The sequence below is a fragment of the Elephas maximus genome, chromosome 5 (genome assembly GCF_024166365.1).
Source record: "Elephas maximus indicus isolate mEleMax1 chromosome 5, mEleMax1 primary haplotype, whole genome shotgun sequence".
Taxonomy (NCBI): Eukaryota; Metazoa; Chordata; class Mammalia; order Proboscidea; family Elephantidae; genus Elephas; species Elephas maximus.
In genome coordinates, this window is record NC_064823.1 from 121,924,518 (window position 1) to 122,056,604 (window position 132,087).

General features: G+C 40.9%; 1 protein-coding gene across 2 annotated transcripts; it reads right to left on the minus strand.

Moving 5' to 3' along the window:
* Positions 1 to 352: 352 nt before the first annotated feature.
* FAM114A1 (family with sequence similarity 114 member A1) lies at positions 353 to 82,622 on the minus strand. 2 transcript variants are annotated; one of them, XM_049886355.1, is made up of 15 exons: positions 82,540 to 82,616; positions 76,852 to 76,959; positions 72,609 to 72,949; positions 54,063 to 54,150; positions 34,417 to 34,530; positions 34,180 to 34,286; positions 30,694 to 30,828; positions 26,951 to 27,103; positions 25,810 to 25,933; positions 14,040 to 14,131; positions 11,867 to 12,028; positions 10,889 to 11,028; positions 10,143 to 10,215; positions 6,001 to 6,054; positions 353 to 3,511 (listed from the first exon to the last, which is right to left on the minus strand). In XM_049886355.1, exons 3-15 carry the CDS (start codon positions 72,939 to 72,941, stop codon positions 3,410 to 3,412), a joined length of 1,677 nt encoding a protein of 558 aa, XP_049742312.1. In that variant the 5' UTR covers positions 72,942 to 72,949; positions 76,852 to 76,959; positions 82,540 to 82,616; the 3' UTR covers positions 353 to 3,409. The 2 variants fall into 2 exon arrangements, with proteins under 2 accessions (XP_049742312.1, XP_049742313.1); XM_049886356.1 differs by lacking the exon at positions 76,852 to 76,959 and having other exon boundaries at positions 354 to 3,511; positions 82,540 to 82,622.
* Positions 82,623 to 132,087: the final 49,465 nt, after the last annotated feature.

Consider the following 132,087-nt stretch of genomic DNA (forward strand, 5'->3'; position numbering starts at 1 on the left):
ACATACAGAAAATGAACATAAATTTCAATAAGTTACGAGATATTTAGAAAAACAAATGGTTAACCACATGATTTTTTTCTTTACACGAAGAATAGCTAGTCTGAATCGATTCCTGTGGCGTTTTGAATTCTAATCCCCTACAATACCTGAGCAAAACTGCAGCTCTAAAATGGATAAGATCATTTTCAATATGATCTCTTTTAATGACCCTTTACAAACAGTAACTTAAGAAACCAACTTGAAGCCTGAGCTTGAATATATAAATTCAATGCACACTTAAGAGGAAGATCAAAGGACAATTTTTATACAGCAAAAACTTAGCTTGACTGTGAAGAAAAATTGCTTTTTTATAAAATTAAATACCATTTTATGTCATGTATTATGTTCCACCCCAGCTCTTCAGCAGATACTCCAAAAATATACACATATTTTTAAGTTAAGGAGAAATAACATGCTATCTCAGATTTTTGTTAAATTGTTTCTGGAGATGATATGTCCTAGACCTCTGGGATAGCTATGATCAGAATCTGTCTGCTTTTGTTTCTGACCCAGGCCCAACATGGCCAGCCTGTAGAGACAGGTGTCTTCGGAGATATACGAGCACCTCGGGGCAGCTAGCTTCTAAAAAAGCGCAAGAAAATTTCTGGGTTCAGGCCTCTACTTTATATTTAGCACTTTCCTTTAGCCTGCCCAAGGCTAGTGCTTCTTCCATCCCCTTTCAGCTCTGCAGCTGAAGTCCACAGTTCCTTAGTTGGTGTTGAGGAGGCAGCTACAGCATCCCAGTTCACTTCTGCCACAGCCTCAGCTAGTCTCATTATTCATTTAGCCGTGAAATTGTTGTACTGCCCAGAGTGAGACTCGGAAGAAAACAGAGACTTTGTTTTCAGTGGGATAGAATATTTAAGCTTAGGCCTCTGCTTCAAGATTTGGGACTTAATTCTGCCCTTTAGATCTGTATATATCAATACGGAAGAGCAATTTTTCTTGAACATATTTTATTTTGCAATATGCTTTTGAGACTTTTTATTTAATAAGGCACAAACACAGGCCCACATTTGTTATTTAGACCATAACTTATTTTGCACTTGGAGTAAGAAAAAAAAAAAAACTGACATGCCTGTTCAGGGTAATTGCATACAGTGAAATAAATCCAATTTATATAAAGGATTATTGAAGGAATACAAAACTTTCCATGTAAACCTGCTAAATCGTTCGTTCAGTAACTGCTTGACATTTGCCCAGATCTGGATTTGATGCTTAGCCAGGGTTTAAAGTAAAAAAAAAGAAGCAACTATTTAAAAGTGATAGAGAAAAACGGTATTGAAAGATAATAACTGATGGGTAGCTGTATTTTAAATGATTATTTTCTCTTAATAAATGCAGTTCATAGACTTTGCAGTTATGTCTTCATCTGCCTACACTGATGACCCAAAAACCCAAACCTGTTGCTGCCAAGTTGGTTCTGACTCATAGCGACCCCAAAGGACAGAACAGAACTGCCCCATAGGGTTTCCAAGGAGTGGCTGGTGGATTTGAACTGCTGACCTTTTGGTTAGCAGATGAACTCTTAACCATTGTGCCACCAGGGCTCCCTATCTTGATATTCTATCATTAATAGATAGGTAAATGTAACGTAATGTAAAAAAGTCACTTGGTACCAAATATGTGTATTAAGTCTGGGAATCCAATCTAGCTCCTTTGAAAATTGTTTCTTTTTTATATTTCTAGTGAACGCCTATAAATCCATCTGATGCTAAAAAATCTGCTGGGAAGAAACTGGAAATCTAAATCCCTTCCCATGTTTTACACATAAAAAGGCTTAAAATGTATGAAGAGTAAATGCAACATTTTTATCAATTAATCTTTTTTTTTTTTTTTTAGACTCAGTAACAGAATCATCTCAGGCAATCAAAAAGGGAATAGAAAAAAAGCACATCTTTAATTGATTCCTCGGAGAAATTTTTTTTTTTTCCCCCAGATTGTAAATGAATTGTTCATTTTGTTTTCTATTTAGCTGTTTTAGGACATATATACTAGACAAATGAAATGCTAATAAGAAGTAAGATGATATTAAAACATCTCTACTTTGCCTGCATGGAACAAAAGCAGTGGACTCCATCAGGGGAATAAAAGCAAATGTGAATAAGAGATTCTTAGCCTTGCAAAGTTACAGGCTTCATTTGCCCTGGAGAGAGTCCCTGGACAAACATCCTGTGACAGTGCCTGCAGGGCTCTTGATAGCGCTCGGAAACAGAACCCCCACCTGGAACGAACGCATGGAGCTGGGGGGTGGAAGTGCCATTGACAAAGCCCCTCCTCGCTGCGGCCTGCCACGGATCAACAGGCCAGCTAGTCAACCCCACACATCAGTATTTTTTCTGCCCTTTAGAAGCGGTGCTGGTATTTGCCACTGGCAAGTGTGATCTGTATATTAATGGAACACCATTTATTTTTATGACTCAACATGCCTGTTAGCAGATTTTTAAATTCAGTCCTATGATTCTGCTGTGTTGAAATTTCTTTAATTTTCTATTTGAATACTTCTAAGCTGTGTAATTATGACCTCATGTGCTCATGACCATAACAAATCAATTTTAAAATACTCTAACATTAAATATATATATATATATATATTTACCCCATGTATAAAGTTTGGGATAAAAAAAATTAAAGAAATGCAGAAAAATAAAATAAATTGAAGGATAGAACATTAAAAACCACTACTTTACCTTGCTCTTCAAAGTTTTCAAGGTTTAGAAAATTTATTGCTATTTTTAGACATTTTAAGAATTACTATACACTTTCTTTCAGAATATCTGGCTGTACTAGGTGATCACACTCCTGTATGGTAAGGACACAGTAGGTGCTCAATAAATGCTTGTTGAGAGAATGAACGACTATAAAGAGTCTATGACCATAAAGGCTATGTTCCTCTTTTACCGTAATAGGTAAAATCTCTAAGTAGTGTTATCTTTGCCCTGACATTTATGTAACAAAACAAAGTTCAATATAAGAACTGATTTAAAATAATACAATAACAATGGGAAATCTAAAGATTAAAAAAAAAAAATCTAAGATCTACCCAAGAATTTCTAAACATACCATGCTTTGCCAGAAAAATGGAAATTAATATTTGTCAGTGAATTGCAGATTAAAGGAAATACTCAATACAAGCTGTGTAAGTTTAAATTAACATAAAGAAAACACAATTATTGGTTAAAAAAAAAACCATATACATTAAGAGAAATGATAACTCTCTTTAAACTTATTCTCAATACTGTCCGTGCAAAATTGCTTGAAGTGTCCTCAAACGGGCCTCTAGCCAGACGCTTAATAAACCTCCCCTCAAACGGCATACATTGAAGCTACATGGCCTCCATTTCCTTTAACCAGATGGGGTCAGGCATGGTCACGGCTGTGATTTCAAACAGCTGGTCTGGATATGGGAAACCTGCAGAATGGGCAGCAGCAGCTGGAAGGCGTCCTGTATGTACGTCGTGCTATTACAGCCCTGGTGAGAGGGAAAGAATGGGTTTGATCTTAACAATTCTTCCAATGTGATAATTTTCCTTTTTCTCAAACCTCACAATATTTGATTATATGTTCCTGGTCACATTGGTGTTTAAAGCAAATGTAAACACATTCCTTTGGATGGGGCTGATCCAGATCTTAATTATCTATATTAACAGAATTCATTCATTCCAAATGAGGCAAGTCATTTCCACGGACGTTTAGGGTAGACTGATGTACTTATACTTGTCACCCAATATGCCCAATCCTACCTATCCTTTTCCCAGATCAATGGCTGATTTTTTGGAAGCAGATTGCCAGGCCTTTCTTCCAAGGTGCCTCTGGGTAGATTCAAACTTCTAAACTTTCAATTAGTAGCCAACTGCTTAACCATTTATACCACCCAGGGATTTCAAAACCAAATCAGTTGTTGTCAATCAATTCCTACTCATGGCAATCCCATTTGTTTCAGAGAACTGTGCTCCATAGGGTTTCTAATGGCTATGACTTTTTGGAAGCAGATCACCAGGCCTTTCTTCCAAGGCACCTGTGGGTAGATTCAAATTGCCAACCTTTTGGTTAGCAGCCAAGCGCTTAACCATTCGTGCCACCCAGGGACTCCTACAGGAAGCCCTCCAGATTGGAAGTTTTGTAATTTCCAGTTTTTGCAATTCACAGCTACTTTAGACAACTAGGGAGTCCTAGAGGCACAGTGGTTAAGAGCTCACGCTGCTAACCAAAAAGCCATTAGTTCGAATCTACCACCCACTTTTTGGAAACTCTATGGAGCAGTTTTACTCTGTCCTATAGGGTCACTGGAAATCCTGGTGGCGTAGTGGTTAAAAGTTTGGCTGCTAATCAAAAGGTCAGCAGTCAAATCCACCAACCACTCCTTGGAAACCCTGTGGGGCAGTTCTACTCTGTCCTATAGGGTCACTATGAGTTGGAATCAACTTGATGGAAATGGGTTTGGTTTGGTTAGACAACTAGGGTCAAATCCGGCTTGTTAACACCTTGTGGCTTTAGCTAGGTGCCTTGTGTTTACCGATGTGCCAATTTCTCATAGTTTGGCCCCTAATGGAAGATTTTTCTCCACCTACCACAGGTAGAACACAGTGCCCATGACTCAAGAATGAGGACTCCTGGCTCTTTTCTTCTGTCGTACATCGCTGCTTCTGTTGAAGGCACGGTGGATGGGGGAGTTTCATACTCATTCAGCTGATGCTACAAAGTCCTGGCAAGTCATGGAGTGTGTGGTCACAGAGGATGTGTATCCATCTGGTCACTTAACAAGCAGAGGCTAATATTTTTATCATTTTTGCCAGTCTGGTATTTTGTTGGAGCCCTGGTGGCGCAGTGGTTAAGAGTTCAGCTGTTAACCAAAAGGCCGGCAGTTCGAATCTACCAGCCACTCCTTGGAAACCCTAGGGGCAGTTCTACTCTGTCCTACACAGTCACTATGAGTTGAAATCGACTTGATGGCAAAGGGTTTGGTTTGGTTTTTTGTTGGTGTTTTGTTGTTGTTAGGTGTTGTTGAGTCGATTTTTGACTCATAGTGATTCTATTTGACAGAGTAGAACTGTCCCACAGGTTTTTCTAGGCTGCAATCTTTGTGAAAGCAGATCACCAGATCTTTCTCCCATGGAGTCACTGGGTGGGTTCGAACCACCAACTTTTCTGTCAGCCACTGAGTACTTAACCGTTGCTCCATCAGGGCTCCTTGTCTGGTGCTTGTTGTTGTTGGTTGCTGTGGAATCAGTTCCGACTTATAGCAACCCTACAGGACAGAGCAGAATTACCCCATAGGGTTTCCAAAGAGGGGCTGGTGGATTTGAACTGCGACTGTTTGGTTAGCAGCGGAGCTCTTAACCATTATGCCATCTGGTACTTAAAAAAAACCAAAACCAAGCCCATTGCCGTCAAGTCAATTCTGACTCATAGCGATCCTATAGGACAGAGTAGAACTGCCCCACACGGTTTCCAAGGAAAGCCTGGATTCAAACTGCTGACCCTTTGGTTAGTGGCTGTAGCTCTTAACCACTATGCCACCTGGTGCTTAAAAACAAAAAAAAAAATTTTCTTTTTAAGCACCAGGTGGCATAGTATCAAAGGTTATTGTCAATGGATGGGAGTGCCCATTTTTACATAAAATCACCATCCAGCAATAACCCCTCATCGCAGCCAATGCTCACAGTGTTAAATCTGGTGTCAAATTTGGCCACAGAGATCTGTTTCTACCACAGGAAATGGTGACAGAAATAACTTGCAAACTTAGCGTTTCTCTTTATAACCAGGATTTCTTGAAAATTAGGTATTGTTGCTTCATTGGCGGGTTTACAGCTGGTTGAGCTGCACAAATGTACTCAGAAGAGACTGTTGATGATAAGATTTAGAATTGCAATAACATTTGCTGCCTGGGAGAAAGACAAGAAAATGCAGCTCTAGCATTTGCTTTGATTTAGGAGCACTTTCTCTCTGGGGGCCACTTACCTCTAACAATACGCTATTGATCATGGGGTTAAGGGCCTCAGCCTTCTTGTTGCTCTGTGGAATCAAAAATATGAAGTTGATAGATTAGGCGTTCATACTACAAGGGTTGCCACGTAAAATGTAATACACTTGCTTTGTTGAGGAATCTTGTGTAGAGGAAGGAGAGGAGAAACTGGTCTGCTTACTGTAGACCGGGCTGTTTTTGGTGCTTCCTTTAGGTATGTGGTTTCACTCAATTTCTACAGAAATCCTAGGATTTCTGCACGAAGTCAATACCATTATAACCCCCAATTTAAAGACGATAAAATAGGGGTCACGAAGGTTGAGTAACTGGTTTAAGGTCACACAGCTAGAAACTTAAGTTCAGATCTTTTGAACCTTGAAAGTAGGCACCAGGTCCTGAATTAGGGTAAGGGAAGTGAGGCTGAGTTATGTAAGTGCAGGGTTGGATTCTGTCCTTAGTTAAAATTTGCCATTTTATCAAAGATTTTTTTTTCTGCATTCATTTTGAATTTTTGAAATACTGCATTAAAATGTTATCTATCTTGATTGCTGAGTTTTTTTTTTTTTTTTGGTGCTCCTGAGGCAAGTCCCCCACTTGCCTTACCCTAGTCTCAGTCTTAGTCTGTAATTTTTTTCTTTTAAATGCACATATAAGCACTTGGTTATGTTTTCCAGATTACCAGCAAAATTAAATGTTTTGTAGATCCCAGTCTGACAAACACAAATATATATATAAATCACAGAGTACAGAGCCTGGTATGAAGTAGGGGCTCAAAAAGTGACAGCTAGTGTTACTATCGTTACAGCTACAGCGAAACTTGTGCGAGTTGGAACTTCACAGGACTGCCTTGTTTTTCTGGGCTGGGTCTTGCGAGATTTCCGCCTTTGACAGGGTGTAGTCTTACCACTTTTCTATTGCTAGTTTTAGGGGAAAATATTTGAGTTTTCCCTCTCTGATAGGTTTCTGCCTTACACAGATTCTGGCTTTCAGAGGTTTTATTTTTGCTATTGGTCTAGCAATCAATAGTCTTCTCCACATAAAATGTTCAATCTACTCTTAGACTATCAATCATTAAAAGGACTGGGGAGAGAGAGAGCAATCTTAATAGGTTGGGTTGCCTTACTGTACCTAGAAGAATTTATGGTAAACAAAAGTATATCAATTAAATAGATCTTTGCAGAACAGCCTGCTTTTACTGACATTGCTCTCCTGAGGGTGAAGTAATGTCTTACTAGGACAACCACAATGGAGTCTTGGGAAAAAACTCTTTAAAAATCCAGTCATTTTAGTAAGTAACCAGAAAATCCATTACGGTATTTGCTTTTATGTTTATTTGATTATCAACAAATGCCTAAAATATAATCAAAATGAGGGCAATAAAATGACATTGGTTTTCAGAATCAATGAGATGTGCAAGCAATTTAAATGTAGTCTGGAGAGCAATATACACTCATTAACGTCAAGTTATGAATAATGGCTGTTTGAGGGAACAGACTTGATGTAAATGATTCATCATAGCACGAGATCAAGGATACTGTCGTGGTGAGACGGTACTTCTTAATAAACTCTATCCTAGACTTAGATTTTTCGGTCTCCAAAATGACAACTTGTGTGCTCCTGAGTTGGAGTGCTCAAGCACGTGTACACGTGTGTATATACATGCGCATAAACTCAAAGACACACCATCTACATGAGCCTTGCTCCTGAGAGCGTGCATCAGGAACACTGACGTCACCTGGGAGCAAAATCTTAGTTCTCACCCCAGGCCTGCTGAATCAGAATCTGCATTTTAGCAAGATCTCCAGGTGACCAGGGCAATCACGAAGATGGCACAAGACTGGGCAATGTTTTGTTTTGTTACATGTAACGTCTCTATGAATTGGAGCCAACTTGACAGCAAATAACAACATACAGGTGGATCACTTGCACATTAAGGCTTGAAAAGCACCATGTTGGAACATGATGCATTAAAAGGAATGAAAAGTAACACCATGAATATTACTGTTATGGATTGGATTGTGCTCCCCCTCCCCACCCCAAAAAGAAAATATGTGTTAGGCAAACTCTTAACCACTGGACCACCAGAGCCCCCAAAATATGTGTTAGAATCCTAATAACCCCTATACATTTGGATGTAATTTTATTTGGGTAGAGGGTTTTCTGTGTTACATTAATGAGGTCATACCACTGTAGGGCGTGTCCTAACCCTAGTCACTTCTGAGTTACGAGGAGCAGCAGAGACACAGAGATAAGAAAGCACAAATGGGCAAGACAGATGCCATGTGAAGATCACCAAGGAAACGAGGATCAGTGGCTATAGAAGCTGAAAGAGACAAGGACCTTCCCCCAGAGCTAACAGAGAGAGCCTTCCCATAGAGCTGGTGCCTGAATTCAGACTTTTAGCCTCGTCATCTGTAAGAAAATCAGTTTCTCTTCTTTAAAGCTGCCCACTTGTGGTATTTCTGTCTCAGCAGCACGAGGAAACTATGACAATTACTCACTAATGTAGATAAATTAATGTTTAATGTGAATCACATAAAACATATACACCTTCATTACTAGACAACCCTAAAGAACCAGAGAGTTGGTTATTTGTCTGATGAGTCCGATGGGTAGCGAACTGGGGATTAATAGGAGGTCAATGGAGGGGCCTGGATGAATCAGCTAAGAAGGCCTCTGGGCCTCGATTTCCTCACTTAGTGAATGTGGAAAGAGTGAGGAGAAGGTACAGTAGAGCCTCGGGAACCCAAGCCAATGAGGCCACTCCATCCTGATTAAGACTTCTTACCTCCCTGCCAACCTTGCATCTCCACCAAAGTCCATGGGTTTCAGTTAGCCTAGACAACACTGAGCACACAAATGGATTTTATTGAACGTCTTATCAACAAGCAGGTATAAACATTGCTGTTTTACAAAATAGGCGAAGCAAACCAGGTTCCTTCACAGCAGAATGAATAGGTGGTGTATCGTTCACCCTTCATTAATCGGGTCATTTAGAGATGTGTAAGAGACAGGCATCTCTTGGGGTGACAGCTAGGTTCACAATCATTTCCTACTTTTTTGAGAACTACCTTTGGCCTTGAGAGGGGGGTGCACCCTGGCAACCAGGTCTGCATAATGTGACCCTGCCTTTAGTCATTATCCAGGTAGACACCTGCCCCACGCTGATGAGCCATGCAAACTTTCTCATCCAGGGACCCAGAATTTTCAGTGGAGAGATATAGGGTCTGGGGATTGATGCAGTTGAGTCACATCGATAGCAGTACTTTAGAGAGAGGGCCCATGATCTCTGGGGCTGGGTTCCCAGAACTGCATACGTTGCTCCTTTCTGAACCCCAGTGGGTTAGCATTCTCTGGGACTCTCCTCTGCCTTTAATAAAGCTCCCTGTCTGTCTAAATAATTTAGAGCTTGTTTCTGTTACTTGCAACCAAAATTAAACAAAAACCCAGCCTAAGTAAAACCTGCTTTATTTTATGGAAAGAGTCATCACTCTGCAGCAGGGCCTTTAAAAAAAGGTAGAAAGGCTAAAAGGAAACATTTTCCACTTGTCTTCTCTGACTCCACTAAGATGGAATTATATAATGTGACTGATTTCTAAAGAAAATAACCAGAAGCCACACTTCCAAATGAACGCTGAACCTTTCAGAGTTGTTACCTTGAGAAAAGAAACACTTATGCCAATTGGTAAAATGTTCTCTTTTGGTTAAAGTTGAGATATGACAATTAAGCAAAGAAACTTGTTATCTTGTGTGGCTTATAAAATAGGCTCTGGGGGCAATAGTGAATGAGAATATTCTAAAGTAATTAGATATTGAAAAAAATAGAACCTTCACTTGGCACTTGTTTTTCCCCCAAATAAAGAAAATGAAACCCAGAGAGGTTTGAAAACTCACCCAACCTCTCCTGTCTCTGAGAGACAGACCCAGGGCTAGAGCCCAGTCTGATGGAGCCATAAGCTGCCTGTCATTAGAGAAGGCACTCAGCCTGGTTTTAGTAAACATCACAGCAGAGCTTCCATTTTATGGAGCCATGAAAGAAGGCATTGATTCCTCTACTTCTCCTCACAGCCCCTCAGAGATCTACATCCCTTAAAAAAAGGTGAAAAAAAAAAAAAAAGAGTCAATATTATAATCTTACCCCAAGAGCAGTTAAAGAATTTGTAAACTTCTTTGATAAAGAGGCCACTTCACTGCACATTGCAGTAGTTAATCTGAAATAAGAAAAAACAAAACAAAACAGGTATTTTGGGGTTTTCAACAAAGTAAAATAAATTAACTGGTATGACAATTACCGATATTAACATGGGCTTACAGTTAAAAGAACGGTACAGGAGTTCAAAGGTGCTCTACAGAAATGTGCAACCGGACAGTTTTCAATGATCTTCAATGATTCACAATCACAGCTTAATCTAATCCTGGTTTCTCTTCCGGTTTAAGTAAAAAAGAATCATCTAACTCGCCTGATCTCTGTTTTTGGAATTGAAATCGTATGCAGGATGAATACAAGGCTTGAGCTCTACTCGTATAGGTGCATAAACTCTTGCCAGGTGGCTTTCCTCCAACTCTGTCATTTTTTTAAATAAAAGTGAATGTTCAGTGAGGCACTATGTTAAGTACACTGTACTGTGTCTTACTTCAAATCTGTTCGTAAACAATTCCTGGAAGAAGTTAAGAAGCAGTTAATTCTTCTTTTTGCTAACATAACGTATTTCTTAAGAAAGTCCTTATCTCTTAAAATGACCGTATAATGACGGAACTGGTTGAGTTGAAACTCGAATCTTGTGTGTGTTTGTGTGTGTATGTGTGTAGAAAAAAATATACAGATAGATTCAAATGGCATATATATATAAAACTGGAAAAGTAAGAGCTGGAAGTAACATTTACTTTATCAGGACTTTTGCTTGGTCCTGAGCTGGTTTTTCCTCTTCTTGTCCGTGAAGAATTAATTCTGCTACTTTATGAAGCTGCTCGATACAGCGCGCTGTGACTTCTGCCAGACTTTCAATGCACAGCATGTACACTTCCTAAAATGAAGAAATACAAGTGCGAAAATGACCCACTAGGCAGATGCTTTTTTTGGAAAATGCTGTGACATTAAAAAATGACGTAATTCTTGAAAAAAAAAAAAAATGTGACATGAAAAAGTTTACCCGAAGATTATGGGAGTGTCTAAGACTTTCTAAGTGGAAACGGTGCCATTGAATGGAAGCCCCATCAGGGCCCCAGGTATGTCATGAGCCTTGTTCACAGCTGCCTCCCCCAGAACCTGGAGCAATGATGGGCCCCCAGCAGGCAGGCGTTCACACACGCATGTGGAAGAGATGCTGAGTTGAGCAGACCTCAACAGAAACTTTTTCTTAGAGTGATCTAATTTAACAAGTTACTTTCTCTAAAATTAAAATTCAATGTAAGATGAAGTTATTGCAAACTCCTTTTTTGAATACAGGCAGGATATAAATTATGCACATATAAATTTATTAAACTACAGAATAAAAGCTACGGGAATGAAAAATTTTAAAAAATGCTTCAATTATCTCATTAGTTATAGGGCATAAAGATATTTTATAGTAACAAATTTGCATAGAAGATGGAACTTACCCTGAAGATAAATCATCTATGTTCTTAAAGATTTTTTTTTTCCTTTAAATTATAATCGTAAAGCTATGGAGAAATGCTACAGATTCTATGCTAATCCATGGACTGTCTTGATGAAGAAATTTTCGTGTTTATTACGTGACCACTCATACTTCTATAATAGGGAATGGAGTAAAAATAAAAACAAAATGGCCTCTCTTTGAAAATTAGGGTGTTAATAAAATTAACATTACTGGCCTACAGGTGGACAATCTAAATTTAATTTACCTCTACTGTCTTCATTTTCCTTTCTTCCTTTGTGTCTTCTTCAGGGTTTTCAGCCTTCTCTTCCTTTTCTTCTTCCTTGGTTCCCTCCTCTGGCTCTTTTGCCATATCTACTGACACCATGGTTTGATCTTCTTCCACCCAGTCATAAGCTTTTTTCATAGCCTGGAAACCACAGGCCAATCAAAGCAATACATTTACTGTAAAAATATGGAGACTAAGTAATTTCAACCCCAAGACTCAATTAAGCTGCCCTAAACCTTCAATGGTGGTTCTCTGTAGGTTCCTAGAATGGTGGGGGCAATTTCTGAACCTCCTTAAAAGAAGCCCTGTAAGGACCCCACATGGTGCAAATGATTTGCACTTGACTACTAAGCTGAAAGGTTGCTGGTTCCAACCCACCCACCAGGGCTGTGCAAGAAAGTCCTGGTGATCTGCTTCCATAAAGATTATGGCCAAGAAAACCCTCTGGAGCAATTCTACTTTGTAACTAATGGGGTCATCATGAGTCAGAATCAACTCTCTGGCAACTTCTTTTTTTTTTGTTTTAAATAAAGTAAGAAAAGGGACAAAATAGAAGGAAAGTATGGAGAAAACCACTGCGGGGCCTGAGGACTTTCTAAAAAGCATATTAAAATGATATTCTGATAAGAATAAAAATGACAGCCACACTGGAAGAAAGATCTATAGTATATTTTTCACTTTTCAGGACCAACTATAAAAGAATAACAGTACTTTTTAAATATAGGTTAGGAATTTTAGCGTTGGCCATTGTTAAAGCAAATTTCCTCATCTGCTGTGTCTCATGAAGCTCTTAATGTTTCATGAACCTAATAATGCATCACGCTGGGAAGATGAAGGATGGCTTGGCTGTTCTCGTATTTATGGCAGGTCTTCCAACCTCAAGGGAGGAGAAGAGAAGAGCTGTTGCAAAGAGCCTGGGCTGCTCTGTGACTAGCTTAATTTTATATGAATCTATGTGCACAGTTTAAGCAACCTGTGGCCGTAAAGATTATAGCTAAATTGTATAAGCAGAAACCACATCCCCCATCTCTTAGTCCCTGAATTTAAAAAGTACAGACTTGCCCAGAGTTTATCATTACAGTTGAAGCTGTTTGCTTAAGGGACAGCTGTTTCTGAGCTTATGCTAAACTCAATACTCATTTTAAAGCAAAGTTTAAGATGTCAGAGTGCAGAATGGCAAAATTAACAGCAAGAAGGTTTCGGGGGAGAAAACCCTACAAAACTCTCCAGATCTGTCTGCAGGAAGGGAGGCCCTTGATGTGTCCTCTTTGAGGGGCAAAGGTTTACCCTAACTACATAAATAAAGCAGTGAAGTCTTGAAGCCACCACACACACCGTCCAAGCAGTGGCAGACTCCGTACGGAGATGAATGAGGCAATTTCCCACTGTGTTTGAGTCACCGACTTGCCAGAATCCGTGACCCCTACTGGAGATAAAGAAATTACTCATCTCTTCACCTCACTGCCTCATTCTGCCCTCTCCTCACCCACCTTGATTAGTGAGTGCCTGTGTAAACCACTGCCTAAAAAGAGGGGGGAAAAAAAGCCCACAAAGAAAACAAAAACACAGTTTTAAGCAATTAGGAATCAGTGTTCTCACTAAGAAACGCTACAGCAAGACCCTGTACTGCTTGCAAGACATACTGCAGTATTAAAGAAGAACCCAGACTATTACGCGAGAACGTTCTTTGACATGAAGCAGCACCAGCGTTTCAGGTTAGAGGAGACACGTAGGTTTCCTGGCTGATGTGCCTCGCCTTCTCCCAGATTCTGGCATGTCACTTTAAAGGGGGGAGGATTTGAAAAAGCTCTTCGGGTGATTATGCCGTCCTCTCCCCTCCCCCATCCTGAATATAACCACTGGTCTAACATAAAATCCTATTTTGCCCAGAGAAGGCAAGTGATTCGTTCGAGGTCACAAGGTAATTAGTAGTCAAGTTGCAACTAAAATGCAGACCTCATGACACAATGTAGCACCTTCTCCACCATCACATTTCACTGTGTGGCTTCAAGTCTTGCCAACCGTAAACTTCCTTCACTGTGCCATATGGGGTTCTGGGGTTTTTCCATTTCAGATGGCTCTCTGGACTTTTATAACTGAAAACTTTTTTTTTTTTTTTTAAAGCAAAAGTTTAGAATCAGATGGTGCTGACCTTATTGAGTTTGTCAGGTGTGGCTGCAACATGTATTTCAAAGAGAAGGTCTGTAAGCATGCTAGCAAATTCTTCTCCCCTTTCTTCTAAGCCTAGAAACAGAGAATGACAGGAGTAAGAAGTGTTGTTTAATTTTCATCCTTCAGAAGGTGGCAGCTCCCGCAACTTTACATTCTGTAGTGCGCGTCGACAGACTAGATGGAGTTACATTCTGCAGTCCATGTCGACAGACTAGATGGATGCTGCAGTGTGGCCTCCAGCTGCCGGGCAATGATGAGTTTTGCCCACTCGAGAATGCAACAATAAGGCAGCTGTGTGCTGGGTGAAGGGCTGCTGATGCCTTGCTGCTCCCAGCTCTAGCAACACCAGGGCAGGGACCTCCTCTGTCTTATTCATGGTGATAGGTGCTTAATAGCTATTTGTTGAAAGAATGACAGGATGAACAAATGAATGACCTTTCTCAGGCATGGGAGACCTGTATTTATGGATTAGAGTATTGTTACGGTTAGCATTGCAACCTAATGATACCCAGTGTGCCCTTTTCTGTCCACAGAGCTGCAGCACTGAGCAAACAGAATTAGTCCCAGTAGGTTGTACGCTATCTGATGTAACAACATTACATCTCTGGAGGAATTTCCCAAGGTTACCTTGGAGACCACTCTGGTCCTACAATATTTCTCAGTGATCTGTCTGTCCTCCAGACTGGAAGCTACATAAGGACAGTGATAATATTTGTTTTGCTCATTTCTGAATCTATAACATCTAACACTGCCTGGAACATAAAAACCTGTTACTGCCGAGTCAATTCTGACTCACAGCAACCCTATGGGACAGAGTAGAACTGCTCCATAGGATTTCCAAGGCTGTAATCTTTATGGAAACAGACTGCCACATCTATCTCCTGCAGAGTGGCTGGTGGATTTGAACTTCCGACCTTTCAGTTAGCAGCTGAGTGCTTAACCACTGTGCCACCAGGGGTCCTTCCTCAAACATAGCAGGTGCTAAACAAATATTTATTGAATAACAAAACTGATATCATTAGTGGGCAATAAAGAGATCTTTAAGAGCTATGCTCTCATTTTTCTCAGTATGCATAAACCAGTGCCATTTTTAAAGCTTTTGATAACAAATGCTAAAGAAATGAATTCCACAATGGATTTGCCAGTTTTGGGGAGAATAAAGGCATCATTAATCTGGTCTGATTATATGGTCTTAAAATATGATGAGAAAAAAAAAAAAAAAAGATTGACTTATGCCACTGGGTAAGGTAGTACCTTCAAGGAAGACTAAGCCATCTGAGAAATACTTTATTTAACACTTGTTTGGACATGCTGTTTTCTGTTTTACAGACCAAATGGTTAACCAGCAGCATGTGAAGGCAGCCAGAGTAATTTGTGGGTTTTTGTAAAACAACAACAACAACAACAACAAAAAACTTTGGCTTAAATCAGTATATTGTCATCTATAATTCATTATGTCCCTGGGTGGTACAAAACATGCAAGGCTGCTACCTGAAAGATTGGAGGTTCAAGTCTATCCAGAAGTGCCTTGGAAAAAAGCCTGGGATCTACTTCTGAAAAGTCAGTCACTAAAACCCTATGGAGCACAGTTCCAACATACACATGGGGTGAGCCATATGATGATATCTGGGGGAGAGCCTTCCAGACAGAGGCATAGCCAGCCCAATGGCCGGGAGGGAGTAGGCCTGGCAGGCTCAGGGAACAGCAAGGAGGACAGTGGAGCAGGAGCAGAGGGGGTGAGTGTGTGCATTGGGAGTGGAGAAAGAGATGACAGTCTTTGTTTACAATGAAGCAGATGCAAAAGTAAATCATTTTAACCTAAGGAGGGAAGTATTCTGTCGGACGGGTATCACAGCACCTAATCCAGTCCTCAGAGGCTTCCTGGAAGAGGTGACGTCTGAACAGAGCTGTCTTAGTTATCTAGTGCTGCTGCAACAGAAATGCCACAGGTGGGTGGCTTTAAAGAACAGAGATTTACTTTCTCTCAGTTTATAAGTCCAAACTCAGGGCACTGGCTCTAGGGGAAGGCTCTCTGTCCACTCTGGGAAAAAAGCCTTGTTTCAGCTTCTCTAGCCTGGTGTCCCTCAGCTCCTTGGTGAGCTCCAAGTGGCATCCATCTTTCCTCCATTTGTGCTTCCTTGCTAGTCCGTGTCTAATCTGCCTTTTTTTTTTTTTTATGTCTCAAAAGTCATTAGGTTTAAGACCCACCTTACACTGATATGGCCTCATTAACTTAACAAAGAAAATTCTATTCCAAGTAGTATTACCTCCACAGGTATACCAAAACCAAACCAATTGTGGTGGAGTCAATTCTGACTCATAGCATAGCGACAGCGTAGACCAGCCCCATAGGGTTTCCAAAGAGTGCCTGGTAGATTTGAACTGCTGACATTTTGATTAACAGCCAGGCTCGTAACCACTGCGCAACCAGAGCTCCTCCACAGGTACAGGGGTTAGGATTCCAACACATTTTTTTTTTGGGAGGGGAAAACAACTGAATCCATAGCACGCCTTCAAGAATGAGAAGGCATTAGCCACACAGAGACAGACACAGAGTTAGAGATAAAAAGAAAGAGAGGGTGATTGAGAGAGATTGAGATTCCGTCAAAAGCTGAGGTTCTTTTTGCTGCTAACCAAAAGGTCAACATTTTGAATCTACCAGCTGCTCCCTGGAGACCCTGTGGAGCAGTTCTACTCTGTCCTATAGAGTCGCTATGAGTCAGAGCTGACTCGATGGCAATAGGTTCGGTTTTGGTTTTGGACAGAAGTCTAGATCTAGATCTCATCCTCTCTAGGTCGGCATAGGGAGAAGGGAAGGACGGGGGCACATCCAGGCAGCATCCACGAGGTCTCAGTCCCAAACTGCCGCGTCCTTCTGCTTCTGTAGGAGGCTGTGTAGCAGAGCAGAAAGAGTCCTAGGCCGAGACTTGGAAGGCGTGACTCTACCCCAGCTGCTACCTTTAATGAGCCAGCCAGTCACACAGCTTCCTGACCTTCCACACCCTCCCCTCTGTGAATTCAGATTGGCAAAACCCACCCATCTCCTCCTCAGAGTTGTAAGGACCAAATCATACAACAAATGTGAAGTGTTCTGTAAACACTAAATTTTATGTAAATATATTGCTATGTGCTATGTAGATATAAATGTAGGGAGACTAAAAATGTTTGGGTGCAGTCAACACGAAATTAGAATGTAAGTATACTTTGTGTAGTGGCAGCTTTTAGATGTGCATTTAGTTATATAAAACAGAAAAAAAAAACAAGAACTTTCAGCAAAAACAAAACAAAACAGAGAGAAACAGTAGATAAATATAAATGATACAAAGATGTTGCAACAAAGAATACCTATTACTACAACTCTTGGTCTGTACATATGGCCAGGCAGATATTCACTAAGGCAATAAAAATAAAAAACAGCCTTTTTAAATCTCTTCACAACAGTGGTAAACCCAATTAGAGACCCATGACAGTGAGATAAAATTACACTCCACTGGCAAGACAAACATGCAAATCATGAGGTAATATTATTAAATGCAGAGGAGCTCGATATTAAATTTATCTAAAAACGACAGTTTATTACATTTTCTGAGACTACCAAATCATTTAGGAGGTAGGAGGTTTTTTAGCAGTGTAAGTGCTTACAAGGAAAAAAAAAAACTGATGAAAATGCGCTAATTTCTTGCAGAATTTTTGCTCTTAGATTGTCTGCTCATCCCCACTGATAAGAATCCTCTCTGTACCTTTTGGGTGATTCCCCAGCCTTTTTGAAGTTGTAACACTCTACCATAACTTGACAGATTTATGACAACCCCTTTATTCTTTTCTGCCAATTCTTTGTTAAACATTTGAATGACATTTATTAAATTATGTTAATTAAAATTAACAGTGCTTTGTTAATTTGGAGATACTCTTTGGGAAGATGAATATATTATGGAGAATATCAGGTTTTGTCACGTAAGGAGAGGCAAAGTTATCGTTTTTATTAGGCATGGTGTTCAAGGCTTTAATGTTTTTTGTCATATTCGAAATCCCAATTTACAGAAGCTCTATGCTAAGTCTTAGAAGGTTTGCACTCAACTACTAACCTAAAGGTTGGCAGTTCAAAATCATTCAGCAGTGCCATGGAAGAAAGGCCTGGTGATCTGCTTCTGTAAAGATTACAGCCAAAAAAACCCAGTGGAGCAGTTCTACTCTGTAATATATAGGGTCACCATGAGTCGGAATTGACTTGACGGCAATGGGTTGGGTTTAATCTAAGTCTAAGGGGTCCTTTGGCTAAAGAGTTTGGCTGTTAACCGAAAGGTAAGCAGTTCGAACCTGCCAGCGCTCTGCAGGAGAAAGATGTAACGGTCTGCTTCCCTAAAGATTTACAGTCTTGGAAACCCTATGGGGGCAGTTCTGCTCTGCTCTATAGGGTTGCTATGAGTCGGAATCCACCCAATAGCAATGGGTTAATCTAAGTCTGGAACACACCACATTTAGCTGCATTAGTCAAGTTTCCTCTCCAAGAAATTTCACTAGTTCACGAGGCAATACTGCTTCGACTTGCACTGGCAACAATATATCTTTGATGCTGGGGGAATTTGGGATCTTTCCTTTATCCTTTCTGAATGACACCCCCAAAAGGACTAGCTCAACAAGCATCATGTAACTTGAAGAGAAACTACCTGACTCTTTTCGTGATTGTTAGTCTGGCAAAGAGGCATCTATATTAGTTCATCTTGGGGCCACAATACTCATGGCATTACTCTGACAGCCTGTGTTTTAGCTCTTTCATTTAAAAACAAAGACAAGGCTGTCATCCTTTGTGACTTTTAAAGATAATTGTTCACACACACTGTTCCCAAAATATCTCTTTGATAAGCACCTCTTTCTGATTCAGTATAATTGATTTCTTCTATTCAGATGCAAAGAGCACGAATCTCATTAAACTGAAGGCACATAAGGTCAGTATATGGGGCTAAGGAGGGAAATGCTGTTTAACCGACAGCTTACAAATGCTTAGAATAATTTCGCCCTGAGCACGGAGGCTGAAATTTTGAACTCTTGTGCTCAAGCTTCCCTTAAATGTATGTAACCTGCTGGGGCACAGAACACTTCCAGAGATTTGACATTATGAATGTATTAACATTAGCATTACCTTGCATTATGGGTAATAACAACAAGTACAATAATCAGCAAGGGCTACAATTTATTGTACATTTACTATTTCCCAGGCATTGTGCTAGCATTTTTAATAACGGCAATAATAGCTAACTTTTTTTTTGAGCAGTTCTGTGTGCCAGGCACAGTAATAAATGTTTTTACATATATTATCTAATTTGATCCTTACAATAAAAAAAAACAAAAAACCCAGTGCCATTGATCCTTACAATAGCTCTTGGGAATATGCATTATTGTCTCCATTTCACAGATGAAGACACTAATTTTAGAAAGATTATGGGTAGTCCCTGACTTTACAATGGGGTTCCGTTTTGATGACGTTCCATTCCAATGACTTACAATTCTAAGTCAAATACCTCTTTTTCAATTTTCGTCATTATTATCTTTCATTATCAGTATCTTTATAAATACGATCTTAATTTGTCTTTGGGGGTTGGAAACATTACATATGAACAGACAGTATGTATGAACATCTGCTGAGTGAACATGTGACAGTGATAACATCAGCAGATTATGCACGGCAACACCATATGCAGTACAAACAAAATAGTCATAAATAAGAATACTTAACTCAGGGACTACTTGTATATAACTAGCCGAAGGCACACAGCAACTAAGTGGTGAAAGTGCTTCAAATGGGACCACTGAGATGGTCCCAGGAGTAGTCAGCCTTGTCCATGGTGGCTCAGCCTTTCAGCATGACGTGTATGAAACGACTGTGGTTGTGGGCTTAGTTTTGGCAACAGTAAGAAATCACTTTCCATGGTCATGTAGTTGTTGTTAGGTGCCGTCAAGTTGTTTTCAACTCATCGCGACCCCATAGGACAGAGCAGAACCGCCCCATAGGGTTTCCTAGGTGGTAATCCTTTTTTTTTTTTTTTAATATTTATAAATATATATATTGAACTTTAGATGAAGGTTTACAGAACAAGCTAGTTTCTCATCAAACAAGACACACATTGTTGTATGACACTGGTTAACAACCCCACGACATGTCAACACTCTCCCTTCTCAACCCTGGGTTCCCTATTAGCCTTCCTGTTCCCTCCAGCCTTCCAGTCCCTGTTCCAGGGCTGGTACGCCCCCTTAGTCTTGTTTTGTTCCATGGGCCTGTTCAATCTTTGGCTGAAGAGTGGCCTCATTACTGAGCTGAAAGAGTGTCTGGGGGCCATACTCTCAGGATTTTTCCAGCCTCTGTCAGGCCAGCAAGTCTGGTCTTTGAGTTAGAATTTTGTTCTACATTTTTCTCCTCTATTGTGATCCCTGTTAGAGCAATCAGTGTTGGTAGCTGGGCACCATCTGGTTGTACTGGGCTCAGTCTGGTGGAGGCTGTGGTAGATGCGGTCCATTAGTCCTTTGAACTAATCTTTCCCGTGTGTCTTTCGTTTTCTTCATTCTTCCTTGCTCCCAAAAGGGCGAGACCAGTGGAGTATCCTAGCTGGCGCTCACAGGCTTTTAACACCCCAGAAGCTACTCACCAAAGTAGAATGTAGAACATTTTCGTTATAAACTATGTTATGCCAACTGAGCTAGATGTTCCCTGAGACCATGGGCCCCACAGCCCCCGGCCCAACAATTTGGTCCCTCAGGGAGTTTGGATGAGTCTATGGAACTACTGTGGCCTTACCTTGTACAGGTTGTGCTGGCTTCCCCAGTATTGTGTACTGTCTTACCTTTCAGCAAAGTTACTGCTTATCTTTTGTCTATTAAGTGTTTTTCCATCACTGCATCCCCTTTCTCATAACCATCAAATATTGTTTCTTTTCATATGTAAGCCTTTTCATGAGTTTTTACAGTAGTCGTCTCATGCAATATTTGTCCTTTTGTGATTGACTTATTTCACTCAGCATAATGTCCTCCAGATGCATCCATGTTATGAGAAGCTTCACAGATCCATTGTTCTTTATTGTTGAGTTTATTGGTGTCATTTTGTAGTGTTTTTTTTTTTTGTGGTGCTACCATTGTCTTGGTTACTCTTACTCTCCTGTGTTGAGTTCCTTTTGTTTGTGGATTTCTTTTTCATTTGTTTCTGTAGATTTTGTTTTCATTGAGACTTTATGTTTTCTTTCTTTATTTTGATGAGTAGGTTTGTTAACTTTCTGTACGGTTACCTTGAAATTTACCCTTGTCTTCCTAGGTAATATGTTCTTATTAGTACTTGGCATTGCTTTGCCTTCCTCTCCATTAGAAAGGTCTATACCTATACCATTTATTCCCTCTTTTATTGTTCTGACATGGTTGTCATTTTCAGATTAACCTCTCTGGTTCCCTGTTGCAATTGTTTTGGTTTTGGACAGTCCTTGAGAGTTCATTTCCTAGGTTGGTATCTGGCTGGTACAATCTTGTGTACTAGATTCAGGCTGTGGTCTGATGTTGTTTGTTCTCAGACTAAAGGACTCCCTTTAATAATTCTTGTAAGTTGGGTTTTGTTTTTACATATTCCCTTAATTTCTGTTTATTTGGAAACGTCCTAATTTCATCATCATATTTGAATGAAAGTTATTCTTGGTTGGCAATTTCTTTCTTTCAAGGTTTTATATATATCACCCCATTGCCTTCTTGCCTGCATGGTTTCTGCTGAATAATCAGAGCTTAGTTTGATTGTTTCTCCTCTGTATGTGACTTTTTGTTTGTCTTTGTCTTTGGTTTTAGTGAGTGTGATTATAATATGCCTTGGTGATTTTCTTTTGGGGTCTATCCAATATGGGGATCGTTGAACTTCTTGGATGGTCAGCTTTTCATCATTCATGGTATTAGGGAAGTATTCTGTCAGCAATTCTTCAATGATCCTCTCTGTGTTTTGTTTTCTCTCCCTGTTCTGGAGCTCTGATCACTCGTAAATTTTTGCTTTTGCTTGTATCCCACATAATTCTCAGGGTTTCTTCACTTTTCTTTGTTCTGATTTTTCCTCAAACAAGAGTTGTAGCCAAGTGTTTGTCTTCAATTTCACTGATTCTGTCTTCCATCATTTCAAACCTGCTCCTCAGCCCTTCTATGACACTACCCTTTCTGAAATTTTGTTGTTTATCTTTTGGATTTCTAATTGTTGTTTTTGTATGATTTCCAGTTGTGAATTTATTTTGGCATTTTGTTCCTGTATTACTTTCCTGAATTATTCCATTTTTTGTCTGTATTTTCCATGAATTTGTCTGCCTTTTCCAAAAATTTGTCTATTTTTTCCTTATTTTTGTCTGCTTTTTGCTTTGACTCTTGGATTGCTCTGAATATTAGAGATCTGAGTTCCCTGTCAGGTAGTTCTAGTGCCTTTTCTTCTACTGGAAAGTCATCTGGTGTTTTATTTTGGATGCCTACTGGACCCATCCTGTCTTTTTTTTTAATGTTTTGATATTGTCTGCTGTCTTTGGGACATTCAGTAGTTATTTTCTTCATTTATTTATTGTAGATTTGTTTCATCCTGCTTTGTTGTTTTATTTGGTTATGTCTGAGCAGGTGGGCTGTGCTTGTCTCTAGTCACAATGCTTTTCACCTCCTTGTCCAATGGGCAGGGCCAGTCATTTAGCTATGGAGCAGCACGGCAGGTCCAGCTGAAGGAGAGGGGTTGGGATGGGTTGTTTGTGGCATGTACTAGGGCTGAACAGGGTGGGCCAGGAATCAGTGCTGGGCAGGTTCCAGTAGGCCGTGCCCGTACTGCTCGGAGGTGTGATGTTCAGTGCACGGTACAGGTAGGCAGGAAAGAGTGGGGAGGCTGTGATGTGTGGAGCTAATAGGGGTATGGGAAAGAGGAGAGAGAGGAGCCAAAAACAGGAGCCAAAAACAAACAAGCAAAGAGGAAAAAAAAAAAAAAAAAAGAGTGCTAAGGGAGCTTACCATTGGAGCGGAGAGATGAGAAACCAGGAAATTAAGAAAAGGAAAAAGAAAAGAGAAAAAGGGAAAAAGAAAGAGAAAAAAACTAGAAAAAATTTGGAAAAGAAAAGAAAAGACAAGACCCCAGGAGTCCCAAAGTCCCACTGGTGGGGCTGCTAAGACTGGGAAGTGGCTCCTACGCTGTGCAGTATAGTCTGGCCAGAGGGGGTATAGATGTCACACAGCACCAGGTATTCAGGAGACAGGAAAAGAAGGTAAGTGTAGAGAGACGAGAACTGAGAAATGAAGACAGACAGAAAGGGAAAAAGAGAGAGAAAAGAAAAAGAAAGAAAGAAGAATAAAAGAAATGTCCCCAGGGATCCCACCTACGCAGCTGTGCAGGTTGGGGGAGCTGCTCCTAAGCCGTGCAGCACAGCCCAGCTAGAAGGGGTTCCCAAGCTGTGAAAATAAAAAGAAAACAAACAAAACAAAACGAGGGATCCCACCAGTGTGGTGTTGTGGGCCAGGAGAGTGGTTCCCCAGCCTTTCAAGAAGAAGCAAAGATGGCACACAGAGCCAGGTGTTCCAGAGAAAGGAGGGGGAGGTGGTAGGAGGCACAGAAGAAACCATAAGAGACAGAAAGAAGCAATACCAGCTCAGGTGTCTGGCCAGTGTGGGCAGGGTGAATCCAAGCAGCCTGAGGCCAAAGTAGTTGCCTCCTGGCCAAGAGATTGCAGCCGGCGGGAAGCAAAGGAGGCCGAAGGAGGGGAGGGGGGAGAAGGAGGGGCTAGGAAAGCATATATAACTCCTAACCGGGTGCTCGTCTCCCGCTGGGAACTTTGTGAAGCTGCTTTCCCGTATTCCCTGTCCACTGATCTCCGACATGGATGGGGCAAATCCAAGCGGCATGGACACTACACTTCCCAGCCGGGCCGAGCCACCACAGCCAGCCAGGAAGCTCCACGGTAGAGCAGTGGGAGAGAGTGGGGGGCAGGAAAGCGTGTATTGCTGGTTACCAGGTGCTCTGTTTCCTGCTAGAAGTTCTGTGAAGCTGCTTTCCCGTGCTCCCTGTCTGTCCCTCTGTGACAGGAGGCCAAGGTGGCGGGTCCGTGCTGCATTGGCTGATGGGGCCCTCAGCACCTATCTCTCCTCGCTCTCTGTCCTCTGTCAGTTTCTCATTCCATTCGGTGCTTGGCTGAGTGCTCTCTCTCTTCATTTGGAACTTCGGGTTCCAGGAATGACGTTTGTCTGTGTTTTACTTAGTTTTTTGGGTCTGTGGTGTGGAGGGACAGTGTGGTGCTTCTGTCTGTGGTGCCACGTTGACCAGAAGTCCTAGGCTGTAATCTTTATGGAAGCAGATTGCCAGGTCTTTCTCCTGCGGAGCCACTGGATGAGTTCAAACCAACGACCTCTCAGTTAGCAGTTGAGTGCTTAACCATTGTGCCACCATGGCTCCAAATGTTTTACTATATATCCTGCTCCCAAATGGACAGCCTAAAGTAGTCGTTAAGCATGCCCAACTTTGAGAACAATTTCCCCCTCTCAGGGAACCCCTGCTTCTCACAAAATAGCTCTGGTCTCCTCAGGGTCAGATCATTGTTGGACTGGGCTATTACGGAGGAGGTACACCTGGGCCACCTTAGTGACTGCCAACCTGAGGCATCACACCCTGGTGCACTGTGGAAAAAACAGCACACCCTTTGTCAGAACTGGGCTTTTCAGGTGGCCTGTAGGACACTTACGGGGCCATTGGTGGGTTCAGCGGTAGAAGTCTCCCCTTCTATGTGGGAGGCCTGGGTTGGATTCCCAACTAATGCACCTTACGAGCAGCCACCACCCACCTGCCGGTGGAGGCTTGCGTGCAGCTGTGGTGCTGACCAGTTTTCAGCGGAGCTCCCAGGCTAAGACACACTTAGGAGAAAAGGTCTGGGGATCTACTTCCTAAAATCAATCAATGAAAACCCTGTGGATCACAACCGTCCAATCTGTAATTGATCAGGGGGATGGTGTAAGACCAAGCAGCTTTTCATTCCATTATAAATAGGGTTGCCACGAGTCAGAGGCCAACTACACAGCTGCTAACAACAACAAGACACTTATAAATACATCCTAAGTCTTATACAAGGAGCCTTTGTGGTGCAATGGTTAAGCACTTCACTGTCAGCCAAAAGGTTGATGGTTTGAATCCACCAGCTACTCAGCAGAAGAAAAGACCTGAGGATCTGCTCCTGTAAAGATTACAGCCTAGGAAACCCTATGGGGCAGTTCTACTCTGTGCCCCATAGGGTCACTATGAATTGGAATCAACTCAACAGCACATAACGACTCTTAACGCATATAAATTAAAAGGAATAAGAAAAGTACGAAATCTATTTAAAGACTTGTTCACCATCGACATTAATCATGTTTAAGAACTTCCACATGCAGATAAAAATGAGATGTTGGAGCATAAACTCTAGTTATCAGCCCCTCTAGTGCAACACGTTCTTTGTTTAATCTACCCCAAGTAATTACTGCACGCCTATGGTGTGCTAGGGATGGTGCTGGACATCAGAGAAATAAAGATACCTAAGACAGGAGTTCCCGTCCAGTGAAAGAATTGTAAGTCAATGTGACAAGCTCCTGAAACAACAGCAGATGCACTGGGTATTTTGGAAGCCCAAGGAAGAGCACCTGAATTAAGTTAAGTCCACCCCATTCAAAGGGCTGTGTTTATTAACAGCTGTTTCATAAGGATTATACCAACCGTTTATCTTACAATTTAGCCTGTTGTTTTCCTTTACCTTGTTCTTCTTGATGCTCTTCATTCTCTAATTCTTTGGCTGCAAAGATGTCTTTAATGGAAATTAGGTCATTTTTTAAGATTTCCAGCTTCTCTCCATCAAGTGATGCTAAAAATGACTGAACCTGAAAAAAGAAATGGGTCAGCACAACTGTCATCTTTTCTTCTCATTAATAGCTTTTACATACGGCCGTCCCCAGCTCCCCCAGGGCTGAGGAGGCTCCTGGGGTGGAAGGCAACACTGGGCTAGAATGTTGGCTTTACTGCCTACCAACTGTGCAATGTTGGGCAACTTACAGAAGTTCCCTGGGTCTTGGCTTTTTCATTTTAAAAATGAGATTCACACTTCATAGTGATGCCGTGAGGGGAAATGAGGCACAAATATAAAGTGCATCGCACCAGTGCACACAGCAGATGCTAAATAAATGGTGGTGGTTAAAATCTTCAAAAATCTTCTATCATAGTGGTTAAAAACACACTTCTGTTTCAAACCTGGGTTCAGATTTCAGCTCTTCATTTACTAATTATGTGACCAAGAAAGGAGCACTGGAAGCATAGTGCGTCCTTTGGACCTGGGGTCCCTGCACTGAGAAGCTCCTCAACCAGGGAAGATTGATGACAAGGTCCTTCCTCCAGAGCCAACAGACAGAAAAAGGCTTCCCCAGGAGCTGGTACCTGAATTTGGACTTCTAGGCCACTAGGTTATGAGAGAATAAACTTCACCTTGTTAAAACCATCTATTGTGCTACTTCTGTTATAGCAGCACTAGATAGCTAAGGCAAGGGTTAAACAAAGAATTTTCTTAAAAGCGCTTATAGTGATGCTCAATAAATTATACATGTACACACACACATACTTGCTCAAAAAGAAAAAAAAACCAAAACAGTTGTTGTCAAGTCGATTCTGACTCATGGCGACCCCATGCATGTCAGAGTAGAACTGTGTTCCCTAGGGTTTTCGATGGGTGATTTTTTTGGAGGTAAATCACCAGGCCTTTCTTCTGAAGTGCCTCTAGATGAACTTGAACCTCCAACATTTCAGTTAGCAGCTGGATGCATACCCATTTGCACCACCCAGGGATTCCATATCCACCAAGAACACATAAATAAACATGTTATTCCACATGACCAGTGTAGATGTACCTTGCTTTCACTTTCATTGGACAGAATTTCCAGGGCTTCCAAGTGTGACAAGCCTTGATACTCATCAAACAGCATCCCATAGTGTGCAGTTCTCTCCACCGTGAGCTGCTGTGCCAGCCTCTGCTTCTCTTTCTCTTTGGCTTCCCTTAACATCTGCAGAAATAGACAATGTTTGTACACTGGATGTATTCTTAAATGCTTTCCACCTCATTTCCTGGATAAGACATAGGGGAACATTGGGAGGACTGACTTTGTATTGAGAAGGTAGGTTGTAGTCACTTTGGAATTTCTAAACGATGATTTCTTTTATTGATGCTACTAATACCTTTTATACAACATTCCACTTTGAATTTTACATGCTGATTAAGTACAAGACCAAACAAAGCAAAAATTCTACGCACAGGAACAAGATTGGAAAGAAACACACCAGAAGCTTAAGAGTGTTTTCCACTGAAATGTTTTCAATGGGTGTGATGCATTTTCGTATTTTCTAAATGTCCAAATTTTCTATTATGTATAAGTTTTATGTACACTAGGAAACCTTAACCTGTTGTGACAAGATTGATTGCAACTTCTTCACCAAGGCAGACTTGAAAGCAGAAACAAGCTGGCTTGATTATATCTGGGATACATTATTTGTAAAATTTTGTGTGTGTCGTTATTGAAAACCTTCAATAAAAATTAATAAAATATAAGCTCATAATGTATTCATTGCCGTATATTTAATATAAATAAGAACATTAGCTCACGGATTCTTAGATTGGTCTCAAGAAGGATAACTGTGAATCAAGTCCCTCTCCATGTAGATAATTTTTCTCCAATTATTTTTTCCTGATTAAATAAAAAGACAAAATGAACCACAAGTCCATCAGTCACGTCCAATTTTTTCTTTGATTCTAAGCAGCTTCTATTTGATTCTGCATTAAGTTTGCTAGGGGCATTGTTTATAGGGTTCTTTAATAGCTGTGGAAACCCTGGTGGTGCAGTGGTTAAGAGCTACAGCCACTAACCGAAAGGTCAGCAGTTCGAATCCACTGGGTGCTCCCTGGAAACCTTGTGTGGCAGTTCTACCCTGTCCTATGGGGTCACTATGAGTCAGAATTGACTCGGCGGCAATGGACTTGATCTTTGGTTTTAATAGCTGTGGGAAGCACAATAAATACACTGTCCACCACAAGATCACATGGGGAAGATCACTGAACAATAGATTTTGGTTTTCATTATGTGCCAATAAAGCCAAAAGCCTCATTCTCCTTTTGGGTTCTTAATGCCATTAGCCAAAATCTCACAGAGCCACATAGAGATTTTTCTCTCCTATCCATCTTTAAATTAGTACAGGCTCTGAACTCTAAAGTTTTCAAAACGACCCAATCGAATCATCCCTGAGAATTCTTTTTAACACCTACAATAAAACCCAACTACCACCAATGATTTCAGGGCTTTGTGGTGGCAAAATAGGATAGCAAAGCGACGCCGAAATTGCTTCCTTCCTTTACACAGCGTCCATCTCCAAATTTGTACTTTACAGAATAGAGGAAGAAGGAGTGAAATGGAAGGTTTGGGGAAAACGTCTCTCTGGAATGATTTGTATTCACTCAGAAATGGGGAGTGAAATTAAAGTCACCAAAAGAAGAACTGGCTTTAGAAAGGCTGCTGGTTCAATTTACCTGTCAGAGGGGAAGCTGTGGAGCCTTACATCTGTGGAATCTGAGAATTTGTGGACCACCCAGTCCCCATGTTACCCAGACTGTTTTGTGGACCACTGGGGTGAGATATCTAGGTGGTATCTAATTTCTATAGTAATATATTATTTAGTGTGGATTAGGAAAAAGATAATCAATTTCCCTATCACCATGGACAGCAGTTGCTCAGACCAAAAACCTTGGAGTTGTGCTTGACTCCTTTTATCTCATACCCCACATTCAATCCATCAGGAAATCTGGCTCCATCTTCAAAATATACCCAGGATCCACCATTCACCACCACCTCCATGGCCTCTGCACTGTTCTGAGCCACCATCATCTCTCACTTAGGTTACTGCAAGGTCCTCCTGAAGAGGCCGTTAGAGTGCGAATTGCAGACCTCCTACTACAGGAAGCAAGTCCTGATTAAGGACTCCACTGCTGCGCTTTGAAATCCATCCACGTTTGCACTGAAGTCATGCCTCCCCCCACTGCTCACTGGTGCAGCTAGGACACTAAGGCCGTCCTGTTCTGGAGGGACAGGGAATTTCTTTGTTGGCAGACTTCAGCTGAAGGACCCTGCGATGACTTTACCACTTCCCTTAGGCAGTTGAGGATGCTTCCACCCAATTTTCTCTTCGTCTCTTCTTCACTGTGTTCCGACTTGCATCTTGGTCTGATGGCTCTTTTAGCCTTCCTCAGCTCCTTCCCCATTTTATCTCACACAGGCATTTCCCCTTGTAAAATCCTTGCATGTTTAATCCCATCTTGACCTCTGCTTCTAGGAGAACCTAGGCTGATAAACACTCTAATTTCCCCGCCATTGACCCTTTCCCATTCAGTCTATTTTCAACATAGTAACTAGAGTGATGTTTTTAAAACATAAGTCAGATTCTTTGGCTCCTCTTTTCAAAACCCTGCAATGATTTCCCCATTTCACTAACAGAAAAACCCAAAGTCTTTACAAATGTGCTCCGGTGACCTGCTTTTGCCCACACCCTATTACCAACTGGCCTCATCTCCAATAACTCTCACCTTTGGCTCACTCCTCTTCAGCCACCTAGCGTACTTGCTGTTCCTTGTTCATATCAGATACTCCTGCCTCAGGGCCTTTGCACAAGCTGCCTCCTCTGCCTAGAATGCACTTCGTCCAGATTTCTGCACAGTCAACCCCCTTAACTTCTTCAAGTACTTGCCCAAATGTCATCACCTCCAAGAGCCCACCACTTTAATGTTTAACCCGTCCCTCATTCCTGATCACCCTCTTCCTGCTCTACTTTTTCTTGCTTATAGCACTAATCATTTTCTAAAACACTAGATAATTTACTTGATTATTTATTGTTTACTGTTTGTCTTTCCCCTCCAAAATGAAAGATACTCCAGGGCAGGGATTTTAACCTGTTTTGGTTCCTGATGTATCTTTGCTGCTTGGAATAGTGCCTGGCACATAGTAGACGTTCAAAATGCATTTGTAAAACTAATGAATGAATGATGTATTACTGTTTAGAAAGAAGGTAAAGTCAATGTTGTGGTAACCCAGCTTAAGCAACTGTTGCTAGGTGCCACTGAGTCGATGTCTACTCATAGCTTTTTTTCAGAGATATGCATAAATCTGTCCCTCTTTCTCCACCTACCTATCTATCTGATACCTCTGGTAGAATCCACGGAAACCCTGGTGGCATAGTGGTTAAGAGCTACAGCTGCTAACCAAAAGGTTGACAGTTCGAATCCACTAGGCACTCCTTGGAAACTCTATGGGGCAGTTCTACCCTGTCCTATAGGGTCACTATGAGTCAGAATCAACTCAACGGCAATGGGTTTGGTTTTGGTTTTTGGTTTGGTAGAATCCATAAGAAGTTGGTAACAGTGCTTGTCTACTAGGAAGAATTGCTGTCAGTGGCTGGGGAAATTGGGTGTATTAAAAACTTAGTTTTCACTCTCTACCCTCCCTCTCGTGTCATTTGAATCACATACTTTAAAATACCTATTCAAAAAGGTGATAAAACAAAATCAAGTTAAAACATGACTGAAAGGAAAGATTGTAAAAGTAAATAACCCAACCTGAGACAAGGAAACAGTTCTCTCCATGAGTGTCTTTGTCCGCCTGAAGCCTGGGTCACTTTCTGCAAGGACATTCATGGTTTTCTTGCCGATGAATTCCAAAGCATCAAGACCACCAGTTAAGACGCTTTTACCCTGCAGATGAGATAACTGCATGAGATTAAATTTTTATGTTTTGCTCTTTCGCAGCCGTCAGCAACTCCTAGGTAACTGGCACTATCTTCAAATATTAAAATCGGTATAAAGTCACAATTTCTTCTCATCATGCAATTTATCATCCATTTAATCCTATTGTCTTTTTCTTGGAAAAGCATGTGTTGTATAATTTGTAGGGCATACAATGTTATTAAAAAATGAGGCTTAGGGAAAAAAAACCAGAGCACGTTAGGGATTAACTTTACTTGTGGGTATGAATAGATACGTATCTAAGACATAAATTAATAGGTGACCCAATTTCTGTTTTTGTTTGAAAATTTCTTAGCCCAAGTAACAGAATTATTTGGAGTAGTCTATTAAAATGTCAAATGCTTTTGCCAATTTAGGGAATTCTTTAATCTAGGGCCTTGGCATAGAAGACCCTCAGGCTATTTCAGGTGGCTCTTGGCATATTTTCAGAAACTAGCAAGAACTGCCTGTAATTAGTATGTTCATGAAATAAGACAGGTTGATTTCTATGTACTTTTGGCTTTAGAAACTGCTCAATTAGTTATTCCCCTGTAAATTCCTTTGTCAGCCATTGTTTTCCTTTATAGAAAGGTTAAAACAACCGAGATTGACTCACATAACCTGTTCACATGAACAGAACTGCTCACATATCTTTGCAACACTCAACTGCACAACTGTATTTCCAATATGCTACATTTGTGTTTTTCCCCACCTTAAAAAAAAAAAAAAATTTTTTTTTCTTTTTTTGAAAAAAAATGTACATTATATTTTATATACATCTGTATACACTTTGCAGGACCCCTGGTGGTGGTAAGTGCTTGGCTGCTAACTGTCGGCAGTTTGAACCCACAAACCCCTTTGCTGGAGAAAGATGTGGTAGTCTGCTTCTGTCAAGATTACAGCATTGGAAACCGTATGGGGCAGCTCTACTCTGTCCTATAGGGTCATTATAAGTTGGAATTGACTCGATGGCAATGCGTTTTATATATTTTACAATCTTTTAAATTATTTCTTTTAGTCATTTAATGCTGCTATAACAGAAATACCACAAGTGGTTGGCTTTAACAAAGAAAAATTTATGTCCTCACAGTAGAGTAGGCTAAAAGTCAAATTCAGGGTATTAGCTCCAGGGGAAGGCTTTCTCTCTCTGTTGGCTCTGGAGGAAGGTCTCTGTCCTCAATCTTCCCCTGATCGAGTTGCTTTCTCAGGCGCAGGGATCCCGGGTTCAAAGGACACGGTCTGCTCCTGGTGCTGCTTTCTTGGTGGTATGAGGTCCCCCTGTCTCTCTGCTCACTTCTCTCTTTTATATCTCAAGAGATAGCCTTAAGATACAATCCAATCTTGTAGGCTGAGTCCTGCCTTACTAACACAACTGCTACCCATCCTCGCTCATTAACATTACAGAGGCAGGAATTACAACATCTAGGAAAATCACACAATACCGGGAATCATGGCCCAATCCAATTGATACACATTTTTGGGGGGACATAATTCAATCCATGACATCATTTAATATTCATAGCAATGTTCGATTTCACTGAATTAACATACTTTATTAGTAATTTTCTTCTTGGACATCTAGGTTGTTTTCAGTGGAGCCCATCAATAATCATGCTACAGAACAGATTTTAAAATGTGCTTACTTTGGGAGGATGACGGGGCATCAGGAATTCACACTTTTGCATGATTTGATTAATTTTTCCCTATCATTCTATGCAGGATTAATTCAGTAGAGAATAAAATGGGAGAAGAAGGACATGCGGATTTTGAGGAAGGGGAGACCTGCTGGGGGTGTCCAGGATTTGGGCAAAGGAGACACACAGAAAGGACTTTGAGGATGCTAAAGACAAAAACGGAGTGCCCTGTAGTGTAGCTCAGAGAAGCTATGAATTCCCATCTTATACCAGAAATATAAAAGAGCTCTCTCCTATCCCCAACCCTATCAACTCCCTCGTGGGGGTACTTGACTTGTATTGCTATTTGACTCCTACAACATTTTTATTGCCCTTCCACCCTACCCAGTCTACCTGTTGCCATCGAGTGGATTCCAACTCATAGCGACCCTACAGGACAGAGTAGAACTACTCCATAGGGTTTCAGAGGAGCACCTGGTAGATTCAAACTGCTGTCCTTTTGGTTAGCAGCTCAACACTTAACCATTATGCTACCCAGTCTAGAGGTCCTCAAGTAGCAAGGAGAGGGGCAAAATCATTGTCTAAATTTCTGACATGCTCTGATTCCCAAAGTCTGGGTAAGATATCCTCATATGTGTGTCCACAGCCGTCTGGTTCTTCCCATGTTACATTATATTTGCCTGTAGAGTGATCTGTTTTCCAAGATATCGTGCCCTCTTGTTTACTAGTATATGCCCAGAACTGGCATAGTTTCTCGTACATAATAAGGGATAATCAACTTTTTTTAAATGAGGGAATGAATGAATGAATGGAACATGAGTCATCTTTCTAGAAAAGCTAGAAGTTCTATATAAAGAAAACAAACATTTTCATTCTTATTGTCTCCTTATTGATCAGTATTTTGTTGCCAAGGTAGGGTAAACTGTTTATGGTTGGCTACTAACTTAAATGTTGGCAGTTCAAATCTACCCAGCAGTGCTACGGAAGAAAGGCCTGGCAATCTGCTTCTGTCAAGATTACAGGCAAGAAAACCCTATGGGGCAATTCTACTCTACAACATAGGGTGGCCACGAGTTGGAATCAACTACACGGCAACGGGCTTGGTCTTTTTTTGCTGTTGCTGATAACAAGCTTCCTTTAGAAACAGACAGGGATGCAGGAGGATAAATCTAGGGTTATGGGAGCAAGGGGGAGAGCGGGCATGGGAGGTATGGATGAGGGAGAATGCTGATCTTAGAAACACTTCAGAAACATCTCTAGGATGGAGTTCTCGACTCCTTACTGGCATTTTTCATCTGAATGGTGTTGTAATTTTTCAAATCAAGGGCTAGGAGACACAGATCATCTAGGCAAAACAGCTGTCTCGGTTCTGAGAAAGAGCTCTCTCTCCCCCCATCCCAAGGCTGTCCTTGTGGTTTGTTGGAAAGGACACTGTTAAATCAGACTGGAAAATGTTCCTTTTAAATAGCTCCTTTCTTTTCAACATAAAATACGTTTCATTTTGCCCTTGTTATTTTGGTTCCAAGGTTATGTCTACTCTGTAGTAGAAAGCATAATAAAACCATAATCCAAAGTTATGAGCAAGGCCATCTTTTCTCTGATGTATGCAGGTCACTGGTAAATAGAAATATCAGACAAAGGCATGCAGAGAAACAAGGGAAAACAGAGGAAGCGGGGCAGGACTCACTGTGTTTTGAACCACGTTGGTGATGGCTGACAGCATGCCCCGAGACCCTGACGACGGAGAAGTAGGCGGACTTTCTGTGGGGCTCTGATCTGTGGCAGCGTCTGTTACTAAACAGAAAAAAAAAAAAATTCTTTTTGAGTTAATTTTGCTGATCTGAACTTGGAACCCTCTAACTGTGCACATAATGTAACAGAGCCTCAGTCCAGGGCTCCCCCCACCTCCAAACACATCACTCACTTTGAGGGACTTCACTTTCAGTATCAGGTTGGGCCCCTTCAGAAGACCCGGAATTTGTACTATGAATCCGTAGGGTGGCCCCTGCTTTTTCCTTGACTGCTGTCAACCCATGGCCTGTCAGGAGATAAAAACATGGTTCACGGATACATTACAATCCATGATCTGCAAATCCCATTAGCTAACCTTACAAAGTCTTTTTTTAAGTTATATATATAAATATTAAGTTATATAAGTACATTCTGATTGTAAGAGAAGGGTAGTGGTTAGCAGCATAACCTTTGGAATTGCTCATTTGGGTTCAAATAGGAGCTCAGCTTTGCCACTGCCTAGCTAAGTGACCTTGGTAAAGTTACCTAACCTCTCTGTGACTTAGTTTCCTCATGAGCGTCTATATCTCATCGGGTTGTTGAGAGGAATGTTGTTATTGTTGTTAGATGCCGTCAAGTCGGTTCCAACTCATAGCGAGCCTATGTACAACAGAACGAAACACTGCCAGGTCCTGCGCCATCCTCACAATCGTTGCTATGCTTGACCCCATTGTTGCAGCCTCTGTGTCAATCCATCTCATTGAATGTTTTCTTTCGCTGACCCTCTACTTTACCAAGCATGATGTCCTTCTCCAGGGATTGGCCTCTCCTGATAACATGTCCAAAGTACATGAGGCAAAGTCTCGCCATTCTCACTTCTAAGGAGCATTTGGCTGTACTTTTTCCAAGATATTGAGAGGGATAAATGAGATAAATGTATGTTAAGTGTCTTTTAAGATGGAGAGTTCAGGGTATGGAGCTGACATGTCAGAATCAAAAGGCAAGTCAGTAGGAAAACCATTAAGTCCGCCCAACAGCTCCGATAGCTCAGTTGTCTTAAGTAGTGCCAGCGCCATTAGCTAGTTGCAGTTGGGTCGGTTCTGACTCATGGCAGCCCCATCTGTGTGTCAGAGTAGACCTGTGCTCCACAGGGTTTTCAAGGGCTGATTTATCACAAGTAGATTGCCAGGTCTTTCTTCTGAGGTACCTCTGGGTAGACTCAAACCTCCAACCTTTCGGTTAGCAGCCGAGCATGTTACCTGTTTGCATCACCAGGGACTCCTGTCCTAAGTAATAGTAAACACATAAACTGCAAAAGTAGTCAGCCAGGATGCAGAGCACTGGTTTTGTTCATCTGAGCAGAGACGACAGTTCTACTGTCCCACAGCCAGGGACAGTGAGCACTGAGTAAGTATTTATTGAATATAGAACTGACCTTCCCACCCACACTGGGAAAAACCAAACCTCAGCTTGACGGAGAAGTAGTCACGTCAACATTTTTTTCTGGAGAGACCTTTCCCCTTTATAGGCTCCCATGAGAAGACACAGCTTATCTCAGAGTTTCCAAACCGAATGAAGGAATTAATAGCCAACTGATAGCCCTAAATTGCTGTTTGGGTTCTTGAAGGAGAACTAATCACAGTACTCACCCTCCGCCTTAGCACTTAGAGAAAAAAATGAGAGATTTATCTAGGGACCTGGGAAACCTCAGGTTGTTAGAACACAAGGCAGCACCAATATTAACCCACTGCCATCAAGTTGCTTTGACACATAGCGACCCTATAGCCTGTTGCCATCAAGTCAATTCCAACTCACAGTAACCCTACAGGACAGAGTAGAACTGCCCCATATGGTTTCCAAGGCGTGCCTGATGGATTCGAACTGCCGACCTTCTGGTTAGCAGCTATAGCTCTTAACCACTACGCTACCAGGGTTTCCAGGGAGCGGCTGGTGTATTCCAACAGCCCACCTTTTGGTTAGCAGCTGAGCTCTTAACCACTGTGCCACCGGGGAAAAAAAGTCCCAAGTCATAGCAGTGTTTGAGAGCTAAATAGAAACACCCTGTCTTAGAAGGCCTTGCTACAATTACCGCTTGTCCATCTCCTGAAGTAAAGATACGGATGAATCACAAACCCAAGTAACAGTATTTTATCTATTGTATCCTTATTTATAGTCCCTGGGTGGTACAAATGGTTAAGTGCTCTGCTGCTAACCTGAAGGTTAGTGGTTCTAATCCACCCAGAGATGCCTAGGAAGAAATGCCTGGCAACCTACTTCCAAAAAGTCACAGTCATTGAAAATCCTTACACATGGGGTCGCCATGAATCAGAGATGACTCCATGGCAAGTTTTTTTTTTTTTTTAATTCTTATTTATGATCTTAATATAATCAGAGTACTGATATTTAGCAAATAAACATAAAAAACCAAAAAAACTAAACCAATTGCCGTTAAGTTGATTCCAGCTCCTAATTACCCTAAAGGACAAGGTAGAACTCCCTCATAGGGTTTCTAAGGAGCGCCTGGTGGATTTGAACTGGGGACCTTTTGGTTAGCAGACGTAGCACTTAACTACTACGCCACCAGGGTTTCCTGGTGTTTTATTTTGTTGTTTAGTAAACAAATACAGGACTAATTATATTCAACGGAAATTACTTGTCATTATACACTACCTAGAAAACCCTGAAACTTAAGAAACATTATTCATAATATAGACCAAATATACAGGAGCCTTGGTGGTGCAAAGGTTGAGAACTACAGCTGCTAACCAAAAGATCTGCCGTTTGAATCCACCAGCCACTCCTTGGAAGCCCTATGGGGCAGTTCTACTCTGTCCTATAGGGTCACTATGAGTTGGAATCGACTTGATGGCAATGGATTTTTTTTATACATTTAAAGTTATGTGTAGATCATTAAATACACTCAAACTCATCATTGAGTTTTTTTTTTTTTAATCAAGATGTAGTATACTGCTAAAACTAAGACTTGAATTCATCCTCTTTAGCTTCCAATGAATTCCAAACATTTCAAGGAAAACTTATCACACTTCAGTATTTAAGTTATAGAATATAATCATCCATCTTAGTCGTCTACTGCTGCTGTAACAAAAATACCACAAGTGGATGGCTTTAACAAACAAGTTTATTCTCTCACACTTGAGTAGGGTGGGAGTCCAAATTTCAGGGCATCGGTTCCAGGGGAAGGGTTTCTCTCTGTGTGGGCTGTGGGGGAAGGTTACTGTCATCAATCTTCCCCTGGACCAGGAGTTTCTCAGTGCAGGGACCTCAGGTCTGAAGGATGCACTATTCTCCTGGCTCTTGTTCCTTGGTGGTACGAGGTCCCCATGTCTCTCTGCTCACTTCTCTCTCTTTTATATCTCAAAAGAGATTGATTTAAGACACAACCTAATCTTGTAGATTGAGTCCTGCCTCATTAACATAACTGCCTCAAATCCTGCCTCACTAACATCATGGAGGTAGGATTTGTATCACATAGGAAAATCATATCAGATGACAAAATGGTGAACAATCACACAACACAGGGAATCACGGACTAGCCAAGTCGACACCCATTTTTTGGGGGGGGGCACAATTCAATGCATGACATCATCTAACTTATTTACAAACTGAGTCTATATGACTTGCCATCTTTTTTTAACACGTACATTTTCCAAAAGGAAATAATGTACATCCAAATCTCGAACCATGATTCTCATTCAGAATTCCAAGAGCTAAAATCAAGAAATAAACAAGTTTGAAAAGGCTGGAAGCCATCACCTGCTCCATCTTCTTTGCTTAAGTCATACAAAAGGATGACGCTGTTATCTCTTGATTGATGATTTCACATTCTTCCTTAAGACCATGTCACGGTTTAGCGACCCTCATTGTCATTATCTCCTCTTCCCCCTTTGCCATCCCTTGCAGATTAGTGCCACGTCTTGTTCTTTTCTCAGGCAATAACAGTTTCTCACCATCTCAGAACAGGAATGACCATGTATATGTACACATAAGCTACCTGTGGAAAAACCTGCTTTGTTTCTGGAAGGAATATGATTTTTATGTGCATATGAATGGCTGGTTGGGGTTTGGGATGCGTCTGTTTAACAGACATGGTAATAAGCTGCTATCCCAACTGTATTTTCTGATTAATAATTCTTTTTCTCTAAAAAAGCCTCCTGAACTTTAGTTTTATTAGCAGAAGTATATCTTTGCCACACTCTATTAGGACACAAAGCTATGATTTTTCACAGCTATGGTTTAGACTATGTCACACCCTACTTGGAAGAGTACGTTCTAAAACTTTACTTAGCGTGACATCTAGTGCCCAAAATGAGGAAGTTGTGATACTGAGTTACTATAGCCTTTTGCCTGGTTTTTTTTTTTTTTTTTTTTTTTGCCCGGGAGCAATTCATTCCCAGTTGTATTGATTCAGTTCTACCAATAACATCTATGGCATGAGAACAGCAACAGAGAAAAACAACCAGTATGAATAACATCATACACTTAGTTCCAGTCATCACGAACCCTAAATATCCTCAAGGAAATAAAACCTGTAAAAAAAAAAAAAAAGTCCGCAGTTCTGAGGATGGAGTATCATTTACCCTTCTACTGGCTATGTTGGAAAAGAAGATAACGATAAGGAAGGAAAAAAGAAAAAGAAATAAACTAAGAGAAGGACGCTGCGCATATGCAGTGATATTGTGTCATTTTAATGCAAATGTTAAACGATTGGCTGGTGTTTGATTTATCACCTACGCTCTAATGGAAAACACCGAAAACTGAGGAGGCAGGAGTCTTGTAGTGGATTCTGGCTCTATTATTTATTATCTGTGTGGTCTTGGGTGAGTTACTTAACCTCTCTGAGTCTCTGCTGCATCTTCCGTGAAGGGAGGATTATAATACATACTTACCAGGGTTTTGCAGGGTTGCTGGGAGAAACATGTGAAATCTTTGGTGTTTTAGTCATCTAGTGCTGCTATAACAGAAATACCACAAGTGGATGGCTTTAACAAAGAGAAATTTATTTCCTCACAGTAAAGTAGGCTAAAAGTCCAATTTCAGGGCGTCAGCTCCAGGGGAAGATTGTCTCTCTCTCAGTCGGCTCTGGGGGACGGTCTTTGTCCTCAAACTTCCCCTGGTCGAGGTGCTTCTCAGGCACAGGAGTCCTGGGTCCAAAAAACATGCTCTGCTTCTGGCACTGCTTTCTTGGTGGTATGAGGTCCCCAACTCTCTGCTTGCTTCCCTTTCCTTTTATCTCTTGAGAGATAAAAGGTGGTACAGGCCACACTCCAGGGAAACTCCCGTTACATTGGATCTGAGTAAGGGTGGTGTTATAATCCCACCCTAATCCTCTCAACATAAAATTACAATCACAAAATAGAGGACAACCATAGAATATTGGGAATCATGGCCTAACCAAGTTAACACACACATTTTTGGGGGACATAATTCAATCCACGACACCTGGTATGGCCAACAGTTACTGAGCACTTACTATGTCGCAGGTGTTATATTAAATATTTTTACATAAATTATTTAATTTACTTTACAACCGTTATGAGGAAAGGACTATTATCATACCCCTTTTACAACTCAGAGAACGTAGACCTGCCAAGGTGAAATCACTTGTCCATGGTCACAAAATCAATAAGCAGCAAAGGCAAGATTTGAACCCAGTCTTTCTGGCTCCAGAGCTTATATACTTAATCGCTATGTTATACTTAGAAAATTTTCTATGCAATTTATACTAGATTAATTTTCATTGGAAATCAGATTCTTGCTCAGGAGCTGCCTCCTTTTTAAAACATTGTTATATGCTGAAATTAGACCTGACTTACACTGCCTTGACCAAACAGCAGGGTGGAGGTCACCTTCACGGTGAAACCTTGCTTTAGCCTTATCCCTCCCTACTGTGCTTTGGGTTGGGCCAGCTTGATGTTTTTAGATCACCCTGTGCTGTGTAGACTGAGATCCCAAACACTGTGTGGTGCTATCTTAGATCTTAAGTTTCATTTTTCTTCTCAAAATCACTCTGGGCCTGCCCCCCAAACACAGCCCTACAATCACTGGTCAATGGGGGGTGGGTGATACGAAGACCTCGCTCTGTACATTAATGGAGGGTACCTCTGAAGAATCATCCCAATCCTGATTCTCAATTCTTCACTCCTGAAAGGCTTGCTCTTGAGAACACCGAACAGTAAAACTCCACCACAAAAATCTCTGCCTCTGTCTCTCTCCTAGGCATCCAACCTAGGACACTGAGCTATCTCATTCTTTTTAATGCCGCACAGTGTTCCACCATATGCATATGCCGTATTTTAAGTTTTCTATGGATGAACAGACACTTTAGTTGTTTCAAGTTTTTCATAACTGCCTGGTGAACTCCCTCGCCTTCTCGCCACCGTCCTTACAACTTTAACCTGCCTTCCTGACTCCTCTTATCCTGCTCTGCTTTTTTATTTTGTATAGATGTATCACTTCTAACGCTCTATAAAAATAATGCTCTTATTCACTGTGTTTATTGTTTATTGTCTATTTCCTTCCATTACCATGTAAGCTCTAATTGGGCAGGGATCTTTGTCTCTTTTGCTCACTGCAGTATCTTAAGTGCCTAGAACAGTGTCTGGCATAATAAGTATTTACTGAGTGAATTGTATATTGAATATCTTTGTACATATATCTTAATAAACTTTTGCAAAGGATCAAGAGGAACTGCTGGGTTAGAAGGTTTGTACATTTAAAGTTTTGATTGTTGTTGTTAGTTGTTTTTGAGTTGACTCTAACTCATGGCAACTCCGTGTGTAACAGAACGAAATGCTGCCTTGTCTTGCACCATCTTCACAATCATTGGTAGGGCCACTGTGTATTTTGAGTACCTTGCAACCTAGGGGGCTCATCTTCCAACACTATATCAGACAATATGATGTGATCCATTGGGTTTTCACTGCTAATTTTTAGAAGTAGGTCACCAGGTGTTTCTTCCTAGTCTACCTTAGTGTGGAAGCTCTGCCAAAAACTTTCCACCATGGGTGACCCTGCTGGTATTTGAAATACCAGTGGCATAGCTTCAACCATCATAGCAACACACAAGCCACTGAAGTATGACAAACTGACAGATGAGCGGTAGAAAATTCCGACAGATAATGCACCTTGCTCTTCTGAAGGTTGTACCAATTTATACTCTTTTTTAGAAGAATATTTAGAGAAATAGAAAAATTTAAAAGTGTTGACTGCATCTCAGACTTTTTAATCAATGAATTCAAGATATTATAAAATAGTTCTGAAGAGCAACTGTTTAGAAAAACACATGCTTGATGTCGTTCTGCTCAACTAAAGCAAACTGAGTGCAGAAAAAAAAAGGAGTCAATCAAACTTCCTTGTGGAAAAGTCTTCCTTTCCATAGTGATGGTTGGTGTCCACTCTGTAATCAGATACTTATCTTTGGGTTCAAAGTTGAACAGAGGTATTACTGAACTGATAATGTTTGCTTAGCAGCGAAACAGAAATTCATTAACCCCTGTGCTTATTCAGAGATTGTAAAGGACTGTGGACAAACTCGAGGCATTAATTCTCTTACTGTATATTTTGTCTTAATAATCCTTGAGAATTTTCACATCAGCAATGTCATTTTCAAACATAAATCCATGTGATATTGATAATGATTTAACAGTGAAGAGCTCTCATTGTATATTTTTGACCAGTCTGCCATTCTCTGTAATAAACGCCGTCATTATTTCTGACAGTGCTAGTAGAAGGGTTTCATTAAAATATAGGGAAAGAAAAGCAACTTGGGAGCCAATGGGAAAAAGGTACACTGGTAATTTTGAAAAGGTAAATATACAGATCAGGTACTTTTTTTGTGTGCTCAGTTACCCCTGCATAAAACCGTCAAAATTACAATTTCAAATATACATTTAGATCTTTGGTATCTAGAAATAAATTGTTTCTAGTCTACTTAGAGTTTTTACTTCAATATATGTACATGTTTCAGCTTTCATTTTGATTATTGGTCTATCATTTTTAGCTTAGCAATATATTTTAGGAATATTTCAGGTCTATAAGATGCTTGTGGGAAATCACATTCAGTTCTTACAACATCACTTTGAAGTTATCAACAAAATAATTTTTTTTTTTACATTTTTGCTTTCCCACTCTGATTTCTACGTGGGTCTTAAGTAATAACTATTTTTATTGTATTCTATGAACTTGTCCAAAGGCATGGGTGGCAGGTGATCAAGCCTTCTCAGAATGTGATAAGAGCGTGACTATGGATGAACCCAATGCTAGAGTTATGGTCTCTCTAGAAATAACTGTTTGCTGAGAAATATTTGATTTCACGTAAGTATTGAAAAGCCTACATTTTCTCATTTCTCTTTAACCTTAGGGTCAAAGTAGTGAAGCAAAAGACAAAATTTAAAAATGTAGAGTAGCAAAAGGTCAATCAACTTTCTGTATTTTTTCACTTAGCACAGTGGCTACAAATAACTTTTTCTATAGATAGTCACAGGATATGGAATCATTTGAAAGAACTTTATATTTACCAAGTTCCACCATTCACACTCTTTCAAATAAGAAAACTGAGTCTCAGAGATGGTAAGTCTATTGTATAGAAATTTAATGATTATACCCGTTGCTTGCTGAGTCAATTCCTACTCATAGCAATCCTACAGAACAGAGAAGAACTGCCCCATAGGGTTTCCAAGGAGTGCCTGGTGAATTCGAACTGCTCACCTTTTTTTTTTTTTTTTGACTTCAGAATGATCTTTATTAAAATTGAGGATACATAGCAGCATTTACTAAATTTGGTGTTGGTGACAGAGATAAATGTTTCTAGAACTGATACTCAAAGTGACACCAATTACAAAGAAGAGCTGGTTTTCAGTGCAGCCTGTCTCCTAAGCTCTAAGTTACTTTATTATTTTTTGTAAAATAATTTTTATTGTGCTTTAAGTGAAAGTTTACAAGTCAGTCTGTCACATATAAGCTTATATACACCTTACTACACACTCCCATTCACTCTCCCCCTAATGAGTCAGCCCGCTCCCTTCCTCCAGTCTCTCCTTTTGTGACTGTTTTGTCAATCTCTAATCCTCTCTACCCTCCCATCTCCCTTCCACACAGGAGATGCCAATAGTCTCAAGTGTCCACCTGATACAAGTAGCTCACTCTTCATCAGCATCTCTCTCTAGCCCATTGTCCAGTCCCTTCCATGTCCGATGAATAGTCTTCGCTGCCCACCTTTTGATTAGCAGCCATAGCTCTTAACCACTATGCCACCAGGGTTTCCTTAATGACTATAATGGGGCTGAATGTCCCTCCAAAGTTCACGGCTACCCAGAACCTCAGAATATGACCTTATTTGGAAATAGGGTCTTTGCAGATGTAATTAAGATGAGGTCACACCTGATTACAGTGTTCCCTAAATCCAATAACTGGTATCCTTATAAAAATAGAGGACATAAAGAGACACACAGAGAAGGCCATGTGAAGACCGAGGCAGAGATTGGAGTGACGCAGCTACAAACCAAGGAATGCCAAGAATTGCTGGAAGTCATGCGAAGTTGGAAGAGGCGAAGAAGGATTCTTCCCTAGAGTCTTCAGAAGGAGCATGGCCCTGCCGACATGGTGATTTCAGACTTCTAGCATCCAAAACACCAAGAGAATAAGTATCTGTTGTTTTAAGCCATCCAGGTTTGTGGTAATTTGTTATGGCAGCTGTAGGAAACTAATACAGAGATAGTCTCTCGTGATCATGACTTAGCAGCAGAGTTAGGACCAAGTTTCAGGTCTTAGGACTCCTGCTATAGTGCTCTTTCCAAGACAGTACCACCTTCCTAATGTTTCTATCCTCCAATTACTCTCCTGCGAACCTGAAAGATTTCTAACTATTGTGACTGTGGCTTCTCAACAACGTCAAGAAGTCTCGGTTTCTATTTCTGGTGCTCTACTGACAGCTCGGAGTTTTCTTAAGGACCATGTGTTTTGCACTCCTGTCTGCAACTGGAATTACTTGGCGGGGGGTGGGGGGGACACCATGAGGTTTCCAGATGAGAATCTATTGCAATTGAACATGTGGTTGTTTTCTTTCTTTACTTTCCACAGGCAATTTGTATACCTTCAAGAGCATGTCTACCACTGCGAGTGCTTTGTTTTCCAATAAGTTTCTTTGCCCTATGATAATAAACTGCTAATGCTGCAAAACCCTAGGGTTGATATTATGCCTCTACATAACATAAGCTGTGTTTACCCTGCTTTTCTCACCTCTAACGGATCACTATGCCACATAGGTTTGAGTCAACAGGAACAAGGTAAAGACAGTAATACCTATATATTTGGAAGACTTTAGTGGGATAATACTTGTCCTTTCTAAATATTCTTAAGATTCTCTCCTAATCTTTGATGTTCTTCCATTTCAATTCCTGTGGTAGATCAAATTATTGGCTCCAGTTCTTCACCCCTCCCTGTATTTAGACCCTTGGCTGTGTAATTCTGCAGTTCCTCCCACATTGGGGGTGTTTACCCCTCCACTCGTTGCCTTGAGGCTTAGCCAGGCAACTGGTCCTGCTCAGTGGAATTATTAGCAGATACAGTGCTTGCACTGTTGGGCCTGCCCTCCTGTACTTCTGCTGTCATGGTAGGAAGAACATTCCTTGAGGGGGCAGCTGCTGCCCCTTCTGCCTGCATTCCAGAATGAATGTGGAACAGAGCCTCCCCAGCCAAGTCCAGTCTCTGTGAACTAACTCAGCCAACCTGCAGGTGCATGACAAATAAATGCTTACAGTTGTTTGCCACTAAGATTTTATGGTTGCTTGGGAGAGGGCCATATAGCCAGAATTGGAAGGTGGCCTCTGGGAGCTAAGAGTGACTTTCAGTCAGCAACCAGCAAGAAAGCAGGTACTTCATTGCTACAACCGTGAGTGACTGCATTCTGCCTGAGTGACCTTAGAAGATGACCTTGAGTCTCAGATAAGAATGCAGCCTTGATTTTGGTCTGGCGAGCCTCTGAGCAAAGGATCCAGCTAACCCATGCCTGGACTCCTGACCCACGGAAACTGGAATAATAAATGTACGTTGTTTAAAGCCACTAAGTTTGTGGAAGAAGTCTCTGGGTGGTGCAAATGGCTAATGAGTTCAACTGCTAACTGAAAGGTTGGAAGTTTGAGTCCACCCAGAGGCATCTCGGAAGAAAAGCCTGGAGTAGATTTTCCAAAAAGCAGTCATTGAAAACCCTGTGGAGCACAGTTCTACTCTGACAGATGTGGGGTTGCCATAAGTCAGAGTCGACTCAATGGCAAAGGATAAAACCTTGTGGTGATTTGTTATAGAGCAACAAAAACTAATACAAGAGGGTATACTGAACTTCATTCTGATATTTAATGGGGCAATGAGCAAATATCATACAATTGCAGAAAAACCACACCTCTACTGAGCATAACTGGGAAAGGGGTAAAGGTGACTGGCACCATGATCACGCTGGTCTATAGACAGCACCCCTTCTAGAATTACTGCAGTCAGCTGAGAACCACCACCATTTTTAAATGGTTGCAGTAGTAACAGGACACAATGTTTATAATCTTCACGGTGCTGCAGCCATAGGGAAAGTTCAATAGCAACCCCAAACACAAGCACAGGCTACAGATTAGGACACTCAGTTCAGGTCAAGCCAAAAGCTGGATGCCTACTAGTGGGATGTGCCCCTGAAGTCACACCTGATTTTCAAACAGTGAAGTCAGCATCATCCACTGGTTATACTTGAACCAGGGAACAAAATCCAGAGGCCTTGGAGCACAGCCAGTCCACACTGGAATCAGGGCTGCACTAGGCTGCCCACATGCGAAGGTCAGATTACAGCAGGACCCCTGTGAAGATGCGAATAGTTAAGTTCGCTGGCTGGGCTCTCAGTGGGTGGATAGAAAATCTTCTAAGGGCCCAAGGAGGACCAAGGTCAAATGGTAAGGTCTCGATACTCACTAATGAGAAATAACAGCAAACACACCAACCACGGGAAAGGAGTTACAAGCAGGAGGGCGCTCCTAAGGAGAATATTCCATATTGCACTCGAGGTGAAAGGAGAAAATTCAAAGGTGATAAAAAGTACCTGCAGCTGTTACTCACAGGGCAGATGAGTTCTGTGTTTACTGTGAAGAGAACTTATAATTAAAAGTTTAATAAGAAAGTAAACCCTCATAATGCCTGTAATAGAATCTGCAGAAGCACTGATTTCATTACAGTCAGGGCGCTTCTGGACGTCATTATAACTGCAAGCGCCCAGAACACTTTATATTTTATGACGTGAAACATGTGGACAGCTGTACAATTTCAGTGATCAAGTTATTTGCTTTTCCATGACTTATCCCAATTAAAATTTTTTTTAGACTGCAGATTTTGAGTTTTGGGTTCAGAAAGCCAGCCACTCCCAAGTGCTGCGTAGCACCGTAAAGCAGAATACGGCCCCATGGTTAGAAGCACAGGCTTTGGAGGGAGGCAGCCTGGGCTCAGCCGTGGCTTCCTTATGGCCATAGGTGTGGCTGTGGGAGGGTTACTCATCCTGTCTGTAAAATGAGAATAACTATAGACTATATCGACCCATATGCATGCAAAAGTAGGACAATGGATAAGGAAGACCACAGAAGAATTGGTGCCTTTGAATTGTGGTGTTGGTGAAGAATACTGAATATACCAGAAGGACGGAAACCCTGGTGGCATAACGGTTAAGTGCTACGGCTGCTAACCATAAAGGCCGGCAGTGCAAATTCACCAGGCGCTCCTTGGAAACTCTATGGGGCAGCCCCACTCTGTCCTATAGGGTTGCTATGAGTTGGAATCGATTCAACGGCAATGGGTTGGTTTTGGTTGGTTGGCCAGAAGAACAAACCAATCTGTCTTGGAAGAAGTATAGCCAGAATGCAAGAATGGAGAGACTTCATCTCAGGTACTTTGGGCACGTTATCAGGACGGACCAGTGCCTGGAGAACGACATCATGCTTGGCAAAGTAGAGGGTAAATGAAAAAGAAGACCCTCAGTGAGGCAGACTGACACAGTGGCTGCAATAGTGGGCTCAAACATAGCAAGGATTGTGAGGATGGTGCAGGACCGGGCAGCGTTTAGTTCTATTGTACACAGAGTCGCTATGAGTTGAAACCAACTTGACAGCACCTAATAATAATAACAGACCAACCCAAGGGGGCAGTGGTGGTTCAGTGGTAGGATTCTTGCCTTCCGCGAGGGAGACCCAGGTCTGATTCCCAGCCAGTGCACGTCATGCACAGCTACCACCCATCTGTCAGTGCAGGCGTGGGTATTGCTATGATGCCAAACAGGTTTCCGCAGAGCTTCCAGATTAAGATGGACTAGGAAGAAAGGCCTGATGCTCTACTTCCTAAAACGAGACAATGAAAACCCTATGGATCATAATGGTCTGATTCGCAACCAATCACAAGGATGGTGCAGGACTAGGCAGTGTTTCGTTCCACTGTGCATGGGGTCACCGTGAGTCAGGAGCTGACTCGATGGCAGCTAACGACAGTGACAGCATACCTACTCAATGGAGTCCCCGGATGGTACAGATGGTTAATGCGCTCAGCTGCTATCCAAAAGGTTGGAGGGTTGAGTCCACCCAGAGGTGCCTCAGAAGAAGGTCCTGGTGATCTACTTCCAAAAAAACCCAGCTATTGCAAGCCTTACGGAGCACATCAGACACACCTCAGGCTGGAACTAACTCGACAGCGACAGAGGGTGGTGGTGGTACATACACAATAAGCTTTACACGAGCATTAAAAAAATGACATTTATAGTAGAGCATTTGGCATGGTACCGAATGCTTAGTACCAAAAACAAAAAACCTGTTGCTGTCAAATCGATTCCAACTTGCAGCGACCCTATAGGACAGAGGAGAACTGTCCCATAGGGTTCCCGAGGCTGGAAATCTTTACAGAAGCAGGCTGGCGCATTTTTTTCCAGCAAAGGGGCTAATGGGCTGGAACTGCCACCTTTTTGGTTAGCAGACAACCACTTAACCACTGTGCCACCAGGTCCCCTTAAGGGCCCAGTAAATGGGAAGCAGAAGGAGGCTGAGACTGAGAGGGCGTGGCCTGGACACAAATACGCTCCGGCGAGGAATGCTGTGATTTAACATTCACCCACGGCACTAGTTTTCCAATTAAGTGGTATCAGATTCATTTTTGCTGCAGGAAGTGGGATATGCAGGAGGATATTTTTAAGCTATAAGCAGTTTTGAGGACTTTATATAAAACCATCTACAGGGCTACCTCAGAGGTCTATTGTAAGGATGATGAATTAGAATGTCACCTCCATAAGAAGCTTACTTGTTCAATACAAGTAAAAGCACCGGGTATATAGTAGGGGCTCAATAAATGTTTGGAAAATGAACAATGCTCTGATAAACATCAGGGGCTCTTAGCAGAAGACCAATATAACACTAATTAATTTAGCTGAATTCAAAGGGAAAGTCAATATGAATTAGGAAACTATTCAAATTAGAGATAACTCCTTAAAAATGCTGATTGTTTACTTTGTAGCCTAAATAGTAAAGGGGACTGGTAGTGGTATAAAGGTCAGGAAATAGGGATGGGTACTGTGATACTGAAAGGAATCCTGGTGGCGCAGTGGTTAAAGTGCTTGGCTGCTAACTGAAAGGTCAGCAGTTTGAACCCACCGGCCGCTCCACAGGAGAAAGATGTGGCAGTCTGCTTCTGTAAAGATTACAGCCTTGGTACCCTGTGGTGCAGTTCTACTGTGTTCTATAGGGTCGCTATGAGTCAGAATCAACTTGATAACCCTAGGTTTTTCTGTGATATTGAAGCAAGAACTGATGAAGGTCTAGGCAGGGCAGTGACAGGTAAGATGCAGAGGAAGGGATGGCTGTGAGCAGTGTTTGCAGAGATTGGTGTTCTAGGTAACCAATTATGGTGACAATCCCTCCTCCAATTTTGACCTGTTAAAGGACATGAAAACCTTTTTTTCCGTTTCCTAAAATTATTGATATACACAGCCTTATACAACATAAAGCTACATAATGTTTCGATATACATTAAATGATTATCTTTACTGGAGTAATAAAATAAGGATTGTTCCAGAAGACCCTGGATGTATGGCTGTATGCCAACTGACGGTGAATGGAAGGGGAAGAACCTGGACTATATGAAGAAGAATGTGGCATCAGGATTGAAGGAGGACTCATTAAAAACCTGAGATATGAATTCCACATCAGTCCACACACCAAAATAAATTCCAGATTGTTTAAATATTAAAATGTAAAGAGTGAGAATGTGAAAGTACTAACAGAAAACAAGGGAGAATCTTTTCATAATCTTGGAGCAGAAAATGCTTTAATAAATATAATACAAAAACTGAGAAGACAAAAAAACTGATAAATGTGATAACAAAAAATTTTTAATTCTGCATGGAAAAAATATAATAAACCAAAAAAAATTGGAATTCATATGACTAAGAGCTAATTTCCTTAATCTATGAAGAACTTCTACCATCCGTCTGTCAGTTTGTTGTACTGTAGTGGCTTTCATCCCCCACGTGTCTGTCAGTTTGTCATACTGTGGGGGCTTGTGCGTTGCTGTGATGCTGGAAGCTATGCCACCGGTATTCAGATACCAGCAGGGTCACCCATGGAGGACAGGTTTCAGCTGAGCTTCCAGACTAAGACAGACTAGGAAGAAGAATCCGCCAGTCTACTTCTGAAAAGCATTAGCCAGTGAAAACCTTATGAATAGCAGCGGAACATTGATATAGTGCTGGAAGATGAGCCCCCCAGGTTGGAAGGCACTCAAAAGATGAGCTGCCTCCTCAAAGTAGAGTCGACCTTAATGACGTGGATGGAGTAAAGCTTTTGGGACCTTCATTTGCTGATGTGGCATGACTCAAAATGAGAAGAAACAGCTGCAAACATCCATTAATAATCAGAACCTGGAATGTACGAAGTATTGAATCTAGGAAAACTGGAAATCATCAAAAATGAAATGGAACACATAAACATAGATATCCCAGGCATTAGTGAGCTGAAATGGACTGGTATTGGCCATTTTGAATCAGCCAGTCATAAAATCTACTATGCTGGGAATGACAACTCGAAGAAGAATGGTGTTGCATTCATCGTCAAAAAGAACGTTTCAAGGTCTATCCTGAAGTACAATGCTGTCAGTGATAGGAAAATATCCATATGTCTACAAGGAAGACCAGTTAATACGACTATTATTCAAATTTATGCACCAACCACTAGGGCCAAAGATGAAGAAATAGAAGACTTTTATCAGCTGTTGCAGTCTGAAATTGATCGAACATGCAATCAAGATGCATTGATAATTACTGGCTATTGGAATGCGAAAGCCGGAAACAAAGAAGGATCCGTAGTTCGAAAATACGGCCTTAGTGATAGAAACAATGCTGGAAGCTATGCCACAGGTGTTTCAAATACCAGCAGGGTCGCTCATGGTGACAGGTCTCAGCAGAGCTTTCAGACTAAGACAGACTAGGAAGAAAGGCCTGGAATTCTACTTCTGAAAATTAGCCAAAGAAACCCCTATGAATCAGAACAGAATATTGTCCTATTAGACTCAGATGTCACAGGACTGGGCAACTTTTCATTCTGTTATACATAAGGTTGCCATGAACTGGAACTGACATGATAGCAACTAACAAAAACATATAAAACTAATAATCAATAAGGACAAGAGCCTATAGAAAACCAGAGAAATAATTAGAACGGTTAGGTTACAGAAGAAAAGTAAAAAATAATTTCTAAACATATGGGGAAAAAACAACTTAATTTCCTAAAGATAAGCCACTTTTGTTTTATCTATTATTTTTGGCAGAGATCAAAATGTTTGATGATATGGCGTGACAGTGAGTGTTTAGGAAACCAAGAATCTAATAAGAAATGTAAACTGGCACAATTTTCAAGAGGAAAATTTGGAAATAACAAAATGTAAAATGCACTTTGATCACTTAGGAGAAATTTGGCAATATCAAAATTCAAAATGGCCTTTGATTCACAATAGAAATTTAACCTTCAGATAGTTATACTCCCACATGTGTAAAACGATGAGTATGAGTTCCTTCATTGCAACGCTGCTTATGTAATAAAAGTTGAACTATCCAAAGGAAACCAGTAAACCCCATCCACCGCCATCACAGAATACTGTATAGCATGAGGCACTATTATATGTATAGACAGGGAACCACTTCCAAGAAATAGGATGAAGAGAAAAACTCAAAATACAGAACAGTGTGCACGTTTGCTACCGTTTTTGTTTTTAAAAAGGAGGTACGCATACGTTTATCCTTGTATAAGTGTAGAAATAATGGCTGCCTCCAGGGAGGGTAACTGCGTGGCTGACTGGGGAACAAGAGGAAGGGACTTATGTTTCATTACATAATGTTTTGTACCTCAAGTTTTGTACTAAATAAATTATAACGAATTCTGAACTAATGGGAACTAAATTTATTCACTCATTTAATCCACAAAAATTTATTAAGCACTCCTGACGTGCCAGGCAGTGTTTAGCGCCACTGAAGACACAGTTGTGAACAATAGAACAAGATGTTACTGTCATGGAGCTTACATCCTATGGAAGAAGACAGGAAATAAACAAGTAAACAAACAAATAGATAAGATTGTTTCAGGAGTAATGGGACCTATGGAGGAAATCAATCAGAGGTATGTGATAGAAGGTGACTGGGGGTGGGCGGGCGATTCTGGATAGGTAGCTAAGCAAGGCCTCTCGGAAGAGGCTAGATTTGGGTGGAGAGCACAGTGCTGAGATCTCAGAATGAGGTACTAAACGCTCAAATGTTTTTCCCAGGAAATGACATGCCTGCAAGTGCTTGTGCTCTACCTTCATGAAGGCGCATTCTTGTTCAGAAAATAAAACAGGCTCCTCTACTTTAATTTGGTTAATTTTGTCATTTGCATGTGTAGTATCCCAGGCATACCTGGCCCCTTTAATTAGCCACAGAGAAAATAGCATCTCCTGGCACTCACCAGAGAGGTCAACATTTACGTGACCACTCTCTAGTTCCTGCCAGAGATCACCTGAGAAAACTGATATTTGACACAGATGGAATTCATTGTTGTTAGCTGCCTTATAGTTGGCCCTTGACCCATGGCAACCCCAATGGAACGAAAAGCTGCCTGTTCTTGGGCTGCCCCCATGATCAGTTGCAGATCAGACCATCGTGATCCATAGGGTTTTCATTGGTAGATTTTAGCAAGTAGATCGCCAGACCTTTCTTCCTAGTTTGTCTTAGTCTGGACTCTCCACTGAAACCTGTTTAGCATCATAGCAACATACAAGCCTCCACTGCTCATGAGGTGTATTGGTGGGAATCAAACCCAGATCTCCTGCATGGAAGGTGAGGATTCTACCAAAGAATCACCACTGCCTCCATTAGATGAAATTAGGGGAATGCAATCTATCTGTCCTTCCAGGAAGTCTAAACACTATCAAGTTAGATATCTGGTCCTTAAACTGTTTATGACCGTGATCCACTGAGGTGGGGCAAAAGGCCTCAAGTACTTTCTATTCCCCCTGGTTTCAGGAGTAACAATGAATTGGACCAATTTGTGGTCCATCAAAAGATCCTTACGGCCATGGACTATGAATTATACCTTGGAAATACTTGAGTTAGATTATCTGAAAGCTATGTTACCTGTAATTGCCTTTGTCCTTCTCCTCACCCCACTCTTCAAGATGAAATACCTTTGCTAAATTACCTTTGACATTTTGCTATGAGGTCCTCAGCTTTCACGAAGAGTAGATATAAGAAATGGTTACAGGAAGAATATTTTGACAAACTTACATTGATGAATGCATTGTCCACTATTCTTTCTCTCTGTTTAAGAACTGTGACAGTAAATTTCTTTAAAAATTTAATATCGGGAGAAAAAATTATCTCGATAAACTAAGTTTTATCAGTCAGTGAGAAACAGGGAATCTACAGGCAGCCAAGAAGCTCAGAATTAAGGTCAAAGCTCAATTACAGAAGCTCTATTAGCCTTGGCTTTCCTGCTTGCATATATGTGTATATATATCTGCCCTGTAGTGTCACTATGAGTCGACGACGGCACTGGGGTGGGTTATATATATATATTTGTTTGCATTTCAATGCTCTGTTGATGAAACATCTTTTATTCATTTCCTTTAAAATTCTTTTAGTGAGTTGCACATTTTAAAAAATTCAAGTGAGATCATAAACACAAACCTTTAGGAATATATTACAAAAGCCTAAATCTTATATTTTAAAAGGCAATAGAATACAATGGTTAAAAGCCATGTATTTTTTTAACCAGTGGCCTTCAAGTCTATTCCAACTCATGGTGACCTCATATGTGTCAGAGTAGAACTGTGTTCCATAGAGTTTTCAAAGGCCGATTTTTCAGAAGTAGACTACTAGGGCTTTCTTCTCAGGTACCTCTGGGTGGACTCAAATCTCCAACCTTTGGTTAGCAGCCAAACTGTTAACCATCTGCCCACTCAGGGTCTCCAAGGCCAAACTACTTGATTTAAATGCCAGACCAGCCTCAGCTGACTTTGGGCAAGGTCTAAACTCTCTGTGACTCAGTTGCCTCATCTGTAAAATGGAGAAAATAAGAGTACCTACTTTATAGAATTATTTTGAGGAATAAATGTATTAATATATGTGAAACATGTAGAATATTGCCTGATACCTGCCAAGCAACTAAAAAAGGGTTTGCTCTTATTACCTGATGGGCTAATGTTAAACTCTATCAGTACATGGTATGGTCAAAGATGTCATATCCTATTAGGACTCTGAACGTCTTCCATTTAAATGCAACCAATAATGCTTACCTACTGTGGCAGATGCTGATGAGAGCAGAGATTTGCCCCAGGAACCCCAGCCTGCCCATCCCCCTCCACGCAGAGGGGAGTCCACAGCCTGTGGGAAAACAGAATAGCCATAAGGTCAGCAACTCAGTTCATCCCCAAATGGAAAAATACCCATTGGTTTGAAACAAAGAGAAGGCTAAAAAAATTTTCAACAACCATATCTCTCACTGGCATTATAGTTTATAACAGCCATAAAGGAACATCCCAACTCACACTGCAGTATGCACTTTGGAACCAAACTGCTTAGTGGTGACTTGACTTAAAGTGCTTGGTGTTTAGTGTCTTGGTTTAAAGAAAAGGAGTTTGATATTAACTGAGCTCCAATTCTCCCATTTTCTGGGAGTCAGGCACAAAAAGACAAGGACGAGAGCTGTGTGGAGAAAAAAGATATAACATGTGGTTTTTGTTGTTGTTGTATGTCATTAATTCCAAATCATATGTAATTTTTATGGGAGCAGATCACCAGGTCTTTTCTCCCACAGAGAAACTGGTGGCTTTGAAATGCTGACCTTTTGCTTAGCAGCTGAGTTGTGCCACCAGGGCTCCTTATAATATGCATATTAGGGCACAGGAATGTTTGAAAAAGTTCAAAACAACCTCAACCCAGGCTCCAGGCAATTCTTACAAAGCCAAACCAATGTGCTCTTCAAGGAAGAATTAACTTTCAAATTTCTGGGGTGGTGGAATGGAACTTTGGCACGGATGATAGCCAAGGTGTCTAGAAAAGCATCCATTAACCTAGAGATGGGTAGTAGCAACCAGAAATCTTGTGAGGTAAACACCTTTTTAGGTATCCCTTCCACTCACGATGATCCCTGTAACAACACCTCTTACCCACAGGGGTTAGACTGTACCTGGACTCAGTTGATTAAAATTCTTTTGCCTAGGAATTTGGGATCAGGGTTGACAGATTCTATTTGAGCTTGGGCTGATTACTTAAATAGAAGATGGAAACTCAGGCAATGTGGAGTGACCATATTCTACCCACCATGTAGACTAAGTTAGAGAAAGCAGAGTGAGCAGAATGAAGAAGATGGGCTCTGAGGAGCTGTTTGGATTCCTGATAGCTCCTCAGCCCCTGGTGCACTTCTATCTTTGGGTTCCACGAGATTCTCACACATTATAATATATGCATTTTTAATGCTTTTTTCACTTGATGTATCCCCAGAGCCTAGCAGTATATGCCTGGCATATAATGAGTGCTCAATAAAGATTTTTTTGAGTAAATGACTGAAATTCCCTTGTTTTCTTTGTTATGTGTGCATCAGTTTCTGTTACTTGCAACCAATGAGTCCTGTACGGATGAGTGGAACCACAGCTTTCCAATATCTGGGAACATGTTCTAGAATACAAGGCAAGAATACTGTCATGGATTGAACTGTGCCCCCAAAAATATCTGTCAGCTTGGCTAGGTCATGATTCCCAGTATTGTAGGCTTGTCTGCCATTTTGTCATCAGATGTGATTTTCCTATGTGTTGTAAATCCTATCACTATGATGTAATGAGATGAGTTAGTAGCAGTTGTATTGATGAGATCTACAAGATTAGATAGTGTTTTAAGCCAATCTGTTTTGAGATATAAAAGAGAGAGGTGGGCAGAGAGATATGGGGACCTCATACCACCAAAAAAGCAGTGCCGGGAGCAAAGCGCGTTCTTTGGACCTGAGGTTCCCGCACTGAGATGCTCCCAGACCAAGGGAAGACTGATGACAAAGACCTTCCTTCAGAGCCAAGAGACAGAGAAAGGCTTCCCCAGGAGCCGGCACCCTGAATTTGGACTTCTAGCCTACTGGACTGTGAGAGAATAAACTTCTCTTTGTTAAAGCCATCCATGTGTGGTATTTCTGTTATAGCAGCACTAGATAACCAAGACAAATACATCAGGAGTTAGCTATATGGAGAACTAAGCTCTTTCACACCAAAAAAGGAGAAAGTGGAAGATTTCCTACAGAGGTTGGGGATTCTATAATATTCTACCCAAGGCTGGCCCATCAGTCATCTCCAATTCCCTTTCCCTTACTGTCTTCCACCTTTATGGCCATGTGAAACCATTTTGACAAATGAGCTATAAATGGAAGAGCCTTTGCTTTCAATGATAAAAGGTACAGTTAAGGCTGGTGCCAACTGTTTCCCCCTGCCTTCTTCCTGCCTTGAATATGGACATGATGTTTGAAACTCAGCAGCCACTTTTCAGCAATGAGGGAAAGACCAAGGAATCACAGAATCGTTGGTCTGAAACGGCTGACATAGAAATTGGTACTGGACCAATGTGAATATCTGCCTACTTCATTCTTTTTGCTAAGTGAGAAAAAAAAAAAAAAAGTGCTATTTTGTAAGTTACTGTACCATGGATTTTTGTTACTTGCAGTCAAATGCACTCCTGATTTACCAAGTAAACATCAAACAACATCCATCAGTGTAGAGTACTGGTCAAGGGAAAAGGTTTTGGAATTAAACTGCTTGTGTTTAACTCCAGACTCTGCCATTTGGGGTTACAAGTTACTCAAGATCTTTTAAGCCTTCATTTACTCATTACAAAATGCAAGCTGTGGTCAGATTATATACCTCATAGGGCTGTGAAGCTTAAAAAAATAATTCATATGAAGCTGTGGGCATAGTGCCTGGCACATAATAAATACTCCACAAATGTTAGCTAGTAACGATGAAAAGAAAAAAATACATTTTTTCAGACTAAGAAGCGAAAAGCTTTGAAAGTTGGCTGACATTTTTTCTGTCTGGAAACAGAAAGGAGCTTGTTAACCTAAATGGAAATCCTTATGACTCTGCTTTCATTTTTTGTGTCTACATTGATTTACTTCAATTCAGCAATGGAAGCCAATGGCAATTTTATACCATCACAAAGACACATGTAGTTCAATGATTAATATCAGTCTTTCCTGGGACAAATCACTACCTATGTGATTAGGGACAGGTTAATATACTTAGGGCTGACAGCTTCTGACTCAAATTTACAGTGCTTAATATGCTCTGACAGCTGGTAATTGACTATCAAATGGAAATGAATCTTAAATGAGTCTAGAACTTTTTGCAATATAATAAATGGCTACTCCAATTGCCTTATTAATAAAGTTTCTTTGACATTGAGGTGTGCCTTCTTGATCAGCTACAAAAAATATCTGTCACCAATGACAAACGCTCAAATAACTAAAAATATAAAAATTAAACATAAAAACCATACAACCTAAATGTTAAACATGTATTATGCATGTATTTCTTCATAAATATGGCCTCTACTTTAAATGGTTTTAATGTCACACATTTGTTGTTGTTGTTAGGTGCTGTTGAGTTCGTTCTGACTCACAGCAACCCTATGTACAACAGAATGAAACACTGCCCGGTCCTGCGCCATCCTTACAATCATCGTTATGCTTAAGCTCATTGTTGCAGCCACTGTGTCAATCCACCTCGTTGAGGGTCTTCCTCTTTTCCGCTGACCCTATACTTTACCAAGGGTGATGCCTTCTCCAGGGACTGATCCCTCCTGACAACATGTCCAAAGTATGTAAGATGCAGTCTCGCCATCCTTGCTTCTAAGGAGCATTCTGGTTGTACTTCTTCCAAGACAGATTTGTTCGTTCTTTTGGCAGTCCATGGTATATTCAATATTCTTCACCAATACCACAATTCAAAGGCGTCAATTCTTCTTTGGTCTTCCTTATTCATTGTTCAGCTTTCACATGCATATGATGCGAATGAAAATACCATGGCTTGGGTTAGGCGCACCTTAGTCTTCAGGGTGACATCTTTGTTTTTCAACACTTTAAAGAGGTCCTTTGCAGCAGATCTACCCAGTGCAATGCATTGTTTGATTTCTTGACTGCTGCTTCCATGGCTGTTGATTGTGGATCCAAGTAAAATGAAATCCTTGACAACTTCAATCTTTTCTCTGTTTAGCGTGATGTTGCTCTTTGGTTCAGTTGTGAGGATTTTTGTTTTCTTTATGTTGAGGTGTAATCCATAGTGAAGGCTGAGGTCTTTGATCTTCATTAATAAGTGCTTTAAGTCCCCTTCACTTTCAGCAAGCAAGGTTGGGTCATCTGTGTAATGCAGGTTGTTAATGAGTCTTCCTCCAATCCTGATGCCCCATTCTTCTTCATATAGTCCAGTTTCTCTGATTATTTGCTCAGCATACAGATTGAGTACGTATCGTGAAAGGATACAACCCTGATATATGCCTTTCCTGACTTTAAACCAATCGGTATGCCCTTGTTCTGTCCGAACAACTGCCTCTTGATCTGTGGAAAGGTTCCTCAGGAGCACAATTAAGTGTTCTGGAATTCCCATTCTTCACAATGTTATCCACAATTTGTTATAATCCACACAGTCGAATACTTTTGCATAGTCAATAAAACAGAGGTAAACATCTTTCTGGTATTCTCTCCTTTCAGCCAGGATCCATCTGACATCAGCAATGATATCCCTGGTTCCACGTCCTCTTCTGAAACCGGCCTGAATCTGGCAGTTCCCTGTCGATATACTGCTGCAGCTGTTTTTGAATGATCTTCAGCAAAATTTTGCTTGCATGTGATATTAATGATATTGCTTTATAATTTCCACATTCAGTTGGATCACCTTTCTTGGGAATAGGCATAAATATGGATCTCTTCCAGTCAGTTGGCCAGGAGGCTGTCTTCCATATTTCCTGGCACAGACGAGTGAGCACCTCCAGCACTGCATCTGTTTGTTGAAACATCTCAATTGATATTCCATCAATTCCTGGAGCCTTGTTTTTCGCCAGTGCGAAACACAGGATGTTTACCTGTGTTTTATTGACTACGCAAAGGCATTTGACTGTGTGCATCATAACAAATTATGGATAACATTGAGCACAGAGCAACTTGGACTTCTTCCTTTGGTACCATCGTTTCTTGATCATATGCTCCCTCTTGAAATGGCTGAACATCAACTAATTCTTTTTGGTATAATGACTCTGTGTATTTATTCCATCTTCTTTTGATGTTTCCTGCATCATTTAATATCTTCCCCATAGAATCCTTCATTATTGCAACTCGAGGCGTGAATTTTTTCTTCGGTTCTTTCGCCTTGAGAAACGCCGAGCATGTTCTTCCCTTCTGGTTTTCTATCTCCAGCTCTTTGCACATGTCATTATAATACTTTGTCTTCTCAAGCCGCCCTTTGAAATCTTCTGTTCAGTTCTTCTACTTCATCATTTCTTCCTTTTGCTTTAGCTGCTTGAGGTTCAACAGCAAGTTTCAGAGTCTCCTCTGACATGCATCTTGGTCTTTTCTTTCTTCCTGTCTTTTCAATGACCTCTTGCTTTCTTCATATATGATATCCTTGATGTCATTCCACAATTCGTGTGGTCTTCAGTCACTAGCGTTCAATGCACCAAATCTATTCTTCAGATGGTCTCTAAATTCAGGTGGGATATATTCAAGGTCATATTTTGGTTCTTGTAGACTTGTTCTGGTTTTCTTCAGTTTCAGCTTGAACTTGCATATGAACAATTGATGGTCTGTTCCACAGTCGGCCCCCGGCCTTGTTCTGACTGATGATATTGAGCTTTTCCATTGTCTCTTTCCACATATGTAGTCAATTTGATTCCTATGTGTTCCATCTGGCGAGGTCCATGTGTATAGTTGCCGTTTATGTTGGTGAAAGAAGGTATTTGCAATGAAGAAGTAATTGGTCTTGCAAAATTCTATCATTTGATCTCTGGCATTGTTCTATCACCAAGGCCATATTTTCCAACTACTGATCCTTCTTCTTTGTTTCTAACTTTTGCATTCCAATCACCAGTAATTATCAATGCATCCTGATTGCATGTTTGATCAATTTCAGACTTCAGCAGCTGATAAAAATCTTCTATTTCTTCATCTTTGGCCTTAGCGGTTGGTGTGTAAATCTGAATAATACTCGTGTTAGCTCGTCTTTCTTGTAGGTGTATGGATATCATCCTATCACTAACAGTGTTGTACTCAGGATAGATCTTGAAATGTTCTTTTTAACGAAGAATGCAACACCATTCCTCTTCAAGTTGTCAATCCCAGCATAGTAGACTATATGACTGGCCGATTCAAAATGGCCAATACCAGTCCATTTCAGCTCACTAATGCCTAGGATATCGATGTTTATGTGTTCCATTTCATTTTTGATGATTTCCAATTTTCCTAGATTCATACTTCGTACATTCCAGGTTCTGATTATTAATGGATGTTTGCAGCTGTTTCTTCTCATTTTGAGTCGTGCCATATCAGCAAATGAAGGTCCCAAAAGCTTTACTCCATTCACGTCATTAAGGTCGACTCTACTTTGAGAAGGCAGCTCTTCCTTAGCTGTCTTTTGAGTGCTTTCCAATCTGGGGGGCTCATCTTCCAGCACTATATTAGACAATGTTCCACTGCTATTCATAAGGTTTTCACTGGCTAATCCTTTTCAGAAGTAGACTGCCGGGTCCTTCCTCCTAGTCTGTCTTAGTCTCTAGGCTCAGCTGAAGCATTTATGAGACCATAAAGTAGGCAGCATGAGTCTACTCAGATTTTCTATTACTAAAACCAAAAAAACCAAACCCGTTGCCATCCAGTTGATTCCGACTCATAGTAACCCTATAGGACAGAGGAGAACTGCCCCATAGGGTTTCCAAGGAGTGGCTGGTGGATTTGAACTGCCAACCTTCTGGTTCACAGCCGGGCTGTTAACCACTGAGCCACCGGGGCTCCAAGATCGACCTAGTGGGCCTATTTCCTTGAGTAGATGGAGAATCAGATACTATGTATAACTTGCATTCAGGGATGTGGGAGACGTGAGCTATGAGACCAAACCCTTCTCCCCTTCCATACGGGAGACCTGGGTTTGATTCCCAGGCAATGCATCTCAAGTGCAGTCACCACCCATCTGTCAGTGGAGGCCTGCTTATTGCTATGATGCTAAATAGGTTTCGGTGGAGCTTCCAGACTAAGATGGACTGGAAAGAAAGTTCTGGCAATCTACTTTAAAAATCAGTCAGGGAAAACCCTATGGGTCAGTAACCTATCATGGGGATGGTGCAGGAGTGGGCAGCATTTCATTACGTTGTGCACTCAAAAAAGTGGCTCAGTATGTTAGTTGGTAGGATGTCAACTGCTTTGAATGCCTACAGCTCTGGATTCCACGATGTGTCAAAATATCTGGTTGAACATGATCTGTTATTTGCAGGTCCTTTTCTTCCCTTGCGGGTATGTACCATTCAACTGAGAAGATTTAAAATTAAGTATAGAAAGGTTTTAAGCATCAAAGCCATGTAATTATTATTTCTGGGAATATTTTATCTTTTCTGTACTACTAATATTTAAGGGAATTTGGCTTATTACAGTGACAATTTTTAAAAACCAATTTAAAATGAATAATGGAATCATTAGCCTTCTGATTTTAAGTTAAAAATCTTCCTACATTTATGCATAGTATTATACCATCTAGAGGTCTTTAGGTCGACACTACAAATTTAATGTAATAGATTTATAACAATTACTAAGTACTCAGCAAGGTTTTGTTTAAGTAGATAAATGAGGTACTTATAAAGAAAATAGAATATATTAAATTTATAAATGCAGTTTTAAAATATTTGAAGGTATTTAAGTTGGTAAAAAGGACTAAACATTAATCCAAATCCCCTTGAAGCTGACTGTTAAATTATGCTAGACTTCTAAATAATAAGATTTGTGAAATGAACTTAGAGCCTAAGGAAGAATTGGGCTTTCAAACTTGTAACCTTAATAAATGGAACACTAATCGCTGAACCAAATGAAATGTCTAAGCAGTTCTTTTTATGCACGAAGTCTACCCTGGACCACACCAAAAACCCATTAAACACAAATCTAGCTTTATTGCTAGGGCAGTGGTGGTTCAGTGGTAGAATTAGCGCTTTCCAGGTGAGAGACCTGGTTAGATTCCCGGTCAGTGCACTTCATTTACAGCCATCGCCTGTCTGTCAACGGAGGCTTGTGTGTTGCTACGACGCTGAAAGGTCTCAGGGTAGCTTCCAGGCTAATATGGACTAGGCCGAAAGGCCTGGAGATCTACTTCTGAAAGTCAGAAAATGAAAACCCTATGAATCAATCAGGTGGATCTTGGCTGAAAGTAGAGAATACCGTGATGTTGTTTACCTGTGTTTTGTCAACTATGCAAAGGCATTAAACTGTGTGGATCATAACAAATTATATAACACTGCGAAGAATGGGAATTTCAGGAGACTTAACTGTGCTCATAAGGAACCCATACGTAGACCCCAAGAGGCAGTCATTCAGACTGAACAAGGGGATACTGCATGGTTTAAAGTCAGGAAAAGTGTATGGCAGGGTTGACTCCTCTCACCATACTTATTCAATCTGTATGCTGAGCAAATGATCCGAGAAGCTGGACTACATGAAGAAGAATGTGGCATCAAAATTTGAGGAAGACTCATTAACAACTTGCATTATGCAGATGACACAACCTTGCTTGCTGCAAGTGAAGAGGACTTGAAGCACTTACTGATGAAGATCAAAGACCACAGCCTTCAGTATGTATTACACCTCAACATAAAGAAAACAAAAATCCTCACAACTAGACCAATAAGTAGCCTCATGATAAATGGAGAAAGATTGAAGTTGTCAAGGATTTAATTTTACTTCGATCCACAACCGATGTCCATGGAAGCTGAGAAATCAAACAATGCATTGCATTGGGCAAATCTGCTGCAAAAGACCTCCTTAAAGTGTTGAAAAGCAAAGATGTCACTTTAAGAACTAAGGTGCACCAGACCCAAGCCATGGTGATTTCATTCGCCTCATACCATGTGAAAGCTGCATAATGAATAAGAAAGACCAAAGAAAAATTGACACCTTTGAATTGTGGTGTTGGCTAAGAATGTTGGCCAACATGTTGGCCATGGACTGCCAGAAGACCAACAAATTTGTCTTGGAAGAAGTGCAGCCAGAATGCTCCTTAGAAGTAAGGACGGCGAGACTTTGTCTCCCATACTTTGGACATGTTATCAAGAGGGATGAGTCCCTGGAGAAGGACATCATACTTGGTAAAGTAGCCGGTTAGCAAAAAACAGGAAGACCTTCAATGAGAGGGACTGACACCGTGGCTGCAACAATGGGCTCAAGCATAACAACGATTGTGAGGAAGGTGCAGGACCAGGCAGTGTTTCATTCTGTTGTATACACGGTAGTGTTTCGTCCCATTGTGCATGGGTTCACCAGGAGTTGGGGGTCGGCTCAATGGCAACTACCAACTACAACAACTTTATTGCACCCCCACTCACAATTTATTCCATTCTACCATCACGGAAGTGATGTCTTCCTGTTAGCTACCATTATCATCTTCACCTGCACTCCTCCAGGCCTCAGACAGGTTGGTTATCCTTTCCCTCCTATCTTTTCAATCTTTCCTTTTCTACTGGCTACTTTCCAAAATCAATCATGCACAGGATTCTCCCATCTTAAAATAAACAAAAATTACAACAACAATGACGAAACCTCTTTCAAATTTCTTGTCTTATCTGGTTTCTGCTCCAAATCTTTCTTCTTTACCTCTTAAAAAAAGGTGTCTATCCTCTGTACCCTCCCTGCCTGATTCCCCTACACGCTACAGTAAGACTTCCACAGCCACTACTCCATGGAACCATTCTCACCAGGTGCACCAACGGCTTCTCTTGCCAAAGCCACTGGACTTAGTTCAGTCCTTTCCTTACTTACCTCTCAGTGGCATCCGAAGTTTAAGCACTTTTATATCTTTAAAACACTTTATCCCCATACCCTCCATGCCCTATCTTTGAACTCTTATTTTTTTGCCCCTCCCTTAGTATCATGATTTCAGTTATTAACTTTAAAATATTTCCTCATACACATTGTGATATTACGTGGACTTCTTAGATTAAGCTATAGTCCAAATGCGCCAGCTTTCCAATAAAATGCACAATCCAGGGTGGTCAGTTGGCATTATAACGAGGAAAGTCATAAGTCCAGAGGCAGTGATTATGAGCGTTTACATTATCTGTATCTCTACTAACACCTGATGCCTTGTGATTAGCATACTGAATGGTGGAAATGGGTTTTAACTGGTACACATGGTGGACAGTTAACTAGCATTCTGAATGCCTGAAAAGGGTTCTAGATGGTGAAATTAAAGGTATTTGAGATTTGTAGACTGTTAAAAATATTTTAGAGACTCTTCCTACTTATACATGAATGTGGTATATGAAAGGAAATCCTGGTGGCGTAGTGGTTAAGTGCTTAGGCTGCTAACCAAAGGGTCGGCAGTTTAAATCTACCAGGCGCTACTTGGGAACTCTATGGGGCAGTTCTACTCTGTCCTATAGGGTCGCTATGAGTCAGAATCGACTCGATGGCACTGGGTTTAGTTTTTTTGAGTTTGGTATAAGAAAGGATTCTGCCCTATGCTAAACGGTCTTCTATTCAGTTGTGAATTCTGGGAAATTCTGGTTGGTATAAGGAACCCTGGTTATGCAACAGTTAAGTCCTGGGCTGCTAACCAAAAGGCTGGTGGTTTGAACCCACCAAACGGTTCAATGGAAGAAATACCTAGTGATCTGCTTTCATACAGATTACAGCCAAGAAAATCTGATGGGGCGGCTCTACTCTGTCACATGGTGTCACTATGAGTCAAAATCGACTCGGTGACAGCTAAAAAACAATAATGCCAGCTGTAAGGGACGAAAAATCTTGCCTCTGGAATCTAGGCATTTGCCTTGATTGAACCACTCAAAGTGGTGGTGAGAACACCTAAAATGACAGAATGGTAGAACTTTCTCAATCCTACAGAACAGATTCATGAATTGTTTTTAACTTTCTTATTAATAAACTTTGAATTTAAAAATACTCGCTTTTATCGTACAATGTGGTGGTGAGATTGTGGAGGGGACAGGTAACCCTCACCATCTCGACTTCTCTGGTGGCTACTGCTATCAGAAAGAATCCAAGGGGTGTGCATAGCCAAATTGGCTTAGAGACAGGAGCCTTCCAGGGCTGCATCCTTCACCGTGGTTCTTCGTAACACCTGGGCAATCAATCTCACCCACTCCCTTAAATAGCCATCCATATGCAGATGGTCTCCACATCCCTATCTCTCCGTGGCTCCAGACCATTATAACCAACTGCCAGCCAAATAACTTCACTTGGACGTCCCATGGCATGTTTGAAGCTGAACTCATCATCTTCTCAGTCCCACCCCCATCTCACACCCAAGTAGGACTTCCTGTGTCCTGGTTTTAGTGGTTGCCAAACACTGGCCCACTGCCTGACTGTAAGAGTATATTATCTGGGAGAAATTATTGAAAATACAGAGTCTCGGCTTCCACTATGACCTTTTGAATAAGAACCCCTCAGGGTAGAGCCCAGGAATCTGTCTTTTTAACATGTCTTCTAGGTAATTCCAATCACCATCAGATTTGGGAACTACTTTTTTTTTTTTTCATTATATATAGCCAAATGGCAATACCACCCACCTATCGTCCTGCCAAAAACTGGCTGTCATTATGCACAGAAGGCTTCAATGGGGAAATACTCACATAGAATTAGAATAAACTCTACTCCAGTAGGAGGCAGAAATCTGCCAATGGTGTGTTTTGGCCTGTGATCACCCCTCTTTGTCTACTGTGACAATAATTTTACAGCTTGTAAACATTCTACTTTTCCTTTTCTAGGGAGAACCGTCAATTGACAGTCTATGTTTTCCTTTGAGAACATTTTTAGCGGTAACTAGGAGAACATGTTGGAATTTTTTCTTTCTCCATATTTGGCCGTATGTATTGGTGGTAGACAGTGTTGTTAGTTGCCATTGAGTGGGTTCTGACTCGTGGCGACTATATATATAACAAAATGAAACACTGCCTGGTCCTGCACTATCTTCATGATCATTGGTCTGTCTGAGTTCATTGTTGAGGCTGTTGTGTCAGTCCATTTCACTGAGGATTTCTCTTACCTTTATTGGCCCCCTACTTTACCAAACATAATGTCCTTCTCCAACAATTGGTCCCTCCTGAGGATGTGTCCAAAGTAAGCAAACAGGTGCCTTGGACAATATTTTGTGATCCATAGTGTTTATATTGGCTAATTTTTGGAGATAGATTGCCAGGCCTAGTCTGTCTTAGTATAGAAGCTCTGGTGAAATCTGTCCTCCATGGGTGGCCCTATTAATTTGTGAAATACTGGTGGCATTGCTTCCAACATCATAGCAACACGTAAGTCAGCACAGTAAGACAAATTGACGTATGGGTGGTGGGTTCAACATTTGTTTCATTCTGGGCAACATTTCTTGGTGTTAAGAATTTAGGGAAATTTTATCTACATTGGGTCTTTTAAAGATTGGCTAGGATATAAGGTCCCACGAGACCTCTGAGAACAAATGTCACTCCTGAGCAGCATCCAAGATAAACCATCTCTGAATTGAAGCTGAAGCCTTCCCTGACTCCTTAGGAACAGTTTAAGTGCTCTACCTAAAGCTTCCCTTGTGCCTGTTCGCTCTAGTATATATCATGCTATCTATCAATGCTTTTATACATTACTGCCCTATCCAACTAGACTGTGGGCTTCCTAAAGACAGTTAACAGCACTCAATGTATGGTATCATGGGGCTGGTAAAGGCCTTAGAGAATTTGGTCCAATCTCCAATTTCAAGCAAGGCTGCGGACCATCTCTCATGGATGTTGTAGAGTGGATTCCTGCATAAAGGTTCAACTCAATGTTACTAAGTCTGTACATGGGAATGGACAAGGGAGAGAAGGAGCCCCAAAGATAGAGGCAGCTTCATTGAGTCCATAAACTGTGAATGGTGTGATCCTTCAAACCAGAGGTGCCAGCTGCATAGCTGGCAGAACCATTGGCCTCATCCTATTCTCTGGGTCACCTCCTAGTTATGCCATACTATCTGCCAAGTTACAGCCACCATGCTGACACAGGCAAAGGAGAAGCTAATGGCGTGGATTGTAAGGGGACTCAGGCCCAAAGTAACTATGCAGATACAAATCACTTATAAAAAATATACACATTTATATACATTATGTACATTATCACAAAATCTAGCGTGCCCTAGAAGATACTGGTTTATTATACTTTTTCAAAGGCTATTCTGCCAGGTTTCTTAGTAAAGCAGGCATTTTCCTATAGAAACTTTTTTTAAGGGATGATGAGATTCTATTAGGCTCAGATATACCCTCTGGGATCAAACGGGCTTTTGAACTTGGCCATTTTCCTACAGAACCTGCCACTCCTTGGGAGACCCATGTTCGAGATCCAAGGAACCAACTTGTAAATAAACTTTTAATTCAAGATTTTTCATATAATTCATTCTTGTCTGAATCAATGGAGAAACAGTTGTTTTCATCACTGAAAAAGGACTTCTTATAAGAGTCCAACAAAGGACAAATAAAGGAGAACAAATTAACAAGATTCATGAACTAGGCACAAAATCAACTTCTAACATTAACTTAGGATAAAAGAACAGGATGCCAAGAAAGATGGTAGAATTCTTTTCTGGTAATCCTCAAAAAGAAAATACACTTACACCTAAACCAAACCAAACCTGTTGCCTTTGAGTTGATTCCGACAAAAGCGACCCTATAGGACAGAGTAGAACTGCTCCATAGGGTGTCCAAGGAGAGGCTGGTGGATTCAAACTACCGACCTTTTGGTTAGCACACAAACACTTAACCACTGAGCCACCAGGGCTCTTTGTGGCTACTTAGAAGGGTTTAAATATGAGCCTGTGTGAAAGAGATATCCTCTATCCTTAAGGCCCTCCCAGCCAGATGTTTCTACTTTTGCCCTTTTAGAACAAGCAAACTAACAGGTACCACTCCCACACCTTGGTTTTATCTGAGTTCACGATGCAATGCCACACAAATACATCCTGAGCCACTGTCCCAACTCTGAGGCCAATGTTTTCACTTTCCATCCAGGTGATTCACTGGCAGAATTCTCACCTTCCTTGTGGGAGACCCAGGTTCAATTCCAGGCCAGTGCACCTCATGTGCAACCACCACCCATCTGTCCGTGAAGGCCTGCGTGTTGCTATGACGCTGAACAGGTTGCCTGAGGAGCTTCCAGACTAAGATGGACTAGGAAGAGAGGCCTGGTGATCTACTTGTAAAAATCAGCCGGTGAAAACCCTATGGATCACAATGGTCTGATCTGCAACTGATAATGGGGAGGGGATGACTCAAAGGCAGCTAACAACTTTTATGATGCTTCATCATGAGCTGTTATGGATTGAATTGTGTCCTCTAAAAAGATGTGTTGAAATCTTAACCACTGTACCTACAAAGGAGCTGTGGTGGTGCAGTGGTTAAGCAATACGGCTGCTAACCAAAAGGTCGGCGATTCAAATCCACCAGCCACTCTCTGGAAACCCTATGAAGCAGTTCTACTCTGTCTTCTAGGGTTGCTATGGGTTGGAATTGACCCGATGGCAACGGGCTTGGTTTGGTTTTATACCTACAAACATGACCCTATTTGGGAATAAGCCTTTTCTTTTGTTATGTTAATGAGGTCTTAGGAGAGTAAGGTGGGTCCTAAACCTAATCCTTTCTGAGTGGTGTTTTATAAACAGGAGTATAGACACAGAGATACACAAACAGGCAAGACACCACAGATGCATATATAAGTAGAAGAGAATGTCAAGGACTACTGGTAGTCACCAGAAGATAGGGGAGAGGGCCACAGATGAAACAAACATGGCAAGGCTCTGATTTGAACTTAAAACCTCCAGAATTGTGAGAAAATAAATGTCTGTTTTTTAAAGCCACCCACTTGTGGCATCTTTTGTTACAGCAGCCCTAGTAAACTAAGACATGAGGAAATGCTCACATTTTCAGAGCCCCTAAAATGCTGGCGGTGCAGCACTTAATTGTTTGGCTGCTAACAAAAAGGACAGCAGTTTGAATCCATCAGCCGCTCCTTGGAAACCCTATGGGGTGGTTCTACTCTGTCTTATAGGGTCGCTATGAGTTGGAATCAACTTGATGGCAATGGGTTAAAAGGGTTATCAGTGTTGTTCAGGGGAGAGTCTCTGCCTGCCAATCAGCTCCATTCCTATAGCATTAATTAAGGAGGTTTAGTTGGTACTTTCACAAGCAGGATACCTTCAATTTGCTCAAAAGATTTAAGAAGGCAGAGGTGGCAGGAGCATATTGATTTCTTATTATGCTATCTTTATTAACAACTCCACTATAGTTATTAGAAATCTGAAATTGGTCATATGAGCTATCCATGTAAATTCTGAATTAGTAGAATGTCTACAGTTTCTTTAAGTCATCTCAGGTCAGAAGCGTGTGGTTAAGACATTTTTTCTTAATGTACAGAGATATTTATTAATAGCAGCACTTAATAATAAAAATTGAGAGTGAATGCTCCCTACCATAGGAAAGACAGCATGGAGGGAAAATGGGTTCTGGAGTCAAAAAGACTTGGCTCAAGCTCTCATTCTGCCACTTTCCTACTTTGGAGGGTCTGTTTGACAAAAAGGATTTTCTATAAAGTCCCCTAGTCCATCTCTTTACCAACAGCATGTAAGCTGTCAAGCCTGGAACTTCTGAATGTCCCACTATTTCCTGTGTATATGTGGCTGCTGTTTTTTTAAAGATTAATGTATGAAAAAGTATCCTACTAGCCAAAAAAATTCTTAAAATGTTATTTTAGCATCACAAAACTCCAGAGCTGGAATGGTTCTGAAAGATCACATAGTCAAAGAACTGTCAAAGGGATGGGATCGCAAGGGTTCTTTAGCTTGGAGCAATTGTTCTCAATCCTGACTGGACCTTAGAATCATTTGAGAAGCTTTTTAAAAATACTGATGTCCAAGCCCCATATCTGAACCGACAGAATCAGAATCCTTGGAGTTGGAACCCTGGCATTAGTATTTTTTAAAGCTCTCCCAGTCAGAATTGAGAAACTCTGGTCTAGGGGTTCTTAAACCCTTAGGGGTCCTGGAAGACTTCAAGGATCTATGAACTCACAAGCAAAATGTTGTGCGTTTGTTCACCATAGACGGAAACACTGGTGGCATAGTGGTTAAGTGCTACAGCTGCTAACCAACAGGTCAGCAGTTCGAATCCATCAGGTGCTCCCTGGAAACTCTATGGGGAAGTTCTACTCTGTCCTATAGGGTCACTCTGAGTCGGAATCGACTCGATAGCAATGAGTTTCGCTTTTTTTTTTTAGTTTTGAGTTCACCATAGGAGACCCTGGGTGGCACAAATGCTTAAGTGCTTGACTACTAGCCAAAAGGTTGGCAATTTGAACCCACCCAGAGGCACCTTGGAAGATAGGCCTGGCAATCTACTTTCAAAAGGTCACAGCCTTGAAAACCCTATGAAGCAGTTCTACTCTGCATACGTGGGATTGTCATGAGTTGGAACCGACCTGACAGTAACTAACAACAACATGTTTACTCTATCTGATCCCAGCTCCCAGCTGGTACTTGAGTCCCCTCCATAGCCCCCTTGCAAAGTGCTTGTTCGTTTTTTTTTTAAAAACATCTCCAGTGATGGGAAACATCCTATTTCCTGAGGAAGGCCATCACATCTTTCAACAGTTCTGAGCAGCAAATCCCGTGAGGAAAGGGAGGCACAAGAGGCCTAATTTTGAATAAAAGAATCACAAGATGTTAACTCAGAGGATACACAGAGGTCTTCATGTGCAAATTCTTCATGTAATAGAGGACAACACTGAAGCACAGAGAAGTGAGGTGTCATGCCCGATGTAACAGAGTTAATGATAGATTGGGCCATGAATGTCCAAGACCCCTGATTGCATGTTTAGTTCCCTCCCCTCACTGCATGCAGCAGTCACCTCAAAGATGAACAAGGCTGAGACCTGGCTAAGGGCAGACCCTGACTACCCCATTCTATACCATCACTCAGGAGGAGCCCTGGTGGCACAGTGGTTAAGTGCTTGGCTACTAACCGAAAAGTTGGTGGTTCAAACCCACCAGCTGCTCCACAGGGGAAAGATCTCCGTAAATATTGTAGCCTTGGAACACTATGGGGCAGTCCTACTCTGTCCTATAGAGTCACTACGAGTCAGAATCAACTCGATGATAGTGGGTATATCATGACTCTGGAAAGGGTCCAACCCTGATAGGATTTGAAGAGAGCAGCCCCCATCTCCCAGACCTCCTTTCACGCTGAGTGCCTCCCCCACCCATGCCAGGCCCCATGTGGTGGGAGGTGAAGGTGCCAGGAGAACCTAGCAGTCATACTGGTGTGGCACATGGTACCAATAGGGGAATGGATGGTGGTCTATCTTATCCCAAGAGAGTCTAAGGTGCAAGCACTGAGAAGAAAAAGCAATGCACTCTGCCTCTGGTCTTCTTGAAGGTGGTATGTAAGGAGAAAACAGTGATGTGAATGTTGGCTATCTCCACAGTGGATCTGTAAATATGCCTCAGAATTTAAGTGATCTTAAAGAAACATTGGCTTGTTTAGGTGGAACCAGGATCATTATTAATTTGGACTCATTATGTTGGATATTATAATTTCTTCCATTTACTACCAGATAGGCCAGGACAAGTCATTTAACATCTCTGAGCCTAGATACCTCCTCTATAAATTGAGGGTAATAATACCTACCTCAAAACCTCAAAGAATAGTTGTGTTGAATGAATTACATAATACATAAAAGGGCTAGCACAGTGCCTGGCATATAGGGTATGCCCAATAATTGGTGAGTATTGGAGCCCTGGTGGTGCAGTGGTTAAGTGCTTGGCTGCTAACCAATCAGAAGGCCAGAGGTTCAAACCCACTAGCTGCTCCTTCGAAGAAAGATGTGGCAGTCTGCTTCCGTAAAGATTACAGCCTTGGGAACCCTATGGGGCAGTTTTACTCTGTCCTACAGGGTCACTATGAGTCGGAATCAACTTGATAGTAACGAGTTTGGTTTTCAAGTTATTATTATTAACTTCGTGTGAAAGTTGGATGATGAAAAAGGAAGACAGAAGAAGAACTGATGCATTTGAACTGCAATGTTGGTGAAAAATGTTGAATATATTGTGGAGTGCCAAAAGAATGAACAAATCAGTCTTAGAAGAAATACAACCAGAATTTTCCTTAGAAGCAAGGATGGCAAGACTTCAACTTGCTTACTTTGGACATATCATCAGGAAGGACCGATCTCTAGTAAAGGACATCATGTTTGGTAAAGTAGATGGTCAACAAAAACCAAGGAAATCCTCAGTGAGGGGCTCAAACATGGCAGTGATCACGAAGATGGCCCAGGACTGGGCCAAGTCGCCAAGAGTTGGAGCTGACTCGATGGCAACTAACAACAAAAACAACATTAATTATAATACAATTACCAAAATACAAACATGATAATGAGAAATTATTCTTGTATATGTTTTATCTCGCCACACACACATTTTTGACAACGGAGATGATGGCATATTATATTTTGAACCCCAAAGGCCCGTCTGTAATAATTTAGCAAAGCTGTGCATGTGGTACCTATCAGTAAGAATTTAGGAGGAAGTGAATGGAAGGAACCATACCGGATTATTCTGTTCTTTCAGGGGTATTTCAGATCCAGGTTCTGCCTCAAGGCTGACGGAGTCCACGCACTCAGCAAGTGTGTCCTCAGTCACTTCTCCATTGAAGGGGGGCTCCGTGGGCTGCTCAGGGTGTCTGGTATCAGTAGTCTCTGCACCCTGAACAGATGCATTTTCATGAACATATGCTCTGGGCTCAGCTGGTGTTGGCTCATTCGAAATCGTAACTGAATCGCAGTGCACTTCTGTATCGTCAGGTAAAGAATCACTACTTGGCTTCTCCATAAATTCGGCTTTGTCTCCAGTGGCTGAGGTGTCACTGCCATGATCAGACATCTTAATATCTGTTCAACACAGTTAAAAACAAACATTTTATGTTTTAATTTGAATTGTGAAGCCTTAATTCCAAGCTGGGTGAATAATTAAAGTCTGTAGGGGTAAATTTTCATCTACAAATAAGACACTTTGTGTAACCTTGTGGTAGACTGAAAAATGGCCTCTAATCTCTGCAACCTGTGAATGTTTACCTTATACATATTAAAAAAAAAAAACCCATTGCCGTTGAGCCGATTCTGACTCATAGTGACCCTACAGGACAGAGTAGAATTTCCCCATAGGGTTTCCAAGGAGTGCCTGGTGGATTTGAACTGCTGACGTTTTGGCTAGCAGCTATAGCTCTTAACCACTATACCACCAGGGTTTCCTGGGTTATCCAGGTGGGCCCTAAAGGTAATCACAAGTGTTCTTATCAGAGGGAGGCAAAGGAAGATCTGACTATGATAAGAAAAAGAGGATGTGAGGACAGAAACAGAGATTGGAGTAACCTGCTGCAAAGATAAAGAAAGGGGCCACAAGCCAAGGAAGGCAGGCAGCTACTAGAAGATGAGAAAAGCGAGGAAACAATTCTGCCCTTAGAACACATGATAATTACATCATCAGACATAAAGAAATAAAGGCATCAGACAATGTCTATGACCAGTTTACATAACAAAATGGAGGACAACCACACAATACTGGGAACCATGGCCTAGCCAAGTTGACACACATTTTTGGGGGACACAATTCAATCCATAACACCAACCATAAATGAGATAACATAAGAGTCCATACCATGCCTGATACATCCTCTATAGACCCTTGGGTAGTCGTTGGTTCAATGCATTTGTTCTTACACAATTAAGGCCCAGCTAAAATAACCACCTCTTCCATTCTCTGTTCCTCCCAACTGGATATAATGTTTCTTCTTCTGAATCCCCAGAGTGCTTTGCATCTATCTCAACTTGGACAGTTAAAATCCACTGTGATTAGAGTTGTAAGTTTTACGAAGATAAGGATCTTCTTGGTTTTGTTTTCATATTTTACAAAGCACTTTACATAGTTTTTTGTATACAGTAAACAGTTCAACGAATTTATGAGTTTAGTTATGTTACTTTTTGTGTGGAGATTTAAATTAAAATATAATATGAAGCAATAGCAAGCAAAAATACTTTTTCCCCATTTCTGTTTAGAACCTGTCTTTCTACAGGTGGTTCCAAACCACCCTATAATTATTTCTGTTGTCTTTATTTTCATAGCAGTTAACTGAGTTAGAATGTTTCTTTTTTAACAAAGACATCTGTCAGACTTTCAGCTCAGGGATAACACTCCTGTAAATAAATCTACAATGGGAAAAGGAAAGATGTATACTTCCCTCTAGCTGGTGTATAAGTTTAAGGTATTTGAACTTGACAATGGGCTCACAAGAAGTCAGGTCAAAGTCTAGTTGAACTATTAAAAAATGATACACACTTTGGTGAGTGGCGTCTGAGGTCTTAAACGCTAGGAAGTAGCCATCTAAGATGCATTAATTGGTCTCAACCCACCTGGAGCAAAGGAGAATGAAGAACACCAAGGTCACAAGGTCAATATGAGTCCAAGAGACAGAAGGGGCCACATAAACCAGAGACTACATCAGCCTGAGACTGGAAGAGCTAGATGGTGCCCAGCTACAACCAGTGACTGCCCTGACAGGGAACAGAACAGAGAATGCCTGATGGAGCAGAAGAACAGTGGGATGCAGACCTCAAACTCCTGTAAAAAGACCAGACTTAATGGTCTTACTGAGACTAAAGGGACCCTGGAGGTCATGGTCCCCAGACCTTCTGTTAGTCCAAGACTGGAACCATTCCCAAAGCCAACTCTTCAAAGAGGGATTGGACTGGACTATGAGACAGAAAATGATACTGGTGAGGAGTGAGCTTCTTGGCTCAAGTAGACACGTCAGACTACGCAGACAGCTCCTGTCTAGAGGTGAGATGAGAAGGCAGGGGAGACAGGAGCTGGTTGAATGGACATGGGGAGTACAGGGTGGAGAGGAGGAGTGTGCTGTCTCATTAGGCGGAGAGCAGCTAGGAGTATATAAAAAAAAATAAATATATATATAGCAAGGTGTATATAAGTTTTTGTATGCGAGACTGACTTGATTTGTAAACTTTCACTTAAAGCGCAATAAAAAATAAACCAAAAAATTAATGCAAGGCCACTGTACAGAAAAGGATCAGAAATGTCTTAATATAAACATCTTAACATGTCTTAATATAAACAAGTTCTTAGTCTCTCCTTTCCTGCTTCCTGACTGCTCCTTCTAAGGATGTAAGTAGTAATTGTGGTTTTGGGGAGGGGGTGGAATTTATGGAGGGTACTTGGAAAGCTATTGTCATCTGGAAGCTTATAAAACCTGTGAAAACCTCTCTCTGAGTCAGGATTGGCCTAAGACAGGAAGTTGGCAAACCATGGCCCACAGGCTAAATCTTGCTCATTGCCTGTTTCTGTAAGTAAAGTTTTTACTGGAACAAAGCCACATCCATTCATTTTCATACTATCTATGCTTCTCTAGCACTTATGGGAAGAGGTGAGTAGTTGTGGAGGGACCATATAACCTGCAAGCTGCAAAGCCTAAAATATCTCCTACCTGGCTCTTTAGAGAAAAGGCTTGCTGGCCTGGAGCCTAGGACATTGCTTGATTGCTACCTTCCAAAGATCTCTCTGCCTTAGTTTATCCCACCCTGGCCTGGGTTGTATGGGTATGATCATAAGAAGAATGGGTCCACAAATAAAGGATATTTTGGCATCACTCTTATTTACATATTTTGCTCATTTGTAGCTGGTAACAGACATTGTCTGATGCCTTTATTTCTTTGTAATGTAATTCAAAAATCTTTATTATTAATCTGGATTATTAAGACTCTCCAAACAATTTCATTTTCCACAAGCAGGAACATGAGAATAAGCCTGGAAATGGTAAACATTCATGGGCAAATAAAAAGCCCATGAAACTTTGTGCTTTGGACACCTTGGACAAGATCTGGTTCATCATGAGCACTGTGTTGTACATGCTTTACAGGAAGAGTGTCGTTATACTCTTCATCATTTACCTTAAAATATTTCTGCACGTACCATGTGACATACGTGCATGTTAATTCATGGTAATTTACATCCTAATGTTGGCTAGTCCACATCTGAAGTGCCCTATTCAGGAATACACTATCCAGGGGTCCTTAGTATTTCAAATTCTGTAACTGAGAGTTCACCTCTGAGAGGGTTCAACTATCATCCTCTCCAATTAGCACTCCAGGCTGTGCTAATTAACATAAGAGATATTAGAAATCATTTTTAATTGGTGAAATGGAAGATGCTTAAGATATGTGGATTGGTGAGCAATAATGTACAGGTGCCTCCTGCCCTTGTACAACCAGAGCATAGCATTGAGTCCAGAAGCCTATTGCCCTTTGGAATAAAGTTTTTTCTAGAGCTTGTAGCTGCCTGAAGCACCTGGTGGTGCAAACAGTTAACACTCTCAGTGACTAATCAAAAGGTTGGCAGTTCGAGTCCACCCAGAGGTGCCCTGGAAGAAGGGCTTGGCAATCTACTTCTGAAAAATTAGCCATTGAAAACCCTATGGAGTGAAAACCCCATGAGTCTGAATCAACTCAATGGCAACGGGTATTTTTGCAGCTGCTTACAGAATTCCAAAGCCCGAAGCTGACTAGGTCAGCTGAGTCCTGCTGCAAGAACAGTGCTCACCAGAGGGCTTAAAACGACAGAGAGCTAAGACTTCATCAAGCTTTTAAGAACAAGCTGTATAATAAGCCTAGCTGCTAATGTATTTGTGAACTTGTAGCAGAATTCCATTGGAGAACTGGGTTTCATGATAATACAGCTCTTGGTAGGGAGTTTGGAGAGGAGGAAACCTGTAACCCTCACCCACCTGTGAGGGCTAAGCTGCGTTAGGTCAATTCTCCTCAGGTGTAGAAAAAATGTTGCAATGATGCCTCTTTCCAACGCTGTGCAAACAACTAGCAACCTGAGACCATCCCTTCAGAAATACCAAAAAAAATCAGCTGTAAGGTGTTAAACTGATATTGTTAAGAAACAGTTACAGATAATTCATAAATTTCTCAAAGATTAGATGTAAATTTGTTTAAATAATAGAAGTATTTATCATAATATCGGCCCTATTACAAAGCCTAATTGTGCGTATTTCTTATACCATATTTCTCTCTGTAACACGTCTGCCTTTTCCCTAAACAAAAACCAAAACCTCTTCATTTGTCCTAGTAGACATGAGGACAGGAGAAATGTAATTATTTTTAAGACTGTTCCTTTTCGTCTCAAACCGTCGGAAACAGTGTGTGCTAAACACACAGCTGTTTCCTATCAGTGACTATTGGAATCTACCGGGACTACAGCCCTAATCGGTGTTGTTTCCTCGGATGGCCCTCATCTCTGCCTGGGTGCCCCATGAGCACCGTCAGACTTCTCATAAACCTGGTCTTTGGTTTGGAGCACTGATCACTGCAGCTACCCTTGGCTTTGATGCTAGGGACACTCGTCCCACAGAAACAAGGAGGCTTCTTCAGTAAACTCCAAGGAAAGGAAGGGTGGCGTATAAAGAAGCCTTTGTGGGGTTGGGAATAAGTTAATTTTTCATGAGTAAATTCATTCATCACCTAAATTGCTCCCAGAACTATGCTAGGTATTGAAGCAGCAACATCACAGTTGCAAAAAGAGGTTTAAAACTGAAGATGTGGTCACTATCCTTCAGAAAGTGAATAATCTTGTTTGAGAAGCTAACGTGAAATGGTTCAATAATGATACAAAATAGCACATCAAATAAAGGAAAGATGTGCCTGGACTAGACCTCAAGTAACAGAGAATGTGGCTTTGATATGGTGATTCCAGGCACGCTTGGTAAGAGCACATAAAAAGAGCACCGGCATCAGGAATGAATTCTAGATTTTGAGGATGACATCTGTGTGGCTGAGCCAAGAAGCTGAGAGGAGGAATAGTGAAGAGTAGGAGGGATGGTATTTTAAGGTGGAAAGAACCCGGCCTGGGGGTCGAGAGTTGTGACCTCTGTTCCCACCACCCCTTTGTAAGCATATAACTCATTCATTTGTGAACATGTAACTCATTCACTCTCACTGGGCTTCCCCATTTCCTCCTCTGTGAAGTAAAAGCTACCAGACAAAATGATCTGGAGACACAGCTCCCAAATGCCAGACTACAAGACTGGGGCCAGTCCATGACGACAGAGAAAAACGAGGACAGATAATGCGTTTTCCATAAATCTAAATTTATTCCATGCAAAGGACTGCTTTTACCTTGAAAGTTTAGCCTTCATGCTTTTCTTGATATTAAAATGTCTTCTATTTTATGAAATAGTGGTGAAAGTGGATGGATTTTTTTTAAATGGCTTTACTTGGCAAAGTAAAAATTTGGTAATGTGAGATCCCCTTTCTGAAGTAAAAAAAATAGGCTGGTCTGTGGAGGACCAGGAATAAAAACTCTGGATGAGGTGGTCTTGGGTAGTTTGTAAGAGTTCCTATGGAGCTCAGCAAGTACATATGCCCAGCCCCAGGCTCTTTTTTCTCCAGTCCAGCCTCTCTATGCCTGCCAGGCATTTTTCTCCAAAACACACATGGGATCTATTTGATCCCTTGTTCAAAAACCATTGTTTAAACATCTTCACATGGCATTCATGGCCCTTCACAATACAATCCCAATCTCTCTGTCCCCTTCCTGCCACTCTCAACACACTCTGCACTCTTGCCTTACTAAGATTTTCATCATTTCCTAAACAAAACCAGTTGTCATCAAGTCGATTCTGACTCACGGTGACCCTGGTGTTTTTGGAAGCAAAGAGCCAGGCCTTTCTTCCGAGGCACCTTTCAGTGGGTTTGAAGTGCCAACCTTCCAGTTAGAAGTTGAGCATTTAACCATCTGTACCACCACCCAGGGACTCCATCATCATCTCCTACACAGTTCATACACCTTCATACCTCTTATCTTTGCTTCTGCTGCTGCTTCTGCCTGCCTGCCCTGCCTCCGACTGCCTGGCCAACTCGTATTCAATTTCTCAATGTCAAATGTCACCTTTTACTCTGAAATTTTCCTTAATCTATCCTACTCCTCCCAAAGAATTAATTGCTTGTGATACTTTGCACAGGGCTCTGCTATTGCATTTTTCTTCTTTTAATTTTGGTGAAAATATCCATAGCAAAACATAAAGCCCATTCAACAGTTTCTATATGTACAATTCAATAATGCTGGTTACATTCTTCACATTGTGTCACCATTCTTGCTATCTCTGCCCATACTGTTTCTCCACCATTGGCTTAAACTCACCATCCCCTAAACATCTCATCTATCCTTTAGAGTTACTGTTGACAATTTGATCTCATATAGATAATTCTTTAAAAGCATGCAAAGTTCACATCGAACATTCTTCACTAATTTAGCTCAACTATTGTTCAATTTAAACATGACTTAAGGAGATAATTTTGGTTCATGGTTCAAAGATTTTCTCAGAGTGATAGTTTCAGGGGTTCTCCCAATCTTAATAGGACCAATAAGCCTGGATTCTGTACAAATGTGAAATTCTGTACAAATGTGAAATTTGGCTCCACATTTTATACCCTTTTGATCAGGATCCAGCTATCTATTCCTTGATCAGAATGTTCAATAGTCGTAGCCGGGCACCATTCTTCTGGTCTCACGGCTAAGGAGGCAGTAGTTCATGGCGGCAGTTAGACCTGCAGTCCAGTTCCATCTCTGCTTCCTGAGTCTCCTTCGTCCTCCACTGCTCCAAGTGAAGAGACCAATTGTTCTAACTTGGATGGCCACTAGCAAGCTATTCACTGAACTAGGGAGTCAAAAAGTAATTCTAACAGCATTAGGCCAATTAACTGGAAAATCTCATGAAGCCCTGACCGTGTCTGTACCTTTAAACCAACAGAACTAATCTCATGGGGCGTTTGGGTGTTTGGATGTATTTAAGTAGTAACACCACCTTTAACCTCTCTCTTTTTTTCTTATTTCTTTTTGGTGGTTGTTATTGTAGAATTTACTATTGCATTTATAAGGAGTATGTGTTTCTTTCCTCCAGGGCTGTGATCAATTAGCACCTGCCTGCTATCTGGCTCTCCAATATTCGCTGAACTGAAATATATTGTGTTTAATACTGATTGAAGAGAAACCATTTTTGGTATATTGTTAGTCTTAAAAATTAATTGCTACCCCAGGACTATAGCCCTGAGACACCCTTCTGACCTGGAACTGAAGCCATTCCTGGAGACTACCTTCCAGCCAAACAATAGGCAAGCCTATAAAATAAATAATACCCAAGAGGAATGTGCTCCTTAGAATAGCCAATTATATGAGATCAAAAGGGCAATATTGATGAGAAGGTAGGAAGGGGTCAAAAATCAGGATGAAAGGAAATGGGGGACCCAGGACAGAAATTGGGAGAGTGCTGACACACTGTGGGGAATGAAACCAAGGCCAGGAAACACTTCACGTATGAACTATCAAATGGGAATCTCATTTGCTCTGTAAACTTTCACCTAAAGCACAATCAAATTAATTAATGAAATAAAACACACTTGGTTGTTCCCTTTGCCTGGCTAATTTCTACTCATCCTTTAAATCGTGGCTCAGATGTTACTTCCTCAGAAAGGTCTTCTGTGATCACTTGTATTATTTTCTAATTGTTTATCCTCTATAAGCTTCATGAGGGAAATGGCCATGTCTCTTTTGCATACCAGTATATACTCAATGGAAGGAGCCCTGGTGGCACAGTGGTTAAAGCAACGACTGTTAACCGAAAGGTTGGAGGTTTGAAACCACCAGTGGCTCTCAGGAGAAAGATGTGGCAGTCTGCTACCATAGAGATTTACAGCCTCAGAAACCCTACGAAGTCGAGTAGAAATCGACTTGACGGCAATGGATGTACCTAATGGGACTCTGGTGGCGCAGTGATTAAAAGCTTGGCTGCAAATCAAAAGGCCAGCAGTTAGAATCCACCAGCTGCTCCTCAGAAACCCTATGGGGCAGTACTTCTCTGTCCTATAGGGCCACTAGGAGTCAGAATTGACTTGACGGTAATGGGTTGGTTTTTTGGGTTATATATCCAGTGCCTAGCATTTGGAGGTAATCAATAAATGCTCATTAAATGAAAAAAAAAAATGCTACTTATACGGTCCGAATCCTGAAGATTCTTTAAGGTCCCCTCCTACCCTCAAATTCCTTCTACACTAGCTCAGCTATGCCTCAAATTCTACCATTAAAGTTTCATTCCTTTACTTAAAGTTTACAGTGTAAGAAGTTTATCAGATTCTTTCCTGAGCTCAGGTTTTGGTGGAAGAAAGAAGGGAGAACATAGAAAGGCAAGACATATAAGTAGGGGTAGGAATGGGCCACTGGGAGGAAGAGGGCAGAAAGGGGCCTCCAAGGATAAAGCTGTCTCATTCTGTTACCTCAGATTGGCTGAGATCTTATGGAGTTTAGTATTTTAAAAGCCACTGGTTTGTATCCCTCAAGATGTTTACCATGGAAATTTCAGTGACCTCAGGATCAGTAAACCAAAAAGCCGAACCCATTGCTGTGGTGTCAATCCCGATTCATGGTGACCCCATGTGTTACAGAGTAGCGGTACCGGTGGGTGGGTTTGAACTGCCAGCCTTTAGGTTAGTAGTTCAGCGCAAATGATTCGGACTACACACAGGCCTTTGGGATCAGTAGGCCATTGATAATGCCCTCAAAGTCCATAAAAGGGGATTTCCTCTTACTTCAGGAAAAGGCAATAAAAGTTCGGGCACCTGATGCGAGATGGCTGGAAATACTCACCAGATTCCAGGGAAGAAGAGATGAATGAGTGGAAAGGAGGTGGGAAGCTCCAGTGGGGAGTAGGACCCAAGGCGGGGGAGCGGGTAACGGGGGGGCGGGAGGGTACGGGGGGGCGGGGGCGGTGTGAACCTGCTAATGGAGGTGGTGCCAGCCTAGGACATTAGCTGGAGTGGGAAGGGCAGACAGGGCGTCGGCCTGCAGGGAGAGGGGTGGAGAGCATGGGTGGGAGGTCAAGGCCCGAGCTCGGATTCCTGGGCCAAGGGCAGTCAAACACCGGATGGAGGATCTGCACCCTCCGTATCCGGGCTGAGGCGGCGCTGCAACCCTTCCTCTGCCTTGGACCCGGGACACTGGGGGAACTTTTTCAGACTGGATACTTTTGCAGAAACAGGTAGGCTCCGCGGAGGTTCTGGTGCGAGCTGCCGCCGGCCGAGGGGGCAGACCCGGCGTACGGGCGTGTGGGTGTGTGCATGAGCGTGGACCTAGAGCGACACACACTCACACACACACACTCACACGCCCGCACCCACACAGGGCCCTCGGCCGCGCCGTCCGCGCCCCTCCGGACCTTTACCCCAAGCCTGGTTCTCCCGGCTCCCGTGGCGGTGCCAAGTCCCTGCCGATGGCTTCTCACTGTCGCAGCGGGCCGAGTTCGGAGGCCCGGGACAAAGAGAGGCGGCGGGGTCTGCCCACCACTCCGCTGCCGGCTCCCCTCATTTCACCGCCCGCCGGGGGAAAGGGATGGGGAGAAGGTGCCCGGGGCTCTTACCGCTCTGGCGGCCGAGTGCGCGCGGGAGGGCCCGCCGGGTCCCGCCCCGCCACGTCGGCAAGGCCGGCGGGGACGCGGCCTGAGGGCGGGCTGGGGTGGGAGGGTACCAGGGGGCGTGCCGAGCTGCCCCGCCCCGCGGCCGGCCGACGAGGGGGCCCCGCCCCCGGTGTGCGCCCCGCCCCAGCCGGAGAGCGCAGGCCCGGGCGCCGCCAACTGCCGGGGCTCCCCCACGCTCCGAGCTGGGGAGATTTCCGGCTGCGCCTCCCGAACCTCCCGGGAGCCCTTGCCTTCCCCAGTTCTGTGCCCGCGGGGCTCGTGGCGGGGCTCAGGGTTCGCGGGATCCCTTTCCTTCCTGTAAAAGCGCTGGGTAAACCCCTCAGGCACTTTTCACAGGAAGGGGGTCGCTCAAGTTCAGCGAGAGTTTGCGATGTTCGGATTTTGTGTTAACATTCTCTCACTCTCTTGGTGGAAGTGTAATCTGATTTAAAAACAAAACAAAAAACTTTCTAGAAGGCTAGTTTGGAAATGTGCATCAAAAGTTAAATGCATTAGCTTTGGTCCAGAAATGCCACGTCTGCGACTTTGTCCTTAGTAAACAGACAAAGGAGCCCTGGTGGCGCAGTGATTAAGAGCTATTGCCGCTAACCAAAAAGTGGACCGTTCGAATCCACCAGCCGCTCCTTGGAAACCCTGTGGGGGCAGTTCCACTGTGTCTTGTAGGGTCGCTAGGAGTCTGAATCGATGGACTGCAGGAGATTGTTTTTTATAGTAACTTGAAACAGTCGGATATGAAGTAGTCATTTAAAATTACACATCCGTATTTGTTGCATGGAAGGGAAACCATAGCTGAATATTAACCGGAGGAGGAAAGCTCACAAAAATGTGAATATAGAACCTGTTTTTGTAAATACACATGTGTGATATACATATGTTGTTGTTGTTGTTAGGTGCCGTGGAGTCGGGTTCGGACTCATGGCGACCCTACGCACAACAGAAGGAAACACTGCCCGGTCTTGCGCCATCCTTACAATCATTGCTATGCTTGAGCTCATTGTTGCACCCACTGTGTCAATCCACCTCTTTGAGGGTCTTCCTCTTTTCCGCGGACCCTGTACTCTGCCAAGCATGATGTCCTTCTCCAGGGACTGATCCCTCCTGACAACATGTCCAAAGTATGTAAGACGCGGTCTCGCCATCCTTGCCTCTAAGGAGCACTCTGGCTGCACTTCTTCCAAGACAGATTTGTTCGTTCTTTTGGCAGTCCATGGTATATATATGCAATATTCTTCGCCAACACCACAATTCAAAGGCGTCAACTCTTCTTCCGCCTTCCTTATTCATTGTCCAGCTTTCACATGCATATGATGTGATTGAAAATACCATGGCTTGGGTCAGGCGCACCTTAGTCTTCAGGGTGACATCTTTGCTCTTCAACACTTTGAAGAGGTCCTTTGCAGCAGATTTACCCAATGCAATGCATCTTTTGATTTCTTGACTGCTGCTTCCATGGCTGTTGATTGTGGATCCAAGTACAATGAAATCCTTGACAACTTCAATCTTTTCTCCATTTATCATGATGTTGCTCATTGGTCCAGTTGTGAGGATTTTTGTTTTCTTTATGTTGAGGTGTAATCCATAGTGAAGGCTGTGGTCTTTGATCTTCATTAGTAAGTGCTTCAAGTCCTCTTCACTTTCAGCAAGCAAGGTTCTGTCATCTGCATAACGCAGGTTGTTAATGAGTCTTCCTCCAATCCTGATGCCCCGTTCTTCTTCAAATAGTCCAGCTTCTCATATTATTTGCTCAGCATACAGATTGAATAGGTATGGTGAAAGAATACAACCCTAACGCACACCTTTCCTGACTTTAAACCAATCGGTATCCCCTCGTTCTGTCTGAACAACTGCCTCTTGATCTGTGTAAAGTTTCCTCATGAGCACAATTAAGTGTTCTGGAATTCCCATTCTTTGCAGTGTTATCCATAGTTTGTTATGATCCACACAGTCGAATGCCTTTGCATAGTCAATAAAACACAGGTAAACATCTTTCTGGTATTCTCTGCTTTCAGCCAGGATCCATCTGACATCAGCAATGATATCCCTGGTTCCACGTCTTCTTCTGAAACCAGCCTGAATTTCTGGCAGTTCCATGTCGATATACTGCTGCAGCCATTTTTGAATGAACTTCAACAAAATTTTGCCTGTGTGTGATATTAATGATATTGCTCTATAATTTCCACATTCGGTTGGATCACCTTTCTTGGAAGTAGGCATAAATATGGATCTCTTCCAGTCAGTTGGCCAAGAAGCTGTCTTCCATATTTCTCGGCATAGACGAGTGAGCACCTCCAGTGCTGCATCTGTTTGTTGAAACATCTCAATTGATATTCCATCAATTCCTGGAGCATTGTTTTTTGTCAATGCCTTCAGAGCAGCTTGGACTTCTTCTTTCAGTACCATCGGTTCCTGATCATATGTCACCTCCTGAAATGGTTGAACATCGACTAATTCTTTTTTGTACAATGACTCTGTGTATTCCTTCCATCTTCTTTTGATGCTTCCTGCATCATTTAATATTTTCCCCACGGAATCCTTCACTGTTGTAGCTCGAGGCTTGAGCTTTTTCTTCAGTTCTTTCAGCTTGAGAAATGCTGAGCGTGTTCTTCCCTTTTGGTTTTCCATCTCTAGCTCTTTGCACATGTCATTATAATTCTTTACTTTGTCTTCTCAAGAGGCCCTTTGAAATCTTCTGTTCAGTTCTTTTACTTCATCAATTCTTTCTTTTGCTTTAGGTGCTTGACGCTCAAGAGCAAGTTTCAGAGTCTCCTCTGACATCCATCTTGGTCTTTTCTTTCTTTCCTGTCTTTTCTGTGACCTCTTGCTTTCTTCATGGATGATGTCCTTGATGTCATTCCACAATTCATCTGGTCTTCAGTCACTAGTGTTCAATGTGTCAAATCTATTCTTGAGATGGTGTCTAAATTCAGGTGGGATATACTCAAGGTCATATTTTGGCTCTCATGGACTTGCTCCGGTATTCAGATACCAACAGGGTCACTCATGGAGGACAGGTTTCAGCTGAGCTTCCAGACTAAGACAGACTAGGAAGAAGGACCTGGCAGTCTACTTCTGAAAAGCATTAGCCAGTGAAAACCTTATGAATAGTAGCGGAACATTGTCTGATATAATGCTGGAAGATGACCCCCCAGGTTGGAAGGCACTCAAAAGATGACTGGGGAAAAGCTGCCTCCTCAAAGTAGACTTGACCTTAATGACGTGGATGGAGTAAAGCTTTTGGGACCTTCATTTGCTGATGTGGCATGACTCAAAATGAGAAGAAATGGCTGCAAACATCCAGTAATAATCGGAACCTGGAAGGTATGAAGTATGAATCTAGGAAAATTGGAAATCGTCAAAAATGAAATGGAACACATAAACATCAATATCCTAGGCATTAGTGAGCTGAAATGGACTGGTATTGGCCATTTTGAATCAGACAATCATACAGTCTACTATGCTGGGAATGACAACTCAAAGAGGAATGGTGTTGCATTCATTGCCAAAAAGAACATTTCAAGATCTATCCTGAAGTACAACGCTGTCAGTGATAGGTAATATCCATATGCCTACAAGGAAGACCAGTTAATACCACTATTATTCAAATTTATACACCAACCACTAGGGCCAAAGATGAAGAAATAGAAGTTTTTATCAGCTGCTGCAGTCCGAAATTGATCAAACATGCAATCAGGATGCATTGATAATTACTGGCTATTGGAATGCGAAAGTTGGAAACAAAGAAGAAGGATCAATAGTTGGAAAATATGGCCTTGGTGATAGAAGCAATGCCGGAGATCAAATGATAGAATTTTGCAAGACCAATTACTTCTTCATTGCAAATACCTTCTTTCACCAAGAGAAACGCCAGCTATACACATGGACCTCGCCAGATGGAACACACAGAAATCAAATTGACTACATCTGTGGAAAGAGACGATGGAAAAGCTCAATATCATCAGTCAGAACAAGGCCAGGGGCTGACTGTGGAACAGACCATCAATTGCTCATATGCAAGTTCAAATTATATACATATATGCGTACATATTTATATAAAAGTCGGGGGAAATATAATTTTAAAAACCGGTTCTTTCTGAGTGATGCAATGTGAGTTTTCTCTTGTTTTTCCTCCTCCATAACCTTTCATTTTTTAATTCTAAATGTAACACATACCAACTACAATAATTGAAAAATAAAGAATAATGGTAATAGCCTTACTCTCTCCCCTTCAATAACATCCCAATTTTTAATAGTGTGTGGATCCTTCTACAGTTTTCCTAAACTTATACAAGCACATATACAGTTTTTTGTTTGCTTTTTTCCAAAAATGACAAGACCTTGACATATTTTTAAATTGTTTTTCCATACTCGTTATATGTTATAATCATATTTTGGTCAATAACATATCAAATCAAAATCATTCTTCTTGTAAATCAAACCCATTGCCCTTCAAACCATTCTGACTCATGGCGACCCCATGTGTTACAGAATACAACTTCCACAGGTTTTCTTGGCTGTAATCTTTATGCATTCAGATCACCCAGGCCTTTCTCCTTCCCTGGGTAGACTCTGGAAACCCTGGTGGCTTCGTGGTTAAGTGCTATGGCTGCTAACTGAAAGGTTGGCAGTTGAAATCCACCAGGTGCTCCTTGGAAGAAACTCTACGGGGCAGTTCTACTCTGTCCTGTAGGGTTGCTATGAGTTGGAATGGACTCAAGGGCAACGGGTTTGGTTTTTTTTTTGGGGGGGGGTGGATTCAAACCACCAACCTTCAGGTCAGCAGTTGAGCACAAAACGTTTTCTTTACCCATTGTATTTCATAATGTGTTTGTACCACAATTAATTGAATCATTTCCCCATTGATGGACAATAGGTCATTTCCAGGTCCTTTATAATTTCCATATTGAATAAAAAATGTTTACATTAATGAACATTTATTACTTTTACATTCAGACAAAAACTGGAAAGTTATTTTAATGTGAGGGTGGGGAAGGGGTGAATGGAAATTGCTTTATATTGAGATGAACATTTTTGACTTGAGCCAGAGCTTCCAACCCTAACTAATACTTTGCCTCTGTACTTTGGTTTTACTACCTCTAAAATACAGAGCATTGCCCTGTCCTATCCCTTCCAGTTCTGGAATTCCGCTCCAGGTGCGACAGGTGTGTTTTGGTGTATTATTCACAAACAGCCTTGGTCTGTGACTTCTGTGCCTGAGAGCTCACAGCAGACAGCCAGCACCTCTGCTGTATCAGTCCCTTCCTGCTGTGCAGAGTGGCAATAGCCCTCCAGACATTTGTTTTTTAAAGCGCTGTTTCCTTTTCTGGTGGAGTAGTCGTTAAGTGCTATGGCTGCTAACCGAAAGACTGGCAGTTCGAATCCACCAGGCGCTCCTTGGAAACTCTACTGGGGAGTTTTACTCTGTCCTATAGGGTTACTATGAGTCGGAATCGGCTCGATGGCAGTGGGTTTTTCCTTTCCTCCTTTGATCCCAAACCACACCTATCTAATTAAAAAAAAAAATCAACCAAGAAATCCAACAAGTTGTTTTTTGTCTTAATTCGAATTATGCCCTTATACTCAAATGTATAGTTGCTTTCAAGTCTACCAGGTTTTAATTAAATTTACTTAATTAAATTAATTAAAAAATTTAATTGATTTTTTTATTAAAAATTCTAGAGTATTTCAAACATTTATTAAAGTAGAGGATAGTATGGCAAATACTTACTTGTTTTAAAAAAAACTCGAGAATCTTATGACAATACCCAGATTTAAACATTTTATTATATTGCCATATTTATTTTAGAACTTTTTTTTTTTAATCGTGATTTAGGTGAAAGTTTGCAGAGCAAATTATTTTCATTAAACTGTTAAGACACAAATTGTTTTGTGACATTACTTGCCAATCCCTCGACATGTCAGCACTCTTCCCTCCACTACCCCAGGTTTCCTGTTTCCAACCTCCAGGTTTCCTGTACCTTCCTGCCTTCTCATCTTTGCTTTTGGGCTGGTGTGCCCATTAGTCTCATACACGTGACTGATCTATGAAGCACATCCCTCATGTGTGTTATTGTTGGCCCTATCCCACCCATTACCCTCAAATTGATTCCAACTCGTAGTGACCCTATAGGACAGAGTTGATCTGCTCCATAGAGTTTCCAAGGAGGGGCTGGTGGATTTGAACTACTGACCTTCTGGTTAGCAGATGCAGCTCTTAACCGCTACACCGTAAGGGTTTCTGTTGGCCCTATAGACCTGTCTATACCTCTCTAACCTTTGGCTGAAAGATGAACCTTAAGAGTGACTTCAATACTGAGGCGTCTGGGGGCCATAATCTTGGGGTTTCTCCAGCCTCTGTCAGACCAGCAAGCCTGGTCTTTTGTTTTGTTTGTGAATTTGAATTTTGTTCTACATTTTTCTCCCCCTCTATCCAGGACCCACTATTGTAACAACTGCCAGAGCAGCCAATAGTGGAACCGGGCACCATCTGGTTGTTCTGGGCTCAGCCTGGTGGTAGTTGCGGTCCCTCAGGTCCTTTGGACTAATCTTTCCCCTGTGTCTTTGGTCTTCTTCATTTTCCTTTGCTCCAGCTGAGATGGGATCAGTAGATGTATCTTAGATGGCCACTCTCAGACTTTTAAGACCCTAGTTGCTACTCACCACAGTTGGATGTAGAACATTTTCTTTATAGACTATGTTATGCCAAATGAGCTAGATGTCCCCCGAGACCATGGTTCCCAGCCCTCAGCCCAGCAGCTCAGTCTTTCAGGGAGTTTGGCATGTCTGTGAAGCTTCTGTGACTTTCATCTGGTCAAATTGTGCGGACTTCCCCAGTATTGTGTACTGTCTTACCCTTCCCCAAAGTTACCACTTATATACTATCTAATTAGCGTTTTTTCCTCTCCACTCCTCCCCTCCCTGGTAAACATCAAAGATTGTTTCTTTCTGTGTGGAAATATTCTCATGTGTCTTTATAGTAGTGGTCTCATACAGTATTTGTCCTTTTGTGATTGACTTATTCCACTCAGCGTAATGCCCTCCAGATTCATCCATGTTATGAAATGTTTCAAAGATTCATCGTGTCCTTTATTGTTGAGTAGTCCTTTATTGTTGAGTTGTGTGTATGTACCATAGTTTGTTTATCCATTTGGGCGCTTAGGTTGTTTCCATCTTTTTGCAGTTGTGAATAATTCTATAATGAACATGGTTGTCCATATGTCTGTTTGTGTGATGGCTCTTATTTCTCTAGGATATATTCCCAGGAGTGGGATTGCTGAATCATACGGTATTTCTATTTCTAGATTTTTAAGGAAGCACCATATTGTTTTCCAAAGTGGTTGTAATATTTTGTATTCCCACCAGGGTGCGTAAGAGTTTCAGTCTCCCCACAACCTCTCCACCATTTGTTTTTGTCTGTTTTTTTGATTCTTGTCAGTAATGCTGGGGTGACATGGTATCTCATTATAGTTTTGATTTGCATCTCTCTAACTGCTAGTGATCATGAGCATTTTCTCGTGTGTCTGTTAGCTGCCTGAATGCCTTCTTTGGTGAAGTGTCTGTCCAAATCCTTTGCCCATTTTTTAATAGGATTTTTTTTGCCTTTTTGTTTTAAAGGTGGTGGATTTTCCTACAGATTTTAGAGATTAGACCTTCGTTGGATTTGTCATAGCCAAATTTTTTTCCCAGTGTAGGTTCTCTTACTACTTTTTGGTGAAGTCTTTTGATGAGCACAAGTGTTTAATTTTTAGGAGATCTCATTTATCTACCTTATATTATAGTGTTTGTGTGTTGTTAGTTAAGGTTTGTATCCTACTTATGCTGTGTATTACGGCCCCTAGTGTTGACCCTATTTTTTCTTCCATTATCTTTATAGTTTGTGGTTTTATATATAGGTCTTTGATCCATTTTGAATTAGTTTTTGTGCATGGTGTGATGTATGGGTCCTGTTTTCATTTTTTTTTTTTACAGATGGACATCCAGTTTTACCAGCACCATTTTTTAAAAAAGACTGCTTCCCCCCCCCCCCATTTAATGAACTTGTGGCCTTTGTCAAAGATCAGGTGGTCATAGGTAGATGGATTTACATCTGGATCCTCAATTCTGTTCCGTTGGTCTCTGTGTCTGTCATTGTACCAGTACCAGGCTGTTTTGACTACTATAGCTGTATAGCAGATTCTGAGGCCAGGTAATGCAAGGTCTCCTACTTTGTTCTTTTTCTTCAATAACGCCTTACTTATCTGGGGCCTCTTTCCTTTGCATATAAATTTGATGATTAGTTTTTCCATCTCTTTAAAGAATGCTGTTGGTATTTGGATCAGAATTGCATTGTATTTGTATATTGCTTTGGGTAGAATTGACATTTTCACAATATTGAGTCAACCTATACATGAGCATGGTATGTTTTTCCATTTATGCAGGTCTCTTTTGGTTTCCTGTAGTAGTGCTTTCTAGTTTTCTTTGTATAAGTCTTTTACATCCCTGGTTAGATTTATTCATAAGCATTTTATCTTTTTAAGGGCTATTATAAATGGTATTGCTTTCCCAATTTCATTTTCGTAGTTCTCTTTATTGGTATATAGTAATCTGACTTATTTTTGTATGTTGGTCTTGTATCCTGCTACTCTGCTGAAACTTTCTATCAGTTCCATAAGTTTTCTTGCGGCATCTTTAGGATTCTCTATGTGTAGTATCATATTATCAGCAAATAGGGACAGTTTTACTTCTTCCTTACCAATTGGGTTGATCTTTATTTCTTTTTCTTGCCTTATTACCCTAGCTAGGACTTTTAGCGCAATGTCAAATGGAAGTGGTAATAAAGGGTGTCTTAGACTGAGTTCACCAGAGAAGCAAAACCAGTAAAGCGTATAAATATATATATATATAAAAATATATATATAGAGAGAGAGGAATAATAGGGAGGCGGGGGCAAGATAGCAGAATAGACAGAAGCTTGTGGTGAGCCCTCTTACAACAAAGACTCCAAAAAACAAGTTTATTTATGACAAGCTAGGAGCCCTGAACATCAAAGGCAAGGTTTGAAAACTAACTGAGGGGTAGGGAGAGGAAGAGATGGTTCAGAAGTGGAGAGGAGTTACTGGACCTGAATTGCTGGGAGCCCTGAGGCACCATTCCCGGGAGCGGTTGCAGCAGGTGGGTACTAGCATTCAGCCGCGGTTTCCTCAGGAAGAAGCAGCCAGCCACACAGCCTACTCACACCTCCAGAACCAGAGAAGAATGGTGCTCCTGGCAAAAGCTAAGTGCTTGCGGGTATTTTACCATGTACCAGCCCCCAAGCCAACTTAACGGCTGTTGATTTTCCGGGGCCTGAGATAGGCCCTATTGAGTGCCTAGAGCCATCCTCCAGGCCCAGGAGAAGGAATAAATTCACAATTGGGGGAAAAGCTAATTTGCCAGCTCCACTAACCAAGGGAGCTTAGGACAGAAGTGGCTCCTGTCCAGGAATAAATAGTCCGTGGACTTTGAGTACCTTCCCCCCCGCCCCCCCCGCATGGACCTGTGCAGGCTTATTTCAGGAGAATAGGCCCTTGTTAGCAGACTACAAGTGTTTCAGCTGTGTGGTGGAGAGGTGGGTGTTTGATGTTTGACACCGCTTTGCCTATTAATCAGGGTCCTCACCTACCCACATCAGGGGCCTAAGGACTGGTGGCTTCACTCAGTTCAGCCCCCCCCCCCGCAAGATAGGGGTCCAGGGATAACTGGTACCTCCCAGGCCTTACAAGAAAAAATATTGGGTGCCCATGGTCCATCTGCAGAACCCACCCACCTATATGCTCTAGTAAACAGGGACATGCTTTCCTCAGAGACACTTGGGGGATGATTCTCAGCCCCCTGCCTTGTTCAGAGTATGACCCCCTGCTGCAACCAAATACTGGTACCTACACCATCACCCCTGCCCCTCTAAGACTGTAGGACAGAGCCTGTACCACACACTTGATGATCAGCTACCTGGGCACCTGAGCTGAATTCACACAAGAAAAGTGAATGGACTCCTAGACTGATATACCTGATAACAACTCTAGCCAGCTGGGGACGGGACACCAGAGCTCCAACGGTGAAAATAATCAAGCTAGTTCACTCAAGCAACTCATTTGGGTATGTCAAAACAAAACAAAGCAAGAAGCTACAATACAGTAATCAAACATAAAATAAACTAATAACTTGTAGATGGCTCGGAGACAACAGTCTATATCAAGTCACATAAAGAAACAGACCATGATTGCCTCAACAAGCTCTCAAAACAAAGAATCAAGAGATCTTCTATATGAAAGTGCCTTCCTAGAATTACTGGAGGCAGTATACAAAAGATTACTATACAGAACCCTTCAAGACATCAGGAAGGACATGAGGCAATACACAGAACAAGCCAAGGAACACACAGATAAAGCAGTTGAAGAAATTAAAAAGGTTATTCAGGAACATAATGAAAAATTTAATAAGCTGGAAAAATCCATAGACAGACAGCAATCAGAAATTCAGAAGATTAACAGTAAAATTACAGAATTAGATAACTCAATAGAAAGTCAGAGGACCAGAATTGAGCAAGAGGAAGGCAGAATTTCTGAAATTGAAGATAAAGCACTTGGCACCAATATATTTGAAGAAAAATCAGATAAAAGAATGAAAAAAACTTAAGAATCATGTGGGACTGTATCAAGAGAAATAACCTATGAGTGATTGGAGTTCCAGAACAGGGAGGGATAACAGAAAATACAGAGAAAATTGTTGAAGATTTGTTGGCAGAAAACTTCCCTGATATTGTGAAAAATGAGAAGATATCTAACCAAGATGCTCATCGAACTCCACATAAGGTAGATTTTAAAAGAAAGTCACCAAGACATATTATAATCAGACTTGCCAAAAACCAAAGATAAAGAGAGAATTTTAAGAGCAGCTAGGGATAAATGAAAAGTCACCTACAAAGGAGAGGAAATAAGAATAAGCTCAGACTACTTGGCAGAAACCATGCAGGCAAGAAGGCAATGGGATGACTTATATAAAAAAATTGCCAGCCAAGAATCATAAACCCAGGAGGCGGAGCCAAGATGGCAAATTAGACAGATGCTTCCATCAAGCCCTCTTTACAATGAAGACCCGAAAAAACAAGTGAAACAAGTATATTTGTAACAAGCTGGGAGCTCTGAGCATCAAAGGCAAGCTTAGACAATGAACTGAGGGGCAGGGGGAGGAAGAGGCCATTCAGAAGTGACCTGAATCGCAGGGAGCCCTCAGGCACATTTCTGGAGCAGCGGCGGCAGCGGCAGCGGGCTGGTACTAGCATTCACCCGCAGTTTCCTAAGGGAGAAGCAGCCAGCCACATAGTCTACTCACACCTCCAGCACCTGAGGAGAACAGCGCTCTTGGCAAAAGCTAAGTACTTAAGTATATTTTACCACATGCCCCCCACCCCACCCCCAAGCTGGCTTCAGTGGCTGAATTCCTGGGCCTGAGATAGACCCTGGTGAGCACCTAGAGCCATCCTCCTGGCCTTGGGGAAGGAAAAAATTTGCAACTGGGGGAAAAAGATAATTTGTTAGTTCCATTAACTGGGGGAGCTCAGGACAGAAGCAGCTCCTGTCCAGGCATAAACCGTCCGTGGACCTTGAGCACCTTTCCCTTCTGCATGGACCTGTGTGGGCCTATTTCAGGAGAATAGACCCTTGTTGGCAAACTCCAACCATTTCAGCTGTGCGGTGGAGAGGTGGGTGTTTGATGTTTGACATTCCTTTGTCTATTAAACAAGGTCCTCACCTACCCACATCAGATACCTAAGGGCTGGTAGCTCCACTCAGGTCACCCAGCCACCCATGACAGGGGTACAAAGAGAACTGGTACCTCCTGGTCCTTACAGCAAAAACTTTGGGTGCCCATGGTCCCTCTGCAGAACCCACCCACCAGCACGCTGTAGGGAACAGAGACACGTTTTCCTCAAAGACACTTGGGGTTCGGTTCTCAGTGCCCTGCCTTGTTCAGAGTGTGACCCCCTGCTGCAATCAGATACTGGTTTATACGCCAATCACCCCTGCCCCTCTAAGACTGTAGGACAGAGCCTGTACCACACACTTGATATCAGCTACCTGGAAACCTAAGCTGAATTCATACAAGAAAACTGAATGGACTCCTAGATTGATATACCTGGTAACAGCTCTAGTCAGCTGGGGACAGGACACCAGAGCTCCAAAGGTGAAAATAATCAAGCTAGCTCACTCAAGCAACCCATAGGGGTATACCAACACAGAACAAAGCAAGCAGCTATGACACAGTAAGCAAGCATAAACTAATACAATAACTTATAGATGGCTCGGAGACAACAGTCAATATCAAGTCACATAAAGAAACAGACCATGATCACCTCAACAGGCTCTCAGAACAAAGAATCCAAAGACCTTCTAGATGAAAGTGCATTCCTGGAATTACCAGATGCAGAATACAAAAGTTTAATATATAGAACCCTTCAAGGCATCAAGAAGGAAATGAGGCAATATGCAGAACAAGCCAAGCAACACACAGATAAAGCAACTGAAGAAAATTGGAAAGATCAGTCAGGAACATAATAAAAGTTTAATAAGCTAGAAAAATCCATACACAGACAGCAATCAGAAAATCAAAAGATTAACAATAAAATTTCAGAATTAGATAACTCAGTAGAAAGTCAGAGGAGCAGAATTGAGCAAGTAGAAGCTAGAATTTCTGAACTTGAAGATAAATCACTTGGCACTAATATATTTGAAGAAAAAGCAGATAAAAGAATTTAAAAAAATGAAGAAACCTTAAGAATCATGTGGGACTGTATCAAGAGAAATAACCTACGAGTGATTGGAGTACCAGAACAGGGAGGGATAACAGAAAATACAGAGAAAATTGTTGAAGATTTGTTGGCAGAAAACTTCCCTGATATTGTGAAAGAGGAGAAGATATCTATCCAAGATGCTCATCGAACTCCACATAAGGTAGATTTTAAAAGAAAGTCACCAAGACATATTACAATCAAGCTTGCCAAAACCAAAGATAGACAATTATAAGGGCAGCAAGAGACAAAAGAAAAGTAACCTACAAGGGAGAGGAAATAAGAATAAGCTTGGACTACTTGGCAGCAACCATGCAGGTGAAAAGGCAATGGGATGACATATTGAAAAAACTGAAGGAAAAAAAAATTGCCTGCCAAGAATCGTATATCCATTGAAACTGTCTCTTAAATATGAAGGTGAAATTAAGACATTTCCAGATAAACACAAGTTGAGGGAATTCATAAAAACCAAACCAAACCTACAAGAAATACTAAAGGGAGTTCTTTGGTTAGGAAATCAATAATATCAGGTATCAACCCAAGACTAGAACACTGGGCAGAGCAACCAGAAGTCAAACCAGACAGGGAAATCAAAAAAAACAAAGCAAGATTAAAAAAAAAAAGCCCAACACGGTAACGGTGATGTTATTATATAAAAAACAACATTAAAATAATAAAGAGGGACGAAGAAATGTAATCATACACCTTCCATATGGAGAGGAAGATACAGCGATACAAAGAAATAAAAGTTAGTTTTAAATTTAGAAAAATAGGGGTAAATAAGAAGGTAACCACAAAGGAGACAAACTATCCTACTCATCAAAATAAAATAAACCAAAAAAAAAAAAAACCCCAAAATAGAAGGGAAAAATACAGACTCAGCAGAAACAAAATCAGCAACAACAAATATGAGGAAAGGACAATATATAAAGAAAATCTACTCAGCACATAAAATCAAGTGGGAATAAGAAGCTGTCAACACACACAAAAAGACATCAAAATGATAGCACTAAATTCATACCTATCCATAAGTACCCTGAATGTAAATGGACTAAATGCACCAATAAAGAGACAGAGAGTAGCAGAATGGATTAAAAAACAAAATCCATCTACATGCTGCCTACAAGAGACACACCTTATACTCAGAGACACAAAGAAACTAAAACTCAAAGGATGGAAAAAAATATATCAAGCAAACAACAGTCAAAAAAGAGCAGGAGTGGCAATATTAATTTTTGACAAAATAGACTTTAAAGTTAAATCCATCAGAAAGGATAAGGAAGGACACTATATAATGATTAAAGGGACAATGCACCAAGAAGATATAACCATATTAAATATTTATGTACCCAATGGCAGGGCTGCAAGATACATAAAACAAACTCTATCAGCATTGAAAAGTGAGATAGACAGCTCCACAATAATAGGAGGAGACTTCAACACACCACTTTTGGTGAAGGACAGGACATCCAGAAAGAAGCTCAGTAAGGACACAGAAGATCTAAATGCTACAGTCAACCAACTTGACCTCATAGACACATACAGAACACTCCACCCAACAGCAACCAACTATACTTTCTTTTCTAGTGCACATGGAACATTCTCTAGAACAGACCACATATTAGGTCATAAAGCAAGCCTTAGCAGAATCCAACACGTTGAAATATTACAAAGCATCTTCTCTGACCATAAGGCCATAAAAGTAGAAATCAATAAAAGAAAAAGCAGGGAAAAGAAATCAAACACTTGCGAACTGAACAACACCCTGCTCAAAAAAGACTGGATTATAGAAGACATTAAGGATGGAATAAAGAAATTCAAAGAATCCAAAGAGGATGAAAACACTTCCTATCAGAACATTTGCGACACAGTGAAAGCAGTGCTCACAGGTCAACTTAAATCAATAAATGCACACATACAAAAAGAAGAAAGGGCCAAATTCAAAGAATTATTCCTACAACTTGAACAAATAGAAAGAGAACAACAAAAGAAACCCTCAGGCACCAGAAGAAAACAAATAATAAAAATTAGAGCTGAACTGAATGAAATAGAAAACAGAAAAACAATTGAAAGAATTAACAAGACCAAAAGCTGGTTCTCTGAAAAAATCAACAGAACTGATAAACCACTGGCCGAACTGACAAAAGAAAAACAGGAGAGGAAGCAAATAACCCAAATAAGAAAGGAGATGGGCAATATTACAACAGACCCAACCAAAATTAAAAGAATGATATCAGATTACTATGAAAAATTGTGCTCTAACAAATTTGAAAACCTAGAAGAAATGGATAAATTCCTAGAAACACACTACCTACCTAAACTAACACAAACAGAGGTAGAACAACTAAATAGACCCATAACAAAAGGAGAGATTGAAAAGGTAATCAAAAAACTCCCAACAAAAAAAAAGCCCTGGCCGGGATGGCTTCACTGCAAAGTTCTACCAAACTTGCGGAGAAGAGTTAACACCACTACTACTAAAGGTATTTCAGAGTATAGAAAAGGATGGAATTACTCTCAAACTCATTCTGTGAAGCCAGCATATCCCTGATACCGAAACCAGGTAAAGACACCACAAAACAAGAATATTACAGACCTATATCCCTCATGAACCTAGATGCAAAAATCCTCAACAAAATTCAACAACATATCAAAAAAATAATTCACCATGAGCAAGTGGGATTCATACCAGGTATGCAGGGATGGTTCAACATTAGAAAAACAATGTAATCCATCACATAAATAAAACAAAAGACACGAATCACATGATTTTATCAATTGGTGCAGAAGGGCATTTGACAAATTTCAACACTCATTCATGATAAAAAACTCACAGAAAAATAGGAATAGAAGGAAAATTCCTCATCATAATAAACGGCATTTATACAAAGCCAACAGCCAACATCATCCTAAATGGAGAGAGCCTGAAAGCATTCCCCTTGAGATCAGGAGCCAGACAAGGATGCCCTTCATCACCACTCTTATTCAACATTGTGCTGGAGGTCCTAGCTGGAGCAATTAGGCTAGACAAAGAAATAAAGAACATCCAGATTGGCAAGGAAGGAGTAAAAGTATCTCTATTTGCAGATGACATGACCTTATACACAGAAAACCTAAGGAATCCTCAAGAAAACTACTGAAACTAATAGAAGAGTTCAGCAGAGCATCAGGACACAAGATAAACATACAAAAATCAGTTGTATTCCACTACACCAACAAAAAGAACATCGAAGAGGAAATCACCAAATCAACACCATTTACAGTAGCCCCAAAGAAGATAAAATACTTAGGAGTAAATCTTACCAGAGATGTAAAAGACTTATACAAAGAAAACTACAAAACACTTCTGCAAGAAACCAGAAGAGACCTACATAAGTGGAAAAACATACCTTGCTCATGGATAGGACGACTTAACATTGTAAAAATGCCTATTCTACCAAAAGCCATCTATAGATTTAATGCAATTCCAATCCAAATTCCAATGACATTTTTTAATGAGATGGAGAAACAAATCACCAACTTCACATGGAAGGGAAAGAGGCCCCGGATGAGTAAAGCTTTACTGAAAAAGAAGAACAAAGTGGGAGGCCTCACTCTACCTGATTTTAGAACCTATTATACTGCCACAGTAGTCAAAACAGCCTGGTAGTGGTACAACAACAGACACATAGACCAATGGAACAGAATTGAGAATCCAGACATAAATCCATCCACATACGAGCAGCTAATATTTGACAAAGGCCCTAAATCTTTTCCCCAAATGGGGAAAAACAGTCTTTTTAACAAATGGTACTGGCATAACTGGATATCCACCTGCAAAAAAATGAAGCAAGACCCATACCTCACACCATACACAAAAAACAACTCAAAATGGATCAGATACCTACATATAAACTCTAAAATGATAAAGATCATGGAAGAAAAAATGGGGACAATGTTAGGAGCCCTAGTACATGGCATAAAGAGTACACAAAACATTACTAACAATGCAGAATAAAAAGTAGATAACTGGGAGCTCCTAAAAATCAAACACCTATGGTCATCCAAAGACTTCACCAAAAGAGTAAAAAGATTGTCCTCCGACTGGGAAAAAGTTTTTAGCTGTGACATTTCCAATCAGTGCCTGATCTCTAAAATCTACATGATACTGCAAAAACTCAACTACAAAAAGACCAATAACCCAATTAAAAAATGGGCAAAGTATATGAACAGACACTTCACTAAAGACATTCAGGTATCTAACAGATACATGAGGAAATGCTCATGATCATTAGCCATTAGACAAATACAAATCAAAACTACAATGAGATTCCATCTCACTCCAACAAGCTAGCATGTATCCAAAAAACACAAAATAATAAATGTTGGAGAGCTTGTGGAGAGACTGGAACACTTCTACACTGCTGGTGGAAATGTAAAATGGTACAACCACTTTGGAAATTGATTTGGCACTTCTATAAAAAGCTAGAAATAGAACTACCATACAATCCAGCACTCCCACTCCTTGGAATATATCCTAGAGAAATAAGAGCCTTTACACGAACAGATATATGCACACCCATGTTCCTTGCAGCACTGTTTACAACAGCAAAAAGATGGAAGCAACCAAGGTGCCCATCAACGGATGAATGAATAAATAAATTTTAGTATATTCACACAATGGAATACCATGTATCGATAAAGAACAGTGATGAATCTGAAACATTTCATAACATGGAGGAATCTAGAAGGCATTATGCTCAGTGAAATTAGTGAGTTGCAAAAGGACAAATATTGTATAAGACCACTATTATAAGAACTTGAGAAATGGTTTAAACAGAGAAGAAAATATTCTTTGATTTTTACGAGAAGGGGGAGGGAGGGAGAGGGGTTTTCACTAACTAGATAGTAGATAAGAACTACTTTAGGTGAAGGGAAAGAAAATATACAATACAGGCGAGGTCAGCACAACTGGACTAAACCAAAAGCAAAGAATTTTTCCAAATAAACTGAATGCTTCAAAGGCCAGCCTAGCAGGGGCAGGGGTTTGGGGACCATGGTTTCAGGAGACAGCTAAGTCAATTGGCATAATGAAATCTATTAAGAAAACATTCTGCATCCCATTTTGGAGACTGGCATCTGGGGTCTTAAATGCTAGCAAGCAGCCATCTAAGATGTATCAATTGGTCTCAACCCACCTGGAGCAAAGACTAATGAAGAACATCAAGGACACAAGATAATTACGAGCCCAAGAGACAAAAAAGACCACATAAACCAGAGACTACATCAGCCTGAGTCCAAAAGAACTAGCTGGTGCCCAGCTACAACTGATGACTGCCCTGACAGGGAACACAACAGAGAACCCTGAGGGAGCAGGAGAGCAGTGGGATGCAGACCTCAAATTCCTGTAAAAAGGCCAGACTTAACGGTCTGATTGAGACTGGAAGGACCCCAGTGCTCATGGCCCCCAGTCCTTCTGTTAGCCCAGGATAAGAACTATTCCCAAAGCCAACTCTTCAGACAGGGATTGGACTGGACAAAGGGATAGAAAAAGATGCTGGTGAAGACTGAGCTTGTTGGATCAAGTAGACACTTGAGACTATGTTGGCATCTCCTATCTGGAGGGGAAACGAGAGGGAAGAGTGGGTTGGAAGCTGGCGGAATGGACACTAAAAGAGAGAGTGAAGGGAAGGAGCAGGCTGTCTCGTTAGGGGGAGAGCAATTAGGAGTATATAGCAAGGTGTATATAAATTTTCATATGAGAGACTGACTTGATTTGTAAACTTTCACTTAAAGCACAATAAAAATTAAAAAGTATATGCACAGAGACAGAGATTCACATCAAGGAAATGGCTCACATGGTTGTACAGGCTGGAATGTCCCAAGTCTGTGGGTCAGGATAGAGGCTTCTTCTGATTCACGTAACCACAGGGGCCGGCTAATCCAAGTTTGGCAGATCAGAGAGTACGGCTCTTGCTCACAGGCTACAAAGACTGACGAATTCTAAGATCGGCAGGCAAGACTGCTGGTGAGCTGCTAGCTCAAGTCCCAGGAACCAGAGGTCAGATGAACAGAAGCCAGCTGTAGGATCCAGAGGGAGCAAAGGCTCTGGAGTCTTGCCAGATTGTCCACTAATATTTGGTGCAGGCCACATGGCCAAGGAAACTCCCCTTGAACTGATTGTCTACTCACAACAAATCCCATCATGGACGTGATCACATTATATCTAATCTCATCATAGAAGTGATCACAACATCATATGACTGCCAAACTACATCATAACTGCCAAGCCACTGAGAATCACAGCCCAGCCAAGTTGACACACAACATTAACCATCACAAAGGGCATCATTGTCTTGTTCCTGTTCTCAAAGGGACTGTTTTCAGCCTCTCTCCACTGAGAATGATATTGGCTGTTGGATTTGCATAGACGCCCTTTATTATGTTGAGAAATTTCCCTTCTGTTCTTATCTTATTGAGAGTTTTTGTCAGGTATGGGTGCTGGACTTTATCAAATGCTTTTTCTAGTTATTTGAGATAATCTTGTGATACTTTTATGGCATACTGATGAGAAGATACATTGTTTCATCTCAATTTTTGGATTTTGTTGAGGGTTTTTTGTGGCCTAAGGTGTGGTCTATTCTGGAGAATGTCCCATGTGCTTTGGAAAAGAATGCATACTTTGCTGCTCTTGGGTGAGTGTTCTATACATGCCTATCAGGTCAAGGTGGTTGACTGTGGCCTTAGGATCTGTATCTTTGCTGAGTTTCTTTCTAGATGTTCTGTCTTTTATCGAGAGCGGTGTGTTGAAGTCTCCTACTATTTTTATGAAACTGTCAATTTCTCTTTTCAGTGCTGTTAGAGTTTGTTTTATATATTTTGGAGCCCTGTTCTTGGGTGCACAGATATTTATTTTGTTTATGTCATCTTGGTGGGCTGTCCCTTTATCATTATGTGATGTCCTTCCTTGTCTTTTATGGTGGATTTTGTTTTAAAGTCCATTTTATCTGAGATTAGTATTGCCACTGCTCCTTGCTGTTTGCTTGATATATTTTTTCCATCCTTTGATTTTTAATATGCTTATATCTTTGTGTCTAAGGTGTGTCTCTTGTAGACAACATATTGATGGGTAATTTTTTTATCCATTCCTTTACTGTCTCTTTATGGATGCATTTAAGTCATTTATATTCAGTGTGATTATCGATAGGTGTGAGTTTATTGGTATCATTTTGTAGTGCTTTTTTTTTTGTGATGCTGATGATTTTCTTTGTTTCTCTTACTCTTCTGCGCTGAATTTCTTTTGTTTGCAAGATTTCTTTTCTTTTCTTTCATTATTATAGATTATGTGCTTACTGAGACCTTATGTTTTTCTTTACTTTGATGAGTAAGTTTGTTAACTTTCTTTGTGGCTACTTTGAAATTTAGCCTGATCTTCCTAAGTTTGAACCCGTATAAAAAAAAAAAAAATTTTTTTTTTATTACTTGATATCACCTTGACTTCCTCTCTATTTGAAAATTCTATATCTACCTCATATATTCTCCCTTTTATTGTTCTGACATTGTTGTCATTTACTGATTGACATCTCTAGTTTCTTCTTTTGAATGTTTTAGTTTTGTTTTATTTTTGAGAGTTCATTACCTAGGTCAGTATTGGCTGATACTGACCAGTGTCCTAGATTCAGGTTGTTGTCTGATGTCGTTTTGTTCTCTAACCGAAGGACTCCCTTTATTAATTCTTGTAAGTTTGGTCTGGTATTTACAAATTCCCTTAATTTCTGTTTTTCTGGAAATGTCCTAATTTTGCATCATATTTGAGAGAGAGTTCTGCAGGTTGTATTATTCTTGGTTGGCAATTTTTTCTTTCAAAATTTTATACATATCCTCTCATTGCCTTCTTGCCCACATGTTTTCTGCCAAGTAATCAGAGCTTAGTCCTATTGTTTCCCCTTTGTATGTGACTTTTCATTTTTCTCAAGCTGCTCTTAGGATTCTTTGTGTTTGGTTTTGGCAAGTGTGATTATGATATGTTTTGGTGACTTTCTTTGGGGGTTTATTCTATACCTTGAGCTTCTTGGATAGTGTCTTAGTCATCTAGTCCTGCTGTAACAGAAATACCACAAGTGGATGGCTTTAACAAAAATAAGTTTATTTTATCACAGCAAAGTAGGCTAAAAGTCCAAATTCAAGATGTCGGCTCCAGGGGAAGGCTTTCTCTTTTGGCTCTGGAAAGAGGTCCTTGTCCTCAATCTTCCCCTGGTTGAGGAGCTTTCAGGCACAGGGACCCCGGGTCCAAAGGACGTGTTCTGCTTCCGGTACTGCTTTCTTGGTGGTATGAGGTCCCCCGTCTCTCTGCTCATTTCTCTCTTTTATATCTCAAGAGATTACCTTAAGATGCAATCCAATCTCATAGACTGAGTCCTACCTCAGTAACACAACTGCTGCACATCCTCCATTATTAACATCATAGAGGCAGGATTTACAACATACAAGAAAATCACACAATACCAGGAATCATGGCCCAGCCAAGTTGATACACACATTTTTGCGGGGACAAAATTCAATCCATGACAGAAAGTCAGCTTTTCATCTTTCATGGTATTAGGGAAGTTTTCTATTAGCAAATATTCAGTGATGCTCTCTGTGTTTTCCATTTTCTCCTACTGTTCTTGCACTCTGATCATGTGCAAAATTTTGCTCTTAATTGTATCCCACATAGTTCTTAGGTTTTCTTCTTTCTTTTCTCTGATTTTTCCTCAAAGTGGCATCCACGGATTTTTTTCTTGAATTTCATTGATTTTGTCTTCCATTTTTTTGAACTTGCTCCTAAAACCTTATGTCACGTTGCCCATTTCTGAAATTTCATTGTTTATCTTTTGGATTTCTAATTGCTGTTTTTATATGATTTCTGATTGCTTATTTATTTTGAGATTTTGTTCTGGTATTATTTTCTTGAATTCTTCCATTGCTTTGTCCATGTTTTTTCTTGATTTTGGCAATGTTTTGGTTGGTTTTGCCTGTGTTTTCCATTATTCTTCTGTGTTTTACTTGACCTCTTTCCTAATCTTTTGGAGAGCTCTGAATATTAGGTATTTGAATTCCCCTATGAGGTTTTTTTTTTTTTTTTTTTTTTTTTTTTTTGAGGTAGTTCCAGTTCCTTTTCTTCTGCTGGAAGATCAACCCGTACTTTATTTAGTTCATTTACTAGAGCCATCTTGTCATTTTTAAAATATATTTTAGTATTTACTGTTGTCTCCAAAACTTTCAGATATTATTTTCTTTATTGATTGTAGGTTTTTTGTTTCATCCTGGTTTTTTGTTTTGTTTGGTTATGTCAGGGCAGGTAGCCTCAGCATGCTTTGTTGCTTTCTCATTTGTTTGCACGATAGTTCTCACCACCTTGTCCTGGTGTGGAGGGCCGGCTGCTCAGCTATGATGCAGCTACCACCAAGGGAAGGGGTGGAGATGGGTGATTTGTCTGTAGCATGAACCAGGCCAGTGGCTGGAATGGGGCCACTCTGGTCTGCAGGGGCATCCCGACTGGCAGGGAAGGGTTGTGGTCCGGGCTGACTCCTCTTGGGGGTACAGTAGGTGATGGGAAGAGTCCAGAGCCAGTGAGAAGGGGCCTGAGGTCCAATCCACGTCCCCTAGGGGCCATGGTGGGTGGTGGTAGGCATTTGGAGCCAGCGGGAAGTGGCCTGGTGTCCAGGTCCCCTTGTGGCTGTGATGGGCAGTGAAGAGTAGTCTGGTGCCAGCGGAGAGGGGCCTGGGGTCTGAACCAGGTCTGCTGGTTGCTGCAGCGGGTGGTGGGAGGGTTCTGGAGCCAGTAGGAAGAGGCCTAGGGTCTGGGCTTGGTCCCCTGGGAGCTGCAGCGGTGGCAGGAGGAGTCCGGAGCTGGTGAGTGGGGCCTGGATTCTGAGTGGTGGGGCAGAGGAGAGAGGTAAGAGGGGGCTCAAAGGCAGGGGCAGAGGGGGCTAGGTGGAGGAGGGCAATAGGGTGGTTTGGTAGCCTGGTTCCCAGCAGTCAGAGCTGCTGCAATGGGGCAGTTATAGCTGCTGATTATCAGAGGGATGGGGATTGTATGTACATGCTCCTGTTGTTACTGGGTGAGAGAATCTGGGCTTCTCCTTGAATTGCAGCCAGCAAACCTGGTCTTACTTAGTCCTGGTTGTGTCTGTGCTGTACCTATATCTCCTATTGGGAATTCCACGGAGATGCCTTTCTGTATGCAGAGTTGTTTGCTTTATTCCAAGGTGGCAACACTGAGTCATGCCATTTGGTCAGGAACCTCCACTCTGTATCTCTATTCCTTCCCCGTTTTCTATCAGCTTTTTCTTCTCCTCAGTGACTTCCAATCTAATACTTTATCCCTTCCTTTAATGTTCAGGGCTCTAGGATTGACGTCTCTGCTTTACTTGTTTTTTGGGCCTCTGTTGCAGCGGGATGGCTTCGTGCATCTGACTAGTCTGCCATCTTGGCTCTGCCTCCAATGATCAGAACCTTCTTTTAAAAGAAAAAAAGTAGTACAGATATGATTGAAACCCTCTGCCTTCCATTCTTTACCTTTCTGGGAGATAATAATGTTCTGAGATTATTGCAGATGTCTCCCACCCGTATTTCTATACTTTTACTGCATATATCCTCATTCATAAACACTATGTATAATTATTTTTTAAAGTTTTAAAATTTTATAAATACCATCTTGTGCACTTATTAATTTACTCAAAATTTTATTTTTGAGAATCATTCATGTTCATACATATGGCTCTAGTAATTCATTTCGAATTCTGTTTAGAATTCCATAGCATGACTATGCTGCAAATTTATCCATTCCCCAACTGATATTTAGTGTGTTTCATGTTTCACTATTACATATAATGCTGCAGTGAACATCTATGTACATATTTTTTGTATTCCAACCTAGAAATGGAAGAATTGTTGTTAGATGTCGTTGAGTCAGTTCTGACTCAAAATGACTCTATGTACAACAGAACAAAGCTCTGCTCAGTTCATCTTTACTAGATATTGACAAATTGTATCCAATGTGGTCTAACTATTCATTCAATGAAACAATTTTGAGCGTATACTATGTACCAAGAACTCCTCTAGGTGCTGTTACTACAACAGAGAACAAAGCAAAGTCCTCCCCTCAATGAACTTACCTGTTGGAAGGGAGACAGACCGTAAATAATGTACCAGGTGGTCAGTAAAAAAAAAAGTGCAAAAGCACTCAACTGTGTGGATCGTAACAAATTATGGGTAACATTGCAAACAATGGGAATTCCAGAACACTTAATTGTGCTCATGAGGAACCTGTACATAGGCCAAGAGGCAGTCGTTCAAACAGAGCAAGGGGATACTGCGTAGTTAAAAGTCAGGAAAGGTGTGTGTCAGGGTTGTATCCTTTCACCATACTTAGTCAATCCATATGCTGAGCAAATAATCCAAGAAGCTAGACTATATAAAGAAGAATGGGGCATCAGGATTGGAGGAAGACTCATTAACAACCTGCGATATGCATATGACACAGCCTTGCTTGCTGAAATGAAGAGGACTTGCAGTTAAGACCTCAAGACATTCATTTAGAACTGGAGAATCGGAATTAACAATTACAATGTTGTTTAATGATTAGAGTACAAATCTTTAGACTTCAGGCATTTACCTTTAACTAGTGGTCTTGGGAGGAAGGCTTGACCACAGCTTGAACTTGGAAGAAGTACCCCGTAGCTAGGGTTTGAGTTGGCTGCAGTGGGCATTATCTCAGTTTTTGTCTATAGCTGTCTTCAAAGAGAATTGGAGATCAGGGAGGGACACTTTGCCACTGCCTTCTCTCAGGGAGTTAAGAGAAACCCAGGGTATATATATGATTTTCTCATCTTGACTTCACAAGACAAGGGTGAGATGTTGTCATGCTTACCAATACTAGTATGTTTTATTGTTTCTTCAAGGTCAAAAACTAGCTACTTACTACTGTACACTTAATTTCAAGATAGAAACCAAGGAGATTGTCTATAACGTGTCTATGTCTCAAAGCTAATTAAGGGGGTTGTTGTTGTATGACATATTTATGTCCCAAGGCCAATTTATACAGATTTGATTAATTAAAAATTAATGAGATTGTTTTGTGACATATTTATGTCTCAAGGCCAATTTATAGAGATTTTATTTAAGTTACATTGCTTCATCACAGAGTGCAGTTGCACAGCTCAATTTAGGGGGGACATTTACAGCATACTTCCCATGGTTGCATTATCAACTTCTAAAGTTGCAATAATTTTCTAATGACTTATGTTGTTGTTAGGTGCTGTTGAGTCAGTTTCAACACATAGTGACCCTATGTACAAAAGAACAAAACAATGCTTGGTCCTGTGCCATCCTTTTAATTGTTGTTATGCTTGAGTCTAGAAGCTGCAGAAGTTAACTACAAAACTCTGTAGGTGTAAATATATGTTGTTGTTGTTAGGGGTCATCCAATCAATTTAGACTCATAGTGACCCTATGTACAACAGAACAAAACACTGCCTGGTCCTGTGCCATCCTCACAATAGTTGTCATGCTTTAGCCCATTGTCGCAGCCATGGTATTAATCCATCTCATTGAGGGTCTTCCTCTTTTTCACTGACCCCCTACTTTACAAAGCATGATATCATATTTGAGTGCCTTCCAACCTGAAGGGATCTCTTATGGTGCAGCGGTTAAGAGCTATGGTTGCTGACCAAAAGTTTGGCCTTTTGAATCCAGCAGCCACTCCTTGGAAATCCTTTGGGGAAGTTCTATCCTGTCCTATAGGGTTGCTATGAGTTGGAATTGACTCGATGGCAACGGATTTAGTTTTTTGGTTTCTAACCTGAGAGGCTCACCTTCTAGCGCTTTATAAGCTATTCATAATAGCATTCATAATAGCATATGATTATGCTATTCATAAGGTTTTTACTGGCTAATTTTTTTCAGCAGTAGACCAGCAAAGATTCCCCCATGTGTCTTTCAGTTTGTCTTACTGTGGGGGTTTGTATGTCGCGGTGATTCTGGAAGATATGCTACCGGTACTCAAATACCAGCAGGGCCACTCATGGTGGACAGGTTTCAGCTGAGCTTCCAGACTAAGACAGACTAGGCAGAAGGACCTAGCAGTCTACTTCTGAAAAGAATTAGTCATTGAAAACCTTATGAATAGCAGAGGAACTTTGTCTGATACAGTGCTGGAAGATGAGCCCCTCAGGTTGGAAGGCACTCAAAAGACAGCTAGGGAAGAGCTGCCTCCTCAAAGTAGAGTCGGCCTTAATGACCAGGTTGTAGTCAAGCTTTTGGGATCTTCATTTGGTCACTTAAAATGAGAAGAAACAGCTGCAAACATCCATTAATAATCAGAATGTGGAATTAATAATCAGAACTTGGAATGTATGAAGTATGAATCTAGGGGAAAATATTAAATGATGCAGGAAGCATCAAAAGCAAATAGAAGGAATAGACAGAGTCACTATACCGAAAAGAATTGGTCCATGCTCAAACATTTGAGGAGGTAGCATATGATCAGGAACCAATGATACTGAAGGAAGAGGCCCAAGCTGCACTGAAGGCACTGGCAAAAAATAAAGCTCCAGGAATTGATGGAATACCAATTGACATTTTTCAACAAATGGTTGGTGGACTGGAAGTGCTTACTCATCTATGCCAAGAAATTTGGAAGACAGCTATCTGGCCAATGGACTGGAAGAGATCCATATTTATTCCTATTCCAAAGAAAGTGATCCAACCAAATGCAGAAATTATTGAACAACATCATTAACATCACACACAAGTAAAATTTTGCTGAAGTTTGTTCAAAAGTGACTGCAGCAGTACATTAACAAGGAACTGCCAGAAATTCAAGCCAGATCAAGAAGATGTGGAACCAGGGATATAACTGCTGATGTCAGATGGATCCTGGCTAAATGCAGAGAATACCAGAAAGATGTTTACCTCTGTTTTATTGACTATGTGAAAGTATTCGACTGTGTGGATTATAACAAATTGTGGATAACATTGTGAAGAAAGGAAATTCCAGAACACTTCTTTGTGCTCATGAGGAACCTGCACTTAGATAAAGAGTTAGTCATTTGAACAAAACAAGGGGGCGCTGAATGGTTTAAAGTCAGGAAAGATGTGCCTCAGGGTTGTATCTTTTCATCATACTTAATCTGTATGCTGAGCAAATAATCAGAGAATCTAGACTTTATGAAGAACAGGGCATCAGGATTGAAGGAAGATTCATTAATAACCTGCATTAGGCAGATGACACAACCTTATTTGCTAAAAGCGAAGAGGACTTGAAGTACTTGCTGATGAATAGCAAGGACCACAGCCTTCAGTATGGATTACACCTCAACATAAAGAAAACAAAAATCCTCACAACTGGACCAATGAGCAACATCATGATAAATGGAGAAAAGAGAGAAGTTGTCAAGGATTTCGTTTTACTTGTATCCACAATCAACACGCATGGATACAGCAGTCAAGAAATCAAAAGATGCATTGCATTGGGTAAATCTGCTGCAAAAGACCTCTTTGGAGTGTTGATAAGCAAAGACATCACCTTGAAGGCTAAGGAGCGCATGATCCAAGTCTTGGTGTTTTCAATTGCCTCATATACATGGAAAGCTGGGTAATGAGTATGGAAGACCAAAGAAGAATTGATGCCATCGAACTATACTGTTGACGAAGAATATTGAATGTACCATGGACTGCCAAAAGAACAAACAAATCTGTCTTGGAAGAAATACAGCCAGAATGCTCCTTAGAAGCAAGGATAGCGAGAATTTGTCTCACTTACTTTGGACATGTTATCAGGAGGTATCAGTCTCTGGAGAAGGACATTATGCTTAGAAAGCAGAGGGTTAGTGAAAAAGAGGAAGACCCTCAAGGAGATGGATTGACACAGAGGCTGCAACAATGGGCTCAAGCATAAAAATGATGGTGAGGATGGCGCAGGATGGGGCAGTGTTTTGTCTTGTTGTATGTCGGGTCGCTATGAGTCAGAATTGGCTCGAAGGCACCTAACAACAACAGACTGCCAGGTCTTTCTTCCTAGTCTGGAAGCTTCTCTGAAACCTGTCCACCATGGGTAACCCTGATGACGTTTAAATACCAGTGGCATAGCTTCCAGCATCACAGAAATATACAAGCCACCACAGTAAGACAAACTGATAGAAGAATGGGGAATTATAGTTTTGTTTTGTTTTTTAATTGTACCTTAGATGAAGTTTAGAGAGCAAATTAGTTTCTCATTAAACAGATAATACATTTTGTTTTGTGACATCGGTCATCAACCTCATGACATGTCAACACTCTCCTCTTCTCAAACTTGGGTTCCCCATTACCAGCTTTCCTGTCCCCTCCTGCCTTGTCATCCTTGCCCCTGGGCTGGAGTGTTCATTTAGCCTTGTTTTGTTTTCTGGGCCTGTTTAATATTTGGCTGAAGGGTGAACCTCAGGAGTGACTTCAGTACTGAGATAAAAGGGTGTCTGGGGGCCATAGGGTTTCTCTAGTCTCCGTCAGACTAGTAAGTCTGTTCTTTTTTTTTTTTTCTTTTTCGTGAGTTAAAATTTCATTCTACATTTTTCTCCAGCTCTGTTCAGGACCCTCTATGGTGATCCCTGTCAGAGCAGTTGGTGGTAGTAGCCAGGAACCACCTAGTTGTGCTGGACTTAGTCTAGGGGAGACTGGGGTACTTGTGATCCATTAGTCCTTTGGACTAGTTTTTCCCTTGTGTCTTTGGTTTTCTTCATTCTCTCTTGCTCCAGATGGGGTGAGATCAATGGGGTGTCTTAGATGGCCGCTCACAAGCTTTTAAGACCCCAGATGGTACTCACCAAAGTAGGGTGTAGAACATTTTTATAAACTATGTTATGCCAATTGAGCTAGTTGTTCCCTGTCTTAGTTATCTAGTGCTACGATAACAGAAATACCACAAGTGGATGGCTTAAACAAAGAGAAACTTATTTACAGTCTAGCAGGCTTCAAGTCCAAATTCAGGGTGCCAGCTTCAGGGGAAGGCTTTCTCTCTCTTTTGGCTCTGGAGAAAGGTCCTCGTCATCAGTCTTCCTTTGGTCTGGGAGCATCTCAGCACAGGAACCTCAGGTGCAAAGCACACACTTTGCTCCCAGTGCTGTTTTCTTGGTGGTATGAGGTCCCTCTGTCTCTCTGCTTAATTCCGCCTCTTATATCTCAAAGAGATTGGCTTAAGACACTAATTAATCTTATATATCTCATCAATATAACTGCCACTAATCCACCTCATTTCATCATAGTGATAGGATTTACAACACATAGAGAAATCACATAAAATGGTGGATGATCACACAATACTGGGACTAAGTTGACAGATATTTTGGGGGGGACAGAATTCGATCCATGATATCCCCTAACACCATGGTCCCCACAGCCCTCAGCCCAGTAATTTGGTCCCTCAGGGAGTTCGGGTGTGTCTGTGGAGCTTCCATGACCTTCTCTTGGTCGAATTATCCTGGCTTCCCCAGTATCGTGTACTGTCATACCCTTCACCAAAGTTACCACTTATCTATTGTCTATTTAGTGTTTTTCCCTCCTCACTTCTCCCCTCCCTCGTAACCATCAAAGATTGTTTCTTTTTGTGTGTAAACCTTTTCATGAGTTTTTATAAAAGTGGTCTCATACAATATTTGTACTTTTGTGATTGACTTATTTCATTCAGCATAATACCCTCCAGATTCATCCATGTTGTGAGTTGTTTCATAGATTCATCATTGTCTTTATCGTTGCATAGTATTCCACTGTATGTTGTACCATAGTTTGTTTATCCATTCATCTGTTGATGGGCACTTAGGTTGTTTCCATCTTTTTGTTATTGTGAATAATGCTGCAATGAACATAGCCGTGCATATGTCTACTCATGCAACAGCTCTTATTTCTTTAGGATATAGTCCTAGGAATAGAATTGCTTTATCATATGGTATTTCTGTTTCTTGCTTTTTAAGGGAGCACTGTATTGTTTTCCAAAATGGTTGTACCATTTCGCATTCCCACCACCAGGGCATAAGAGTTCCAGTCTCGCCACAACCTCTCCAACATTTGTTATTGTCTGTTTTTTTGATTCTTGCCAGTAATGTCAGGGTGAGATGGTATCTCACTGTGGTTTTGATTTGCTTTTCTCTAATGACTAGTGATAACAGGTATTTCCTCATGTGTCTGTTAGCTTCCTGAATGTCTTCTTTGGTGAATTGTCTGTTCATATCCTTTGCCCATTTTTTAAAAATAATTTTTATTGTGCTTTAAGTGAAAGTTTACAAATCAAGTCAGTCTCTCACACAAAAACCCATATACACCTTGCTACACACTCCCAATTACTCTCCCCTTAATGAGACAGCCTGCTCTCTCCTTCCACTCTCTCTTTTCGTGTCCATTTCGTCAGCTTCTAACCCCCTCCACCCTCTCATCTCCCCTCCAGGCAGGAGATGCCAACATAGTCTCAAGTGTCCACCTGATCAAAGAAGCTCACTCCTCACCAGCATCCCTCTCCAACCCATTATCCAGTCCAATCCATGTCTGAAGAGTTGGTTTCAGGAATGATTCCTGTCCTGGACCAACAGAAGGTCTGGGGGCCATGACCACCAGGGTCCCTCCAGTCTCAGCCAGACCACTAAGTCTGGTCTTTTTATGAGAATTTGGGGTCTGCATCCCACTGCTCTCCTGCTCCCTCAGGGATTCTCTGTTGTGTTCCCTGTCAGGGCAGTCATCGGTTGTAGCCGGGCATCATCTAGTTCTTCTGGTCTCAGGATGATGTAGTCTCTGGTTCATGTGGCCCTTTCTGTCTCTTGGGCTCATAATCACCTTATGTCCTTGGTGTTCTTCATTCTCCTTTGCTCCAGGTGGGTTGAGACCAATTGATGCATCTTAGATCCTGTGCTCATTTTTTTAATTGGATTATTTGTCTTTTGGTTGTAGAGATGTTGGAATTTCCCATAGATTTTAGAGATTAGAGCTTTGTCTGATTTGTCATAGCCCAAATTTTTCCCCAGCCTGTAGGTTCTTTTTTGGTTATGTTTTTTATGAGCATAAGTGTTTAATTTTTAGAAGACCCCAGTTATCTAGCTTATCTTCTGTTTTTTTTTTATTTGTTTGTTTTTTGTATTGTTACTTATGGTTTGTGTCCTGTTTATGTCATGTATTAGGGCCTCTAGCATCGACCCTATTTTTTCTTCTATGATCTTTATAGTTTTTGGTTTTATATTAGGTCTTTGATCCATTTTGAATTAGCTTTTGTGTGTGGTGTGAGGTATGGGTCCTGTTTCATTTTTTTACAGATGGACATCTAGTTTTACCAGCACCATTTCTTAGGGAGACCTTCTTATCTCCCATTTGATGGACTTCAGACCTTTGTTGTAGATAAGGTGATTGTAGGTAGATGGATTTTTTTACATTTACATCTGGTTCTCAATTTTGTCCCATGGGTCAACGTGTCTGTTGTACTATTACTAGGCTGTTTTGAATACCGTAGCTGTGTAGTAGGTTCTGAGGTCAGGTAGTATGAGTCCCCCCTACATTTTTCTTTTTCTTCAGGAGTGTTTTACTTATCTGGGGCCTCTTCCCTTTCCATATAAAGTTAATGATTAGTTTTTACATCTTTTTAAGGAATGCTGTTAGTATTTGGATCAGGATTGCATTGTATTTGTGAACTGGGTAAAATTGACATTTTCACAATGTTGAGTCTACCTATCCATGAGCATGGTATGTTTTTCCATTTAGGTAGGTCTTTTTTGGTTTCTTGCAGTAGTGTTTTGTAGTTTTCCTTTGATAGGTCTTTTACATCTCTGGTTAGATTTATTCCTAAGTATTTTATTTTTTTAGGAACTATTATAAATGGTATTGTTTTCCTGTTTTCATAGTCCTGTTTACTTACGTATACAAAACCAAAACCAAAACCAAACCCATTGCTGTTGAGTTGATACTGCCTCACAGCGACCCTATAGGACAGAGTAGAACTGCCCCATAGAGTTTTCAAGGAGTGCCTGGTGGATTTGAACTGCCAACCTTTCGGTTGGCTTTTAACCACTACCCCACCAGGGTTTCCTTTATTGGTGTGTAGGAATCCAATATTTTTTGTATGTTTATCTTGTATCCTGGTACTCTGCTGAATAGTTCTATTGGTTCTGTAGTTTTCTCATGTAGTCTTTTGGGTTTTCTATGTAGAGTATCATATCATCCACAGATAGGGACAGTTTTACTTCTTCTTTACCAACTTGGATGCCCTTTATTTCTTTGTCTTGCCTTATTGCTCTAGCTAGGACTTCTAGCACAATGTTAAATAGGACTGGTGATAAAAGGCATCCTTGTTTTGTTCTCAAGGGAAATGTTTTCAGCCTTTCTCCATTAAGAATGATGTTGGCGACTGCTTCCGGAACCGGCATCCTGTGCCACAGCATTGAGCCCTTGCAGTTCCCTGGTGCCAGAGTGGTGGGGGTGATTGCGGTTTACTGAGACGGAGTAAGCACAGGATACAGCTCCATCCCCTAACCCCCGGAGTAACCTCAATAGAGACTCAGCCAGCGCAAGCAGGCTGCACACTGACGTGGCTGACAAGAGAACGAACAACCACAGGGAAGCAATAACTGTTTTCAGAGCCTGGAGCCAGCGTCCCAGTCAGAAAACCTTGGTGCCGGGCTTTGGACTAAGCGCAGAGGAGCTGAGCACAGCTTCCTGAGACAGCACAAGCAAGGTATGCAGCCCTACCCCCCTGAAGTAACCTCAGTGGAAACCCTGCCAGCACACACAGGCTGCACAATGATGCGCTGAGAGGAGGAGAAATCACGGGGAAGCAGCGACTAGTTTTGGAGCCTGCAGTGCAGCATCCCAGCCAGAAAACCTTGGCGCTGGGCTTTGGACTAGGAGCAGAGGAACTGATCACAGCTTCCTGAGATGGCACAAGCACAGAAAGCAGGCCCGACCCTCAGGGGCAATCTCAACTCAGCCAGCGCACACAGGCTACACGCCCCTCTGGAACCTCAGATAAGACAGTCATCACCAAGCAAGATAAGTAACTTTGTCTATATTGCTGCCCATGCTACTCTCTCCTATCTATCTGATCCACCCCCTCCCTGCCCCAGGCATCTTCATTAACATTGGAATTTCCTGGGCCAGGGAGCGAAGTGCTCTGTGGTTTTTTTTTTTTTTTTTTTTCCCAACTCATTCTCCTGGCCTGAGAGAAGCAGCAATTAATAACCCAGGGGGGAAAAATCCTTCCCTGACTTCCCTAAACTGGAATAAAAAATACAGAACCAGCTCCAGCCAAGCATAAGAGATCCACAGGCTTTGGCTTTCATCCCTACAGGGAACAAGGTGGCTATTATAATGCAAAGGCAATTCTGATAGAGATCTGACTGTAATTGTTTTAGTGGAGCAGTGGAAAGACAAGTTTTCAAGGTCTGATACCTCTCTACCTATTAAACAGAGCCCTCACTGATCCACAGCAGGGAACTGAGGGCTGGAGCTCCACCCAAACCACCTATCCACCTGCTAAAGGGGTCTGAGGATAGTGACACCTACCAATCTTTAGAGGTACAAGCATTGGGTGCCCAAGGTACACCTGCAGAGCCCACCCACCAAGGTGCTCTAGGAATAGAAACACACCTACCTCACTGGCACTTGGGGGAAGGCTGTCAGCATCCTGCCCTCCTTGGAGTGTGACCCCCTGCTGCTACTAGAATCTGGTGCATACAACTATCACCACTACTCCTCTAAGTTAATAGGTGACAGCCTGCACCACACACTTGGTGACCCAAAAGCAGGACACCTAAGCTGATTCTATTCAAGAATAGCGAATGGACTCTTAGGCTTATATATCTGGTAGCAGCTCAAACTAGCTGGTAATAGGACATAAGTGATTCAAAGGCTACAGCAATCAAGACAGCACAATCTAGTAGCCCATCTGGGTATATTGAAACAAAACAAAACAAGAAGATAAGACTCAGTGAGCAAATATAAAATAAATCATTACAGTATCTTATAGATGGCTCGGAGACAGCAGTCGATATCAAACTACATAAAGAAGCAGACCATGATTGCTTCTACAAATCCCCAAATTAAAGAATCAAAATATTTCCTGGATGAAGATACAATCCTGGAATTGCCAGATGCAGAATATAAAAAACTAATATACAGAATGCTTCAAGACATCAGGGATGACCTCACAAATGACATAAGGCAATCTACAGAAAAAGCCAAGAAACACACTGATAAAGCAATTGAAGAAATCAAAAAGATTATTCAAGAACATAGTGGAAAAATTAATAAGCTGCAAGAATCCATAGAGAGACAGCATTCAGAATTCCAAAAGATTAACAGTAAAATTACAGAATTTGACAACTCAATAGGAAGTCAGAGGAGCAGAATCGAGGAATTGGAATGGAGAGTGGGGGAGATGGAGATTAAGACAATTGACACCAATATAGTCAAAGAAAAATTGAATTAAAGAATTTAAAAAAATGAAGAAACCCTAAAAATCATGTGGGACTCTATCAAGAAGAATAACTTGCGTGTGATTGGAGTTCCAGAACAGGGAGGGATAACAGGAAATACAGAGAGAATAGTTGAAGATCTGTTGGCAGAAGACTTCCCTGGCATTGAGAAAGATGAAAGGATATCTACCCAAGATGCTCATTGAACCACATACAAGATAGATCTCAAAAGAAAATCACCAAGGCATATTATCATCAAACTTGCCAAAACCAAAGATAAAGAGAAAATTTTAAAAGCAGCCAGGGATAAAAGAAAAGTCACCTACAAAGGAGAATCAATAAGATTAAGTTCAGACTACTCAGCAGAAACCATGCAGTCAAGAAGGCAATGGAATGACATATATAGAGCACTGAAGGAGAAAAACTGCCAGCCAAGAATCATATATCCAGCAAAACTCTCTCTCAAATATGAAGGTGAAATTAAAATATTTACAGATAAACACAAGCTTAGAGAATTTGCAAAATCCAAAACAAAGCTACAATAATTACCAGAGGAAATTGTTTGGTCAGAAAATCAATAATATCAGATACCAACACAAGGCCACAGAACAGAACTTCCTGATATCAACTCAAATAGGGAAATCACAAAAACAAAATAAGATTAATTTAAAAAATAAAAAAATGCTCAAAACAGGGAATCAATTGAAGCCATTACGTAAAAGATTACAATAATCAAAAAAGAGGGACTAAATACAGGAGGCATAGATCTTCCATATGGAGAGGAAAACAAGGTGATATAGGACGATACAAGTTAGGTTTTTCCTTAGAAAAATAGGGGTAAATATTAAGGTAATCACAAAGAGGTCTAACAATTCCATACTTCAAAATAAAAACCAAGAAAAACATAATGTAGTGTAGAAAAAATAAATTCAACTATTATGAAAATGGGGAACACACAATTTACAAAGAAAAACTTCTCAGCACAAAAAAGTAGGAGGCAAAATGAAATTGTCAACAACACACAAAAAAGGCATCAAAATGACAGCACTAAACTCATCTATCATTACGCTGAATGTAAATGGACTAAATGCACCAATAAAGAGGCAGAGAGTCTCAGAAAGGATAAAAAAACAAGATCTGTCTATATGCTGCATACAAGAGACACACCTTAGACTTAGATACACAAACAAACTAAAACTCAAAGGATGCAAAAAAATATATCTAGGAAACAACAATCAAAAAAGAGCAGGAGTGGCAATATTAATTTTTGACAAAAAAGACTTTAAAGTTAAATCCATCACAAAGGATAAAGAAGGACACTACATAATGATTAAAGGGACAACTGGCCAGGAAGATATAACCATATTAAATATTTATGCACCCAATGACAGGGCTGCAAGATACATAAAACAAACTTTAACAGAACTGAAAAGTGAGATAGACACCTCCACAATTATAGTAGGAGGCATCAACAAACCACTTTCAGAGAAGGACAGGACTTCCAGTAAGAAGCCCAATAGAGACAGGGAAGATCTAATTGCTACAACTAACAAACTTGACCTCATAGACTTATACAGAACACTCCACCCAACAGCTGCAAAGTATACTTTTTTTTTCTAGTGCACATGGAACATTCACTAGAATAGATCACATATTAGGTCATAAAACAAACATTTGCAGGATCCAAAACATTGAAATATTACAAAGCATCTTCTCAGACTATAAGGCCATAAAAGTAGAAATCGATAACAGAAAAATCAGGGAAAAGAAATCAAATACTTGGAAACTGAACAATACCCTGCTGAAAAAAGACTGGGTTATAGAAGACATCAAGGAGGGAATAAAGAAATTCATAGAATGCAACGAGAATGAAAACACTTCTATCAAAACCTCTGGGACGCAGCAAAAGCAGTGCTCAGAGGTCAATTTATATCAATAAATGCACACACACATACATAAAGAAGAGCCAAAATCAGACAACTGTCCCTACAACTTGAACAAATAGAGAGTGAGCAACAAAAGAACCCATCAGGCACCAGAAGAAAACAAATAAATGAGTTAGAGAACAGAAAAACAATTGAAAGAATTAACAAAGCCAAAAGCTGGTTCTTTGAAAAAATTAACAAAATTGATAAACCATTGGCCAGACTGACTAAAGAAATACAGGAAAGGAAAAAAATAACCTGAATAAGAAATGAGATGGGCCAACAAACCCAACTGAAATTAAAAGAATCATGTCAGAATACTACAAAAATTGTACTCTGACAAATTTGAAAACCTAGAAGAAATGGATAAATTCCTAGAAACACACTACCTACCTAAACTAACACGATCAGAAGTAGAACAACTAAATAGACCCATAACAAAAAAAGAGATTGAAAAGGTAATTTAAAAAACTCCCAATTAAAAAAAAAAAGCCCTGGCCCGGACGGCTTCACTGCAGAGTTCTAACAAACTTTCAGAGAAGAGTTAACACCACTACTACTAAAGGTATTTCAAAGCATAGAAAAGGATGGAATACTACCTAAATCATTCTGTGAAGCCACCATATCCCTGATACCAAAACCAGGTAAAGACACCACAAGAAAAGAAAATTACAGACCTCTACCCCTCATGAACATAGGTGCAAAAATCCTCAACAAAATTCTAGCCAATAGAATTGAACAACATATCAAAAAAATAACCCACCACAACCAAGTGGGATTTATACCAGGTATGGAAGGTTGGTTCAATATTAGAAAAACGATTAATGTAATCCACCATATAAATAAAACAAAAGACAAAAACCACATGATCTTATCAATTGATGCAGAAAAAGCATTTGACAAAGTCCGACACCCACTCATGATAAAAACTCTCAGCAAAACAGGAATTGAAGGAAAATTCCTCACCATAATAAAGGGCATTTATACAAAGCCAACAGCCAGCATCATCCTAAATGGAGAGAACCTGAAAGCATTCCCCTTGAGATCGGGAACCAGACAAGGATGCACTTTATCACCACTCTTATTCAACATTGTGTTGGAGGTCCTAGACAGAGCAATTAGGCTAGACAAAGAAATAAAGGGCATCCGGATTGGCAAGGAAGAAGTAAAATTATCTCTATTTGCAGATGGCATGATCTTATAAACAGAAAACCCTGAGGAATCCTCAAGAAAACTACTGAAACTAATAGAAGAGTTCGGCAGAGTTTCAGGTTACAGAATAAACGTACAAAAATCAGTTGGATTCCTCTACATCAACAAAAGAACATCGAAGAGGAAATCACCAAATCAATACCATTTACAGTAGCCCCCAAGAAGATAAAATACTTAGGAATAAATCTTACCAAAGATGTAAAAGACCTATACAAAGAAGACTACAAAGTACTACTGCAAGAAACTAAAAGGGACCTACTTAAGTGGAAAAACATACCTTGCTCATGGATAGGAAGACTTTATGTAGTAAAAACGTCTATTCTACCAAAAAAAGCCATCTATATATACAATGTACTTCTGATCCAAATTCCAAAGACATTTTTTAATGTGGTGGAGAAACAAATTAGCAACTTCATATGGAAGGGAAAGAAGCCCCGGAGAGGTAAAACATTACTGAAAAAGAAGAAGAAAGTGGGAGGCCTCACTCTACCTGATTTTTTAATGTATTATACAGCCACAGTAGTCAAAACAGGCTGATACTGGTACAACAGACACATAGACCAATGGAACAGAATTGAGAACCCAGATATAAATCCATCCACATATGAGCAGCTGATATTTGACAAAGGCCCAGTGTCAGTTAATTGGGGAATAGATAGTCTTTTTAACAAATGGTGCTAGAATAACTGGATATCCATCTGCAAAAAAAGGAAACAGGACCCATACCTCACACCATGCACAAAAACTAACTCCAAATGGATCAAAGACCTAAACATAAAGTCTAAAACGATAAAGAACATGGAAGAAAAAATAGGGACAACATTAGGAGCCCTAATACAAGGCATAAACAGAATACAAAACATTACTAAAAATGACAAAGAGAAACCAGATAACTGGGAAAAACCCAACCCCAGTGCCGTCAAGTTGATTCCGAATCATAGCAAAATCAAACACCTAAAGACTTCATGCTCACCTAAAGACTTCACCAAAAGAGTAAAAAGACCACCTACAGACTGGGAAAAAATTTTCAGCTATGACATCTCCGACCAGCACCTGGTCTCTAAAATCTATATGATTCTGTTAAAACTCAACCATAAAAAGACAAACAACCCAATTAAAAATTGGGCAAAGGTTATGAACACGCACTTCACTAAAGAAGATATTCAGGTAGCTAACAGATACGTGAGAAAATGCTCTCAATCGTTAGCCATTAAAGAAATGCAAATTAAAACGACGATGAGATTCCATCTCACTCCAACAAGGCTGGCATTAATCCAAAAAACACAAAATAATAAATGTTGGAGAGGCTGTGGACAGATTGGAACACTTCTACACTGCTGGTGGGAATGTAAAATGGTACAACCACTTTGGAAGTCAATCTGGCATTTCCTTAAAAAGCTAGAAATAGAACTACCATCCACCCACCACTGCCGTCGAGTCCGTATGACCCAGAAATCCCACTTCTCAGAATATATCCTGGAGAAATAAGAGCCTTTACATGAACAGATATATGCACACCCATGTTCCTTGCAGCACTGTTTACAATAGCAAAAAGCTGGAAGCAACCAAGGTGTCCATCAACGGATGAATGAATAAATCATGGTATAGTCACACAGTGGAATACTATGCATTGATAAAGAACAGTGATGAATCTGTGAAACATTTCATAACATGGAGGAACCTGGAAGGCATTATGCTGAGTGAAATTAGATGCAAAAGGACAAATATTGTATAAGACCATTATGTCAAGATCTTGAGAAATAGTTTAAACTGAGAAGAACACATTCTTTTGTGGTTATGAGAAGGGGGAGGGAAGAAGGGTGGGAGAGGGTTATTTATTGATTAGATAGTAGATAAGAACTACTTTAGGTGAAGGGAAGGACAGCACTCAATACAGGGGAGGTCAGCACAACTGGACTGGACCAAAAGCAAAGAAGTTTCCTGAATAAACTAAATGCTTTGAAGGTCAGCGGAGCAAGGGCGGGGGTTTGGGGACTATGGCTTCAGGGGACTTCCAAGTCAATTGGCAAAATAAATTCTATTAAGAAGACATTCTGCATCCCACTTTGAAGTGTGGCATCTGGGGTCTTAAACACTAACAAGCAGCCATCTAAGATGCATCAATTGGTCTCAACCCACCTGGATCAAAGGACAATGAAGAACACCAAGGTCACAAGGTAATTATGAGCCCAAGAGACAGAGAGGGCTACATGAACTAGAGACTATATCATTCTGAGACTAGAAGAACTAGATGGTGCCCGGCCACAACCGATGACTGCCCTGACAGGGAGTACAACAGAGAACCCCTGAGTTAACAGGAGAACAGTGGGATGCAAACCCCAAATTCTCATAAGAAGACCAGACTTAATGGTCTGACTGAGACTAGAGGAATCCCGGCGGTCATGGTCCCCAACCCTTCTGTTGGCCCAGGAGAGGAACCATTCCCAAAGCCAACTCGTCAGACATGAATTGGACTAGACAATGGGTTGGAGAGAGAAGCTGATGAGGAGTGAGCTACTTGCATCAGGTGGACACTTGAGACTACGTTCGCATCTCCTGTCTGGAGGGGAGATGGGAGGGTAGAGGGGGTTAGAAACTGGCAAAAATGGTCACGAAAGGAGAGACTGCAAGGAGGGAGCAGGCTGACTCATTAGGGGGAGAGTAAGTGGAAGTATATTGTAATGTGTATATAAGTTTATATGTGAGAGGCTGACTTGATTTGTAAACTTTCACTTAAAGCACAATAAAAATTATTAAAAAATAAAAAAGAATGATGTTGGCTGTTGGTTTTGTATACATACCCTTTATTATGTTGACAAATTTCCTTCTTTGTCTATTTTTTTGAGAGTTTTTATCAGGAATGAGTGCTGGACTTTGTCGAATGCCTTTTCTGCATCGATCAAGATGATCACGTGATTCTTTTATTTTATTTATGTGATGGATTATTTTGATTGGTTTTCTAATGCTGAACCATCCTTGCATAAAAAAAAAACATACCTGGTATGAATTCTACTTGGTCATCGTGTATTATTTATTTATTTTTTTTGACATGATGCTGAATTCTATTGGCTAGAATTTTGTTGAGAATTTTTTAAATCTATATTCATGAGAGATATTTATTGGTCTGTAATTTTCTTTTTTTGTGGTGTCTTTGCCAAGTTTTGGTAACAGGATTATGCTGGCTTCATATAATATATTTGGCAGTATCTCTTCCTTTCCTATGTTCTGAAATAATTTGTGTAGTACTGGCATAATCTCTTCTCTGAATGTTTGGTAGAATTCTCCAGTGGATTCATCTGGGTCAAGGCTTTTTTTTTTTTTTTTTTTTTACCTTTTCAATCTCTTCTTTTGTTATGGGTCAGTTCAGATTTTCAACTTCAATTTCTGTTAATTTGAGTAGGTAGTGTGTTTCAAGAAATTTGTCCATTTCCTCTAGGTTTTTAAATTTGTTGGAGTATCATTTTCATAGTACTCTGTTATGATCCCTTTTATTTCAGTTGGGTCTGTTGTAATGTCCCCAACTTCATATCTTATTTGGGTTATTTTTATCCTTTCCTGCTTTTCTTTTGTAAATTTGGCCAACGGTTTGTCGATTTTGTTGATCTTTTCAAAGAAACAACTTTTGGTGGTGTTAATTCTATTGTTTTTTCTATTCTCTATTTCATTTATTTTTGCTCTGATCTTTATTATTTCCCTTCTTCTGGTGACTGTGGGCTTCTTTTGCTGTTCTCTTTCTATTTGTTCTAGTTGTGTAGCTAATGTTTTGATTTTGTCCCTTTCTTCTTTTTTGATGTGTGCATCTATTGCTATTGGTATATGTGACTTTGTTTTTCTCGACCTTCTTTAGGTATTTTTCTTTGTGTTTGGCTTTAACAAGTATAATTATGACATGTCTTGTTCATTTTCTTTTGGGATCTATCCTATATGGGGTTCGTTGAGCTTCTTGGATGGTCAGCTTTTCATCTTTCATGATATTCAGGAGGTCTTCTGTCAGCAAATCTTCAATGATCCTCTTTGTTTCTTCCTTTTCTCACCCTATTCTGGAACTCCGATCACACACAAATTTCTCCTTTTTATTGTATCCCACACTGTTTTCAGTGTTTCTTCATTTTTCCTCATTCTTTTCTCTGATTTTACCTCAAACAAGATGGAATCCAAGTATTTGTCTTCAATTCAAATTTGCTCTTAAAACCTTCTATGGCACTGTCCATTTCTGAAATCTTGTAGTTTAGTTTTTGGATTTCTAATTGCTGTTTTTGTATGATTTCCAATTGTTTGTTTATTTTGATATTTGGTTCCTGGACTACATTCCTGAATTCTTCCATTGTTCTTTCTGTCTTTCGCATGATTCTTTCTGTATTTTCCACGATTTTGTCTATTTTTTCCTTATTTTTTTCTGCATTTTCTTTCATCTGTTGGACAGCCCTGGAAATTACTGTTTTGAATTCCCTATCAAGTAATTTCAGTGCTTTTTCTTCTACCGAAAGGTCATCTGGTATTTTATTTTGGATGCCTACTGGAACCATCCTGTCCTGTCTTTTTGTTATATGTTTTGATATTTTCTGCTGTCTTTGGGGCATTCAGGAATTATTTGCTTTGCATTATTTTGTTTTGTCCTGCTTGTTTGTTTTATTTGGTAATATCTGGGCAGGTGGGCTGGACATTTTTGTTGTTTGCTTGTCTGTGGGCGCAATACTTCTCACCACCTTGTCCAGGTTGGCAGAGCCGGTTACTCAGCTATGGTGCAGCAGGGCAGGTCCAGCGGAGTGGGAGGGACACTTGTGGTATGTACTGGGGCTGACAGAGTGGGGCCAGGGGCAGTACAGGGTGGCTTTCAGTGGTCCATGCCTGTGCCACTTGGGGGTGCGGTACTCAGTGCATGGTACCAATAGTAAGAGGAAAGGGGGAGGATGTGATGTGTGGAGGTAATTGGGTGTGGGAAAGAAGAAAAACGGAAGCCCCCCTCAAAAAAAAATGGTGGTGAGGGAGCCTGTCGGTGGAGTGGCATGGTCCCGGGGAGCCGTGTGCTGGTAGCTTTCTAGCCAGGTGATATGGCACAGCCCATCAAGAAGAGGCAGAGATGCCACATGTAGCTAGGTAGGTGGAGAGAGAGATAAGAAAACAGCTGGTGGGGGTGGGGCAAATCCAAGCAGCAAGGAGCCAACTTCTCTCTGGTCGAATGACTGCAGCCCACTGGAAAGTGGCAGAGGCTGCACAGAGGGAAGAAAGATGGGAGTTGGGAAAGGGTGTATCCCTGGTTACTAGGTGCTTTGCCTCCTGCTGGGAGCTCTGTGAAATTGCCTTCCCGTGCTCCCTGTCCACTGTTCTTGGCAGCTGATTGGTCCAAGATGGCAACTCCTTGCCACGTTAGCTGGTAGGGGACCTCCACTCTGTAACTCTCCTCATTCTCTATTCTCTGTCAGTTTCTTATTCCATTCAGTGCTTGCTTGAGTTCTTTATCCCTTTATTTGACACTTAGAGTTCCAGGATTGACACTTGTATCTGTTTTACTTAGGTTTTGGTGTCTTTGCTGTAGAGGGATGGTGTGGTACTTCTGTCTATAGCACCATGTTCAGCAGGGCCTCAAGAATTATAGTTTTTAATTATTCATAAGTTTCTAATGGCTTATAGTTAATGGTTAGAGAACATCATAGAAGTATGTGTCTATGTCTAAGTTCAGAAATTTTCTATTTCTAGCTTTCCATTATAAGTGACTTATACATATGTGGATTGAAAACATTATAACAGCATACATAATAGTGACTTTTACGTAGGTAATTTGAGAGGACCACAGAAAGCACACGTAAGACAGAGTCACTGCAGTTAACCAGAAAAGAGATGATGGCTTTGGCCTCCATGGGAGTGGTGGAGGGCATGAGAGGTGTTTTGCTAATGGACATATTTCAAAGAAAAAACCAACAAAATTTGTTCATGATTGAATGTGGAGTTTGAGTGAAAGTGAGGAATCAAAAATTTCTTCAAGAATTTTGCCCTGAGCTACTGGAAGAATAGAAGTATAATTTATCAAGATGAGAAAGGATGCAAAAGGGACAGGTTGACGGTTTTCAGGAGTGAGAATTCAGGTGTTAGGTTTTCAACAAGGATGGTTAGAAATGTCTAGTAGAAACCCCAGTGGAGAAGTTTAACAGACAGTTGGATATAAGAGTCTGGGGTTTAGGGGAGAAGACGGGACTAAAGATAGTAACTTGGAAATCACCAGCAAATAGATGGTTTTGAAGCCATGGACCAGGATGTGAGTGCATGAAATTAGAGAAGAGGGCCAAGGCTGATTTTGGGGTGTTCTAGGTCAGAGAAAGAACCTTGAAAGAGACTGGGAAAGTGTGCTCCGAAGGTCAGAGGAAAGTTTCAGGGAATATGGGGGTCCCAGAAAGCTTTTCAAGATCTTTCAACTGTGTTAAATGCTACTAATCAAGTAAAATAAAAATAGAGAATCGACTATTGGATTTGGCAATATGGAGGTCACTGGTGAACTTGAAAATAATCATTTCTCTTGAGTGGTGAAGAAGGAAACCTAATGGAAGTGGGTTTGAGAAAATGGGAGGAGAATAATTGGAGACAGAAAGGAAAACAACTCTTTCAAGGAGTTTTGGTTTAAAGAGGAGCAAACAGGAGGAAGTTGTGGGTTCAAAGGGAGGGATTTTTTTTTTTAAAGATAAGAAAAATTATAGTATCATTTACTAATTGGAATTATATATTAGAGCAGAAAAATGATGATGCAGTAGAGAGAGGGTAATTGCAAGCATGATTTCCTTGTGTAGACAAGAAGGAATGAGATCTAGTGCTCAATTGGGAGAGACTGGCTTTTGACACAGAGTTCATTCAGAAGAACAGAGGAAGGTTCAGGTAGAACAGGTGCAGTAGGCAGGTAGAGTTTTGGGGAGGATGTGGAAATATTCTTTTGGTTGCATCTATTCTCTTTGAGAAAAATGAAGCACATCATCAGCTGAGAGTGAGGAAGGGGATATTGGAAGAGAGGAGGAGGTATGAAACAGGAGAGTGGGAAAGTGGATGGACTAGGAAAGGTTAGGATTGCTGCTTCCTCTTGAGATGGGGGGCCCAGTCATGAATTTAAAGTGAAATGGTCAGCATGGGTGTGTATTTTCTCCAAATGCATTTAGCCACTTGGGCTCATTGTAGTCCTGTGGAGAGTTGGATTTAACTTGGGTTGGGGAGAGAAGAGTAAAGTAGCTGAGAGTGAATGCAGAGGGATAATTAAAAGGATAGATCATGAACTTTCAGTCCAATGCACTGGTACGGGGGTTGGGGTGGTGTGTCTCTGCAGGGTTGGAGAATTGTTGGCATCAGAAGGAAGGAGTTGAAGGTGGTAGCTGGAACTGGGATGCTGGCAATTGAGATTATGGTTGGGGTGCAATAACTGGTAATGGCAATGTCTAGGATATAATAAGGGAACTCATGGAAGATGCAGGGTGCAGGACAAGGTCTTAAGAGAGAGAAGATCAAGGAGCTGAAAAGCCCTACTTAGGTATTTAAATCAGAATTGTGACAGGAGTTGTATTAGACCCAGACAACTATTGGTGATAAAATACTCAATAAATCAGGAACTGATGGAGCTTGTGGATAACCTTAATTGAGAGGGGTAAGTTTCAACCGGGGGAGAGAGGGAGAGCAAATTGGAAGTAGCAGTGAGAACCAAGGAAACCTAACACACTAACCAAAATGTTGTAGGTTGAGTCCACCCAGAGGTGCCTTTGGAAAAAATCTGGTGATCTACTTCTGAAAAATCCGCTATTGAAAAGCCTGTGGAGCACAGTTCTACTCTGACACATGTGGGGTTGCCATGAGTCGGAGTCGGCTCTGGCAACTGAAAAAACTAGAGCCCCATACCTGAGATGTAAGAGGTGTGTTTGAGAAATCAGACACCACTAGAGGTAACTGTGTTCAGGAGCAACTGTACCTCTTGAAATGCCCACCCTCACCAAGCTCCAATGAAATCACCTGAGGAGCTTTTAAAATATTAATACTGTACTGATGCCTGGTCCTGTCCCAAATCACTTAAATAAGATTGTCTGGGCATGTATGAGAGCTCCTGTCTCCCCACATTGAACCACCTTTAAGTATTTGTAGATCTCAGGATATACAATTGTGTCTCATGGTTGTCTTAATTTGTATTTTTCCATGTCCTAATGATATGGAGCCCTGGTGGCGCAGTGGTTAAGAGCTCAGGTTGCTTAACCAAAAGATCAACAGTTCGAATCTATCAGCTGCTCCTTGGAAATCCTATGGGGGCAATTCTACTCTGTCTACAGGGTTGCCATGTGTTGGAATCAACTTGATGGCAATGCGTATGACCTAATGAGTATGATTTCCCTTTTTTTCCCCCATTTTTGAGCTATTTTTATTTTCTTTTCTGTTATTCATGTGTTTAGATCTTTTTTTCAGCTTCAATTAAAAAATAATATTGTGTTTTCAGTGAAGGTTTACACAACAGTTTAGGTTTCCATTAAACAATTTCTACACAGGTTGTTCAGTGACATTGGTTACATTCTTCAGAACATGTGAACATTCTTGTTATTTCTGTGCTGGTTGTTCTGTTTCTGTTAATCTAGTTTCCCTGCCTCCTTACATTCTCATCTTTGTTTTAATGTAATTGTTGACTGTTTGGTCTCATATAGATGATTTTTTAAAGAAACACAGCACTTATGACTGATAGTCATTATTTTTTTTTTTTTTAGCCAATTTGTTAATTTAGTTACAAGGTGACCTCAGGGGTTAGAGTAATTCTGGGGTGATAGTCTCAGAGAGTCCTCCAGTCTCAACCAGTCCAGCAGGTCTTTTTTTTTTTTAAAGGAATTTGAGATTCTGTTGCACATTTTTCTCCCTTTTTATCAGGGTCCATCTGTTGTGGCTCTGATTAGAACAGTCAGTAGTGGTGGCCAGGTACCACCTGGTTCTTCTGGCCTCAGGGGAGAGGAGGTTGTGGTTAATGTAGACTATTTGTCCTGCAGACCAGTTTCTTCTGTTTATATTTTTTTCTCAGTTTTGTGTTATAAATATCTTCTCTCAGTCTGTGGCTTGTCATTTTTTAACTAAACATACGATTTTTAGTTGTAATGTCAATATTTAATATTTAACTTACAGATCTTATATATGGTTTGTGTGTTTTATGATATTAATAATTCTCACATAACTTATTTCTAAGAGGTTAGTACACAGCAATATTTATTTTTTTCCCAGAGGGAGAGAACAGCAATAAAAAAAAACACCAGAACAATGTATTGCCTCTGCCTACATTTAGATGGTATATTTGATAGCCTTAGACCGTAATATTTTACTTATCTCACTGTGACACTATTTTTAAAAATAAAAGTAATGCACACACATAGCAAAAAATTCAAACAAGGCAGAGGGCATAAAATGGTGAATAAAAATCTCCCTCTTTCCCTCATTTCTTTTGCCAGAAGGTAAGAGTTTCTTGAATATCCTACCAGGAAAAAAAAATTATGCATATATCAGCATATGTATCTAGAGCCTCTTGGAAATTTGGGAGGCATCATAGTGTAATGGTTAAGCACATAGATACTGGGGCCAGGCTGCCTGGGTTCTAACTCCAACCCCACCACTGACCAGCAGTGTAATCTTGGATGAGTTATCCAACTGCTGCATGCCCCAATGATCCCATCTGTTAAGTAGGGATAATGACAGTACTTACCTTGAGGGTTAAGTGAGTTAATACTTGTTGAAGTCTCCTACTGTTGTCATGGAGCTGTCTATCTCACTTTGCAATGCTGTTAGAGTTTGTTTTATGTACCTTGAAACCCTGTCATTGGGTACGTAAATATTTAATATGGTTATATCCTCCTGGTATATTGTCCCTTTAATCATCATATAGTGTCCTTCCATATCATTTGTGGTGGATTTAACTTTAAAGTTTATTTTGTCAGAAATTAATATTGCCACTCCTGCTCTTTTTTGATCGTTGTTTGCTTGATACATTTTGTTCCATCATTTTAGTTTTAGTTCGTTGTCCCTTTAAGTCTAAGGTGTGTCTTTTGTAGGCAGCATGTAGACGGATCGTGTTTTTTTATCCATTCTGCCACTCTGTCTCTTTATTGGTGCATTTAGTACTTTTATAGTCAGCGTAATTATGGGTGGGTATGAGTTTAGTGCTGTCATTTTGATGTCTTTTTTTGTGTGTTGTTGACAGTTTCTTTTTTCCACTCAATTTTTTGTGCTGAGTAGTTTTTCTTTATATTTTGTCTTTTCCTCTTTTTCATTGTTGTTGATTTTGCTTTTGCTGAGTCTTTATGTTTTTCTTGTATTTTATTTTGATGTGTAAGATTGTTAGTCTCCTTTGTGGTTACCTTAATATTTACCCCTATTTTTCTAAGTGTAAAACAAACTTTTATCTCTTTATATCACCTTGAATTCCTGAGTTAATATTTGTAAAGTACTCAGAACAGTGCCTGGTGAGAAGAGAACAGTGTCAAGGTGTGATAGACCAGAGTTTATGCAGGTGGTGTCATATTCTCCGTATTGTTCTGCACCTTGCTCTTCCTAATAGCATAACCTGAAGCTCTTTCTACATCAGCGTATGCAAATGTTCATCTTGTATAAAATTCCAGAGCTCCGGACTATAATGACGTCTGTTCTGTGTCAGGCACTATTCCAGACATTTTATACTTATTATCTCCCCTAAAAATCACAACAAACACCTCCATTTTGTGGATGAATAAACGGAGTCTCAGTAAGGTTAAACAACTTGCCCAAGGCTACCTGGTTGGTAAGTGGCAGAACCGGGAGTTCGGTCCAGTTTTGTCTGATTCTTTTTTCCACTGCCATGCTGTCTTCCGTATTAGCCGAGTTTTGTGGTTTTGTCATCTCCATAAAGCCATTTTTCACTGTTACAACAACCTCGACATAAATGGTCTCCTTGTTTCCAAGCACCAGTCTTGTTATGCAATGCCCTTCTGAGGTTTACTGAAAGTCACTGTGCAATGTGGACAAATCTGCAGTGATGTCTGTGTGTGTACTTTTTTTTTTTTTTTCCCTGCAGACTTGTCCAGTGTTGCTTGAAATTCTCTTCTGTCTGTTTCACAGCCCTGGTTTCCCGGTACCACACATGCTTACTGCTCTCTGTCTCCTTTCGCTGGCTGATTAGAGACCTTGTTGCCTCCCTAGGCCAAAGAAGACTTCCTCTTACGTTTGATGAGTAAGAGTGAATAGCAAGAAGCTGGCCTTTCCCTTCCTCCAAAAAAGCAGAACCGATTCTTACCCAGATGTCCAACTTTGTCATTGCCAAACTACAGCGTCTTATTTTCTGTAAAGACGAGATAATATCAAATACTGTGATTAACTAAGGGATGATTGTTTGGTTCATTTGTTAGGTTATTTACAGAACCTCAGTTAAGTGGAAAGTGTTGGAAATAGGGTATCCTGGCTAATTAAGGTATCTGGTTAAACCAGACACCCCCTTTTTGTATTAAAAACAAACAAAAAAACAGTTGCTATGAAGTCATTTGTGATGCATGGTAACCCTGTCTGTGTCAGAGTAGACTGAGATCCAGAGGGTTTTCAGTGGCTCATTTTTTTTGAACTAGATGGTTAGGGTTTTTTTCCGAAGTGCCTCTGGGTGGACTCGAACCTTCAACCTTTCAGTTAGCAGCTGAGCATGTTAATCATTTGCATCTCCTAGGGACTCCGAATAGTACTCTGTCGTTGTTGTTAGCTGCCGTTGAGTTGGCCCCGAACTCACGGCAACCCCGTGCACATCAAGATTTGACTGCTGTGACCCATGGGGTTTTCACTGGCTGATTTTGAGAAGTAGATCACCAGGCCTTTCTTCCTAGTCTGTCATAGTCTGGAAGCACCACTGAAACCAGTTCAGCATCACAGCAACATGCCAGCCTCCACTGACAGAGCAATGGTGGCTGCACTTGAGTGCATTGTCTGGGATCAAGACTAGTACTGTAAAAGGTGTGGCTAAATACAGGAATCCCTGAATTAAGACAGGGTTCTGTTCCAACATCTCCACTGTAAGTTGGTCCTGACGTAAGTCGAATACCTCCTTTTTTTTTTTTCGTTATTATTATCAGTATCTTTATAAATCCGATCTTTGTCTTTGGGGGTT

Bases quoted from the DNA above. Each gene is read 5' to 3' on its own strand.
- FAM114A1 (XM_049886355.1), bottom strand. From the start codon at position 72,941: ATGTCTGATCATGGCAGTGACACCTCAGCCACTGGAGACAAAGCCGAA. The intron at 27,104-30,693 runs GTTGGGTTATTT...CTATTTCTGCAG, and splicing joins GAACTGTTTCCTTGTCTCAG to ATGTTAAGGGAAGCCAAAGA. The intron at 11,029-11,866 runs GTAAATTAAATT...TCTTCATTTTAG, and splicing joins GGAAAATGAAGACAGTAGAG to GAAGTGTACATGCTGTGCAT.